We start from the raw sequence: 140,046 nt of genomic DNA on the forward strand, positions 1-140,046 counted from the left end.
ACAGTGCGCCATTGAAAAGGCAACTAGACAATTGGCGCCTCATGAATGCTATACATTACCTGTAAATATGTACAGATTTCTCATGAAAAATAGGGGAACAGTGATCGACGAGGTGCTCTCTTCCTCCAAGCAAGTGGAGTGCCTGTGGCAGTCTCACTTGCATTACGCGATTTAATATACCTGCAGTGCTGACTTTCAAAAAATCTATCAAATTATTCACAAAAAAACACTACGTTCATTGACTTCATTGACCATAGGCATAGATGACATTTTACCTTTATTATGTGATCTCAGACATGTTTAAGATGATCAGTGATATTTGATTACCCCTATGTCCACACTTCATGAACTATATAAACTTTCAAAGTTACCATGGCAATTCAACGATCACACACATAATGGCAAAAGTTCATTGACCTTAAATGACCTCTGACCTTGGTCATGTGTTCTGAAACTTGCATGGGATGTTCAGTGATAGTTGCTAACTTTTATGTCCAAGTTTTATGTGCTAGATCCGTAAACTTTTAAGGTTACAATGGTAATTCGACCAATACCCCCCACATGGCCAAAGTTCATTGACCCTAAACGACCTCTGACTTTGGTCAAACTCAGGCAGGATGTTCAGTAATACTTGATAATATCTAAGTTTCATGAACTAGATCCATATACTTTCTAAGTTAAGATGACATTTCAAAAACTTAACCTTAGGTTAAGATTTGATGTTGACGCTGTCGGAAAAGTGGCGCCTATACCCTCACTCTGCTATGCATGCAAGACTTGGGGCTGGACTGTCCCTATTTGATAGGGTTAGTTTCAAGGTAGGAATCATCCCTAATGAAATAAAAAGGGGTTTTTTTAAGTTAACAAAGGATATTCCATGTCCTTTTCACACTTGCATACCAGCAATGCTTTGTCTCACTGTCTCTGAAATCAATAACAAATTCTCAAAGAATATATGTACTGGGGCCTGTTGCAGAAAGAGTTGCAATCAAACGTCTTCTAATGATGAGAACAATGCTGTAGAGAACGGGCTTAATAAAACAATTCCATGGCAATTGCTGCGCTATCAAATTCTACACACTAATGGAATGACCAACTTCAACGCTGGCTATATACCCCACTCTTAACTAACATAACACCCTGGCTATTGCAACCCTAACCTAACCCTACATCCCAAATGAAATAATGCCTTGACAAAATGCTGTGTCACCCCTGAAAAACTCTTTGGTCAACAAAAAAAATGATGAATAAATTTAGTGATACAGTATAAAATCATTAATTGGTGAAGATTTCTACAACTAAAAAAAAAAAACCTTCATCTACCCCATGGATGTATATAACATAACATAATTTTTGCCATTTTCTATCACAAGCTTTCCTAAAAGAAAACTGCTATCATAAATTTCGAGGTTTAAGAATCTTCTAAAATTCAAAATAAAGGAATACTATAATATTACCAATTATTAATACTGCTCCGTTCTTCAATTCAAATACAATTTTGAATTTCCAATGAACATTATACATCCAATTGAATTTGATGTTAATGTACATAAATGTATATAAATACAGCAAATTTGTTATTCAGCTCTTGATTAAAAATTACATATTGACAGAGGCTGTTTTAACAAACTCTTCCTTCTTTTTCAAACTTTTCATTTTTTCATTTCATTCGTTTATTTCCATTTTCAACAATTACAGTTTCTTCTGTACATGCTGACATATATAAATAACAAAACATATTTCAAATATTCCTGTACAGAAAATTATATTCAAGATTATTACAAATCAGGTTGGAAATGGAGGAGGCTGCTAAAAAGCGGAGCTTGTAGAGTGCAGCCTCCTAATAAATATTCTTGCAGTTGTTTAGCATATAAAAAATAAAATAACAACTTGAGCATAACCAGTTGAATTAAAAGGAAAAATGGGAAATAAAAATAGAAAAGGAAATAAGAAAAAGAGAGATTAAAGGTTTCCAGAATTTCAAGATTCAAGAAGATTCAAGAAATTTATTTCATTTCCAAAACAAATATAAATCGAATGCAAATACAAATCAAAGTACGAATACAAAATAATTTTTAACTTAGCATAATTATATAACAAACGCTTGTATGAGCGTATATGGAAATGAGGGGATCCACTAAAAAAGCATTGCTTGTAGAGCGTGGATCCCCTATAGCTAGTTGAATAAATAATTTATATAAAGCAATTAAGACAAGACAAAGCAATAAAAATTAAGTAAATATGGAAATTCATTCGGCTGAACGAATATACAATATCATAAAAATGGGAAAGTAAAATGTGATAAATATAATAGGAAAAACTATTTTAGAGTAAGAAAGGAAATGATAGCAAAAATGGAAATAAGGTGACAAAAATATGGGACATGTATTATCAAAGACACAGACACGCGAACAAAGAAAACAATATAGTGACATATTAGAGGATGGAGGAGAGAGAGAGAGAAAAAAGAATTAGGCTGACCGATAGAGGGAGAGGGAGAGAGAGGGGGGGGGGGAGAACAAAATTTGAACATGGATCAACGAGAGCGCTAGCATGAAAACACAGATTTGGGATTGATACCCGGGTGATAAAGGAAAATTTAGTGTTAAATACAAGATGGATACAAGACAATCAGGACCTACAAACAAATCAACTTCGTTTGTAGGATACTAACAAAAATACTTTTAATTTTCTCTTAAAGGAGTTAATGGAGGGGGCCTGTTGAATATCATTGTGGAGAGAGTTCCAAAATTTTGGGGCTGTAAAAATGAAAGTACTTTGAGCAAAAATAGTTCTTAGCATTGGTAGATGAAAGTGATCGCCATGTCTGGTAGGATATGTATGATAACTGTTATTTTGAAGAAACATATCGTGGAATACGGAGGGAATCATGTCGTTTTTATAGTTGTACATAAACTGTCCTAGTTGAAATAAATACAAGTCTTGGATTTTAAACAAATTATATTCGAGGAATAGCGGGTCAGTGTGAGAACGGGGATGTGAAAATGAAATGATACGAAGAGCTTTTTTTTGTAGTAGTAATATTCTGTTTAGTAAATTTTTGTGTGTATTGCCCCAAACCAGGATTCCGTAGTTGAGAATCCAGCCCCAGCACTCACAGACGGACCTCGCCGATCAACAGGGAAACGAAAGAGATGTAAAAGTGTACGTGACATGATAAACATGTTTGATTAAAAAATACAAAAGTTTGAGTGATGAAGACTTAAATTCAATGGTTATCTTGAAGAAATTTTTTGAACTTATATTTGAAAGAATTAAGGCTTGGAGATTCTTTGATGTTACTATTAATAGTTCCCAAGAGTCTAGGGCCTTCAAAAGTAAAAATTGATTTTGCAACTTCCTTTACTTTCCATTGATTTTTTTTTCCTTTTATTTTTTCGAGACAACACATCACAAACACCGAAACACATATCACAAATAAAATTTGGAAAAATTCCTCCCTCTGGTCTTTATAATGTAATATACGGAATGTGTCGGGTTTATTTCAAAATTCATACCCCGTACATACATTGCACTAGTATGTGAATATATCAAATTCTATCTTCTCTTACCATGTCCATGCTATATTACCAAAAAGATCAACGGAAAGTACAAAATATTGATTTAAAGATAAATTCCAGTTCTGATAACGATCTCAAAATGACTTTTTACAGAATCTAATATAACCACCCAAGTGTCTGTCTGTATGAATAAAAAATATGTGCAAAAAGATTCTGGAAGAAATTGTGTAATTGCTGAGAAATAAGCAAAATAAGCGCAGATTCGGTCACTTCCGTCGGGTCTTTATTCCAGCAATAATAATACACTGTCCCACATTTGCCTATCTGTGTTGGTGATCTTCAGTGTGAATATTTTTCAGCGTAGATTTCAAGATTTCACAAAGTTCAGTTTATGTAACTGTACCAGATCTAGATCCTCGATGATATACTGACAATTAAGCCTGGTTTTACAGACTTTCACATGAAATCATTGTTTACTGCAACTACTGGAATTTCTCTTTAATAACAAAACCATATTTTCCAGGTTACAGTATAAAAAAACGATGTTATCTTGTACTAGGATTTCTCCCACAAAACTTTTTTGAAGAAACATCCTCAAAAAATTGATATATTCTTTTTTATTCATATTTGCATTCTACAAATTCAAATGCTGTCATTCTCAATAAAAACAATGACACAACCTAACCGGTTAAATAAGCAGTTTTATGTTTCAACCAATTAAGTAGAATTAGTATTGAATTTGTTGTACAATATTGAGATTTAGATAAATTTATTGTTTAAACTATGATAATGACATTATTTGGGGCTAACCTCGATTAGCATCTTGCTATTATGTTAGCTCCAATTACCAAATGTTTTGTTTATATGTGATGTACTATTCCTTGTAATTGTACCTGACAGTAATATTTGGTAATAAATTCAATTCAATTCAATTATGCATTTAAATCCCTATTACATGAAATTTCTCTTTACTGGTTCACCAATTTCTTTTTGGTTTTTAATGACAAACAGTTTATCTGTTTTCCTTTTTGTTCAAACACAGGTTTAAACATTTGACTGATGTCAATAAAAGAAAAATAAATCCATCAAAAGTCAATGAGAACAACCTTATGAAACCGACCCTTCATCAACTGATACTGTAACAAACATCCGGTTCATAGAGAACTAACAAAAAATAATACTTGAATACATTGCTTTAATATACATCAGGCTCTTAAAATAAATAAATTGTGACTACCAAGAAGTGCACGACTGTTCATTGAAAACAAAGTACCCTGATCCACATGAACAAGGTAATTAGTGAGGGTGTGTGTGTGTGACGACCTGCTTCTGGGGACATATTCTTACATCTTACAAATCATGCCAATTGATCCCTTTTCATGCTTTTTTGGTTAACATTGGTTTGACTTGTAAAAAATCTGAGCTAGGTCACACTTGTCACCTGTGTCTGTGATATGTTCCAAAAATGAAGCCCAGAAAAAATTGCGTTCGAAAATGATTATTTAGTGCTTCAAAAATTGAAATATAAAGTGACCAGAAACACCATCTTAATTTCATCCCATACACTTATGTGTACTATTTAGGTGTCTATAAGACGCCTATTTACAAAATCTGGGTTTGCCTTGTAGTTTTAGCTTTTCATTCTCAATAATGGTTGTTTTCAGGGTTTATTAGTTCTAATACATGCACTTGTACACATGTTTCATCTTGGTTTGAGAATTTTTTAAATCGGCTGCTCACAAAGTTAAACAATACCTTTAATAGTAAACTTGTGACTTGTGAATAGATCATGTTTGGAAATTAAACTAAAGCTGTGTGTGTAAGAGGTTGGAAGATTCTCCAGAGGCAGAATATGCTCACGTCCTGTGTGGAACTGGAAGTCCTTTTTTATATTGAGCCCAGTTAGTGAAATAAATTCATATATATTTGGAGTGTGTGAGACAACTAACATGTCCACACTTTTGGGATTAATGCTAAATGAGTCCCCGCTTGTCAAGTTACAAGACTTTGAGATTACGTCATGGTGGGTCAGAAGCTTGCAAATTATCATCGCTATCATGGGATCAACATTGGAAATCTGAGAAATTAGTCCCGGCTATGTAAGTTAAACAATGGTCCAAACCAGTGGGCTAACTTAAATGGATTAAAAAACCAAGAGTGACGCAAATCTCTTGTAGTATTGATTATAACATTACTTTTGATACTTGGAACCATTTAAAAGAGAAAGAAAATGTGCATAAAAAAGGAATGCAGTAAAGATAAAATTTACTGTGTAAACAAAATGTTTGTTACCTTCCAACCATGACTTCAGTTATTAGGTGCACGTACATGGGCTTTCTGGTGCCCGTCTAACAAAGACTTGTGATTGATCGGTTCTACCACAACTATGGAAGGCCAGCTACGTCAACATATCAAATGCCTGCTTGTTCAAAATTTATTTTTCATTAGATATGCTGTACAGGTATATTCATACATTCAATGTTCTCTTGAAGATTCACCGTGCTTCTCTATTTACAAAGGACATTGTGCAAATATCCGGTAGAAAAAAATTATGACACTGATGGATTTCCATAGTTACGATTGTTCGAATCTATCGCAACTCTTTTTAATACGGGACCCTGTTTACAACTGGCATGGGCAGACAAGCCATTTTTGAAGTAATTTCAATAGGATGTGATTAGTCATGGTATCATAATTTTTGAACCCCAGCCTGTTGCCAATCTGGTTTTAATTGCAGGTTTTTGTTACTTCACTTCCTCAGAAGTATTCATTATCTTCAACACATAATAAACAAAACTGGATTGAATTTTCTATTACAATTGAAGTACGGAGACATATACTGCATGTGCAATAAAAAACACAAAAAGAGTTAAAAGTCATTTGAAGTTTTACTTCATACACCTTCATTACAGACTTTCATTAAACATGAAACGTTTATAGCTTTTTATTCTGCTTTTAAAAATATATCAGTGCAGAGTTAATGCACAGTTTTCTGGTAGAGTTGTTCACATCGATCTGCCAAATTTGCAAAACATTGTATTTAAATAAAGAAAATAAAGATTGTTCATGTATATTGAATCATAGCCTTACAGGCTATAAATCTTGTTCATTCTAGCTAAAACGTGGTCCTGTGGATCTTTAAAACATGAAATTTTTGTTATTCAATGTCGATTAAAACATCTAAAACCAAAGACCAATAAAAGAAAATAAAGATTGTTCATGTATATTGAATCATAGCCTTACAGGCTGTAAATCTTGTTCATTCTAGCTAAAACATAATCCTGTGAATCTTTAAAACATGAAACTTTTGTTATTCAATGCCGATTAAAACATCTAAAACCAAAGACCAATAAAAGAAAATAAAGATTGTTCATGTATATTGAATTATAGCCTTACAGGCTATAAATCTTGTTCATTCTCGCTATTAAGATGAATGGTCCTGTTAATCTTTAAAACATGAAACTTTTGTTATTCAATGCCGATTAAAACATCTAAAACCAAAGACCGATATTAATAACTGAGAATGAGGTCTTAGAAAATTATGAAAAGTGTGGTAATAAGCAGACTGAAAGATCCATTGAATATTTGTAAACTTGGTTCAATGATTTTGACATTTTTAAAGATATGTGGGTCGAAATTGCTTCAAAATGTCAATGGATGTTTAATTTATGGGATCTAGATTTGGTAATATACACAAATACATATCACTTGTTACCAAAAGTACTAACTTGCAATTAACACTCACAATGTGTGTCGGTGTGTGATTGAGTTATTAAAGACGTACCAATCAAATATGATTATTTATGTCTTAATAGTACCATCCAATAGACGTGACTAGGGCCCGAGCCTCAAACCTCTGCATCAGTTCATAGCAATCCCATGTAGCTTAGATTACACTACAGGTCCATACTGCACTGCTCAGTACTTAACATGCAAACTACATGATCAATTAAACAAAATAGAATACTAGTAGCTGAAATGGTTGCTAAATCCAACTACACTATCAAAAACATAAAAACGCAAGTTTATCAGTATACCTTTACCTCTTGCATACAAAAATTAGTTCAACTATATGTGATACCCACATTTTGCAATTATGGACTTTCATCCAGAAACCAGTATCAACTTTTACTGATCCCGCAGAAAAATAATTGCACAAGTTCAGGTTTCAAGCATTTAAAATGATAAATAATAATATACAGGGTTTGATTTAACAATACAAACTATCTAAAATTAGTTTTAGGATAACTATAGATCAGAGGAGAATTTCATGTAAATAACCATTACAAGAATTAATGTAGTGTTGTATGTGTGTTGCATTCATCATCAAGGCAACATAGGCGTATCCTCCATGTAATTCATAGATGTAGATGCCTGTGGAATATATGTAAAGAATACACTCCAAGTATGTAAAAAGATAATTAAATCAATCTTAATACATCCAGCAAATGAGAAATCACAGGGGAAAGAAAGGATTACATTATTGATAATAAAAATAACATTTTAAATTTTTAATGTATAACTTGGGGTGAACCATCATTAGATACATTGGGGAGGGACGTTCCACAAATTTGTTCAGGTTGTCCAGAAAAGAGGGAGGGGTGTTTAACAAATATTATTTCAGACTGTCCATATACCAAGGGTGTTTCACAAAGATTTTTTTCTGATATACTGCAATAGAGCTCAGCATTATTCAGATTTGATGGAGTAGCTATTAAAAAAAATCCACACACACACATTACAGGCTTCAAGTGAAAAAAAAATGAGGGTCAAAAATTTGGAGAACAAACTTGTGACATAATAATCATTCTGTTGTGATGTCATGACTCATATCATGTGACTTCATTTTTCATATTTAATGATGTCAAGAATTTTCAAAAGAACTCTGGATTATTTCGCACAAGCTTGTTTTTACTTTGTACTATTTCTTTTAGGGAATGTAAACAATTTTTCAAAGAGTAAAACAAAGTAATGTCAACTTTAAAGGAAGAATATTCACCAATTTCAGCAAATTTAATATCTAAAAATGCTCTTAAAATCAATTTCAAAATCTAATTCATTGGGCTAATTCCAGTGATTTGTTACGAAACGTGTCACTTGAAAAAAACATTTATATGAAACATCGCCCATGTGTAATACTACACAAAAGTACACAGAGCAAGTACACAAGAAAATAAAAAAATACATAGACAAATCTATATCCATATACACACGGCCACATACACAGTGCGCTAGTGATTTTCATTCAAACTTAAGACCTTGACCAAATTACATGAAACTTTTTAAAGTTATGCTTACTTTACCATGTATGGCAACCTTTATTGTGATTGATTGTAATGCATTCTTATCTATCGATGTGAAAGTACTATCAATAGTAGCTTTTGTGCAACAGGTCCCAAAAGATGTTTCCTTTCCCATGCTCTAAGCGTGGAAAGCAACAACCTGAACATTTTGAATTATAAATACATGTACATCCATATTTGCATTGAAAACATGCAAACATTGCATGCAATAATTCATTACATTCCTTCCTCAACATATTTCTGAAGTAAAGAACCTCAATTCATGTGATCGGTGTATAAAACCCAAATCAAATTGGCTTGTACACTCCATCCATAATCAAATGGATATGTTTCATCAGCAGTTTGTGTATTGTTTAATGTGATTTATGTTGTAAATTTTTAACTTTTTAAATCATCCCCCACATTTACATAATACTCTTTCTCTTGTCTGTTTGTGAATAAGTATTGTATAGATGTTGGTTTATTGTTTTATGTATTTTTTTTTTTTTTGGGGGGGGGCATTGCAATATCATGTATTGTACATTATGCAATACCATCTGTATTAATGATTAATTGTAAAAATAGAGTGAATTCTATCATCATTCAGTAGTAAAATGATGAACTATTCCAGTGCACTTATTCAGTACAATTATTTTAATAATGAAATGAAACATGAGTGGATAGGCCAACAACATTGACAAGATGGCAGTGTACTCGATACGCAATACAAAAATTGAGTTGTTAGACATAGGGCTAGTATTAAAATTAATTATCTTACATCTCATGAGAATATTCCAGCTTATCATTTCTGGTAAATCACTTCAAAAAAAAATTCTCAAAATTACCATTCTACATCACACAAATCTAGTTTCATGAAAATGGTGTATTATTTCGCCTCTCTTCATATACCTTATGCAAATGACGTCACATCTCATAGCACCCTCCCAGAAAGGATAAAGGAATACGCGTAAACAGAGTTGACAGAGATGCACCCGCTGTAGATCACCAATGTATGCAAGGCAATGGCTTTTGCCTTTAAGATGGCGGAGCAATGACGTCAATCCATAAGATCTGGTGAAACACTTGCATGGTCAAAACAAATTCTATAACTTTCTGTCTGCATCACTTCAGTTTCAGTATATTATAAAGCACAGTTTTGCAGTTCATCTATTGCAAGACTCATTTTAATATGTGTACATGTACCCATTCTGGCAAATGAGGACACACATCCAAACTGTCACATTTGAACCGAGGACATCCAAGTACAATAAACTAAGGATGTCCCTGGCACGCCGACCCATTGCATATGGACCCAAATTAGATTCTCTTGCATATACAGGTACATTTTCATCTTTTTCATTGATTTTCATTTTCCTTTATAAAATCCTTAATTCTTAAAGATACATGTACATGTATGTCCATGGTTGTGTTGTAAAATATTATAATGATCCTCGGACAAGACTCCTAATGCCACAAAAGTCTTTGGTTATTTTGGAAAATAGTTTTCTGAAAACCGTGTCCTCAATTTTCATCATGAACGTGTATGTTTCTCTGTTCCTCTGCATGTTCGGGAATAAAAGGTGAATGTATGTATATACATGACAAACCAACATTAAAGGGGAGAAAATTTGTTTGACCATCCACGGAGATGGTCACATAAAAATGACAAGGAATAGAGGTACATCTGCGGCTGGATGGATTGATTGATAATGGTCAAAGATATACACCATGATGAGCAAACATGCGGGTATATAATACTGTAGATGAAAAGTTGGCAGATGTCAGAGTTTGTTCTGTGCAAGGAGATCCTGAAAAAAAAGATGGCAAACAGAGAAAGAAATGGAACACGATAAATACAATGAAAGGCATCCACAAACACAGAGATATGCTTTAAAGATAGCTTTGCAAGGCAGTAATATTTATAAACATCGAAGTGGCAAAGGAGACCAGTCCACTAGCCCTTGATCCTCCAATACTGACGCCTGACTTCAATATCCCTGCACGACCTTAGCACGTGAAAAATACACCACCAAGGGTGTTTTTTTCTTTTAAACAGTATGCCATATAAGGCAAAGGGCATAAAAGGACACAGTGGACATAGCATCACCAATGAAGGGCAAATTGGCAAACAGACTGGCCTACGAAAATGGGAACAAATATTTTACAAACACAAATTAAAAGATTGTCTATCTTTGACAGGCCTCAGATTGTCAATTCTTTGATAATCTTATAACCTAGGCCTTAACACCAAAAGTAAAGGACAGGAAAAAGAATAGTTTGTTTTACTTGTTTTAAAAGTAAATATCATTGGGTGGTGATTTTTTTTTCCTTCCACTGTCAACCTCTTTTTTTAAAAGGTGCTCCCTCCCCTCACTTTGATAAATCCTGGATTCGCCCCTGGCAACAATGACATTCATGATTACAAACTGGTTAGGTTAGGGCACAGATAAATGATAGGTGTCAAGCAGTTAGAAATTAAATACTAAATAAGCAGGGTTTACATCCACAAAATTGTTACACACAAACAAACGTGCTAACGAGACAAGTTAAACGGATAAAAGCAACAGCACAAGATTGGACAAGTGAGGAAATAAGAATACTAATGAATAAGAAAACAAAGAAAACAAAACAATGAAAGAAAGTGTTAACTCGCAAGGAGAAATTAAATCATAGGAAATGATTATGGTCCACATCAACAAGCAATGCTAAACATAAAAGCAGGTGTTAGCAAGAAAGAATATTTAGATTGATTGAACAAAAAGCAATGTAATTAACTCATGCTTAATAAAAGTCACATGAACACATGCTTCATCTAAATTTATCTGCAGTTGCAATAAAAGCAGTGGATTCTAAACATTCCATGACAAAGCTGCCAATGAACTGCACTAGAATATATCTATCAAGAATGAATTTTAACAAGAAGGGGGAAATTTTAAAGTTTGGTGTTGGTCATTTTCCATCTTTCTTAATGAAAATTTACTTCATTCAACAATCTACATTTTGAACAAAAGCAAGGGCTTCTTAAACGCCAAGGCCCGTGTTCTGAAGTCGGGTTTAACTTAGACCATGGTCTGACTCTGTGCAAAAATTATGGGAAGCCAAATGTTTCCAAATTTTGTTAACAGTGAATGCTTATCATGTGTACTGTGCTATTTACTAATTATTTAATGGTGAAGACAACTGTCATACTTGCATGTATCCTTCCTACATGTAGGCAGTTAATAATATTTTGGGAGTCAAATGAGCCGATACATTAAACCTCTACTGTCATAGAGTTATGTAACAACTGGCTTTCTATAGTTAAACCACAACTTAAAACCAGAGTTTAAATTAAACCAGACTTCAGAATACAGGCCCAAATATTTTATTCCATCATATAATAGCAAATAAATTGCATTGGGTATTTTACCATGAATCAACAAATGCCAAAATCAATGTAGAGGGACAATTTTATATGTTGATGTAATTTTTTTTTTCAATCTATGAGGATATAAAGGAAATATGACGGTCAGTTATATTGGTACATAAATCATTGATTAAATGTCAGTTTTTTGCATGAATATCTCACCATTTTCTTTTTACCATTCTTAGATATTTTACCTAGATCACACAAATATTTTATGAACCAGAATAAAAATGTTTATTCTAGAAGAAGTGTTGATACACCCTAATATTTCAAATGGTTTTAAATCCAAGGCCAGAGGAACACTGTGACCAAAATGAAAAAAAAAATTGAATCCATGGACTAAGTCTCAACCAAAGTTAATTCATGAAGATATCATCTAAAAATCCATGCTCAATTCAGCACAGAAATAGAATCCAACAATGACCTTACACCCTTGTCAAAATATTCTTTAAAAAAAAGGTAACTAAGGATCTTACAACTTCACTTTTTTAACGATGTCCCCACTTTTTAAGTAGATTAATGATAAACAAGCAGCTCATTAATGCTGCACCTTGTGACAAAAGAACGCATTCATTTTTGGACATACCAGTATTCTTATTATATTATAGTGGAAGAGCCGTGGTGTAGTGGTTCTGACTCTCGCCTTGTAAACAGAGGGTCGTGTGTTCGAATCCCACCGCGGTCTAGCGTCCTTTAGCAAGGCGTTAATCCACACTTTGCCACTCTCGACCCAGGTGCTAAATGGGTACGCGGTAGGATGCGAAAGATATTGTATGTTTGATTTTGCCAGCGCCATAATGTGGCTGCGATGAATGCAAGGAATGCTCCCCAGGGAGTGGAAATTGTGCACTTTTCGTGCTTGATTGAAATGAATCCAATGACCGGGGTAATAATATGCTGTAATGTGCTTTGGGCCATTCTGGGAAAAGCGCTTTATAAAAATTGGCTATTATTATTATTATTCTTTTTTAACGATGTCCCCACTTTTTAAGTAGATTAATGATAAGCAAGCAGCTCATTAATGTACCTTGTGACGAAAGCATGCATTCATTATTGGACATACTCTTATCATATATCATAATCATAATCAATGGATACAATCTGCATTCACAATGGTACCAGCTTACATACTTAATACCACCCAATATATAGACAATTAGCATTATATAAACATAATTCATTTTGTGAAAGAACAGGTTTTTAATCATACAGTGTTTTCTAATGATGAAAATGGTTAAAAAATTATTGCACAAATTACATGTAATTTAAACAGAAATTAAGATTCAAGAGGGGGTAGATTGACACCAAGTCTATTGAGATATACAATACTACAAGATAAAGAATTATGGAGAAAGTCTAGGAACTACATATATTTGTCTGTAAAAATTGCATAATATGGAAGACCTTATCATCTTTGATAATTGCACATTATTTTGTCATACATGTACATAAAATTCTTCATATAGTGAAAATTTTGTACTTTTCATGCTATACAGTAAATAAGATACAGATAAAAGTATAATACTGACTTTAAGAGAAATCTAAATTTGAAAATATTATACCAATTAAAATAGGGTTCAAAGCATACTTTAACAAAATATTATCTAAATACTGACTTTAAGAGAAATCTCAATTTGAAAAAATATAACAATTAAAATAGGGCTCAAATCATAATAACAAAACATTATCTCAACCCTTCCAGTTGTTCTGTTTTTTAAATGAAGAAGAATGAAAACAAGAGTTGAAAACAAGAGATTTAACAGAGGAAATGAGTGATCTTCCATTTGTTCTAATTAATTCAATGAAGGAATATCACCCTGACCAATCAAAGGTGAATGAAACTCCATTCACATGTCCTAATCCAGCTGTATATTTTCTTCTTTATTTAAGGAATATCCCTAACCATAAAGTTAGCCTTAGCCCTTTCTAATAAAAGATTGTATTTAAAATAGAAGACTATCTGTACACCTATTTATAACCCCTACACTTGCTTAGAACTCCTAAAATCAGAGATTTTACAATAAAAGCTCAAGATTAACCTTTTAGTTAATAAAGCTCAGAATACTATGTACATTAAGTCTTAACTACCTATAATTATAAGATTATCTCCTTAAAGATATGCATATCATGTATCAGAAATGTTTAGTATTGATTAATATCAGAAACATTATTAGTAAAATTTTTACAGAAATTGTATAAAATATAAAATGCAACTCAATGTTTATATCAGAAACATTATTAGTAAAATTTTTACAGATATTGTATAAAAATATAAAATGCAACTCAATACTAAATGAATTAGTTTAATATTGATTAATATCAGAAAATTTATTAGTAAGATTTTTACAGAAATTGTATAAAAATATAAAATGCAACTCAATACTGAATGAATTAGTAAGTACTGAAAAAGATTAGATGCATATTTCTTGAAGGACACATGTACATGAGAATAAAGAACTATACACAAAATAATACTTTTCATCAAATACTATCTACTACCCATTTAATTTTTAATGAAAGGAATAGATTGAATAGTATATGCACTGTTCCTAAATCAATTCAATAATCTGTACTATGATTGTTTTTTGCTAAAGACATTGGAGACTGAATGATTTGCTATAACACGTTTTCAATTGATTCCAGCCAGCATATACCCGTATGCGAGCTGGGTTTCCAATTGGATTAAAAAGTAAAATAAAAAGATATCCTCTTATATACTACTAACTACTATACTCTCCCCAACTAATCCATTTGCAGTGGGGAATTTAGGATTATATTTTTGAGGGGGGTGGGATTTTTATATTAAAAAAAATAAGATCAATGTTATATAGAGGTAATACCAAGTGGAGTATACACTTAAAACCCCCATCACACTTATTCAGAATCAGAAGGAATGAAGCAGAAGCTGGAACAATAAAATATTCAAAAAATCTAGTAATTTGGGGGAGGAACTTATGAATTCACCAAACTGGAGTTGAAAACTGACCAGATGAATCATCATACACCAGTCAAAATAAACCGCAATGGAGTCAGATTGATAATTCGTGCTATATTCTTAGACATTCTAGGTGCATTCTAACTATTCTGACTGCATTCTGAGTGCATTCGAAATAGTTTTGTCATTTCTTTTGGCCATCCCGAGGGTTTTGGTCATGTTCAAAACATTTGAGGGGCATGTTCGAACGGTGTTCGAAGTTGATTTAAATGACCAACTGGTGGTCGAACAAAAGTTCTTTCGATCCGGCCAATTCCTGCTTGATTCAGAATAAGTGCGATGGGGGCTTGATGGGGGCAGTGTTCCTGAAGGCAGAGGGTGAGACAGTCACTGCCATCAGCCATCATAAGGTGGATCAAGGTGGACACTATGCTCATACACAACAACATTTTAAAGACTCTTGTTTTCCAAAATGATACAGATGATGTAGGCAGGAACAATACAAAATACAAAGCATATCAAAATTGCAAAAAAACAGGAAAAAAGGGATATTTCTCCACAGTCTTGAATAATTTTGCTCTAATATATCAAAGAAGGTTGGAAGTGATTTGTCTGGAGGAATATCAAAGAAACATATCAAGCGCATTTTGATCCCAATGATAATCAATAATCAACAATTTCAATACAGACATATTCTATAGAATGTGCAATCGATGTCATAAAAATAAAGTACGAGTCATTTTTCACGGTGGGGAAACATGACAATATACGCATTAAGAGGATTCTAAGAACAAAGGATGATAACTCCTTTAGGGTCTATGTATGAGCGTAATGTCCACTTTGTATTCACAGTGCAGGTTTAATCAAGCTTCATTTAATTCATGCAAGTGCAATCCATACCAAACCAAATGAATTAGTTCATGCAATACCCCCAAAGCCATGCAGTGCTAGTTCAAACCGGTTAGTCCATAAAAAAAAAAGTCAAACAGAGCTCCTTCAAATCATCAAACATATTAGTTTATGCAAAACTGTACATGCCATGCAATGCTAGATCTGATCACTTACGTCCTGTTCATAAACAGTCTTCGTGCCGTTCGACTCATAGTCTCGCTTGCTTGACTTGAAGAGCGCGCTGATTTCCTCAAAACTCTTATTTTTTGTCTCAGGGACAAACTTCCAGGTGAAGAAGAAGAAGACTGCCAGCAAGCCAGCAAAGATTAGAAAGACGTAATAACCAAGGCCATCCTGAGGGGGAAAACAGAGTAAGAAATTGCTTTAAGATTACAGATTAAAGACAAGTTCTGGGGATGTTTCATAAAAGCTGTTCCTATTAAAGTTAAAAGTGACTTTATGAACCTTCCTTTCAAGGACAAGTCCACCCCAACAAAAACTTAATTTGAATAAAAAGAGAAAAATTCAACAAGCATAATACTGAAAATTTCATCAAAATTGGATGTAAAATAAGAAAGTTATGACATTTCAAAGTTTCGCTGATTTTTAACAAAATAGTTTAATGAACGAGCCAGTTACATCCAAATGAGAGAGTGGATGGTGTCACTCACTCAATATTTCTTTTGTTTTTTATTGTTTAGATTATGAAATATTTTGATTTTCTCGTCATTGTCATGTGAAATGAAGTTTCATTCCTCCCTGAACATGTGGAATTCCATTATTTTAACATTTTGTGTTCAGGCAAGGAGGTCCTGATTGTCAAATTCGTAAAAATTGAAATTTTGTATAATTCAAACAATAAAAAAGAAAAATAGTGAGTGAGTGAAATCATCGCCTCTCTCATTTGGATTTAACTGGCTCGTTCATATAACTATTTTTTTTTAAATAAGCGAAACTTTGAAATGTCATAACTTTCTTATTTTACATCCGATTTTGATGAAATTTTCAGCATTGTGCTTGTCTGATTTTTCTCTATTGATTCAAATCAATATTTTTCTGAGGTGGACTTTGACCTTCAATAAGTGCTAAACAATCACCAATAAGCATTTTGGTGTATACCATTTACCACAAGAAAGGAACACCAGTCGTTCTTAAAGTTGCTCTTAATTTACGAACAGCTTTATGACATGGCCCCTTCGTTGTGAATTTGAATAAAACATCTAAAAGTTATGGTGAATTGCTGTTTGTAACTAACCTAAGAACTGGTATTTGCTGTAAAGCAATGAAAAAAAATGAACAAAAAAATGTGAATAAATTCTTCTAAAGGACAATTTCAGCTGTTATTTGTTATATTTTGAATGTACATCATTGGTAGTGGACAATTTCTTCATTATCATGACAAAGATTTGAGAGCTCAGAATCATTATTTCTGCCGTTTCCAAAACTTCCATCTATTATCATATTCACAGATGATAACAAGAGTGAAATCTTACCGAGCCTGTACATTATCGAAGAGCACGAATGGTACTAAATGAACACAAGGTCTCCATGGTGCATAGATAATAATCCATGGTTCATATATTTGACAAACATAAATTTGCACGAAATTGCTCTAAAAATACAATAAAGACCCAAAGCTGTTAATATTCACCTTTAAAGGAAAAAGAAACCTTTGGAACAAGAAAGCTTGTGTGAAAACAGAAAAATCAAAGAAACAGATCAACAAAAGTTTGAGAAAAATCGGACAAATAATGAGAAAGTTATGAGCATTTGAATATTGCGATCACTATTGCTATGGAGATAGCAAATTGGCAATGCGACAAAGATGTGTGATGTCACTTGTGAACAACTCTCCCCATTACCTTAGTATATATTTCACTTGAATTGCCTCTTTTATCACATATATCCATAGATCATGTGTTCTTTCTACATGAGGGCATGTAATACATATTTTTTAAGAATACATCATGGATAAAGAGTTTGTATCATCATAAGAAAAAGCAAAAAGAGACATTTGAGGGTATTTTATAGTCCACCAAAGGGAAAGTTGTTCATCAGTGACATCACACATCCTTGTCGCATTGCCAATGGGAGGATCTCCATAGCATTAGTGATTGCAATATTCAAATGCTCATAACTTTCTCATTATTTGTCCGATTTTTCTCAAAATTTCTTTATTCTTATTCTTTGATTTTTCTGTTTCTACACAAGCCTATTTGTTCCAAAGGTTTCATTCCCCTTTAACCCTAAATAGACTGGGCTATTTCGACGCCTATAAAGACTGGGGGGGGGCTGATTCAGCCCCCCCTTATGATCTCGGCCGTTGATCGCGCGATCGCGACGAAAATTGGCACACGCGTTACCCATGGCATTATCTACAAAACTATAACATCAAATTCGGCAAAAAATCTCATGTCTCATTAATTATGCTAATTTATGCATAAAATCATAAGTTTGCTCTAATTAATAAAATAATGCCCCTGAAATGCTAATTTTTGTTTCATATACTCTAGATAGGCATCTGATCAAATTGATTTTAAAAAAATTTCAAAATCAAATTTATTTTCTTATGTATTCTATTGTTTTCTAAATTTCTTATGTATTTCTTTGTTTTTCGACTTTTTGTTTTTTATTGTTTTTTCAATGGAAATTGTCGGGGACTTTATTTTGACCATAAACAAGATAAAATTAATTGATTTTAAGCAGTACAAGGAAAAATAATGAAACATTTATGAATTTTGGCTAAGAACACTATTTGCATTGGATTTGTACACAAATTCACGGTTTTGAGTAATTTTGGGTCTGCATGCACTTACGAAATGTTGCGTAATTTTGGAACCGCGTACCCGGGGGTCACAATTTTGGTCTCAAAAGTTGCGCGAGACTTGAAAGTAAAAAGTCAGCGAGCGAAGCGGTCAAAAAATTTCGCGCAGCGGATTTATCGCGAAAAATGTCGAGGGGGGGCTGAATCAGCCCCCCCCCAGTCTTTATAGGTTTAATATTCACCTTTCAGGTATAATTTACTCACAGAACGAGAATTTTCTTGATTACACACAATACAATGAAAGAAATCGAATGTATAAATCGGGAAAAATGTGAAAAATACATGTTGACGTTGCTGGCCATCCATAGTTGCGATTGATCAGATCAGTCGTAAATCTTTGTAAGGCATGGGCCTGGACCATTTACAATAAGAGTATGTAATATCATCAAGAGAAAAAAGGGGGTAACTCATAACAGTTCAAGTGGTCAGGGTAGTCACAGATTTGAGGAATGGTTATTGTTTACTTTCAGAAGAATATAAAAACAAGTAGAGATTAAATAATTTCATTACCTGCATGAGAGGGAAAAGGAGTCCAACAATAAAATTAGCCATCCAGTTGGTCATGAAGGCCAAACTGACCGCTGCTGGACGTGGTCCTTGAGAGAAAAGCTCAGCCACTAATAGCCAAGGAATCGATGCTGTTACAGAAGAATAAAAACAATGAAGATTGGGAATTTAATAAATGATGACAAGTCATCTCAATAATAAATCAGTGGGCAACAGGAAACAATGGAGCAAGCAGAATCCTAAACTACAGCTTTTTCTAAGCTGCTCTCAAATTAAAACATTTGAGTTACGTTTCAACGGCCAATCAACAATATATTTTTCGAACTACACGTCACTAGGACCTACAAATTATATCAATCTATTCCATATAAAAAAGTAAGAATATTGTTCAAAGGGACTGTTCCGTGTTAATTACTTACCAGGACCAAGGCCAAAGCCAACAACAAATAGCATGACAGAGATGATACTGATATAGGAAGAACCGTCCCACACAGACTGAAGGTTGAGGAAGATAGTTAGGACTATAGCCCAGATGAACATAAGACCTAGACCAACCATGTGAAGGGTCTTCCTACCAGCATGGTCCATCAAAGGTACCTAATGAATGAAGTATGTAAGGAAGACAGTTTAAATAATTAGACCTGGTCCAATTACATGTATGTGAAGGGTATTCCATTCAATGTGGTCCATCAAATGACTTTACATGTAGGGAAAAACATATGTTAGGCAGATGATAGCCCAGATGAACATTAGACCTGGTCCAACTTCGTGAAGACCCTTCTATTTCATGTGGTCCATCAAAGGTGCCTAAAGGAATGAGATATGTTAGGAAGACAGTTGCAATAATAGCCCAGATAAACACTAGAACTGAACAAGCGATATAACAGCCCAGATGAACATTAGACCCAGACCAAACGTGTATGAAGGGTCATCGAACCAGCATGGTCTATCAAAGGAACCTAGCATCATCCCAGAAAATATTTAGGCCTTGCCGTAGACCATACTCACAAAAAAAAGCCCACATGGCTTCAAATGTCTTTCAACTATCACACATTCCATCGGTTACATCTGTTATTCTAAAGGTTCTTACTTGGGTGGTTTTAATTCAAAAATAAGGTTCAGTTCCGAAGCTTGACTGTTCCGACAACTAAATACTGTTCGTTGTGAGGTTCATTTAGTTCATTTGCTATTTTGTTAGACTATCAAACCTCAGAAAAACACAACTTTTTCATTTTCAAACTAACAAACGTAAGGAACGATGGACCTTAATACAAAAAGTATGAAGGAGAAAATTAACGACACAAACAAATTCTGTACAGTCTACATGTATGTATCGGGTATATTGAAACATTATTTTTGTTAACCCCCCCCCCAAAAAAAAAGGTGCTTTAAAACAAAAATTTATCATGCTCATCTTGCCATCATGTCTTTCCTAATGCATTTCTTAACAAATCATGTGAGCATTCACAGAATTCGGCCCAAAGGAGGAACAAGGGGGCTCCTTCTCATAATTTTCTGTATGCCTTCTATACTTTTCCCCTGTCCATTCGTCCCTTGCTACATCCCCTTCTCCACCCCTCTCTCCTTCCCTTCCCCACCCCTCCCCCTTCCCCACCCCTCCCCTTCCCCACCCCTTCCCTTCCCCACCCCTCCCCTTCCCTTCCCCACCCCTCCCCTTTCCTTCTCCCCTTCCTGTTCCCACCCTCTCCCCTTCCCTTCCCCATCCCTCCCTCCCCTTCTCTTCCCCACCCCTTCCCTTCTCCCTTTCCCTTCCCCACCCCTCCCTCCCCTTCCGCATCCCTTCCCCTCTCCCCTTCCATTCCCCATCCCTTTCCCCTTCCCTTCCACACCCCTCTCCCTCTTTTCTTTATCTTTAACTTGGTAATACTTTTTTATATTCATGCTTATAATCTCTTTTTTATATTCATGCTGCACACTACATGTACATACAGTATATTGTAGATCTACAACTACTGTCCCTAATACAGCATGACTCCTTTTTTTCTAAATTTTGACTGCATTATATTAAACAAAAATACATGCATTTAAGCGATTGTATCTTAAAATTCATATTGAAATGAACTTGAACTAGCATCCCTTCATTTAATATATTACTGTAAGACTTGCAAAACAGATTTTTTCACAAGAACTTGTATCGGGAGAAATTCATCTGTCTATCTACATGTACATGTATATATTTATCTATCATCTATCTCTCTTTCCATCTATTTATCTATCCACCTATCTATTTGTATATCTATGTATCCCTCTATAAAGCAATGATACAATTTTGGTTGATAAATCTTACTTGAATCCCTTGTGCCATTGTAGGCCACTCAACACTTCTTCAGGGTTGGACCATAGTCCCTCTCACAAGAATTCATGTTGTTTACATAATAGTGTTTAGCAACAAAACCATCTCAGACTCCAAGCCACTTATTATCAATCAAAGTCAAACATGATTATTTGATCTTTGGCTAACAATACATTTAACAAAAAGATCTAACTACAATCCTAAGACAGGTAATATGTTGCTCCGGTGATGGTATCAAAGTCCGACCTTGGGAGCTGTAATACAAAGCTGAAGTGACCCATTCTCTGTTCATATGAGATCCAGTTACACCCACCTTTTGGGGACTGTTTTTTGTTCTCTTTTTTGAACTGAGAAAACAAGTCACACACCTATTCCCCTTTAACTGAAAACATTATTCATATGTAAGCTTTATAGGACAAGTCCACCCCAACAAAAACTTGATTTGAATAAAAAGAGAAAAATTCAACAAGCACAACACTGAAAATTTCATCAAAATCGGATGTAAAATAAGAAAATTATGGCATTTTAAAGTTTCGCTTATTTTCAACAAAATAGTTATATGAACGAGCCAGTAACATCCAAATGAGAGAGTTTATGACATCACTCACTATTTCTTTTGTATTTTATTATATGAAATATGAAATATTTTGATTTTCTCATCATTGTCATGTAAAATGAAGTTTCATTCCTCCCTAAACATGTGGAATTCCATTATTTTAACATTTTGTGCTTCAGGCAAGGAGGTCCTAATTGTCAAATTCGTAAAAAATGAAATATTGTATAATTCAAACAATAAAAAACAAAAGAAATAGTGAGTGACATCATCGACTCTCTCATTTGGATGTAACTGGCTCGTTCATATAACTATTTTGTTGAAAATAAGCGAAACTTTGAAATGTCATAACTTTCTTATTTTACATCCGATTTTGATGAAATTTTCAGCATTGTGCTTGTCTGATTTTTCTCTATTGATTCAAATCAACATTTTTCTGAGGTGGACTTGACCTTTAATATCGAATGACCATTAATCTTAAATCTAAAGACTCTCATGACACCCTTGTTTGATTCAACTTTAACTTTTAAAAAAAATTATTCAACTTTAACCAATTCAAGACTGGATGATTTTGCTATAATACATATTTTCCATAGACTCCAACCTGCATATGTGTGAGCTCGGCGTCCAAAGGGTTGAGTTCAACTATCATGGGGGTGTCATGGTCCAGTGGTTACAACTCTTGCCTTTCAATCCAAGGGACGTGGGTTCGAATCCTAGCCATGGCGTGTTTTCCTTCAGCACAAAATTTACCCACTTTGTCCTTCACTCGACCCAGGTGAGATGACTGGTATTGTAAATCGTCAATATGGTGGCTCTGCTAAGGCCAGGGTGATAATACAGGTATGATACCAAGTATCAATGCACAGTTGAGTATATGTGTATAGTAACTGCACTATAGAAATGGACATATTATCATCATCATTGTTATCATTATTATCCTCATCATCGTCATCATCTACTTACTGTGACTAGGGCCATCAGTGCAATAGTTCCTCCAGTGCTAAGGGTTACATAGGGTGCGGTGTCTTCTGCTACTCCTGCTGAGATGAAAATAGAAGTTGAGTAGTACAAAACCTAGGAGAAAAAAAAACAAGAAAATTATTTGGTTATCAAAGAAATGAGGAGGAGCTGGATGATGCAGTGGTTCTGACTCTAGCCTTTTGATCAGAGAGTCATGGATTTGAATCCTGATGTTTTCCTTCAACAAGAAATTTATCCATATTGGCTGCACTCAACCCAGGTGAGGTGAATGGGTGAGGATTATTCCTTGAATGCCAATAGCCAATACAGTGGCTCAGCTACAACCATAGCATTAATATACCCAGTATACAATACAGTATTTCAAAGTAAAATTGAAATACAAGGAGATATGCTGTAGAAGGGGGTGACAGTAAAACAGGGTTTGAATTCATTTCCTTTTCCCAAAAAATATAAAGACTGTAAACTAAGGCATATTGATTTATAATGGCTTAGTAAATATAAACTTACAGCATTGATTCCTGACAATTGCTGAGATAGCTGCATAACAATGCTGATGACAAGGGGCCTTCGCAGTGATCCTTTCTTTAGAAGTTCTAGAATTGTTATTCTTCTTTCCCTAGTTTCCTCCTCATACTCTCGTCTCATTTCAGCCATATCTGCTGCTACGTCAGTATCCCGGCGCAACCATTCCAGGCCTGTTTAATAGAGAAATGAGGTTTTAATTTTTAATTTACTCCACAATTCATAGGTCAAGTCCACCACAAACAAAATGGTTTGAATAAATAGAATAAAATCAAACAAGCATAATATTATTGAATAATTTTATTGAAATTGGATGTAAAAGAAGAAAGTTATGACATTAAATGTTACCTTTTTTCACCAAAAACAGTTGATCTTCTCAGTGGTAAACTCACTTGATTTTTCTCTTTTAATTCAAATTAACTTTTCGCTGGGGTGGTCTAGCCCTTCAAGACTATGAAGGTAGATACCATCCTTCATCATACAAAATCAGAAACATGAATTTGAATACTGAGCTCTACAAACACATATCATTTTTTCAAGGGGGGGGGGTATATTTCCTGGTGAAATTGCATCAATTAGGAAATCAAGAAGTCTTATGCATGCTTATCCCCTGTCTGTAATAAGTATAAAACACAAGTATGATATAAATATACTGCATACACATGTATGAATAAATATAAATATGAATGGGGAAAAGATCTCAAATAGAACAAATGAAACTTGAACATGAAACGTCGGAAACAGAATAAGATATAAAGCAGTATACAATTATTTAGTTTCATGGTTGGCTTCCCGTTTCAAATTCCATGACATGGTACAAAACAATCATTTGTATAAAATATGAAATATATATTATACCTACATGTACAATCATACATGTAAGCTTTCAGGAACTGGGGCTAAAGACTTGTTCAGTCCCACTAATCATAAACTACTGGAAGCAGATATTTTCCAACTTTAAAAGTCATAAACTATTTAACTTACTGAATGAAAATGATATGTATGGATCATCGAAAATGGGTGCCCAACTGCAATCCAGCTTTGGGTTAGTTTTTAACTTAATCATCGATCAGCTTTTTTTTTAAAATAAGAACCATTCAAAGCAGACATTTTCCGTTTGATAGAGGTCATAACATAACTGAATGAATGAAAATGATATGGATTATCAAAAAAGGGCACCAACTGCAATCCAGTTTGGGGGTTAGGTTTTAAGTTTATCATCAGCAGATTTTTCACGAGAGCTAAAAACCTACTCTTTCTACTTTCTTCCTCTTCATTCTTGGTGATGAGGAGATAACGAGGGCTCTCGGGACAGAATGGAAGAACTATCAGCTGATAGACAGCAGGTACGGCAGTAAGACCCAGCAGCAATGGCCACCATTTATCAGTACCTGTATCAACAAAGAGAGAAAACATCTGTACATTATGATTTGGGGCCATCTTTCATTTGTCAACACAATCTTCAGAAGTGAAGGAGGCAGTGTCGGAGGCAAACCTTCCCACTGTTCAAATTAGTGCTTAGTTAGATCTACAGAATATTCAGGAATGAATTATCATCACCATAATTGTCATCACCATCATCATCATTTTCATCATCGTCATTATAATCAGCCTATTTTCAATGGAATAACAGTATAAAAAAATATTCATTAACAATATAAAAAACTATTCATCATCATCATCATCAAAATCAACATTATCATCAAAATCAACATTAACACCAATATCATCATCGTCATAATCATTATTGTCACCATCATTATCATCACCACCACCATCCCCACCATCATTATCATCATCGTCAAAATCAACATCAACACCAACATCATCATCATTGTCATCATTATCATCACCACCACCACAACCACTACCATCATTATCATTATCACCATTGTCATCACCAATATCATTACTGTCGTCATCATTGTTATTATCATTCTCATCATCATCATTATCATCCTTCAACTCACCTAGGACCACTGGGAGACCAAAGACTTGTGAGATGAGGATACCACTAGCCACCCCCACTTGATTAAGAACACCTATCCCTCCTCTGAGATTGAAGGGAGCAATCTCAGACAGATACAATGGGACAAAGCCAGTGTTGAGTCCTATAACAAATTCAAGAATGAAATATTACATGTATCAGAGTCATTAGGAGATATAATGTATTTTCTGCTTATAAAGCAGTAGGTTTAAAGGAAATATGGAATATTTACATGAAACCCTCAGTACCAAATCAAATATGGTTGAAGAACAAATCAGTTGACAGTTTCTCTTACATCTTATCAGCTGTTACATACTCATATTGTTGAACCAGATACCATAATTATTCCATAAAGTGAGGGAATATTACATGAATCATAGATGAGAGAAATACCTAGGCACTAATGGGTGAAATTTTAAGAATTTTGATTGTTTGATTTTCGCATTTTTTTTTATTCCAGTAAAACTTTTCTGGGGTTTAAATTTGCCTTCAATACTCAAACAGGTTTTCTTACCACAATTGATACCAATGATTAATCTTCCAATGATGAGCATCTCATACGAAGCGGCCATCTTGGAAAAGCCCATGAGAGCTGCTCCCACGAAAGCAATTAGGTTGTTCGCCAGCATGCTTTTCTTTCTAAAAATAAAAGAAAAATGCAAAAATTAACAAAGACTTGGTTTTTATAGTCAATATGAATATCCAGAAATTATAAAATAAATTCTATTCAGCCATCTGGAGCAGAAATCAAGCAAACTTGAAAGACATCTAAAAAGAAAAATGAGAACTTCATTGAATTGATATTGATTAAATGTTTTCGTTTATTTTTTTATTGACCACCTGATCAAAATAATTTTCATGTAAAATAGCAAAATATACCACAACTAAAACAATTTTCATTCCATATCCTCTACAGTGTATATCATAAAATAACTGTTCTACATGTAGCTAGGGCGTGCCTAAAATAAAGTATTTTATGAGAACAGTGCCAATAGCTTTCAGGGGATGTGCCAAACTGGGCTTTTATATTCAGTTGTGTAATCTGATTTTTGTGTTACATAAAAAGGAGGGCTTTGAAAGCAGAGCTTTGAAAGGATATCGCGGCCTGGTTTTCAGTGTACCATGAAAAGTCATTCAGGAAGCAATCTGGAAATAAACAACGTGAATTATCTTTATATCATGAATCATGTGATGTTATACATTATATTCCATTTAGAAGCACAATCTAGGCCTGTATTTTTGTAGTTGAATTACACTGATAATGGGATGAAAAGTATCATTAATCAGACAAAAAAATATTTAAACTCTCTACTTCATAGAGCTACATGTAAAAAGTTAAAGATGCACAAAACAAATATATATGAAACTGTGTCTTCTCAGTTCTACATGGACATTTATGCAATATGTTAGATTCCAGACACAACGGGCCAACATCCAAAAATTTGTCTTTGTTGATTCTTGAATGGGTATTTTTTTCATCTTCTTTGCCATTTTCTTATCTACAATGTATAGGCCTACATGTCTACATGTATGTAACACTAATTGAAAGTTTTATATAATGAAATGTTTTAAAATTAACTATGAAAAACATAATAACTTGGATACAAATTACAATCTCATTCTCAAATACATTCAGTGCAGTTATTTATTTATTTTCTCACATAAAAACAATATAACATATGTTCAAGAATGAAAATAACATAGAAGTTAAAAACGGAAACTACTAATATGATTGTAAAAACTTGTGAGATGTACATGTATGTACATGTAGCTCCCAGCAACAAAATAGGTAGAAGACATAAGGAAAAAAAGAAGAAAAATACACAAAGCATCAGCAATCACCAGCATACATACATGTACAAGGGGGAGAGGGAATTTTGCATTTAACTTTTGATACTTGAAAATGGAATGAAATACATGTACCATTTCAAAAGGAATGCTGAACAATCATTTTTTATGATGACATTTTGCAGAAAATGTACAACAGACGGGAGCTGATTGCCATTGTCCTAAAGCTCATACCCTAGGTTAAACAAATATCTAATGTTGATACATCAAAATGAGTGCATTATGCTCCTATTTGCTTTATCTAGAGTAGTTTACAGTGTATGTTTGCATTTTATGATCGAATATCAAATACATATTCTGTTTGTATGCTTTTATCTCTCACAATGGCATCAAAGATTGTTTTGAGTTTGTTTTGGAAGGAAAGCATTGATTCAAGGTGGATGGGTCTACTGTACTTGAAGTACATGCAGAGTGTTTTCATCAAAATAAAAGACAGTCTCAAGCTCTAAAGGCCTGGTCACACCGCCCGAGCATTGTTGGAGGGGTCATGGTGCAGTAGGGAGAGAGGGTCGAATTTCGCTAACAAAATTGGGAATTAAAAAAAAAAATTGAAATCGAAAATGGTGAACGGTAACGAGCGGTGATGATTTTTTTCTCTCCACTCCACGACCGCACCAACAATGCTCGGGCAGTGTGACCAAGCCTTAAAGGACAAGTCCACCCTAACAAAAACGTGATTTGAATAAAAAGAGAAAAATTCAACAAGCATAACACTGAAAATGTCATCAAAATCGGATGTAAAATAAGAAAGTTATGGCATTTTAAAGTTTCGCTTATTTTCAACAAAATAGTTATATGAACAAGCCAGTTACATGATCCATATGAGAGAGTTGATGACATCACTCACTCACTATTTCTTTTGTATTTTATTATACAAAATATGAAATATTTTTATTTTCTCGTCATTGTCATGTGAAATGAAGTTTCATTCCTCCCTGAACACGTGGAATTCCATTATTTTAACATTTTGTGCTTCAGGCAAGGAGGTCCTATTCATCAAATTCGTAAAAATTGAAATATTGTATAATTCAAACAATAAAAAACAAAAGAAATAGTGAGTGACGTCATCGAATCTCTCATTTGGATGCAACTGGCTCGTTGATTATAACTATTTTGTTGAAAATAAGCAAAACTTTGAAATGTCATAACTTTCTTATTTTACATCCGATTATGATGAAATTTTCAGCATCGTGCTTGTCTGATTTTTCTCTATTGATTCAAATCAACATTTTTCTAAGGTGGACTTGACCTTTAACATTCAGTTCTGACCCCAAACAAGGTCAAGTTCATCATAGCTACAGTTACAAGACGATTTTCATTTTCAAAACAACTCACAAACTTTAAATCTATGCACATACATGTATTTGAAAATAACAAACAAAGAATACATTATATGCAGAAGAGTAATAAAAGATTTATTTTTCATGCCATCATACACTTTTAGCTTTATGTGTAGGCCTACATGTATTTTTCACATAATTATCACTCAGTCTAAAACATGCAACTGTATTAAACAATGGATGGAAACATTCCAGCTGACATACACCAGTCACTGGAATTCATTTTCTTGAACCTTGACATGATGGAGATAGTAACTCCATGCTGACATGCTGATATCATTGAAAATGAAAGAAAGAATATTCTGATAGATTTGCTATGAAGTATTGTAAAACGCCTACTTAGCTTGTTGTACGCGAGCAAATGGGAGGCTGAATGTCACACATTCGTACCGTTGCACACAAGACGTACCATCCAAAATGTACCGTCGAAAATGTACCATTGCACGGCTTTAAGAGGTGACATCACAATGCCATTTCATTGAATAAGGTGACAATGCGCGTACAGCCCGCTGGCTAAATGCGCAATGCTGTCCAAGATCATGTGCGCTTGTGGGATTTCGCTTTTCGCTTTCAATATTTTTGCTCCCTTTTCATAGATTACTGGTGGGAAAAACTTGTTTTTTCATATTTTCGCTAGATTCCGAGGCGTTGTACAACACAAATAGCGAATATTATTATTCGTGCAATGGTGCGAGATTTCGGAATTCGGTGAAAGAAAGAAACGCTCTATTCAACTCGGCTAACGCCTCGTTGAATAGCCTCATGCGAAATCTTGCACCATCGCAGTCATGCCTATTCACTATTTGTATATTAACAATAACAGATGATTTATTTATATGTACTGTATGAAACTATGATAGAGTAATTCTCTTGGTACATGTACCTTTCCTGTTGTTTGGGATTATTGACGTCATTCAGCATTCAAAATTTTCAAATTTTTAGCACACTGAAATCAAAGAGGCCAATCATCATGCTCTGATCTGAAAATATTTATATCTAAATAAATAGAGTAAAAAAAAACCAGAGCAGAATGCTGAAAATTTTATCAAAATCTGATAACAAATAGCCAAGTTAATGAATTTTAAAGTTTAGCAAAATAGTCATGAATATTCATTAGATGGACTGATGATGTCACATTCCCACTTTCCTTTTTCTAATGTTATGCAGGATATCATAAATGTTTCATGTTTTCATACATGTGTGAAAATCAGTTGCCACAATGAATATCCACATGTAGCACACTTTAATGTTATTCCAATATTTTTGGTTCTTCAAGGAAAAATTTGAATAAACCTTATTTCATAATGAATTATACAAAAGAACAATATTATAGGGGATGTGGCATCATCAATTAGCTCATTGTATATTCATGAAGTCATGCCTAGAACTGTTTCACCCAAATAATGCAAATCTTTAAATGTCATTGTTCCTTGTCCAATTTTGATCAAATTTTCAGTGTTTTGTTTGTCTGATCAGCCTGGAGAGCCCCTTTGTGTGCTTCATGAAAAGCAGCATTTCATACACTGTATTGTGTACAGTAAAGGCGATCACAATTGTAGGGGTTATACTGATGTTTCATCCCCCACAGAAATATTCAAGCTTGCGGCAAGCGTGCAACTAGCTTGCGCAAGGTTGCGGCATGCTAGTAACTAGCATGCGGCTAGCTTAATAAGCGTGTAATATGCATGCTTAAGCGATCTTTTAACGAGCAGGGACTGTTCGCTAGCATGCACTCGCTTATTAAGCGAGCGCCCTGCTAGTCGCATGCTACTTACTAGCAAGCTGCACGCTTCAATTTCTGTAAGGGATAATTCACTTTCAAAATATTGTTTGGACCTACACATTTAAAGATCTGTCTACAGTAAAATGGTTGAATAACATGCTACAAAAAGAACTGGAACATTTTATCGAAGCTTCTACCTAAGAAAAATAAAACCACGAGTCATGATGTTAAGTTAACAATTGATGATGGTCAAATACCTAACAATGAAATAGCTCACGTTCTAAACAAAGCCTTTAATGAAGTCGGCTCAAGGTTGCAAGCCCCTTCGAATAATTTCTCGAAAGATTTATTAAACAATTTACAAACTCTTTTTATTCCAGATTGTGAATTTCAATTTTGTGCAATCAAAAAGGAGTATGTTTTGAAAGAGCTATTACATATTGATTGTTCGAAAGCGGTCGGAGTAGATGGTATTTACCCTAAGTTTCTTAAGCTGGCAGCAGAGAGTATAGCTGGACCTTTAACCCATTTATTTAATGCAACTTTGCAAACTAGTGTTATTCCAGAAGATTTTAAGACAGCAAGAATTACTCCTGTACATAAGGGAGGATCTTTTGATATTGACAATTATAGACCAATATCTGTGCTTCCAGTCCTGTCCAAAATGAGAGCTGTACATGATCAATTATATAAGTACTTAAATGTAAATGATCTACTTGCAAATTGTCAGTCTGGCTTCAGACCGTCTTATTCCACTGCCACTTGTCTAACTGAGATTACAGACTTTTTGTATGATAAAATGGACCGAAAACATGTTACTGGTGGTATTTTCTTGGACCTACGCAAAGCTTTTGATGTTATTCCTCACAATTTTATACTTGCAAAACTTAAGTACTATGGTATTACTGGCAATGAATACAACTGGATGGAATCGTATTTAACAGACAGAAGGCAATTTGTAATGATTAACAATTGTCGCAGTGAATTTTTAAAGATAAAATCAGGTGTTCCACAAGGATCTATATTGGGTCCATTGATATTTTGTATTTTTATTAATGACATGTGTAATTTGAAATTGCATGAACATTCTAAAATGTCTCTTTATGCTGATGATACCGCCATTTTTAATCACGGTGAATCAATTAAGGAGGTACAAAAGTATTTGCAAGATGATTTTGATTCAATATGTAAATGGTTAGACTTAAATAATATGCATTTACACCCGCAAAAAACAAAAGCCATGGTATTTGGTCAAAAGAAAAAGTTGAGGGGTGCTCATTTGCCAGTGAAATTCAGGAACATACAATTAGAAAATGTAAAAAAGATTAAATACTTAGGTGTCATGCTCGATCCGGGCTTGACTTGGTGTGAACATATTACTAATATCGTTTGTAAAATATCTCGAGCAATAGGTTGTATAAGGCGGATTAAGCATTTACTGTCCTTTGATATCATGAAGAAGCTGTACTTTTCTATGATTTTACCTTACATTGATTACTGTAGTACATCTTGGGGAAGCAGTGCAAAAATACATTTAGATAAGATACAAAAACTTCAAAATAAATATGCCAGGATGCTTTTGAAAAAAGATTATAAGACATCACAAATATCTCTGTTGCAGTCACTGAAGTGGCAATCAGTAGATCAGCGTATAAAATATCAGTTTTGTGTTTTTGTATATAAAATAATGAACAATTTAGTTCCAAATTATTTAAAACGTTTAGTATGTAAACGGCCCGTGAAATACAGGACACGGTTTTCTTTGCGATGCCCCCTTCAGCTTCCCAAAGCTAGAACTGAATATAAAAGAAAATCTTTCGCATATTTCGGACCCAAATTATTTAATGCACTTCCTTCAAATTTACAAACCTGTACGTGTACCTCCTTGTTAGTTTTTAAAAAATTATGCAAAGCCTTTCATACGAATTGATGAAGAGCGAAATAATATTCCATTGATTTACAATGCTATGTACTTGTATGTTTAATTTGTCACTTCCCACTCTAAATTTTTTGATGTTAATTGTTTCTGATGTTAAATAGTTTGTATTTTGTATTTTTGACGTTGAATGTTTTTTGATGATATATTTTATATTTATCTTGACATGTACTTTTAAACTGCAGGGCGCCTTTGTAAAGCAGTTTTAAGAACTGAACAGGCCTACCCTGCAGTATAAAATAAATAAAACAAAATAAATAAATATAAATAAATAAATATACAATATCATTATCTAATTTTGCCTAAAACGGGGAAATGAATCATGAATTTTGAACAGATTAGCTAGAATTGACTACAGGTACATGTATAAATATGTATAAATATACATCAATTGGTTGCACTACAAAACTGAAATCTCCTATTTTGCTTATAGGAAATAAAAAGCATTCAAACACCCAAAACAAAACAGATACTTTTTATAGGTCGAATCAAAGAGGCCAATTATTTCAGTGAATTAAATTTGCATGCTTCCTGAAGATCTTGACGATGTTGGCATCCTATCAAATAGATAGAACAGGGAAAGCAAAAATTCTGGGGTGGTATTCTGAAAACGTTCTTATCTTTGTTCTTATCTTTTATCTTATCTCACTGAGATAAGAAGACGCTAAAATCATTGCAAATCGGTATTCTGAAAATCTTCTTAACGCGTTCTTATCTCTGTAAGGACTGCCCCCTTCTTATCTCCAACACGCCCATTTTTAAGATTTTACCAATCAAAATGCGCTTTATATTGGCATTTTTACCAATAGAAGCGTTCCTTATTTGAAGCGAATCATGGGCGCTGCGCGTTCACCGTTTCTGGCGCATTGCGCGAAATAGGCATTTTATACGCAATGACTGATTTTATTATTTCGAGACGTCCACGTGCAAAAAAAAGTAAGAAAAGTAAATAAAGCAGGTACGAATAAAGAACAAAATATGAAGAAAGAAAGTAAGTAGGTATGAAAGAAAGAAGACAGAAAAGGGTCAGAATGAAGCAGAAAAAAAAAGATGAAAGGGACAAAGCAGAAAATAATGAAAAAATAAAGAGTAAACGAAAGAAAGCAAGCAAAAAGAATTCAAAAATAAAAAAGAAAGAAAATAGAATGAATAAAAGAAGGAAAAGGAAGAAAAAAATAGAACAATTATCCATGATAAAGTGAAGGAACAAAAATGAAGAAAATAAAAAGAAATTAACTAAAAGGAATACACACAAAAATAGAAAAAGGTCAAACTAATATAAGATAAAATAAATTAACAAGGAACCGAAAAAAAAAGTAAAAAAAAAACGAATGAAAGAAAGTTAGAAAGAAATAAAAAGAAAGAGAAAAAAGGGAATAAAAATGTAAAAAGTGAAGGAAGAGAGAAAACAAAGAAATAAAGATGAGAGAAAAAAATGAAAGGAAATTTGACGCAAATATGAAGACTACAAAAAGATAAAGAAAGAAAGGTAAATTCATAGAAAAAAGAAATAAGGAAAGAAAGAAAGAAAAAAAGAAAGAAAGAAAGAAAAAGAAAACGAAAAGGAAAACAAAAAGTTCAATGGAAAGAATAAAGAAAAAGTTAATAGAAGAAAGACAGAGAGAAGAAAGAAAGTAAAGAAAAAGAGTAAATAAAGAACGAACGAAAAAAGAATGAGCAAAATAAAGAAAAAAAAGAAAGAAAGTAAAAAAAAGACACAAAAGTGTCAGAAAGCAGAAATAAAAAAATAAGAAAAATTAAGAATTATTAAAGGGAAGGAAGAAAAAGGGGGAAAATGAAATGAATGATTAAAAAAGGAAAAGCATGTATAAAAACGAAAGAATGGAAGAAAAATAAGGTAGAAAAATAAAGATTACAAACAAGTGAAGGAAGAAAGAAAGAAAAAAGAAAAAGAAAGAAAAGGAAGAGAAACGGGGGAAAGCAGAAAAAAGACTCAGTAAAGAAAAAAAAGGGGTAAAACGAAAAGGGAAAATAAAAAAGGAAGAAAGATGAAGTATAAATGAAACAAAGCAAAAGAAAAAAAAATTAAAAGATTCAAACAGAACAAAAGTAAAGATATAAATGAAGAATGAAAAAAAGAAGAAAGACAGACAGATAGGAAGAAAGACAGACAGATAGAAAGGAAGAAAGACAGACAGATAGAAAGGACGAAAGACAGACAGATAGAAAGGAAGAAAGACAGACAGATAGAAAGGAATAAAAAATGTAAAAGAAAGAAGGGATAGAAAACAGAGACGGGCAAAATAATGGGTGAATGAAATAAATGATGGGAGGAATACTTGTGGGTACTTGTTATTACTAGAGGCCATCGATTTTGAGCAAGAAAAAACGCGGACATCATGAGATGTGATAACCCTCTAGCTATCTTAAATATTATCTTAAATATCGTGAAAGATAAGAAAGAAAAAAGATAAGAACGTTTTCAGAATACCACTTATCTACATTCTGTTCTTATCTTTTAGCGCGCTTTGACATTATATGCGCGAGTTGTAAATTTACGCGCTCAGCATTGGGTGGAGAGCAAGATAAGAACAAAGATAAGAACAAAAGATAAGAAAAAGATAAGAACGTTTTCAGAATACCAATTTAAGAAAGTGACGTAGATAAGAACAAAATTAAGATAAGAACGTTTTCAGAATACCGCCCCTGGTTTTTTAGGTGGTCTGTCTATGACAGATCACCTCTTAATTTCGTCAGAATTTTCTTTATTTATTTATTTATTTATTTTTACGGATTTTTCTTGTCGCCAAGTTATCTCAAAATGGACTTGCTCAATTTCATTGAATTTCATGTCATCTATAGGATCTGTCATGGACACGTGCAGTGAAGCTTTTCAAGGTCATCAGGTCATGATGACGTCATCTAGGCGCCATTTTGTAAAATCACATTATCAATCACATCTCCATTATCAATTATCAAAAATCAATCAAATTTACATCACATCAACTTCAGGTCAAGGGTCATCAGGCCATGTCATCAAAGGTCACCTGGAGGTCACGACGCGCGCGTACGCGCGCGTCAAAATTTAAAAATGCTCAAAATCACTTTTTGACCGAACGAGAGTACGTTTCAGGTCATTCTAAGCATTTCAAGAATTTGCGCGCGCGCACGCATGCGTGCGCGTTTCCGCGCGTAACACCTTAACGCAACGCAGAAACACCGTTTTTTTTACATCATTGCATTGATAATAAAATTCTGAACAATTCGATACCTTGATCAACCTTCTACGACCATTAATGACGAAATTAACACCCGTTAAAGTCTGCAGCACGTGTGCGCGCGAGCTCTCACTATAGGCCATATATGGGCAAAAACATGCCTATTGAAAATTCACTGTAGCTCTTTAAATAGTCCATTGACCCCCAATTTTTTTTTCATATATCGATAGAGTATGAGTTGTAGATTTGATTTCATGTCACCATTGTCCCTAAATTATATCGTGACGTCATCAAAATGGCGCCTAAACTAAAAATTTCATTTTTTCAAAAATGACGTCATCAAATTTATTGAAATTTGGTTGTAACTTCTCAAATATAGATCATTTTTCGCCCAGATTTCGATATGTTGTAGTTTAGAATGTACTCTTTCTCATTAGTTTTCATAAATTTTCATTTTGAGAAACGCATCATTGCGTAAAACAGCGATGAAAAGAGGCATGTCATTTTTCCTCATTTTGCGTGTAATCTCTATGGGACCTGACTTTTTCTCAAAACTAGATTCGACATTCCGCTATTTCGTGAGCCATATCTCCATTTTTTCTCGTCAGTTTTCTTTAAGCTTGTAGTATGTTGTAGCTGAGATTCTAAGCTTCCGCAAGTGTGCCCTTCATTTTTTGATCAGATGCCGGGATCATGCCCGTATTTCACTTGCAAAATTGGACTTGTAATTCTCAAAATTGCTTGCGTGTATTCTCTATGGGGAATATCGTGGCTTTGACTGCTTTCTAAAGGGCGCGGGTTCGAGTCCTGGGTGAACAAGATGATTTTTTTTTCAGTTTTTTTTTTCTTTTTGCAACATCTTACATGATCCTTTATGATATTTAAAAGGTATAAAAGTTAAAATTTAGCAAGATAAAACAGATTATAATTGCTTTTTTCATATCACATGTGTTTTGCGTGTAATCTGTATGGGACATGACTTTTTCTCAAAACTAGATTCGACATTCCTCTATTTCGTGAGCCATATCTCCATTTTTTCTTGTCAGTTTTCTTTAGGCTTTTAGTATGTTGTAGCTGAGATTCTAAGCTTTCGCAGGTGTGCCCTTCATTTTTTGATCAGATGCCGGGATCATGCCCGTATTTCACTTGCAAAATTGGACTTGTAATTCTCAAAATTGCTTACGTGTATTCTCTATGGGGAATATCGTGGCTTTGACTGCTTTCTAAAGGGCGCGGGTTCGAGTCCTGGGGTGAACAAGATGATTTTTTTTTCAGTTTTTTTTTTCTTTTTGCCACTTCTTACATGATCCTTTATGATATTTAAACGGGAAAACGTTTAAATTTAGCAAGATAAAACAGATTATAATTGATTTTTTTCATATCACATGTGTTTTGCGTGTAATCTGTATGGGACATGACTTTTTCTCAAAACTAGATTCGACATTCCTCTATTTCGTGAGCCATATCTCCATTGTTTCTTGTCAGTTTTCCCTGAGCTTTTAGTATGTTGTAGCCGAGATTCTAAGCTTTCGAAAATGTGCTCTTCATTTTTGATCAGATGCCGGGATCATGCTCGTATTTCGCTTGCAAAATTGGAATTCTCAAAATTGCTTACGTGTATTCTCTATGGGGAATATCGTGGCTCAATGGATAACGCATTTGAATCGCTTTCACAGGGGCGCAGGTTCGAGTCCTGTGGTAAACAAGATTTTTTTTTCATTTTTTTTCTTTTTACCACCTCGTCCATGATCCTTCGTGATAATTTAATGGTATAAAATTTAAAATTTCGCAAGATAAAACAGATTATAATTACTTTGTTTCATATCACATGTATTGTCATACATGAAAGAGACCCTTTTAACAGTGCTTTATCATCTCCCGTCTTTCACAAGTATTCCATCCATAATGAATATTCCGTCGTCATCATGAAGATCATATTGATCTGCATGAATATATGTCTGTCTATCTACCTACTCTGTATATGTATCTGTCTATCTCTCTGTCTAATATAACATATTTATCTGTTTAGATATGTATATCTATCTATCGTTCTATATATCCATCAATCTATCTGCCTGTCTCTATCTATCTTTCCATATGTATGTCTGTCTGGCTATCTATCTATATCAATCTATTTGTCTCTATCTATCTATCTATTTATCTATCTATATGTCTGTCTGTCTATCTATGTTTTATTAATATAACCACCTATCATTTATCTCTCAATCGATCACTTGATCCATCCATCGCTCCATCCACCACTCCATCCATCTATATATATAATCATCTATCTTGTATGTATCTGATTGAAGCTGTATGTTTGACGATTGTCATCATCACATCAATAATCACATTTAGCAATGGTCAAAACTTATTCTTAGGATGTCTACGATCAAGATTATCAATGATATCTATATGATTTATTTCATACATCAGCCGACACGGAATGACAAATCATGACAGACCACCTAATTCGTCCGCATGACGAATTAAATTCTAGTTTTTTTTTGCTTTTCTGGAGTTACCCACAAAACTTTTGTTTTAATTCTATTTTATTCATTTCTGCATGAATTCATGTGGATCAGTATTTCAAAATATGAATATACATGTATGACAACTGGTTGTAATAAAAGAAATAAAATAAATATTAACAAGATGCATACATTTTACAAAATGATGATTTAAACATAGTCCTACTTTTATTAACATTTGCAGGTAAACATTTATTTGTACAAAACATTTGTATTGTACATGTAGGCTTTAAAGCTCTCCTGTTTTAAATTACTTTATTGGCCTCATATAGTTTCCGTCACTTGTTTAGATGTCGGGTCTTGCCAAGTTCATCATCTCTCAGGAGAGTCTGGATGACTGTCTAAAATATTTTATACATGTACATTCCAAGAGCATGCATGTATGTCCTATAACACAGAAAGAACTATTGCTTGCTGTACCCATCAAATATAATGTGATTTCAGGCAGCATAACACACAATTCCCATAGAACCTCAATAAAGATATATCAGGCAAAGGGCTCAATGAGTTAAGTCCAATTGTATTAATTCATGCTTAATGTTTAATTTTAAAAGGCTTAAAATGAACTATTTAAAAATGTTTCTACTTAAAGGACAAGTCCACCCCAACAAAAACTTGATTTGAATGAAAAGAGAAAAATTCAACAAGCATAACACTGAAAATTTCATCAAAATCGGATGTAAAATAAGAAAGTTATAGCATTTTAAAATTTCGCTTATTTTCAACAAAATAGTTACATGTATATGAACGAGCCAATTACATCCAAATGAGAGAGTTGATGACATCACCCACTCACTATTTCTTTTGTATTTTATTATATAAATATGAAATATTTTTATTTTCACGTCATTGTCATGTGAACTGAAGTTTCATTCCTCCCTGAATAGTTGGAATTCCATTATTTTAACATTTTGTGCTTCAGGCAACGAAGTCCTAATCGTCAAATTCGTATAACTTGAAATATTGTATAATTCAAACAATAAAAAACAAAAGAAATAGTGAGTGCGTGACATCACCGACTCTCTCATTTGGATGTAACTGGCTCGTTCGTATAACTATTTTGTTGAAAATAAGCGAAACTTTGAAATGTCATAACTTTCTTATTTTCCATCTGATTTTGATGAAATTTTCAGCATTGTGCTTGTCTGATTTTTTTTCTATTGATTCAAATCAAAAATTTTCTGAGCTGGGCTTGACCTTTAAAATACAAATGTACAAGACAGACATGCATAGGAGAGATGTCATTTAAAATAGATCCAAGGTAGCCAATGCTTATAACTGATGACATTTTAAACAAATGGTTTGTCATTCTAAACTAAAATTAGTCATTTTATTTTATTTTCATTGTTTTATTTCTTTTTACTTTTTTGTATGAGGGTAAGGACCCTGATCAGGGCAAGAAGTTGACAAAGTCCACACCAAACATTCATGATTGTGTTGAATGATCTAAATTTCTTCTCTTTTGCATATCAGTCAGGGAATAATCTTACTTCTCATTTTCTTTAAACTAGCATACATGTACAGTGTATATCTGATAGTACATGTAAGATAGTAAGGACATCAAAGCATATACAGGTATGTACACTGTATACATGTATATCGCAATGACTGGGTTGTTTGTAACAGTATAAAAGGAAGAAAATGCTTCAATACAGATATTACGTGTGATAAGGACCTAGTTAACTTTGTGTCAGAAGTTGATCAAGCATTAAGCTGGTTTAAACTTTTCTCTTTTAACAGAAATTGAAATTTTACTGATTAATATTTTATTTGCACTTGAATTACATGTAGTCTTTTTTATTATAGAGGAAGCTACAAAGATTTTACTTTTCAATTTTGTTTTCATGAACATGTTGGGCTCTAAAATAGCACTGGGTATTAGAAGGATTCACTTCTTTAATGCCCCCCCCCCAAAAAAAAAATTATCATTCAAATCTTTTGTGTAAAGCCAGGATCATAAATGATGAACTTTTACTGAACATCAATATTTTATTTAAACTTGAATATGTTATTCAGGAAACTATGAAGTATCTTTTCTTGTTTCAATGAACAAGTTGGGCAAAAGAATAGAGTTGGGCTGAGGGGAGGAAATATAAAAAAAATTGAATCTGGGCCCCTGTTGCATGAAAGTTACCATTATGGTAAATCCCATGGAATCCTTGATTTTGATTGGCTATTGAGCAGCGATACCATGGTAGAACTTGGAGCAGGGGCGGATTCCAGAGGCGGTATTCTGAACATTGTCTTTTCTCCATATTTTATCTTATCTCAGAGATATGACAAAATTGGTATTCTGGTGGATGTCATAACTTTTGTCACAAAAATTGTCAATAATTTTGTCTCTTCTCTTTAGCGCGCAGCAAAAAATATGTGGCTTTAAATGCGCGTAATCCTTTTACACAAGCAAAAGATATGACAGAAGTTATGACAGGGGGTAGCAGTCATAAATTTTGTCATATCTTTTAGTACCAAATATCCCGATACCCTGCCGACTGAATGTCAAGCAAACAATTATGGTCATTTTCAAACGTGAGTGACACGACAATCGGAGAGGTTTAAGGGCTCATATCTTCAAACTTAAAGGTTATGAATCAATCATGACTACTATATCATATACAATGTAGGACTGGCATGGGCAACTACGAGTTTGATTTGAATTCAACAATTCGTTTAGTAGATATGATTAAAAAATGGTGCGTGAGTGACACGACAAATTTTGGACATGGGTTTCTGACCACTATTACACATATGGTTGGATTCGTGCCCAAGTAGTTGTCATGGAGTACTGTGAGTACCAGTAAATGGACATAAATAGTGTACCTATCTAACACATATAGTCAAAATCAATCAAACCTTCTCTATGGAAAATGGTACCCTCCTATATACCGTGAGTGACACGACATCCAAAACGTGAGTGACACGACAAGTGCAAAAATACAACATTTATCTCAACATTGAAAGTATTTTTTGCATGATGTAGAAGAGTAAAATACCATTAACCAAAAAACAAGCTTAATTACATAATAACTGCTTTCTTTAAAGTTCATAATATGTCATCCTGATGTTTTAATCTTGGTTTATGGTCATATTTGCCCATCAACTCATATTCCCTATACCATACCACATTGTCACACTAGGGCTTCTACCACTCTCCTCTTTAGAGGAGGAGGGGGCACTTGAAGGAGGTGTTATGAGGTCTTGGCATTGACATCAACTCAAACATTCTTTTTGTGGCCTGATATCATTCAAAACTTTTAACTCTTTCTCCCTATCTGTATATGAAAGTTTACAGGGTTTTTTTACAATTCAGCATCCACAAGGGATGGAATAATTTTTCCTTGTAAGAAAGGTATTCTCAATAGTCACTCACATCATCTGGCATGGTCTGGTAGCCAATGATGTCATGTATGACTCCTTTTTCTTGAAATATTGGATTACAATATTATCCTCCTTTAATATTTTAGGTATTGTCCAAATAGGACATGGCAGTTTCAATGTCTTTTTTGGTACCAAACCACAATCACGTTGCTGCACACTTCAGATGGACTATCAGCAAATCCTTGAGAAACTTTGGGAATTCAACTCAGGTTTTCTCCTGAACACTGCTTGTATGTGGACCCTCCCAAGGCAGTACATGTAGGCACTATACCAAAATTCAGAGCTATGCTTTTAGCTGGAATCTTGTAAGGCTGCGTTTATGCGACCTCAACCCAGAATCATGATTGGAATCACGATTTGAATCATGATTCAAAACAGCAACATGAATCACGATCCGACAGAATCAGCGTTTATACGACCATCTTTCTAACGCTGTTTCTCCCTGAATTCGGGCCGATCCAGTGCGCATCACAGTGCGCAGTTTGACCCAGGAAGTATAGGTCAACATTTTCGCGCGTGTTTCTAACTTCACGTCGGCTGCTAGATTTTTGCTGCCACCGGAGCTAACGCGCGATCGTTTGTGCAAGTGCAACTCGGCTTCCGAAAAATAAATCTTTTACTTCCAGAATTCCGTGTATTGTACCTCGTATTGTTTTTGTTTACTTGTATTCAATCTTGTCGGTTCATCAAAAATGGTGTTCGGTAGTACTGGGCACGAATTCTGTTAATTTTGTCTCGACAGGCGGGCAGGCGGTGCCACATCTCCGTTGAAATCCCTCCCTTGCAAGCGCCGCTGAAAGGGACTAGATCGTCTTATATTTCTGTGAATCCCGGTAAGGGATGCTTGTGCTTCAGGCTCAGCCCAAAGCACAAGCAGAGCCCTGAGTTTGTCGTCAGTCCAATTTGTGCCTTTGGAACTTGAAGACATGATTGATGAAAACAGTGAAATCAGGGTGACCAGACGTCCCGTATTTCCCGAGAGTGTCCCGTATTTCAGAATATTGAACAAAATGTAGTTAATACATTTAAAAGTGACGAATTTTCATTAAATAACCAACAGCTGACGAAGCAGGGACAACAATTAAATCGATAACTGTAAACTTTTGCAAGTTCTGCGATGATTTCTTGCTAATACATTGCAAACGAACTGGCCTCCTGCCTGTGTGTGGCAGGCTACTAGCTAGGCATGGAGGATCGAAGCAAATTCTCAATGGTGCAAACACCTCACATGATAAACAGTTTTTCCACCAAAATAATCACAAAATCGGCGGGAAATTCTTATAATTATACTATGGATTCTCTTTCGTTTTGAGTCTTGGTGTGCACGATGCCGCGATGTTTCATCTAATTTTTAAGTTTGACAATATGTTTCACTTTGAAATTTTATTCATTTCTAAAACATTTTATGTTTAAAATTTTAAAAATACATTTAAAAAAACACCAAATAAAGTTATGATTTTTATTAGATGATTGGATTTTTTGTTTACTTGAAGTTTGAACTTTTCCCTTTTCTTTATTTTATATATACCCTATCCTTTCTGCTTGCCCTTTTTTGTTCCATCTATCTTTATTTCCTATCTTTCTTTACTCGACATTTTCTTTTCTCTCTCTCTCTGTTCATTTTTCTTTCTTTCCTTCTTTATCCAATATACTTTTTTTATTTCCTTCATTCTTTCTTTCCTTATAATTACCTTGGATTCCCTCTCTCTTCGTCTCCTGTTTCTTTTCGTTCTTTCTCTCCTTCCATTATTTTCTATTTTTTCGCTCTCTTCCCCTTCATTCTTCCCTTCCATTCTTTATTCCTTTCTTCATTTTTCCCTTCTTATTCTTTTCCCTTATTTTTATTTTCTTTCTTTTGTTTCTTTCTTTCAAAGAATGAAGGAAACATGTTTATTTCCTTCATTCTTTCTTTCCTCCTCTTATTCTCACCTTTCCCCCTTTAATTGTCTCCTTTATTTTGCGAGACATTTATTAATCTTCCCTTCCTTTCTTTCTATATTCATTTCAAAGAATGACGGAAACCTTATTTTATCTCTTATTATTTCTTTCCTCCTTTTATTCTAACTTTCTGTTATTTTTTCTGTTTTCCTTCATTTTCTTTCCTTCCCAATCATCTCTTTTCTTTCTCTCCTTCATTCTTTCGTTCACCTTCCCTTCTATTCTTTATATTTTTTTCAAAAGTCTTATTATTATACTATGGATTCTCAGAAGCCCACACTTTGTGTGGGCTTCTTTGTTGATCTTCGTTTGTCAATTGTCCCGTATTTCATTTTGTGAAATCTGGTCACCCTGAGTGAAATATACAAATGACGCTACAGTACAACCCCGGGGTACAATACACAGAATGATAATTCCTAAATGCACATGACAATTGGCATATACCGGTACTAGTACACTGGCAATCTGCTACACGAAAATTAACCTGCACGAAACACAGCGCGCGCCTTTGAGTCGAACCCGGAAGAAGCACGACACAATGACGTCATAGAATCATGATTCAAATCACGATATCGTTTATACGACCTTTTTCGTTCGTGATTCTACAGAAACGTCTTTCCAAACGCCCTTTTTTTCGTGTTTCATGTTTGTGATTCTAATCATGATTATATTCAATTTCGACTAAACGCAATCGTGATTCTGCAGAATCGTGATTTGAATCATGATTCTAATCATGATTCTAGGGTAAAAAAGTGTCGAATAAACGCACCCTAAGTGCCTTTTCATTGCTAATTATTTGATCATATACCATACCACGGGAATCCAGGGAAAGCCACAAGGTGAAAGACGCAGTCAGTACCTGATTCTTGCAGTCTGCTACTATTACATAACAACTACAAGTCATTTGCCTTTAGTTTTCTAAGCCCTTGGATGTCACACTAAAATCCAATTCAGCATCCCAACCAGGCTCCCTTTATACCTCAATAGCTTTTTCCCCTCGAGGTCCAGCTCTGTTCTTATCAGGGTACCCCCCCCCCAAAAAAAAATGATCTACTGGTACATGGCAACCCATCCAAAGTTGCTCAAATCAAAATGCGGTCTCGGTTGGGACTTGTTGGGACCTACATGAACATGCATCATTTTGTTGTAATGAATATGTGTAAATGCAAATCTGCTCTGAACACACATCGGCCCGCTTACGGTAGTTTGCTGTTCAGACCCTACATGTAGTTAATCACTAGCGGTATGAATGGTGGCCGAACAAATAATGATTTTGAACTTGGCATGTAGCTGCTTCAAGCAATATCCAAAATGTTCTATCAAATCTCAGTACATTCTCACCTGAAATGTTTATGTTTTCTTGCAAATTTGTTTATTTCATGTCCTGGAATACAAGCTTTGTGGCAAATGAAAAGGTTGATTTAATCAATCAGAAGGAAAAGAAAAATATTTTCTTTTCCGAATTTGAAAAAATGTTTGGTGTTCATGGTGATCGCTTATATCTCATGTACACTACTTTACCACTAAAATTTCTGCAAATTTCAAAAAAGGATCCCTGACCTTTCTAGCTATGAGTATAACAAAGAAATAACATTGCTCAAAAGAAAGGTGAACTTTCTGCTCATTTCTGTAAATGGAGACAGAGAATGTTCGAGTAATACCTAGGTATGACTTGAACCATCACCATCACCAACCCTTTATGCATAATTGTAAATATGTCCATTGCTAAAGTATAGTGGTTTTTCTCTTGATACATTCATAATTTTGTGTTGATTGATTATGTTGTTATATTCTTAATCACAGTACATTCACCAAAATATGAATTAGGATCCGAGTCTTCACACCAATGGAAAATTGTCAGGATTTTTTAAACCAAGGCAACCACGGAGAGGAGAGAAAATAGATGAACTCAATGTCAAATTCAATATTTCCATAATAAGGAGTAAAATTAGGAAGATGGAGGAAATTATTAGACTAAAATAGGCCTAAATGATGTCAGGAACAACATTTTGACTGTATCCATGGTAAAACGCTTCAAAAAGTACTGGATGTCATTTTTTATACACAATACAATACCGTGAGTGACACGACATTTCGTGAGTGACACGACATTGTGAGTGACACGACACAACTTTAACGGTTAATTTTAGCTTTACCTTAACACATTGGACCAAGTTACTTTATATACAATAAGGTACAGATAAACTGTATTTGCTCCAGTACTGGGATAAATTAATTTTCAGAATACACAGCTCTAGAAAACTTTTTGCATTTAAAACGTGAGTGACACGACAACCAGTTTTGAAAACTTCGAAACCCAATTTTTTTCAGAAAAACACTTCACAGAATTTTTTTTTGCTATTTAGGAGTTAGATACAATACGCAGCTTGTATCTTGCCAACAAATGCACTTCTAAGTTCTAATACAAATTTTACATTGTGATAGGCAATATGTGAATTTTAATGCAAAAATCAACATTTTGTAACATTTAATTTCCCTTGCATAAAATTCACTGTATCTCAAGACATAATTAATAATTTTATGTAAATGAAATGGAAAAATATACTTTAAGATGTGTAGTTTTAAAAAGCATTGAAGCCTAATGATTTCTAGCAAGTTTTAATTTTCACCCCCATGTCCACTTTTGTTTGAAAATGACCTTATGTTATTTAGATTAGATTGTGGTATTAGTTTCACTGATCTTCCATGACAATTTTCAAAATTATTTTTTCATGCTGCAATTAGTTAGGCCCTCCATATTTACTCCTCCTTTTTTCTCTGTTTTCGTTACTTTTATACTTCTCCTCTAAAATTCTTCATAGCTAGCTCCCTGTCTCTCATTGTAATTAAGCGCATAAATACACGCGTAGTTGCGCGATGCCAGCAACTGTTTTGGGGATACGCCCTACTTGCAACGGGGCTTTCCTATTGGCTAGAAGGGCTCCAACTGGGAACTAACGATGATTTTGATTGGTTTGCTTCCGAAAAGATGGGTGGGAACTTTGAGAGATATGACAGGGAAAAGACAATGTTCAGAATCGATTTGTGACAATCATAGCGGTGTCACATCTCGGAGAGAAATGACAAAAGTTATGACAGAGTTACAGAATACCACCCCAGGATTTTTTTTACGGGGAGGGGGGCACATACCCCCAAGGAAAAATTTGACAAGCCCCAAAAAATGGTTTTAACCAAAAATTACGGGTATTTTGTCCACGAAAAAATTTGACAAGGAAAAAAAAAGTTCTTCACTTTCAAAGGGGGGCACACTTCTGTTTAGATGGCATTTTTACATAACATTTTAGTTGTGCCTCTCAAAAGGAGGGGAGCACGTTTTATTGAACCGAACTAGTAACAAGCCACTCTCACCTCCCAAGGTAGTTTGCAAAGAATCCAGCCGATAGCGATCCCACCATGCCCCCTACAGCAAAGATGGCTACCGCTGTTGACCAGATGAAAGTCACCCTGTCTTGGCTCATTGCCTCACCACTACGTTTGAAGTTGGTCTCATTGATGAATGATTCAATCACCTGAAACAAAGGGTAGTGTTAAAAAGTGGTTTGTCAATTTTTTTTCAGTACACTTTTATTGTAACTTTGTAATTTGAAAGTGTATGTGTTAAAAAAAAAACTGATTTTTTTAATAACTGATTCTGAGGAGCTCCTCAAAAAAATAAGAAGAGCGATTTATTGAGCTCCACGAAAATATAAACATGAAGGACTGGGTCAAAATTCATAGTGCACTCATCTACGTGTATGGTTGAGGACAGCCTGCCCATTCTCAAATTTCACACTTGATTCATCGAATTAAACAAAAATGTTGAATTTCCTACCCACAAATTCATACACCTTGAAAGGACTCAAGTGACAATCAAATAAAGGGGGTTCTTTTCAGTCTTCAGTCTGAACATGGACCTACTAGTAGGACCTAGTAGGTCCATGGTCTGAATAAGCTCAATCACAATGCTAATCAGATCAGTCTTCAGTCTGAACATGGACCTACTAGTAGGACCTAGTAGGTCCATGGTCTGAATAAGCTCAATCACAATGCTAATCAGATCAGTCTTCAGTCTGAACATGGACCTACTAGTAGGACCTAGTAGGTCCATGGTCTGAATAAGCTCAATCACAATTTCTAATCAGATCAGTCTTCAGTCTGAACATGGACCTACTAGTAGGACCTAGTAGGTCCATGGTCTGAATAAGCTCAATCACAATTCTAATCAGATCAGCCTTTGCTGTGCTGCTACCCTTTCCTCAAAGAAATTGTTCTGAATGAATATGCAGAGTGAATCCTAAGGATGGAACACCTTTTGTGCTCCTCAAGACCCACATTTATGGTCAAAGGGTTCAATCAAGATCAGGGTCTCTGCTTGCAGACTTTACATGTATGTTCCTTGGGATTTACATTTTGTTAAAATAGCAGAAAAAAATGATTAAAAACTATTGCCAAAAGTTTGAGAAAATTCATTAAAGAACAAATAGGATATTAGAATTTTAATTATTTGATTTGTGACGTCATATGCGAGCATGTATGGTAAAATATCAATGAAAAAAAATTAATGTACCTTTAGTACATGTATATCAATAGACAAATCAGTTCAAACCTGGTACAAAAGAAAACAAATATGTATTATAGTGGGGCAGCTGCCTTTATGTCACAAGTCCAAAACTTAATAAAATTATAATCACTTTTTCAATCTTTATTAGATTGGGGTTTTCCTCAAACATTCACCAATTTGGACACCAATACTTCTTATTTATTGTTTTCTGCTATTTTTTTTACAACAAACTTTTCTTCAGGGTGAACTTCCCCTTAAAGGACAAGTCCACCCTAACAAAAAGTTGATTTGAAATAAGGGAGAAAAATCCAACAGGCAAAACACTGAAAATTTCATAAAAATCGGGTGTAAAATAAGTTAATATGGCATTTTAAAGTTTCACGTAATGTCACAAAACAGTTACAGGTATATGCTCATTCTGGTCGGTGTGCAAATTGGCAGACTGATGATGTCACCCACTCACTATTTCTTTTGTATTTTATTATACGAAATATGAAATATTCTAATTTTCTCCTCCTTGTCAAGTGAAACAAAGTTTTATTTCTCCCTGACCATGTGCAATTACCATTATTTTAACAGTTTATGGTTAAGTCAAGTTAAGTTGGTCCTTATTGTCAAATCTGTAAAAATTGAAATATTGTATTATTCAAACAATAAAAAACAAAAGAAATAGTGAGTGATGGACATCATCGACTCTCCCATTTCCATATCGCTGAGTTGGGCATCAAACTGTTTTGTGAAAAATAAGCAAAACTTAAAAATGTCATAACTTTCTTATTTTACATCCAATTTTGATGAAATTTGCAGCGTTGAGTTTGTTTGATTTTTCTCTATTGATTCAAATCCAAAATTTTCTGGGGTGGACTTGACCTTTAATATTCAATGTGCCTCATCCCCATTAGCCCAGGTGGATGTGAAGTTGTTCATGGGTTTGATGACTGCACACATGGATTTCAAAGCAGGTTTAAAATAAGAACCTCATACAAAACATGAATTATGATTCCCCTAGGCTCTTTGCATAATAGTTTTTTTTTTCAACTGGGCCATGTTTCTGTCGCGTGAGTTACTGAAATAACATTGTTGGCTACTGTATGACGAACCTTGACTTTAATTAGTTATAAATCTACAAATTTTAGAGATTTATATTATGATTATTTAGAATATTCAATATCATTTTGAAATCGAAAGAATTTCGAAATGAAAATGAAGATCACGCTTATGTGTGAAGTCGTCACATGTGTGCGTAACCCACTTCTATTACCCCCTGACCTAGAACCTGCATAATACACTTAACATTGGAGACTAAATCAGAAAAAAATATTTCCACATGAAAGCTGACTAAAGCATGTCAATGTAACCTTTGAATTTATACTAACTCTCTCAAATTTTCAGATTTATAACTAATTAAAGTCAAGATACTGTACATGTAGGCCTACATGTATGTCATAATTTTGGTCACACGTACGTGACACGTGACCAAGAATGGCCCAAATTAATGAGAATACAGCAAACTTTTACAGTGTGCATTTTTAAGCACATTTAAAATCAGAAAAATCATTAACGTGATGATTCCTCCTTGCATGAAAGATTTTTTCCCCAAATAAGAGAACTACAAACTACAAAATCACTGTACTGTACATACAGTAATATAAGAACCTTGTGACATGTAAGCAGACCTCTGTTATAATGTTTGCATAGGAAACTTAAAGAGAAATACCAGTAGTTGCAGTAAACACTGATTTCATGAGAAAGTCTGTAAAACCAGGCTTAATTGTCAGTATATCATCGAGGATCTAGATCTGGTACAGTTACATAAACTGAACTTTGTGAAATCTTGAAATCTACGTTGAAAAACGTTCACACTGAAGATCACCAACACAGATAGGCACACGTGGGACAGTGTTTTATTATTGCAGGAATAAAGACCCGATGGAAGTGACCGAATCCGCGCTTATTTTGCTTATTTCTCAGCAATTACACCATTTCTCCCAGAATCCTTTGGCACATATTTTTTATTCATAAAAACAGACACTTGGGTGGTCATTATATTAGATTCTGTAAAAAGTCATTTTAAGATCGTTACCAAAACTGGAATTTATCTTTAATGTCAACATCACAATGACGACCAACAAAATCTGTGTTGTATAACAACTTGATGTGGAGACAGTGGAGCTGATACATATACAATATGTACATTGTACACACATTGCAATATTAAATTAAGGGTATGAGAAGGCGGTGTATAAGTTGTGACACTTTGCATTTTACATACGTTAGAATTGATGACTAATAATACATGTATTGTATAAATTAATAGTATGTATCTTGCCTATCAATTCGATTCTTGAGCAATATTTTTCACCTATGGATATAATATAACTTTCTACCCCCACACTGAAAGTCACTGTGGCCTTCGAAAAAACGATGTCAAATGGCTCAACTTGCCCCATCTGTGAGGTAACTTGTGCCACCTTCTGGGGTAAGTTGAGCCACAAAAAACTATGTCCAAAATGTATGCAGGAAGGACCAGCATGTCATCTTTTGACTTGCTATTAAATTCTCTATACAACAGCCTCTAAAAGTAAAAGAATTGTTGTGTGAATTTGCTCCTTTCTACAGGTCTGCATAACAATGGTTTTTTTAAGGGTTTTTTTTTTGTTTTATTATACATTACCATAAGACAGGGGTGTGAGTGGTCACAAATAAATCTGAAAAAAAGCTAGAGAGTGCTAAAGAAGTCTGACATACACAAAGCTCCCATACTTTTTGTACAGTGGAAAGCCAAAAATAAGCTGAAACCGAGCTGAAAATCAAAACAAAATAAATCTGAAATCACATAAAAATCTGAACTCTCACATCCCTGATAAGAATTACCATGGCTCAACTTGCCCCATGTTAGCTGGCTCAAATTACCCCAGTCCGAACATCATGCGATATTTTCACATCCACATTTCTTTAATGCATCCATGATCAAAGACTACATGACAAGAATGAGAATCCATACCTGGACTAACAATTATATCGCTCTTATTTCTTTATTACATTTAAAGACGTCTGCGAATGAAAAGCACTGATCTACATGTAATCATACACTTTTTTTTTTTACTTTTTTGGCTGAAATTTGTGTTTTTCCCTCTATAAAGAGTAATTTTTGTTTCAACCTTAAAAACAATGTGGTGGGGTTAAGGGTTACATAATCGGTCATCAATACATGACACCACCACAATGTCTGACTCATTATTGGCCTGGGGGTGGTGGCTCAACTTGCCCCTATGCTCAACTTACCCCACCTTCCCCTACAGTTTGGGTTAATACATAAATCCCCTTGTGTGAAAGCTCAAAATATTTTCTTTTATCTTTCTAAAAAAAATGGAATACATGTATCAAAGCCTGTATTAAGTTTTACAAATAGATCTATTCAATGAAATGTAAATAATTCTGAGTCACTTTACTATAAATAGCAATTACAGTGCTAACAGGTAACATATTATATCATTAATGAGTTCTTACATAAGATAATTTCATTGAGGAAAAAGTTATCAATCACGTTTGAAATCAGAAAAAGAAAATACATCAATCATGAATCCTCTTTGCAATCATATTTTTTCCAAATGAGAATGCATGATAAAAACTGCCAAATCATTGTGACTTGTATTTTGTACAGTTACATTTGACAAGAATTCCTAAGGCGGAACTTTGTTTGTGTAGTACCCCTAAATACCAACTGATAAAATGGCATGCACGTTTTAGTTTATTGAAGTGGAACTGATACAAGCATTGTACACTTTCCCTACAAAGGTACAGTTTTGGTTCACAGATCAAACATACTGTACATGTAGCACATCACTTTCTTTGATCTTTCCCTACAATTGGAGATCTACTTATCTTGAAATATTCACCATTATTCTCTGAATTACAATTCCAGTGTTTGGTTTTTTTTAACTGCTAGCTTAACAATGAGTTCCTGCACAAGATACTTTTCTGTGTTTTCACAATTTGCTTTATACATGTTTGTATGTAAAAAAGGAATGCACAATTTGATGCTTATTTACCACCAGAGAACACAGAATCTATTTTAGAAAAGAGAAAACTGGGAATTATGTTTTAGATGTTTTTAATAATACATGGAGGTTGCTTGAACATTTTGCAGGATTTTTACCAGTTATATTACACCTAGGTACCAACAATCTAAAACTGAACTACAGTGTACATGTATAGCCAGATAAGCCAGTGCAATCCGAATTAAAAAGAGATAAAATCTAAGAATAATGATGAATGAGGATGAACTTACATTCTGGGGTGCATTGATAACACCAGTGTTGTATCCAAATTGAAGCGATGACCCGCATACTGCTGCAGCACAAGCCAGGGCCAATGTTCCGGTTACTTTTCCCTTTAAACAAAAATGATAAAAGTATGGTAAAATCAAAAGAACATGATATTTTCCCAATTTAAAGGCCCTACGTGTTCCTTTTTAAAATTTAAACAGGGCTCCCAGGAAGCCACGACCCACATGCCTGTTATTAAGTAATACCTGAGCAAGTCTGGAATCAAGATTTTAAATAAGCAATGTTCAACATCTTCTTCAATGGCACTTTTAAAGTAAAGGGAAGGATGAGGTGGTGCTCACTTTAGGGGGTATCAAATGCCATTAAAATATGATATTGAATGGTAAATGTTATATGAAATGGGACACATGCACTGGATAACTGCATGGCTTCAAGGCTACATGCATGTAAATGTATTCTAGTGGCATAATGAGCCAACATTTTGAGATACTGTGTATCAGGCAGAATTTATAAAAAGTTGCAAGCAAGCAAGGAAAATATTTGACATTTTTAATTATTACAAAAATCCAATTTTGTGATAGATTTTGGCATACATAAACAGGGCTCGACACTAGCGGCGGTCCGACAGTCTTAGACCGGTAAAAATCACTGTCGGGCCAGTAGATTTTCAGAAATAGGAAGATTTACTGGTCCGACATGACCAGTAAAAAATATAATTGTCAGTCCAGTAATTTTTCCAAAAATAGCAAGATTTAGGGTCCGACATGACCAGTAATAAAAACCATTGTTGGGCCAATAACTTTTCCAGAAATTGTCAAATTCACTGCAAACCATTTTCCCCGTTAAATTCTGCCATTCACACACAGAATGGATCGCACATAAGTGTACAGTGTACATGCAGCCAGCCTCACAACCCTCGTGGTAAATTCTCTACTGGCTGCGCAAATTAAGCTTGGCTAAACTCTGGCAGAAATCTCTCACAGAACTGTCAAAATTCACGGTTCATACTCATGAAAGGCTCTTACATGTATAATGTCCATATTTCCTAAAAATTGGAGTAACTGTGTCATTTGTAAGCAGTAAAAGGAGAATTTTTCTTTTCTGTTTTGGTTCAAACAGATCGGGTTTCAGGTGCTTATCATCTGAATACATAATAGCCCCACATATGCATTTATGTGCGTGTTGATACACTTGGTTTCTGATTTCTTTCGTAGCTATTTTAATTGAGCCAAAGAGAAACTGATAAATTATTTCTGACGATAGTTTAAGCTTTCTTCCTCTGTTTTCTTCCTATCTTTCTTTCCTTCTTTCTTTTCAATCTTTCTTTGTTTCTTCCCTCTCTTCTTTCATTTTTTATTTCTTTTTCAATTTCCCTTTTTTCTTTAATTCGTTCTTTCATTCTTTCTATCCTTTTAAAAATATTTTTCTCTATTTCATTTTTCTTTCTTTCTTCCTTCCTTCCTTTCTTTTTTTTCTTTTTTTAAATATTTTTCTTTCTTTTATTCTGGAGTCCATCCATCCTATATTCATCTATTCTCTTCTTTCTTTCTTTTTACCCTTTTCTTTCCTTCATTCTTTGTTACTTTCTTGGTTTCTTTCTTCCTTCCATCCATCATTTATTTACCCTTCTTGTTTTTTTGTCTCACCTGCATATAACAGAGTGAGATTATAGGCACCGCTTTTCAGACGGGGGCGAAAGCGTCAACATAAAATCTTAACCTAAGGTTAAGTTTTTGAAATGACATCATAACTTAGAAAGTATATGGACCTAGTTCATGAAACTTGGCCATAAGGTTAATCAAGTATTACTGAACATCCTAATAGAGTTTCATGTCACATGACCAAGGTCAAAGGTCATTTAGGGTCAATGAACTTAGACCATGTTGGGGGAATCAACATCAAAATCTTAACCTGAGGTTAAGTTTTTGAAATGTCATCATAACTTAGAAAATATGTAGTTCATTAAACTTGGACATAAGGTTAATCAAGTATCACCAAACATTCTGCATGAGTTTCACGTCACATGACCAAGGTCAAAGGTCATTTAGGGTCAATGAACTTTGGCCGATTTGGGGGTATCTGTTGAATTACAATCAAAACTTTAAAAGTTTTTGGATCTGATTCATGAAACTTGGACATAATAGTAATCAAGTATCACTGAACATCCTGTGCGCATTTTAGGTCACATGACCAAGGTCAAAGGTCAATGAACTTTGGCAATAATGGGGGTATCTGTTGAATTACCATCATAACTTTGCAAGTTTATTGATCTGACTTTTGAAACTTGGACATAAGAGTAATCAAGTATCACTGAATATCCTGTGCAAGTTTCAGGTCACATGATCAAGGTCAAAGGTCATGTGAGGTCAATGAACTTTGGCAACATTGGGGGTATTTGTTTAATTACAATCCTATCTCCGTAAAGTGTATTGGTCTAGTTCATAAAACGTGGAAATAAGAGTAACCAAGTATCACTGAACATCTTGTGCGAGTTATAGTAGTTTTCAAAGTCAGCACTGCGTGATGCAGGTGAGACGGCCAGAGGCATTCCACTTGTTTTTATTTCTTTCTTCTTTCAGTTCTTTCTCTCTTTCTTACATTCATTCCTTCCTTTCTTCTATCTGTCTTGTTCTTTTCCTTTTCCCTTTGTTAAATCTACTAAATCTATCCTTTTACCTTTCCTTTCTTTTTTTTTTACTGCTTGCTTTCTTTCTCTCCTTTATTCTTTCATTCCTTCCTTTCTTAGTCTCTCAGCCTTTTTTTTTCTTTTCATCTATTCTTTTACCTTTTTTATATTGCTTGCTTCTTTCCTTCCCTTCCTTCATTCATTTATTTCTTTTATTCTCTTAATCATTTTACATTTCCTTTATTTCTTCCTTAATTCATTTCTTCCTTCTTTCAATCCTTCCTTCCACTCTTTCTTTCTTTTGTCCTTCTCTCCTTTTACCCTTTCTTTTTTATTGCTTCTTTCTTTCCTTTACTACTTTCTGGATTTGTTATTTCTTTCTGTATTGCTTGCTTCATTTATTTCCTTCATTTTTTTTTTTCCTTTTTATTTTTGTTCCTTCATTATCCCTTTCTTTCTTTCCTTCTTAGTTCTTTCTTTTTTTTCCTTCCTATATTCAGAAAAAAAAATATGATTCACCCTTCTCTGTCCTTTTCTCTTTTATTCCTTGGTTGTGCAATATTTGGGGACAAGCGAACTCCTTATAAGCCCCCCCCCCCCACCTGAACACCACTGATGTTTTTTAACCTTACATGTACATGTAAGTCTACAAATATTTGAAATGACATCAATTTCACTCTGAGGCCAAGACCTTGGATTAAATTGAGATAAGCTATATTATTGACTGAAAATAATCACTGAAATCATTATTTAAAATAATGATTGATTTTGTTGAGGTTTAATGTCAAATTTCTCACTGAGCGGGGACTTCCTTCCACCACACGTTTTCCCATTGACACAATAACAACTGACTCGGACACTTTTTCAAACGACAAAAATAGTCTTTTTCTTTTCACTCCTGTGGCGGTATATTCTTCCAAGTTGATGAAACAATGATCAAAACACTAAATAAGACAAACTTAATAACACTAAAAACACTATTTAACTGTCTAAATACTCCTCGTGATCCGAGTCCCCTTCCCGTGTTGAGTTCGTCCAATTTCCCATAGGAGGGGACTTGGATAACGAGGAGTATTTAGACAGTTAAATAGTGTTTTTAATGTGATTTTCATTGATTTTAATGATTCTTATTATCGAAAATATTCATTAATCATGTCTATTAAACTGTCTAAAAGTGGCAGAGTGGTTTTGAAGAGGAGGGAAATGAGGGGTAGATGAATATCAACGGGTTAATTGCCGTTTTGTATTTTTAGGAGAGGGGACTTGGATCACGAGTAATAGTACTCCTCGTTATCCAAGTCCCCTCCTATGGGAAATTGGACGAACTTAACACGGGAAGGGGACTCGGATCACGAGGAGTATTTAGACAGTTAAATAGTGTTTTTAATGTGATTTTCATTGATTTTAATGATTCTTATTATCGAAAATATTCATTAATCATGTCTATTAAACTGTCTAAAAGTGGCAGAGTGGTTTTGAAGAGGAGGGAAATGAGGGGTAGATGAATATCAACAGGTTAATTGCCGTTTTGTATTTTTAGGAGAGGGGACTTGGATCACGAGGAGTATTTAGACAGTTAAATAGTGTTTTTAATGTGATTTTCATTGATTTTAATGATTCTTATCGAAAATATTCATTAATCATGTCTATTAAACTGTCTAAAAGTGGCAGAGTGGTTTTGAAGAGGAGGAAAATGAGGGGTAGATGAATATCAACGGGTTAATTGCCGTTTTGTATTTTTAGGAGAGGGGACTTGGATCACGAGTAATAGTACTCCTCGTTATCCAAGTCCCCTCCTATGGGAAATTTGAGAAACTCAACATGGGAAGAGGACTCGGATCACGAGGAGTATTTAGACAGTTAAATAGTGTTTTTAATGTGATTTTCATTGATTTTAATGATTCTTATTATCAAAAATACTCATTAATTATGCCTATTAAACTGTCTAAAAGTGGCAGATTGGATTTGAAGAGGGAAATGAGGGGTAGATGAATATCAACGGGTTAATTGCCGTTTTGTATTTTTAGGAGAGGTGACTTGGATCACAAGTAATAGTACTCCTCGTTATCCAAGTCCCCTCCTATGGGAAATTGGACGAACACAAAACGGGAAGGGGACTCGGATCACGAGGAGTATTTAGACAGTTAAATAGTGTTTTTAATGTGATTTTCATTGATATTAATGATTCTTATTATTGAAAATATTCATTAATCATGTCTATTGAACTGTCTAAAAGTGGCAGAGTGGTTTTGAAGAGGAGGGAAATGAGGGTCAGATGAATATCCCGGGGGGGGGGGCACTCAGTATATATCGCATAGTGGGTATATGCCGCGGAGGGGACCCCCATTTTTACACTCAAATTTCCGTTCCAAGGCATAGCATTTTTGTCTTTTTGAGCAAAAGAACTAAGAAAGCTGCTCCAAGGCATAGCATTTTCTTCTTATCGAGAAAAAACAAGAAAGAAATCCGCTCCAAAGCTTTCTTTGCGCCATTCCGATCGCATTGTTTTGCTACAATGAGCTGCAATTTTGGTGAAAAGCGGACGCCGAGCGCTCTCAGACCATCGCCTCACCTCTCTAGCTGCGCCAGCGCACCCGGCGCAGGCAGCACTAGCTGCGTCATGCACGCATTTCCGTTCCACAGGGATGCATATACGCACTCACACGCTGGCGATCAGTTCCAAGGACCCCCGTTTTCACAAACATTTGTAGTTCCGAAGCCCGTTCCGAGGACCCTCCTTTTTACAATAAGCCCGCTCCAGGGCCCCCGTTTTTTTGTCACGCCCGCGGCACACCCCCACCACTTTTTTGGTCGAGTGCCCCCCCCCCCCGATGAATATCAACGGGTTAATTGCCGTTTTGTATTTTTAGGAGAGGGGACTTGGATCACGAGGAGTATTTAGACAGTTAAATAGTGTTTTTAACGTGATTTTCATTGATTTTAATGATTCTTATTATCGAAAATACTCATTAATCATGTCTATTAATAAACTGTCTAAAAGTGGCAGAGTGGTTTTGAAGAGGAGGGAAAAGAGGGGTAGATGAATATCAACAGGCTAATTGCTGTTTTGTATTTTTAGGAGAGGGGACTTGGATCACGAGGAGTATTTAGACAGTTAAATAGTGTTTTTAATGTGATTTTCATTGATTTTAATGATTCAAGATTATGATAGAAAATATTCAATAATCATCTCTAGGAAACTGTCTAAAAGTGGCAGAGTGGTTTTGAAGAGGAGGGAAATGAGGGGTAGATGAATCAATGGGTTAATTGCCGTTTTGTATTTTTAGGAGAGGGACTTGGATCACGAGTAGTATACTGTTTTAATTCAATTCTATTGATCATCAAAAATAGGAAACAAGTGACTTAGTAGTTTAATTCGGATGAAGGGGGACTTGAATCACGAGGAGTAATTATACAGACATTCTTTTTACCTGACGACATAAAGCAATGGAGACAGCTCAGAGGGAGATATGCAATTTGATTTATTTAGTAAATTAGGGATAAACGAAATAAAGCAATGCCTGAAGAGGGATATATATTCAGGGCCGATTTATTTAGTAAAAATGTGAACGAAATAAAGCAAATTCCATAGTGAGAAACATAAAAAGATGAATATAATCCTGATTTATTTCAAAAGTACTAATTTACGAACTACAGCAATAGAGATTGAAAAGAAGCAGATGCAATTCTGATTTATTACGCCAATAAAGTAAAGACCAAAGATTGTAGAACGCCGCGTACGCGGCGATCTACAATCTTTGGTTGAGACTGAAAAGAGACAAGTCACACACAACTAGGAGGTAGGTTGGTAGAAACAGGTAGGACAAGTTTTACGTTGTGAAAAATTGTCCGTGGACCCGAGTCTCTGGGGACTTGGATCACGATCAGAGCTACCAAGTCTCACGCATTATGCGTGAGACTCAAGCATTTTGGACTCTTGTTCATTCCCTCAAATCTCTGTCTCATGCAACTATCACAGCCTATCCCCATATACATTGTACACAATGTCTGTGATCTCTCAGATTCACAGAAAATCTCACGCATAGCTGGTCTTTGAACTTGGCATCTCTGCACGATAATGCCATTTGCTCATGGAAATAAGACGGGTCTGAAATTAAGGTAAATTCTATATTTCTATATAATGAAGGAAACTTTCCAAACGGGTTGAATACTAGTGCCCTTACGTACGGTACTCAACTGTCTAGAGAGTAGTCTAGATCACTCATTCAATGAACAAGGTTATGATATGGTCTAACTCAGGGAACTCCAGCCCGCTACGACCCTACATGGGCGGGAGCTCAGGACCTTACATGTAATTGACCATACTCATCTGACTAGCGTGAAGTATGGTCAAAATAATTCTCCGAATAAATAGTTAAAACAGAAATCAAGCACTTACCACGATTATATGGATGAAGGTCTAACGAGTGGCAGTTTCCTGACATCTGGGCACAAACTGGAACCTCAAATTCAGAGTAAAAAAACGAAAAGTTCTCTCCTACCCCCATCTCGATCGGCCATTTTCGTTATGAATCGTAACAAAATGGCCGATCGAGACTGGGGTAGAAGGAGAGAACTTTTCGTTTTTTGAGGTTCCAGTTTGTGCCCAGATGTCAGGAAACTGCCACTCGTTAAACCTTCATCCATATAATCGTGGTAAGTGCTTGATTTCTGTTTTAACTATTTATTCGGAGAATAAACTTCGGGCGGGAGTTCCCTGGGTTAGATATGGTCTAGATTAGTCTAGATTAGACCAAAAGCTTCAGTCTCTGTTATTTTGGTTGTTCAGCTGAACTCCGTTGGCTTCACTCACCAAATACAGAGACCAAAGTTCTAGCGCGATCTGTAGCTGTACGGGGGACTCAACGGCCATGTTTATGTACTTAAGATCGGATAAAACGGGGTGGTGAATTTGCCCGACAGCCGAGGTCACTGTTTTTGTTCCTTTTAACTTGATTTTTCTGTTTTTTGGGCAATTAATGCCAAGAGGGAATATTAATTTGCATTTTGGTCGCATTAACTTTCAAAATTTTTATTCATTAAAGACAAAAATTGAAGAGCCCCGGTGGGGAGATTTTGCATTGCAAGCAGGGCGCGACAAACCCGCTTGCCCGCTTGCCCGGGGCAAGTGAAAATGACGTGCGGGCAAGCACTTCTCAAAGTCAATTGCCCGATCGGGCAAGTGGTTGTTGCGTCTTTTTTTTGTACCGTACCTCGTTTTTCCATAAATCATCCAAAATCCACACTCAAAATCATGCTTAAGCCTAAAAAATAGCGAGTAGCGCAGTTTCAAATTCCGAAATTGCGTTATTTTTTCTGTACCACGTATTTCCATACATGGTACCAGCAGGTATGAAAAAAATCAACGCAATGGCCGGGAAACAGTTGAATGTAGTATAGGGGTCCATTATGACTACCACCATGTGCAATTTCTAATGCACATTTTCCCTCCTTCCGATATCACGATTCTGTGATAAAATAATTAGAATTACACAGGAAATAAATCACAGAGTCTAGTAACCTCGCATTGGTGAGTTGTCGTTCGGCTTTGCTTTTCAAAGCGGCCTATAATAACATCCAAAATAACTTGCCGTATTTGTTAATTATAACTTAAAATTCATTTGTTTCCCTTTTTGAGGGGATGAGGTAAATATCAGACAATAAATCACCAAACAAAGCTCCATCTATTTTACAAGGCCGGCGGGAGGCTCACACACGTGCGCATACTAGCTAGCCAGTCTGAGCTCTGTCTCTCTGCCAGAGCTCTGGGGGACAATACGCTCAGTAAAGGCCTCAATGATGGTGATTTTCTGTTTCTTACAGAGTTTACATTTCGGGTATATTATTCAAAATTTCCTATAAAGTTTGATGATTTCTTCATTGTCATGTATATTTAAGTTATTAATGAATACATTCTCACCAAATTTAGACTCCCCCATAGAGAAATGCAATTTTTGTAGAAGTCTGCGTTTTCAAAGAACTTCAGGAAAAGTTAGGGTATGTGGGCCTTTATTACATGGCCGAGTACAGGTTATTGTACTGGAATAGGCGAAGTAGAAATTAGATATTGAATTCATTTATATCAAAGTTCAACTCACAGTCACAAACACACGCACACACACACACACACACCCAAGATTCTAAGCATAGTGAAAAAAATTACTTAAAAATCATACAATATTAAACAATGTTAGTAATAATTCATTAATAAGTGAACAGGTATTCCTCAAAATAGAAAAAAAAGTAGCATGTGAAAACATGTAGATAAAATTATTGATCGAGTGGAACATCATAAAATGATGAAGAAAAGACTTGATGGTTTCCAACTAATTTTTTTTTTAAATCAAGGAAATATGGAAAATAAATGACCATTTCATGGATTTAAAGATGCAAAATGTGAAATTTTAGCCATTCCACTTTTGATGATAAAATAATTTTTTCCCAGTCAATAAAGAGCTGAACATTTTTCACTGGCTTTCTTTATAGTTTCCAACTATACATGAAAGCAATTCTAAGGAAATATGGTATGCAGGTAGCCATTTCATGGATTTAAAGATGCAAAATATGAAATTTTAGCAACTTTTGTTGAAGGGTTTTTTAAAACCTTAAATACCCATAAAATATCGATTTTTTTTTCTCCAAAATAAACGTAAAGACTCAGGCCTACGTTGCTGAAAATATCCTTTTCAATGTGTGTTCTTTTATACTGGACATGATTCTCAATTGTTATTTTGTATACCTTAATAAAAATAATAGTGCCGTCATAATGAAAAAATTATTTAAAAAATTGGGCAAGCAGTTTTTTCTATCGGGCAAGCAAATTTTTTCATCACTTGCCCAACAGGGCAAGTGACGAAAAAAATTTTTGTAGAGGCCTGATTGCAAGTCCCCTGATGGTGGCTGCACGATAGCTAACCCAGGGAACTCCCGCCCGCTACACAAAAATGGCCGATCGAGACGGGGTAGAAGGAGAGAACTTTTCGTTTTTTGAGGTTCCAGTCTGTGCCCAGATGTCAGAAAAACTGCCACTTGTTAGACCATCATCCATATAATCGTGGTAAGTGCTTGATTTCTGTTTTAACTATTTATTCAGAGCATTATTTTGACCATACTCCCTGGGGGGCACTCAGTATATCATAGTGGGTATGTGCCGCGGAGGGGACCCCCATTTTTACACTCAAATTTCCGTTCCAAGGCATAGCATTTTTGCCTTGTTGGGAAAAAGAACAAGAAAGCCACTCCAAGGCATAGCATTTTCTTCTTATCGAGAAAAAAGAAGAGAGAAATCCGCTCCAAAGCTTCGCATATTTTTCGTCACGCCACTCTGATCGCGTTGAATGAGCTGCAATTTTGGTGAAAAGCGGCCGCAGAGCTCCCCGGCGGAGGCCGCGCTAGCTGCATCATGCGCGCATGACCGTTCCGTAGGGATGCATACGCGCTCACACGCTGGCGATCCGTTCCAAGGACCCCCGTTTTCACAAACATTTGTCGTTCCTAAGCCCGTTCCGAGGACCCTCCTTTTTACAATAAGCCCGCTCCAAGGCCCCCGTTTTTTGTCTCGCCCGCACCCCCACCACTTTTTTGGTCGAGTACCCCCCCCCCTCCCCGGGACCATACTTCACGCTTGTCAGGTGAATATGCCAAATTGCACGTATGATGGGGTGACCATAATTTGCGCACATTTTAAAAATCATCATGAAGTTGATTTTCAATCAGAAATTTCTCACAACTCACACAAAATTAATCAAAAATCATGAATACCTAAAGGAAGGCGAGATCCCAAAGTCAAATTTGCTGGACGGAATTGTAAAGTAGGTCAATGGTTTCGTTGTTATCGCGATCTCAAAATTCCATGATGATTGACTGGTGCGTGCCCGGCTGAAAAAGTGTCATAAAAACGTGTGACCTTAATTTGAGCATGATTGTTTTGCAAGGCTTTAGAAAAGAAATCAAGCAGACAAAGGTAAGATCATTATATCAGATGGAGGTTAAAATACCATAATTTTGGTCGGTATCACATTTTACTTATTTTGGAGACCTCAGCTTCCAAACTGGCGATTTCTTGATGCTTGTCAAGAACTGAAGTCTGAAGAAGGTCGGATTTTCTCGGAGCGGACGCAAAAGGTAACAAAATTTGCCGATATTTTGCCAATATTTTCATTGATGGAGATCTTGCCTTAAAAAAAAATACTATACTGAGTAATTTAAGTCGTTCTTTCTGTTGGTGATTTCAGTTTTTCAAAATATTGATTAGGCCTAGATATTGAAGTATTCGACCATGCGCAAAATTAGGTAACGCGCGAATTAAGGTCACACTACCATACGATCCAGGGGCCGATTGCACGAAATGGTCTTTCCAAGGACCGTCTTTCGTGTCGCCCATCTTTTATGATACGCTTTAAGCGGGGTGTTTCTGAGATTTATGATAAAGAATAAGATTTGTTAGCTTGCTTTTAAATCAAATTTTATACAATTTCATGATATATCATATAATTTTATAAACAAATTTTCTGTTAATTTCAACGGACGAATGAAATATGTTTGGAGATAATTTATTTAAAATGCGTTTCACATGGCGCATCATAAAAGATGGGCGACACGAAAGACGGTCCTTGCAAAGACCCTTTCGTGCAATCGGCCCCTGGGCTCCCGCCCGCCGCGGGAATTCCCTAGCCCTACGGGCTATGAATACGATAGCGAGCCGTGATACGAGGAGAAATTAAAAAAATCAAGTTTTATTTACCGGTTTAGGCGATTCCATACTGTTTTCTACCTTCTGTCCATTTGATCCACTTAACTCCAATGGTTCTTTAGTAGTCATCACGCCAGGTACAGTATAGGTAGGATATTCGGCAAATAAAGGTACCTTTTCGTTATCAGAATAAGTGCTACCGACAGCAGCCTCGGTCATTCTACATGTACGGTACTTGGAATTAATGAACACACGTTTTGCAATTGCACTAGACTCGACTATATAGACCATCGACGTAACAAATCGACCACGTGCACTTTTGTTATGTTATGTATGCACTCACATGCTAGTCTACCATGTCTGTATAGGAGGCACAATAAACAGAATATCTGCTAAGTTTTGTCAGTTACTGATATCTGCATTTCACTTTTACATGATGAATTTCGATGGATTTATAAGAGAGGAAAAAATGATATAAGTAATGACATAATTATCATTGTTTTGACAATTCTGGGTGAATTGGGCCTATAAACTTAAGAAAGAATAGCTTAGAAATACAGACTATTCTCGAAACGCCAACTGCATGGAATAGGGGGCGTTCATCATAAAAGGGTTACTCAGTCATTAAATCCATACTCAGTATCATGTGCAAAGAACGCCAAAGGAATGAAGGAAGGAAGGAAGGAAAGAAGAAAGGAAGAAAGAAAGAAAGAAAGAAAGAAAGAAAATGAAAGAAAGAAAGAAAGAAAGGATAAGAGATAGAAAGAGATTAATAAAAGAATGAAAGAATCATGAATAAAAAGAAATGAAGAAAGAATATAGTCAAGTCAAGCAAAGGAGGAAAACATGACAAAATAAAAAAAATAAGCAGGGTTGGTTATATGGTAAAATTAGTAGAAATCCTCCTATACAGTGACCCCCCCCCCCCCCCTCCTGAAAAAAATGTGGAGCAAAAACAAGGAGAAAGAAAAAAGAAAAAGGGGAAAGTCAGAAGGAAAAAACAAGAAGAGGAAAATAAGAGGAGAAAGACGAGTGAATAAAATAGTTTTGGGGGAAGACTTGCAAAAAACGTATATTTCATGGTAAAAGTTTTTGACATTTCTACATAAAGAATAGAAAATTTTAATCAATATTTGTTATCGTGAATAGGATAGCTATATAACTAGACAACTGATGCGAGCGCGAAGCGCGAGCGGAAAAATTTCGAAATTTTGAAGTAGAAAATGGGAAACTTTATTTATATATAATTGTAAATCATGAAAAGGATGATCTTCCTACATTAAAGATGCTCGCACGTGTTTCAGATTTAATCCTCGAATCTAGGCATTGTAAATACATCTTATATATTCCGATTTAGACATTCGATTTTAAAAAGGGTCAATCTCAGCTCTATATTTCTTTGTGAGGTGGATATGGATTCCACTTAATAAAGAGCTGATATTTTTCATTATTATTGCTTTTAGTTTTGGCATATAGACCAATTTCACGGCCGGTTTATGTATTTGGCCCTCTATCGGCGACGCCATTGCTGCGGTGGGCAAGTGCGCTGACCGCGATTGGCTCTGTGTACAAATTCAATGAAAGATTACAGATGAGCTCTGATATTGTGTCATTAACTTCATCATAAATCAGTAAAATAAAGCATGGACACCTGGGTAGACGATGTAAGACAATGGCCATATCTGACCGATGAAGGTATGATGAATTTTTGCACTTTGGCTACTTTTTCCCCTTAGTTTTGTCAGTAAAAGTGAGTTGATGATGACCAAGAATCGCTGTTGGTTTTCATCAGGGAGCTCACTTCTTGTTGCTAGTAAATTGTGTTAGAGTACGTAGCGGGAGAGTGAACGAGACATAGAGTGAGAGAGAGAGAGGGAGAGAGAGGATGAGAGAGAGGATGAGAGAGGGGGGAGATAGTATGTGTGAGAGGAGGGGGGAATAGTGGGAAAAGGGGGGGGTAGTGAGAGAGAGAGGGGGGCTAGCGAGAGAGTGTGTGAGAAAGGGGGGAAAGGGGGATGTTGTTATACAGAGAAGGGGATAGTGAGAGGGAGAGAGGGACTGATATTTCCATCTAAGCATGATCAAATAAACCCCCCCCCTCCCCCCCCCCCCCACAAAAAAAACCATATAAGCCTATAAGTATCCAAAAGGAGGGGGCAAGGCAAGAGAATAAAACAGAGAGGAAGGAGAAAGGAGGAAGAGGAAGAGAGGGCCACTGGCGACGCATTCCTTCATCATGGCATGGAAACCTATGCAGGGAGTACGGTTTCTCACACAAACAGGCTTCATGAGTCCAAGGCGAGTGAATTTCACATTCACTTTGCTTCCAATCCTAAAGCTTTCTCCAATTGTTGTGGCAATTGAACACAGCACAGCTGCGACCTGAACTTCTCCGATTAATGCTCATTGTGAATCTTACAAGAAATCTGCTCAATTGGTCCAAAATAAAAAAAAATAGAACGAATGTACCAAATATTCTATTGACTTGTGTACTATAAAAGTTGATTCGCCCACCGCAGCATGGCGACCAGTCTGCTGCCCTCTCACGTTGTGAAATTGGTCTATAGGACCGGGATATCCTTATAGGACATGTCATCATATGAAAATGATGACTATCTTTCTATTCCTCTTTCTGAGCGCGAGAGGAAACAAAAGGAACTCATTATCAAATTTATATCTTATTTATTAATGCACAATGAGGGCGCGGAATTAATGCGAGTGCAGATTGCGAGCCTAAATTGTTTATAAACCGTCATGAAAAGGGGATTTTAAGTAGTTTGTTGAGTAATCAATATTGGCACATACATAAATCGCAAATAAAAATGTGAGCGTGCAGCGCTAGCTCATTCGTTTTGACAATCAGACCTGAAAAGGATATTTTGAAGACTTTATGGAATACACGAAAATAATAAGTACCTGATGAGTCAAAAATTTGCGAGCGCGCAGCGCGAGCAGAAAATGTTAATATAATTCAGAACATAAAACATTTTACAGAGCACTTTATATAATAAAAATCAGGTTGTAAATCACACAAAATAATAAAAGTTCGATTTCCGAGGTGAAAATGTTTTGTATATTGACTTCCAAACTTGATATTTAAAGGTCAAGTCCACCTCAGAAAAATGTTGATTTGAATCAATAGAGAAACATCAGACAAGCGCAATGCTGAAAATTTCATTAAAGTCGAATGTAAAATAAGAAAGTTTTCACATGACAATGATGAGAAAATCAAAATATTTCATATAATAAAATACAAAAGAAATAGTGAGCGAGTGATGTCATCAGTTCCCTAATTTGCATACCGACCGAAATGTGCATATAACTGTTTTGTGAAATGAAGCGAAACTTTGAAATGTCATAACTCTCATTTTACATCCGATTTTGATGAAATTTTCAGTGTTATGCTTGTTGAATTTTCATTCAAATCAAGTTTTTGTTGGGGTGGACTTGTCCTTTAAGCTCCACATTGAACCAGTTATGTAAATCACTTAACAGTGCAAGCGCGAAGCGCGAGCGAAAAATTTATGTAGTGACATAAAAGATTCTTTTTATTTTCCAAGTCTTCCCCTCATTTTTTATTTAATTTACTAGTCCTCCTCTTCTTTTTCTCCTTCCTTTTCCCCTTTTTTCTTTCTTTCCTTTTCTTCTTTTTATTGCTCCTCCAATATTAGGGGGCGGGCCCCTCGGGCCCCCCTGGATCCGCCTTTGATACACACAGCTATTATAAAAGAAAAAAATATATATAGCACAAGCGGTATTTTGGATTTTTCTCTTGGTGAAATGACGGAGAAAAGGGATAGTACGAAAACTTGAATATGGTGAGATGGAGGATACAATGTAAGAAGTTTGCTCCAAGTGAGATGATGGTAAAATTCACGGAACAAAATGCTAAAAATTTCATCAAAATCGGATAACAAATTACGAAGTTATTGAATTTGAAATTTCTAAATATTGTGTGAAAACAGTTATATGCAAATCGTCATGAATATTCATTAGATGGGCCGATGATGTCACATCCCCACTTTCTTTTTTCTTATGTTATTACATGAAATCATGAATGTTTCTTTTTTTTCATACATTTGTAAATGATGTGCAGCGTCTACGTTGTGATGAAATAAGTTGAGGCAATAAATACCTAATGCACTTAATCAGTTGTCAATCCAATTGTTTTAGTTCTTGTTAGAATTTTTTTTGAATAAACGTTATTTCATACTACAAAAGAACATGTGGGGATATGACATCATATCAGCCCACCTAATGAAAATTCATAAAGACATGCCTAGAACAGTTTCACCGGAATAATGCAATTCTTAAAAATTCTAAAACTTCGTTACTTTATTATCTGATTTTGATAAAATTTTCAGCATATTGCTTTGTGAATTTTACTCTGTTTATTGAGATAGAAATGTCTCCAGCCTCGACCATCCCCTTAAGTTGACGACGTTCTCAAGTCACGTGTTTACTAGAAAAGAAAAATGCGAGAAGTGTGCAAAAAAAACAAAGTAGTAGATTTCATCCCTAATCCTAATGTGATCGAGGATGTAAACAAAGAGAGAGGGGAGAGAGAGTACTAATTCAGAGAATGTGTATAGGGTCATTAATGGAAACTTGTTGGCATATTTATTGGTAGGGAGTGGAAGTAACTGGTAGTATCCAAGGATATATCCTCTCAGAAAATGATGAGTAATAGAAGGCAAGGTTACAAATTTGGAAAATACTACATCAGCCCCCTCCAGATCGTTGATTAAAATGGAACGGTTGATAACAAAGAAAATAGTATCCAAATGAAGAAAATAATATCTCAATTAAAATGAAAGACGCGAACAAAACGCTTTTGAAAAAAATTTTCTGTCTGAGCGAGTTTGTCTGATTTCAGGCTCGCGGTAGATGATGAAGAAGGGGTGATGGAGGGAGTCGGAGGCTTAGTGGTTTAGTAGTCACTTGAAAAGGTTTAGGGCTCTCAGGAGTAGATAAACTTGATTGAACAGTGTTGGCACGTACGGTTGGTGAAATGGGTGCACTGGTTTCATATGGTGGCCCTGAAGGGACATTGCATATAGACCAAATCGCGAATATTCACGACGAAATTCACGACGTCGCCAATTTCGTCGTCAATTTGATATTCACGACGAAATTCACGACGTCGCCAATTTCGTCGCCAATTTGAATATTGACGACGAAATTCACGACGAAATTGGCGATCGACGTCGTGAATTTCGTCGTGAATATTCGCGATTTGGTCTATATGCGATGTCCCTTCAGGGCCACCATAGTTTCAATGCTGGTTTCAGACGGTCGAGACTGATATAGCTTCATGTTTAATTCCTATTAGAGTAGAACGGTGAAAAAACTTAATAGCTCGTTTGAAGACTTGATGTTGGCCATCGTAGGGTGCCTGAAGGGTTTGATAGCATCATAAGGTACATAACGTACAACAAGGGTGCATGATGTGAGATCAGGGTGGACTTGTGGTTTACGATGTTGAACACGAGTGGTCTGAGGTTTGAGGTTCTTCTCAGTCGATGGATGTAGTTGCTATATAGGGTCCATCACAATCATTCTGATCAGGTGCTACAAACTGCAGCTGGCAGACTTAAAGGACAAGTCCACCCCAACAAAACTTGATTTGAATAAAAAGAGAAAAATTCAACAAGCATAACACCATAACACTGAAAAATTCATCAAAATCGGATGTACAATAAGAAAGTTATTTCACAAAACAATATATGCACATCGATCTCGGTCGGTATGCAAATGAAGAACTGATGACATCACTCACTCACTATTTCTTTTGTATTTTATTACATGAAATATGAAATATTTTTATTTTCTCGTTATTGACATGTGAAATGAAGTTTAATTCCTCCCTGAACACTTGGAATTCCATTATTTTAACATTTTGTGCTTCAGGCAAGGAGGTCCTAGTCGTCAAATTCGTAAAAATTGAAATATTGTATAATTCAAACAATAAAAAACAATAGAAATGGTGAGTGAGTGACATCATCGGCTCTCTCATTTGGATGTAACTGGCTCGTTCTTATTATCATTTTGTTAAAAATAAGCGAAACTTTGAAATGTCATAACTTTCTTATATTACATCCGATTTTGATGAAATTTTCGGCATTGTGCTTGTCTGATTTTTCTCTATTGATTCAAATCAACATTTTTCAATCAACAGTTGTTCCATAAACCAGTTCTGCAGCAGCGCAGCAGTCCAAATCAGATGCAGTTTGAATTCATTAAGCCAAAGCATGAGGGAAGGGTTAAGTCTGATCGTGAAGAAGGGATATAGTTTTGAGCTGGTTTCCAGCTCATAGTTTTGAAAATGCAGCATAGTATCACCCCTGAAATTCATAGGCGGATCCAGGGGGGGCCGAGGGGCCCGTTCCCCCCCCCCCATTGGCGGATCAAAAAAAAAGAAAAAAAGGGGGAAAAGAAAGGGAAAAAGAAAAAGAAGGGAAAAGAGAGGAGAAAAGAAGGAAGGTAAGCATAAGAGGAGAAAGATGAGTGAATAAAATAAGATGAGGGGAAGACTTGGAAAAAAATTTTTTTTAATCTTTCATGTCGGGATATAAATTTTTTGCCCGCGCTTCGCGCTCGCACTGCCTTTTAGGTGATATCTTGCTCAATATGGACCTTTAAGGACAAGTCCACCCCAACAGAAACTTCATTTGAATAAAAAGAGAAAAATTCAAAAAGCATAACACTGAAAATTCATCAAAATCGGATGTAAAATAAGAAACTTATGACATTTTAAAATTACGCTTCATTTCACAAAACAGTTATATGCACATCTCGGTCGGTATGCAAATGAGGGAACTGATGACTTCAATCACTCACTATTTCTTTTTTATTTTATTATATAAAATATGATTTTTTTTTCTCGTCATTGTCATGTGAAATGAAGTTTCATTCCTCCCTGAACATGTGAAATTCCATTATTTTAACATTTTGTGCTTCAGGCAAGGAGGTCGATCGTTTGAAATATTGTATAATTCAAACAATAAAAAACAAAAGAAATAGTGAGTGACATCATCGACTCTCTTATTTCGATGTAACTGGCTCGTTCATATAACTATTTTGTTAAAAATAAGCGAAACTTTGAAATATCATAACTTTCTTATTTTACATCCGATTTTGATGAAATTTTCAGCATTGTGCTTGTCTGATTTTTCTCTATTGATTCAAATCATCATTTTTCTAAGGTGGACTTGACCTTTGAAATATTAAATTTTGAAGTCAATATACAAAGCATATTTCAGCTGGGAAATTGAACTTTCATTATTTTGTTTTATTTACAAGTTTATTTTTTGAATATATATAAATTTCTGTTTTATATTCTGAATAATTTCTGCTTGCGCTGCGCGCTCGCAAAATTTGATTTGTCAGGTACCTATTATCAAGTTCTCAAAATATCCCTATATTTAGGTCAGATTGCCAAAACTTATCAGCTCGCGCTGCACGCTCGCATTTTGATTAGTAAGTTATTGTTGGATCGATTGCACTTTAACTTTCAACCAGACTTAAAATGAAGGAGTCAATACAAAGCCTGTGCAGTTCATATATACATTTATTGAATACTTGATGATGAAGATGATGATAACAAATAACACAGGAACATGAGTAAGCCTGATGGTGACTATACTCTCTAAACTCCAATCTCTAATATATCTGTATGCTGGAACAATCTCTAAAGTAATCTGCAATCTCTAACCATATCGAATCCTATGGGACACTAACTGCGCGTGCTTTCCGCGCGTGTCTACCACTCTATGGAAATACCATTGGAAATGTCATGTTTTTTAAACAATTTTGTCATTCCTGAAAAAAGTTCCCACTTTTATCCTTAGTTCCCATGATATAATGCTGATGATATCATATTATTTCCATTAAATAATTGAAATATTTGCAAAGATGTTAACTGCATTCGCGTTTTGGGGTCAAAAACATCCCTTTCATATCAAAAATAGGATGAAACTCAACGTAAAATCCTACTTTATGTCACCACAAACGATTTCCCACTCTTCCAATTTCGCTTGATGGTATCGTACAGCTTAGTTCCCATGCGTCATTGTGCAGTTTTTTCTAAGCTTTACGATGATGTAAGAATGATGTTCATTGGTCAAACTTTGCGTTCGCGTTTTAGCTTTAAATAAACATGTGTCAGACCACAAGCCAATGGAAAAAGTTATCATATTCGGGCCGGGCGCGTACTGTACCTAATATATGCAGTGCAGCCCCAGGGGGGCCACTTACATTGACGAGTGGATACCATGCGCGACCAAAAAAACACGTAAAAAGGATGTCCTTTTCACGATAGGGCACGTTACGTACGTAACGTGAAAAGGGTGTCAAAAACACAAAAATAATGAAAAAAGGGTATCTATTTCACTAGGAAAATTACGTGTTTAGGGTCGAATTTGCGGGGATGATAAAACAAAATTAAAATGTTTTATAAAGGATGTCCTTTTTGCCCCAACACTACGTGTTTAGAGTCCTATATTTGCGCGAGGTGTAGAAGGTGGGGTCGTACTAAACCAAATAAGGTAAAGCCGACAACCAAAGACCCGTAACAATAAAACATTCCTGTACTTGTTTAGGGGTTCATTTCAGGGAATATTTGCCAAGAGTATCGTTTTGTTTCCAATACTTGTTAAGGGTAGGGTTTCACACGCCAATACTTGTTAAGGGGTGCATTCTCAGAATATGGAAATTACGTGTTTAGGGTGCTTTTCGAGACCCCATGGTCGCGCATGGTATCCACTCGTGAATGGAAGTGGCCCCCCCGGAGTGCAGCAGGCAGGAGCCACGGCCGCCGTGCCTTAGCGTGTAGCCTTAGCGCTAGCCGGCTGGGCTGCGCTTGTGCGACTGTGCGTGCGCCGCCGCTGAGCATTGGCGCGCGCAAGGGGCCGTCCAAAAGGCGTAAAAGGACTTGATATGAATCTGCATTCTGTAATATTAACCAATCTCTAACAATCTGATTTGGGCTCAGAAGTTATGGGCGGCCATAAGTGCCAAAATTACCGATTTGAGAAATATATATGTACCGTTGAAAATAAACTAAAATGCAGAAATATATCTAAAAATAAAGAAATTTTTAAAATAATTAAGATAACAAAAAATAGAAATTCACAGAATCAAACATTAGTGCAGAAATAAGGACAAACACAAAAACAAGACAATCGCAAAGAATAATAAATGATAAAAAATACGTAGATAACCATATAATTGAACACAATCACAGAAATATAGGTTCATGCAGGAATAGAGAAAGACTGAGAAATGTAAAGACATTCATAGAATTAAATACAACTTCAGAAATATAGACAACCGCAGAATTGAAGAGAACTACAGGAATAATAGAGACCACAGAAATAAAGACATTTTCAAAAATATAGACAGCCAGAGAATTGTAGACAACCTAATAAATATAGACAATCTCAGAATTTAAGAAAACTTCAGAAACATAAACAACAGAAATATAGACAACCTCAGAACACAAAAACTTCAGAAACATAAACAACAACAGAAATAGAGGCAACCTCAGAAATACAGACAACCGCAAAATTAAACAAAACGACTGAATTATAGTCCATCGCAAATAGCGCTTCCTCGTCGAAAATAGAGACTGCAGAAATTCTGGAGAGCACAGAAATTCTGTAGAGCTGAGAAATAAAAGTACAGCACGTCAAACATACTGGAAATGAGAGGGCAATAGAGGGCGTACTACCACCACGCACGTGTATGATGCATGCATGCGACGAGTGCGATCGAGCATGTGCTATGGTTTTCATCGTTACCGGTATTTTGTATTACATTATCCCACTTGTTTTGGGATTTAATTTCAACCTCTATGGTTGATTACGTTTGTTGGGCCTGAACTTGGTAAAGAGGACTTCGTGAAACAGCGGACAAGTAGCTCACTATCTCCGATTCAGTCAAGAAGTTAGACTTATAACGGTGTTGAGAAACGGGCCCCATGATGTCTAATCTACGATGACCGGCGTGAAGTTGTTGGATATTCGATATTCGATATTCAAACTGTGAAGTTGGTTGGATATTCAGGTTCGATATTCAAACGCGTGTGAAGTTGGACAGATATTCAATATTCGATATTAAAAAATTAGGGGTTTTGAAAGCTAGCTAGGGGGTTTAAAAGGTGGAACACGTCTCGGGCAACCATAAAATAGCTGGCTTGCCCTAATACGAGGATTTTTTAGGGGACAAAAGTCAGTGAATAAAAGGGTTGGAAATTTCTAATTTATTTTTTTTTTTCAAGGGGCCCCCAGGGATATCCCGACGGCCTAGCCAGGGTAACCACCTATCCTAACTTGTAGAACTCGATTCGGGTAACAAGATAAACACCTGCTTGACCCGGCGCATGTATATTAAGGGGGCTCAAATTAACAAAATTAAAGGGAATAAAGGGCTATTTAGACCATTTTTTAATTAAAAAAAGTATTTTTTCAAGGGGCCCCCAGGGATATCCCGACGGCCTAGCCAGGGTAACCACCTATCCTAACTTGTAGAACTCGATTCGGGTAACACGATAAACACCTGCTTGACCCGGCGCATGTACATTAAGGGGGCTCAAATTAAGAAAATTAAAGGGAATAAAGGGCTATTTAGACCATTTTTTAATTTAAAAAAGTATTTTTTTCAAGGGGCCCCCAGGGATATCCCGACGGCCTAGCCAGGGTAACCACCTATCCTTACTTGTAGAACTCGATTCGGGTAACAAGATAAACACCTGCTTGACCCGGCGCATGTACATTAAGGGGGCTCAAATTAACAAAATTAAAGGGAATAAAGGGCTATTTAGACCATTTTTTATTATTTGATTATTTGATATTATTTTATTGCTGCAACTTATTTCACTATAAGGGAGACATTATTCACACAAGTATGAAATAACGGGGAAAAAAATTATGTATTAACACGTTAAGAAAAATGAAAGTTGAGATGTAACATCCACAGCCCATCTAATAAATATTCATGATGATTGTTTTCACAAAATATTGCTAAACTTTAAACTTGTTTGTTTTATTTCATAACAATATAGATACAATAACGGAGGATCGCCCAATTCAGCTGTATTTGCAAAATACTGCTGTTCTTCCTTGGGGTCCTACATTTACCAAACAAAGTAATATACACCAATAAAAATACTAAAAGAAAAACATTTCCAAGTAAAGTACATTGACAGAAAAGTGTTCAAAAAAAACTTACTAAAACTATGAAAACAAAAAGAAAGAAGTAAAAATACAAATGCTCAATCTAAATAATCATAATAGAGTATGAAAGCAACTTAAAGTTGGTACATTATGAATTTCATTGAGCAATCGATTATAAATTGATATCCCCGATAGAAAAATGTCCTTTTACAATTGTTAGAATTTGGCTTGGGTAAATTAATAACAAATACTTTAGTATTTGTTTTCCGATTTTAATGAAATTTTTGGCATTTTGCTCAGTGAATACCACTCTATGTATCAAAATATAAATATTTTCACCCCGGACTATCCCTTTAAGTTCAAAGCAGTTCAGTGCGGATAATAAACGAAATATATTAAAGCAGAAAAAAAAACCAAAAGTGGAAAATTTGTATAAGTCACCAGCGAGCGAAGCGAGCTAGAAAATCTTGGCCTTTTAAAAAGATTTTAAATATAAATTCAAATTATGTGATGGTCGCATTGGCAATTTAGCCGATCAATCAATCAATAATTAGTCACGCGATATCGTATAAAAGAGACATGTTAATTCATAATACAATTATTTTTTAGGGGTATAACTCCGTCCTTGTTGATTAATTGAATTGAAGGCTACACGTGCCATAGAAAATGTTTCCTGAGAATTATTTGAAGATTAGAAGAACGTTAAACTCATATTTTCAACAAGACGTTTTGTATCGATATACGGCCCCATATTTTTTCGGTATGCCTATTTTCTGCAAGAGCATGCAGAGACAGCCGATCTACAACAAAAGGCTAAAGATAATCATTCGACCCAACCCATTCTCATTTTTCTTACTTTGTAATCTGATTACAAAAAAGTAAGTATGTATAATGATTAGACTGATTCGAGAAGAAAAATATGGTTAACAACTCAACAAACTTTGTGCGAATAAAACAAAATACATGTATCACTCGGTTTTCGGAACTATGTTAGTGGCGGAGGAATTAGGACTGAGTGTCATTAATGAATAAAATCTGCTGATGAGATGCTTTACCGAGTTGCCCCTAAATGTGCATGCACCGGGTCAAGCAGGTGTTTATCTTGTTACCCGAATCGAGTTCTACAAGTTAGGATAGGTGGTTACCCTGGCTAGGCCGTCGGGATATCCCTGGGGGCCCTTGAAAAAAATACTTTTTTTAATTAAAAAATGGTCTAAATAGCCCTTTATTCCCTTTAATTTTGTTAATTTGAGCCCCCTTAATGTACATGCGCCGGGTCAAGCAGGTGTTTATCGTGTTACCCGAATCGAGTTCTACCAGTTAGGATAGGTGGTTACCCTGGCTAGGCCGTCGGGATATCCATGGGGGCCCCTTGAAAAAAATACTTTTTTTAATAAAAAAATGGTCTAAATAGCCCTTTATTCCCTTTAATTTTGTTAATTTGAGCCCCCTTAATGTACATGCGCCGGGTCAAGCAGGTGTTTATCTTGTTACCCGAATCGAGTTCTACAAGTTAGGATAGGTGGTTACCCTGGCTAGGCCGTCGGGATATCCCTGGGGGCCCCTTGAAAAAAAAAATTAAATTAGAAATTTCCAACCCTTTTATTCACTGACTTTTGTCCCCTAAAAAATCCTCGTATTAGGGCAAGCCAGCTATTTTATGGTTGCCCGAGACGTGTTCCACCTTTTAAACCCCCTAGCTAGCTTTCAAAACCCCTAATTTTTTAATATCGAATATTGAATATCTGTCCAACTTCACACGCGTTTGAATATCGAACCTGAATATCCAACCAACTTCACAGTTTGAATATCGAATATCGAATATCCAACCAACTTCACGCCGGTCATCGTAGATTAGACATCATGGGGCCCGTTTCTCAACACCGTTATAAGTCTAACTTCTTGACTGAATCGGAGATAGTGAGCTACTTGTCCGCTGTTTCACGAAGTCCTCTTTACCAAGTTCAGGCCCAACAAACGTAATCAACCATAGAGGTTGAAATTAAATCCCAAAACAAGTGGGATAATGTAATACAAAATACCGGTAACGATGAAAACCATAGCACATGCTCGATCGCACTCGTCGCATGCATGCATCATACAGGTGTCACGCGCGTAAAACATTCCCCATAGACTTGTGTGTTAAAATGGCACTTTTGAAAAATTCATAAAAAATGAATGTGAAATTAGAGGGTGGAATGTTTACTACCATTGGATAGGATATATATCTGGCATTCCATATCTGACCAGGAAAGGGTAGCGTAGCCAGCTCATTTTAAAAATAAATTGCCATTTATGAAGATAACTATGAATGGAGCAAATTCATCGACTCAAACAGTAAAATAGCCCTAATTGGTCCGCCAGTCAAAAAAATAGTTCCAAGTCACTTTTTTATCTTCCCAATTTGGGCGAAGGAAGTTCAGTAGTTACCATTTCTAGAATCAGTGTTAGATTTTGAATCATATTCATACAGTTTTGTCAAAAAATCGAATGGGTTGGGTCGAACGAATATCTTGAGCCCTCCTGGTGTAATTAGGCTCATGGCACCTATATTATATGACCTATGAATTTAATTTTTTTTTAATAGCTACTTTGCTATTCTTTCATATCTGTACACTCACACTAGCACAAAGAAATGCATTGAAAATGTCTATTTTTTATGCAATGACCCATTTTAATGTATTACTCATACATGTTATATTCACTATATGGATGCATACATATCCTACCTGCATACAGCCCAGCAGTGAATGTAATGACAATATATAGGTCCCTATTAATTGTAATATAAAGGTGTATGTAAATTTTGTGTAGATATCAGGATACCAGAACTGCCTCAAATAAAATTACCAGATATACATGAGATTGAATGAGGAAACAATAAAAGTATAAGAACATACTACTTCAGTACATTTGCATTTGACCTATTATATCAAAATCTTCCTAGGGCTATATTGCCTCTCAGATGTAAGAAGGAAGAGATACATAAAAATAGATAGAAGATCGAGAGAGAAAAAAAAGAGAGATAGAAAGATAGAGAGAAAGAATAATAATTTCATAGATGGCATGGCTTATAAAGAGGGGGGGGGGGAGACTAAGATTGGAGCACACAGCCACCCCCCATCCCTCCTTAGTTGAGCACTATTAGTCCTTAGATACCTTACCTTACTCTGTGCCTTTTTCTAAATACCTTCTTGAAGGTACCACTCTAGTCCTCTTCATTAAAGTTCTCAAGGCTCCTCTCTACCCCCTTCCTTTTACATGAGCAATTTGTAAAGGTCTTTCTAATATTAATTAAGTATGTGATGTACACTAACACAAACCAATGATGAATCAGAACAAAAAGAGGCATAGACGCTCATTACATTGACCAGTCTACATACAGGCTTACATATACACAGACCTACTAACTTAAGCTGATATGGCCTTGCTAGCCATTAAATCAATTCTTTGCACCTCTTGATGACTAAACATATTGATATCAGTGAGAAATTGATGCTACTGAAGAGTTTGGCCAGGAATTCCATCCACTACTAGGGATTTCCCATATTGTCACGCGCGTAAAACATTCCCATAGACTTGTGTGTTAAAATGGCACTTTTGAAAAATTCATAAAAAATGAATGTGAAATTAGAGGGTGGAATGTTTACTACCATTGGATAGGATATATATCTGGCATTCCATATCTGACCAGGAAAGGGTAGCGTAGCCAGCTCATTTTAAAAATAAATTGCCATTTATGAAGATAACTATGAATGGAGCAAATTCATCGACTCAAACAGTAAAATAGCCCTAATTAGTCCGCCAGTCAAAAAAATAGTTCCAAGTCACTTTTTTATCTTCCCAATTTGGGCGAAGGAAGTTCAGTAGTTACCATTTCTAGAATCAGTGTTAGATTTTGAATCATATTCATACAGTTTTGTCAATCAGCAACATCAAATTGAAAAAAAATCGAATGGGTTGGGTCGAACGAATATCTTGAGCCCTCCTGATGTAATTAGGCTCATGGCACCTACGGGGGATCGACACGTGCGTGGTGGTAGTACGCCCTCTATTGCCCTCTCATTTCCAGTGTGTTTGACGTGCTGTACTTTTATTTCTCAGCTCTACAGAATTTCTGTGCTCTCCAGAATTTCTGCAGTCTCTATTTTCGACGAGGAAGCGCTATTTGCGATGGACTATAATTCAGTCGTTTTGTTTAATTTTGCGGTTGTCTGTATTTCTGAGGTTGCCTCTATTTCTGTTGTTGTTTATGTTTCTGAAGTTTTTGTGTTCTGAGGTTGTCTATATTTCTGTTGTTTATGTTTCTGAAGTTTTCTTAAATTCTGAGATTGTCTATATTTATTAGGTTGTCTACAATTCTCTGGCTGTCTATATTTTTGAAAATGTCTTTATTTCTGTGGTCTCTATTATTCCTGTAGTTCTCTTCAATTCTGCGGTTGTCTATATTTCTGAAGTTGTATTTAATTCTATGAATGTCTTTACATTTCTCAGTCTTTCTCTATTCCTGCATGAACCTATATTTCTGTGATTGTGTTCAATTATATGGTTATCTACGTATTTTTTTATCATTTATTATTCTTTGCGATTGTCTTGTTTTTGTGTTTGTCCTTATTTCTGCACTAATGTTTGATTCTGTGAATTTCTATTTTTTGTTATCTTAATTATTTTAAAAATTTCTTTATTTTTAGATATATTTCTGCATTTTAGTTTATTTTCAACGGTACATATATATTTCTCAAATCGGTAATTTTGGCACTTATGGCCGCCCATAAGAAGTGAACCCCTTATTGGTCTAGACTCTTTACGATCAAACAGGTGTTGGTCAACCTTGGACGCTTGACCAAAACAATCTGTACGTCATAACTTTACTCTGAATTGGGGAGACCTTTTATGGAGAACATGAAATGTAGTGAATAAGAAACCCATAAAATGTGTGTGCGTCAGAAGTTTAGCTGGAAGAAGAATGAGTAATACTTTCTAATGAAAGTTGGAGCTGGTATACTTCCTGTAGAAGTATTGATTCCCGGGGGGGGGGGCACTTCCATTCACGAGTGGATACCATGTGCGACCATGGGGTCTCGAAAAGCACCCTTAACACGTAATTTCCATATTCTGAAATGCACCCCTTAACAAGTATTGGCGTGTGAAACCCTACCCTTAACAAGTATTGGAAACAAAACGATACTCTTGGAAAATATTCCCTGAAATGAACCCCTAAACAATTACAGGAATTAATACCCCTTTCATAAACCCCATTAAAATGAATTAGGCGGCTAATAGCAGCATAATTTGGTCGTAAAATTGGAGGAGGACAAGAGTTATCCGCATTACTCTGATGCTGCTATTATCCGCATAATAGCAGCATAGGGACAAGATTTTGAGTTTATGAACGCATTTCCAAATTATGCGGATAATTGCCATGGTGCGGTCACAAGGTCACCCTTTTCCAACACAACCGCATCGGAGGGGGCGTGTCCAGTTGTCATGGCGATTATCCGCCTTTTTCAGGACGGGCGCTCGTAAAAATAATGCGGCTTATTTTCAGAGTTTATGAACGCAATTTTTATTGAATTATCCGCATTACTCTTAGGCGGCTAATTGGAGGATAGGTTTATGAAAAGGGTACGGGTCCTTCGGTCGTCGGCTTTATGGTTTAGTACGATCCCACCTTCTACACCTCGCGCAAATCGGACTCTAAACACGAAGTGTTTGGGCGAAAAGGACATCCTTTATAAAACATTTTAATTTTGTTTTATCATCCTCGCAAATTCGACCCTAAACACGTAATTTTTCCTAGTGAAATAGATACCCTTTTTTCATTATTTTTGTGTTGTACATTTTGTTGGAGAATGCCCAGCGTTTAGCACACACAGGAAAACACTTCTAAACTTAATAAAAGAAGACGAGGAACTGCAGTATTTTTCTGTGTATTTCAATGATCAAGAACCTCAACAATTTACCGCTTCCGTCCTGTTTCTACCTGACGTCGAATTAGCAGATTCCTCCAGAAACGACCTTAACCTACTTGTCTTAAATTTCTTGCATAAGATTCACCTCTCTCGGTCTACCTTACTCTCACGTCAAAATATGTAACGCTACCATTAACATGATTAATGCAGTATCAAACTGCGGATCTCCGATACAGCGGAGGAAGGATACAGAAGAAGAAGACCCCTTTTCAGATCGGAATATATATTTTTAGCTCGCGCTTTGCGTTGCTTTATTGATTTTCATGAAAAAAAAGGGTATTTAATACCCAAATTCTTGGTCGAAATCTGAAACACACGTTTATTCAGATACTTGTTCTAAATTTAAATGATTATCCAGTTTCAGATCACAGTATAAAAAAATGTGCATGCGCTTTGTGCTCGCATTATTAATGTATGAAAATTTCCCCAAAAAAAACCTTTTCATGATTTACAAAAAATGAATAGAGTTTCCAAAATTTTTCCGCTCGCGCTTCGCATCAATAATGTTAAGTTGTTGTCTTATCCTTTCCACGATTACAAAAAGTGCTTAAAATTTCCATTATTCAGGTAGAAATGTCAAAAAATTTCAGCTCGCGCTCGTGCTCGCAATATTTGAATGTTGAAATATGTAACGTCTTCATGGCTAAGTTCAAGCAGTCCATAACAGGTACATTTTCGATCAGCTCAAAACGTATATAAAATTTTTCCGCTCACGCTCTGCGCTCGCTTATTAATGTAAGAAAGATCCCCACTTCCTCATCCTTCATGATTTACAACACTTGAATAGAGTGTCTAGTTCAGTAGGTCTAAATCTCGAAATATTTTGCTCACGCTTCGCGCTCGCATCAATCGTTTAGTTATATACCTATTCTGTTAAGTTACAAAAAGTGCTTAGAATTTCCATTTACAAAAAGAAAAGAATATCTTGCCAAAATGAAGAAGGTAAAAAAAATACCGACGGAAGGTAATTCCAAAGATACAAGGAGTTATTATGTTTAAAAGAAAAAAAAGGATAGATCAAATGATAAGAAATGATAAATTTATCAAGATATTGTGATTATAATTGGATATCCTATTCTTTTGACATTGAGTAAACACATGCTTGTAGATTTCAAGATTCTAGTTGCGTTTTTTGGCGGCAAGCACAGAGATACGATCCTACGTATACGTAAGTATGGAAGCTTAAAAGTGCACCGAGATGTTGAGATAATTATCTCGGGAAGTCGACATCTTGATGAGATCTGGGATCTCGTCATCTTATCTTTTGCTATGAAGATGTCGACTTCCTGAGATAATTATCTCAACATCTCGGTGGCATACGTAAGCTCCCGAAGATCGTATCTCTAGCTCTGTGGCGGCAAGCATGCATGCTGCCCTCTAGCTCTTGACACCAGTAGCTGAATGGAAATCATGGGCCTGTTGCATGACGAGATGAGCGATACGTAGGAACGTCCTAGGACCATTCTTCCGAGATAGGAAGATTGGCGACAAATCAGCGCTTTCCGTTTCACGAAGGCAAATTCTTCTTCCAAGTCCGCGACATCGTTTGATATCGATAGTATCGAAAAAATATTTAGTCTTCATCGTCACCTGAACCTTTTATTTCGGAATTACGACTTTTCATAAAATCATTTATTTCAATAAAAGGAGATCAAATGATGTTTTATTCATTACTGATTGTAGAATTGATGTATGGAGCTTACTTTATGAGGTAAAAAGAGAAAAAAACTTTGAAGATTCACAAAAATAACTGAATAAAATCGAAATTTTCATTATTTCCCTTCTTTTTAACACGGTGTCCTTTTAGAGACACCTTTCATTGATATTTCAACGAAAGAGACCCTTGTCCGATATAAAAATTGATTTAACTAAGTAATTTCGACATTTTATTGTTCAATATTCTGTATTTTTATAGAATACTTATATACAGTGATAATTTTTCAAATTATGCGTTAATATGTTATTTGTTGAGGTAGAAATAGGGTTTGAATGGAGTAAACAAAATCAACAGTGTCTGATTGTATGAGACTAAAAAGGAAAATATGAGAGGCTGCGTGTGAAAAATCAAATTTATTTATTTTAGATGTCAGATATAACGCAAGAAATACAAATGTGAGTGTTTAGAGTATAAACATACCTCAGTTGCATGATAAGTAATCGAAGACAAGGAACATGAACTTTGCTGCAAACATGTCCAAGTGAATAAAGTCGTGCTTTGCAATAATAATTAAAACATAGAAAAGGTTGTGCAATACGCAATGGAAAAAATACTATGCTAAAAATTACAACGATCATAAACGTTGGTCATATTTTAAGTTGATCACTTAATTTATGGAGGTTTACTAGTATAAGATTTAAGAATATACAAAATATATATGTTCAACATTTCAATTCTTTTAACATGACATAAGAGCCGAAAGGGGCTTACCCTATGATTTGAAATGCGCCTATTCGCATGGACTTTCCATAATCTTTTCTTTGATGAACTTATCTTCATTTGTAATTATTGTGATGGATTCGTAAGCTATAGGTCTAATCTGTATCTTAAATTCATTTTTTTTTGTTACTGCCGATATTTTTTTTGTTTCACTGTATCCCAAATCCAAGAATTAATTTTCATTGATTAAAATTAATCTCATAAAAAAATAATGAAAATGAAATAAAAATAAATAAATGATTTAGCATATTTAACATCTTAGTTCTGTATTGTTCTATTTTTTTGCTGAACGTTATAAATACGTTTTTTCCTTACATAATTTCTTTTAAATAAACTAGTTTGTTTTCACGTTGTTTAATTGTCTACAATGTATGAGAAAGCATGAGTGGTCAGAGAGATAGTGCAGTGCCGCCCATTTCGATAGTTCAAGTTTATTTTCTTTTTTTTAATGGAAAAGGGGTGGGGATAGGACGGAGGGAGAATAAAAGAAAATATATTTAAATATAATATTTGGGCCTACGTTACCCCCGGAGAAATTAAAATTACATCCGTTTTTGGTCGTCCTGTCGACCTGAAATTATTGATGACAACTAGCCCCCACACAAAGAATAACTTGGCGCCATTCCAGATAAAATGCATCATCAACCCCCTAAAAAATGTTTAAAGGTGATATGTCAGTGTGGCCTGCCGTAAACGCATTTTCTCTCAATGCCGACGGTGGCGGGCGGTGTGCAAAGAAGATCATGCCTACGTAGGACATGTCTGGAGGTGTCTTTCCAAGGACCATTCTTCGTATCGCCCAAATCGGCTTTGTGAAACAGTTGAGCGATATCTCGTTCTTACGTAGAATGGTTCTACGAAAGACCATGTCATGCAACAGGCCCCATATCCTGCACAAGTTAAGTGGGCCGGTGCGAGACTTGAGCTGAATTTCTTCCAATTGTAAGTTTTTTAATTTCGAAAATAAGATTTAAAGTAGTCAGTTCCAGTTCTTTTCCATGCATACTATATTTTGATATGAAAATCACGGAGAAAAATCTTTAGAAAAGTCTTTGTGACTAAAAAAGTTTGACCGGTTTCGAATTCGAATGGGTCTTGCCTTGGGCCTGGGTTGGGCGTTGTGTGACTGTGAAGCCGAGCTGACTGGCCGAGAAGGCGGGTCGGTGCCCGCATTTACCAAAAAGCTTCGGTCTCTCACTCTGTATTGTTGTTCCGCTGGACTCCGTTGGCTCCACCGACCAAATACAGAGACCGAAGTTGTAGCTCGATCATTCCGTAGACTGTACAGGGACTCAATGTCCATAACCAATAATCATAATCAGGCATTATCGTGATATAGGTAACCACCATTCACTTACAGCAGCGCTTTATTCAGTCGCATGCACGGTTCCCTATTTCCACCTCCATTCACTTTGTACACAAATGCGCGTACACAAATCTATGAGTGGTTTCCAAAACCACGAATTGGCCCACTCATTCAATGAACAAGGTTATGATCACTTGTTCACTGCTACCACCCTGCCTGAGGGGAATCTAGAGGTACATGTAGGACTATGGTATGCCAATGTTGTAAAGAGCACACACTTTAAAAAATCATTAAAATATCACTTTTGTGACCAAAATTACTAATTTCCATACAGTAGCAATTTATTTTTCATTAGTAAGTTGGGAATAATTTTTTCATTCACCAGAGCGCTCAACAACTTGAATTTTGGGCATATATTTGTGTACGCCCCCTATTGGTGGAAAGTAATATGGCAAGAAAATTTTCATTTTTTTATCTCTATTTTTAATTAAAAAAAAAATGATTTAAAGAATCAAATTTAAATAAGAGTCAAGTTGTATGAAGAATAGGTGTAATGGAACTGTCAGTGTAAAAAAAATCAAGCATTAGCCCCAAAGAAAAAGAGAAAATAAGCCAAACATTGCCACCCTTATTTTGCCACACATGGAGATATAACTGAGAACAAGGTTATATTATAACCTTGTTCATTGAATGAGTGGTTATGATATAACCTTGTTCTCAGTTACATCTCCATGTGTGGCAAAATAATGTGGCAATGTTTGGCTTATTTTCTCTTTTTTTATGGGACAAATGCTTGATTTTCTTACACTGTCAGTTTTCATTACAGCTATTCATCATATAACTTTTCTCTTCTGTAAATTTAATTTTTTAATTATTTGTTTCTTAATTAAAAATAGAGATTGAAAAATGAAAATTTTCTTGCCATATTTCTTTCCACCAATAGAGGGCGTTCACAAAAATATGCCCAAAATTCAAGTTTTTGAGCTCTCTGGTGAATACAAAAATTATTCCCAAGTCACTAATGAAAAATAACTTGCAACTGTCACGACTGTATGAAAATTAGTAATTTTGGTCACAAAAGTGATATCTTAATGATTTTTTTAAAGTGTGTGCTCAATACAACATTGGCATACCATAGTCCTACCTGTAGATTCTCCACAAGCAGGATGGTAGCAGTGAACAAGTGAATTGGCCCATAATCACGGTAATGATATATAAACATCCAAACTTATTAAGTTCAGATATAACGGAAGTGAAGTTGCGTGACAGCCGAAGTGAGTCACAGTTTTTTCCTCATTTTGTAACCCAGGGGCAGATTGCACGAAAGGGTCTTTCCAAGGGTGGGAGGGTATGGTGCATACATGTAGATATATAAACATCCAAACTTATTAAGTTCAGATATAACGGAAGTGAAGTTGCGTGACAGCCAAGTGAGTCACAGTTTTTTCTTCATTTTGTAACCCAGGGGCCTATTGCACGAAAGGGTCTTTCCAAGGACTGTCTTTCGTGTCGCCCATCTTTTATGATACGCTACAAGCGGGGTGTTTCTGAAATTTATGATAAAGAATAGGATTCGTTAGCTTGCTTTTAAATGAAATTTTATACAATTTCATGATATATCACATCATTTTATAAACAAATATTTTGTTAATTTTGACGGACGAATGAAATATGTTTGCAGATGATTTATTTAAAATGCGTTTCACATGGCGCATCATAAAAGATGGGCGACACGAAAGACGGTCCTTGCAAAGACCCTTTCGTGCAATCGGCCCCAGGGTTTCTGTTTTCACAATGACACAAGTAAGTTTGATAAATATTTTGACCATAAATTACCCTAGTCCTGTGTCTATGGCCAAATACACGGTAAGCCCCTGGGCTCCCTCAGTCCCTGGCCTGGGTTACCCGTTTTTGGTGCATTCCAGCCTAAAATCTAGGCCAAAGGGGTGGGGTTTAGATAGATACGCATCCTGTTTATGGTCCCAAAATGTGATTAGAATGTTACAAGTACTATTCGTTCATTCCAAGAACCATCCCAGACTGGAACTCCCTCACACCCCCAACCATCGAAATCAAGAACATAGAAACCTTCAAACAAAATGTACTTCAAATCTATACAAAGCAAAGACTAAAAAAGCATCTTCTCTCTCCGCACCATTAACATCTGCGCACTTCCTGCCCGGTTGGCTCCCACTGTGGGGCGTTGGGCAGTACACCTAAAGAAGAAGAAGACTAAACGGAATGTTAATCTTTATTTAGGCCTAATTTAGGGGCCGTACAGTTCTTTTTCATAAATTACAGACTATGAAAATATAGACAAAAATCGAGCCCCGGTCGGGGGATTTTGGATTTGGATTTTGGATTTGGATTTTTTAAAAATAAAAAATGTTGAAACAGGTGGCTGCCAGCCGTCTAGTGCCCGCATAGCCTCTTCCTGAGCGAAGCGAGGGTTCCTTACCTATTCCTACATGTAATTCGCAAAGCGAATTCTGTGAACTGGGCCATTTGATAATCAGCCAAATTTCACAGGCTTTCTTTTATTTTCTATTTTTACCAATATCCTGACCAAAAATTGAAAATCATCAAAAAATTTTCATGTCATGAGAGTTAGCCTGTAGGCTTCTGGAGAGTAAAAGTACTGTAGGCTTACTCTCCATGAAGCCTGGGATGGGTTACCATTGCTCCCTATATACTGTAGGTTTTCCCATGGTGAAACTAGACCTAAATCACACATTTTACATATCGTTTTGAGCCCAAACTAACATACATGGGCCAAAGCAATATTTACCCCTCTTATTTGAACATTGCATACATGTATTTATTCAATGAATAGTAGAAAATTTGAAAAATAATTAAGAACACTTAGCGTTTACTTACCCAGTCTGTTTATGTCGCCATCTTTTTATTGCTATTAATGATACAACAGTATTGTACTATAAATTGAGGGCAGTATTGCATAAATTTATTTTACAGGCGTTGGAGAAAATTACAATGTTTCAACTTACCCCGCGTTCCAACTACTATAACGGTATAACCCCGATATCCCCTACAACGTTCTCGCTCGTGATATTCAGAAAAGTGGTTGGCATTAGTGCTGTAGCTCGGTTCCTTCAACTCGGTCCGAACCCGGCTCGTAAATCTTATCAGAATCATAGCTCGACCCGGAGAGGCCCGGTAACCCGGTCCGGCTAAAATTGATTTATGTCCATGCAAAAGAACGAAGTTTTGACCTACTTGACTCTTATCTGTGACCGACATCACCTTCTGATCTTGTTCTCAAAAGACGATACAAACCCCCAAAATATTTAATTCATTGTTTATATCATCCAGTAGTAATGTAGAGAGGGATTGAGACAATACAAGGCCAAATCGCAATTCCTCACATCACCAGTGCAGCGGTCAACAGCACAGTCTGTGCACCGCTAGTGATTTACTACGAAACATGTGCTTTGAGATGATTTTTCGTGTGTGCGTGTGTGTGAAATCAAGAGGCAGATTACAAATCACATTGTTTATTATGTTATCATTCTGGTGACCCAATTTTCAAACAGGCTCTCACAGAGATTGTTTCTGTCTATCATAGGGCAGATTTTTTTCGGAAGGGTGGAGATGGCAGAAAGAGTTAATTTCTGAGGGTATTTCATTCTTCATTAGGTGGTCTGTCTATGACAGATCACCTATTGATTTCGTCAGAATTTTCTTTATTATTTATTCTTAGCCCCTATGTTTGTCGCCAACTTTTCTCGGAATTGGCTGAATGAATTTTGCTGATTTTTTCGTCATTTATAGAGTCTATCATAGAGACGGCATACAAATCTTTTAAAGGTCATATGGTCATGATGACGTCATCTACGCGCCATTTTGTAAAATTCTTCATTTCATCATATCTTCATTATCAATTATCAAAAATCAACAATATTTACATGACATTAACTTCAGGTTAAAGGTCAAATGTCAATGTCATCAAAGGTCATGTAAAGGTCATGACGCGCGCGTCAAAGGTAAAAAAATTCTCTAAATGGCCTATAAATTTTTTTGGGTACGTTTTAGGTCATTTTAAGCATTTCAAAAATTTGCGGGCGCGCACGTACGCGCGCGCGCTTCCGCGCGTAACGCCCTAACACAACACAGAAACACCGTTTTTTTTACATCATTGCATTAATAATAAAATTCTGAACAATTTGATACCTTGATCAACCTTCTACAACCATTAATAACGAAATTAACACCCGTTAAAGTTTGCAGCACGTGTGCGCGCGAGCTCTCACTATAGGCCATATATGGGCAAAAACATGCCTATTGCAAATTCACTGTAGCTCTTTAAATAGTCCATTGACCCCCAATTTTTTTTCATATATCGATAGAGTATGAATTGTAGATTTGATTTCATGTCATCAATGTCCCTCAAGTATATCATGACGTCATCAAAATGGCGCCTAAACTAAAAATTTCATTTTTTCCAAAATGACGTCATCAAATTTATGCAAATTTGGTTGTAACTTCTCAAATATAGATTTTTTTTCGCCCAGATTTCGATATGTTGTAGTTTAGAATGTACTCTTTCTCCTCAGTTAACATGAATTTTCGTTTTGAGAAACGCATCATTGCGTAAAACAGCGATGAAAAGAGGCATGTCATTTTTCCTCATTTTGCGTGTAATCTCTATGGGACATGACTTTTTCTCAAAACTAGAATCGACATTCCTCTATTTCGTGAGCCATATCTCCATTTTTTCTTGTCGGTTTTCCCTGAGCTTTTAGTATGTTGTAGCTGAGATCCTATGCTTTCGCAAATGTGCCCTCCATTTTTTTATCAGATCCCGGGATCATGCCCGTTTTTCACTTGCAAAATTGGTATTGTAATTCTCAAAATTGCTTACGTGTAATCCCTATGGGGAATATCGTAGCTCAATGGATAACGCATTTGACTTGCTTTCTCGAGGGCGGAGGTTCGAGTCCTGGGGTGAACAAGATGATTTTTTTTCTATTTTTTTTTCTTTTTGCCACCTCTTACATGATCCTTTATGATAATTAAAAGGCACAAAAATTTAAATTTAGCAAGATAAAAGAGATTATAATTATTTTTTTCATATCACATGTATTGTCATACATCAAAGAGACCCTTTTCACAGTGCTTTATCATCTCCCGTCTTTCACAAGTATTCCATCCATAATGAGCATTCCATTGTCATCATGAAGATCATATTGATGTGCATGAACATGGTAATAGTGATCATGATGGAAATAATAAAGACAGACCACCTAATTCGTCCGCATGACGAATTAAATTCTAGTATTTGCTTTGAAGCAATAGAATATTTTAATCAAACTATATTTTGTTTATTTTTATCTGTCTTATTCTAGCCTTCAGCTACCAGTAATAATATTTTTAATAAAGATATTTTTAATAAAAAAAATGAATCAAAATACATTTTTATTTCATATTAAACTTTGACAATCGGTCCAATATCATCCTACCCCCATATCATCCATTTAGTCATCTCTCACGTTTTTTTGTTTTTGTTTTTTGCTCTTGTACACATACCCCCCCCCCCCCCTTCTCTCTCTCTCTCCCGGTAACGGCACCCTCTTCTCGTCCGTCTTGTCCACCCTCTTTAATGTATCCTTTAAATGGGAATTAAATTGTTTTGCACCCACTCCCAGCTGAGCTATTATTTTCGGATCACCGACTTTGTGGAAAATGTCAACACAACAGGGTTTTGGGGGGAGGGAGGGCTTTTATGGTTAGCAGAAAAAAACCGGTATAAAAGATGTCTCAATAAAGCAGACAGAATTATTTTACCAAAAAAAGAGAGAAATATTCTGCATGTCATCACAGTCATAATATCAAAAGGAAAACTTTTTGAGTTATTACCATGCCTAATGGACCAACTGGCCTTTACTTGTAAACAAATTGGACATTCTCACCCAGTGAAACCATTACTCTCAGCCAATCACATGACCAGTCAGACGATATAACATGGCAGGTACTGCGTGCATGTGCGCTGTTAGCCGGCTAGCTATATCATCTCGATCCCTCACACACAATAACTCAGACAGGAGGTCCGATCATGAGGGGGGAAAATGAAAAAAGGTAGGGATGGTTGGCCTTTGACCTGTCCCCTAGACCATCACCCAAGGTGGATAGATTGCTTGTTAAAAATAGTTTCACAACTTTTATTGCGGTGACAAATGACACCTCAAATATAATCAAACAATCCGGGGTTTATTTTCCGGGTTCGAGGGATTCAAAGTGAAACCCGGCCCGTAAAGCTCCGAGCCGGTCAATGCCAACTCGGCAGGATTCAGGCCTGTAAACAATCCGAGCTACATCACTAGTTGGCATATTGACTTGAAATGTGATTGAAAGATTTGCCGCCCATAATATTTGCCAACAATTACAGGTGGGGAAATATCATATTAAATACCGGGGGTACTATTTTAATTCATTGTTTCATTTTTGTTCAGGTAATATAATGGAAGGTGCGAAGAACCCAGCTATTGATGTTGTAATTCTTTAGAATGCACTAACTGGACAATAAACCAAGATGGATTTCAATAGGGTCCTGTCCCTCTCACTTGGCCTCGTTGCGGGGATATTGTTTGCTATCGTTTGGAGCAAATACGAAGATTTCTCGTCTGTACTGGACACCAAACTCCAATCTTACTCCGAATCAAACTCTGGGGAAAGTCAGGGAAAAGGAAATAGAGACCAGAGAAATGACAGAATCAACAAATTCCTCCACGGGCAGCGTACAAACGCTGGCAATCATCAAACAGGAGTCTCAAAAAATGGATTGCAATATGGCGTGAATGGAAAAAGTTTTTACTTCACATTTGATAAACCAGTGACGAATCCCGGCATGGGATCCCAAAAGACAGAAGAACAAATCGAGATTGCAAGTTGGCAGATGTTTGATCCGCAATATGATGCCAATAAGTTGAAGTCTGCATTATCAGTCTTTTGTGTCATCACAGTCGGGGGTTCGGGTATACCATCGTATGGTAAGTCCTTGTTTCAGTCATGGACGTCACACTGTAACGACTTTGTCATATTGAGCAATACCGATGATGGGAAATATAATGTGAAGAATGCCCATCTGCCCGATGGGCCTTCAAAGTCATGGGAGAGGACAAAGAACGTCATGAGTTACGTTGTACAAAAACACCCAAATTTTGATTGGTATGTAAAAGTTGAACATGATGTTTTCTTAGTCTTGGAGAATTACCGCTACATGCTTCTCATGCATCAGGCGTACTTGCCGGGTTTCGCAGGGCACGTGTTAACCGGTACCAACCAGCGTGGTTCGATCGTAGCTCTGAGCAAAGAGGCAGCCATCCAAGCCGTGAAGGTCTTCCCAAAGTGTGGCAGTCTGTACGGAGGCAAGGAGGACTTCAGAGAGCTTGAAGCATGCCTTCGTCAAGCTGGGATCAGTTCCCGTCAAGATGGTCGTGATGGCAAAGGGGTTAGTCGTTTCCAGATGGTCCTTGTGAAACCTTCATTACCTCTCAATGCTCACCAATCTTTAGACTGGGTGTGGAGGTACATCGATAAGCCAGAGAAGCTGGTAAGCTGAATCAAAAAGCTTGATGCACTTGTCAAGTGCTGCTTGTCCACCACAATTAATTAACAGAAACAGTTTATTTTTAATTGGTCTAATGCCAATTCGTCCAATTACCCTTTCGTCTACAGTCATTTGATCTACCATCAGTTCGTCCTCTGTCCGCATGGTCCAATTGCTTCTCCGTCCACTCACCATTTGGTCCGATAACCAGTTGGCCCAGTAGAAATTTAGTCCACAAACCATTTGGTCTAATTGGACTATTAAACTGTTAATGGGTATCAGACCAACAGGATATGAGACGAAATGGTCATGATTGAACTGATGATTATTATACAAAGAGATTACTGGACCAAAAGGCTGATAGACAAAATGTTGATGGACAGAATGGCATTAGGCTATGAAGGTAGACATTGTGATGAGTGGATGGTTGGCAATAGATGAATCGGCAGTTTACAGACAGAAACCACTTGAACTTTCAATATCTGATATTACTTTCCCTGGAGAAGCCTTGAAATATTATTTAATTTTATTTTCTGTAAAGTAACATAGATGGTCTCATTATCTCTTTTTACAAAGGTCTGCAATTAGAGTAAATCTTTTTTTAAGTTGATTCTGATGGGAGTTACATGACTGCAAATGTCACTAGACTATAATCAACAGTCAGCTCCAACCCAACTAAAGTTAAGTTAGATGAATCGATGACATCACACACTCACTATTTTGTATGCTATTACATGTGTTTGAAGTCATCTTTCAATATCCAGCGTTGGTATTCTGGAACACTGTCATAACTTTTGTCAGAAATTTTGTCATTTCTCTCCGAGATGTGACACTGCTATGATTGCCACAAATCGGTATTCTGAACATTGTCTTTTCCCTGTTATATCTCTCAAAATTCCCACCCATCTTTTCAGAAGCAGTTCAATCAAAATCATTGTTAGTTCCCACTTCCCAGTGGGAGCCCTTTTAGCCAATAGGAAGGCACTGTGACAGGTTGGGCGTATCCCCGTGACAGTTGCTGGCATCGCGCAACTGTGCGAATATTGATGTGCTTAAGATAGACAGGAAGCTGTGAAGGATTTTAGAGGAGAAGTAGAAAAAGAAGGAAAACAGAAAAAAGGGGGAATAGATATGTGGGGCCTAACTCTAAATTGTAGCATGAAAAAATAATTTTGAAAAATGTCATGGATGACAAATGAAACTAATACCACAATCTAAATAATATCATTATATGCTTGACATTCAGTCGACAGGGTATCGAGATATTTGGTACTAAAAGATATGACAAAATTTATGACTGCTACCCCTTGTCATAACTTTTTTCATATCTTTTGCTTGTATAAAAGAATTATGCACATTTAAAGCCGTGTATTTTTGGTGCACACAGAAGAGAAGTGACAAAATATATGACAATTTTTGTGACAAAAGTTATGACGTTCACCAGAATACCGATTTTGTCATATCTCTGAGATGAGATAGATTATGGAGAAAAGATAATGTTCAGAATACCGCCCCTGAATCTCTAGTAATAATCACTACATGGCAATGACCTGTTCTTTTTTCTGGGGGGGGGGGCAGGTACAAACATTTTTGGACAGCCTATAATTCCAAGCTAATGCAAGAAACACATTTGCAACTCATTTTTAGGTGTTGGACGTATTTTAACCAAGTAACCAACTAAAATTTTAAGATTTGAATACACATACTTTGTATAAAATATGTAAAATAAAGGGTATTTATCACTCAAAGGTCAATTTCACCCCAGAAAATGGTTGATTTGAATCGGTAGAGAAAAATCAATCCGATTTTGATGAAATTTTCATTGTTATGCTTGTTGGATATTTTACTTTTTATTCAAGTCAACTTTTTGTTGAGGTGGCTTTGTCCTTTAAAAAAACTTCATGTTTGTATTTGCACTCCAATTTTGATTACCATGTGTGTTTGATCATAATTTGCATTCAAAAGTCTGCACGACCCAAATGGTTATCACGTTACCACTTTCAAGTACCATTTTTGTAAAAAGTGATATGAATAGGTGTTAACATTTTTGTCAGTAATTACATCTAGGCTAGCCTTATTTTATACTTTGCAACCATTCCCATTAATACTGGCCATATTAAAGGACAAGTCCACCCCAACAAAAACTTGATTTGAATAAAAAGAGAAAAATTCAACAAGCATAACACTGAAAATTTCATCAAAATCGGATGTAAAATAAGAAAGTTATGTCATTTTAAATTATCGCTTCATTTCTCAAAACAGTTATATGCACATCTCGGGCGGTATGCAAATGAGAGAACTGATGACATCACACACTCACTATTTCTTTTGTATTTTATTATATGAAATATTTTGATTTTCTTGGCATTGTCATGTGAAATGAAGTTTCATTCCTCCCTGAACACGTGGAATTCCATTATTTTAACATTTTGTGCTTTAGGCAAGGAGGTCCTAATCATCAAATTCGTTAAAATTGAAATTTTGTATAATTCAAACAATAAAAAACAAGAAATAGTGAGTGAGCAACATCATGTTACAATAAGCGAGACTTTGAAATGTCATAACTTTCTTAGTTTACATCCGATTCTGATGAAATTTTTTGCATTGTGCTTGACTGATTTTTCTCTATTGATTTAAATCAACATTTGTCTGAGGTGGACTTGACCTTTAAGTGATTTGTACTCTAATTATTTTAGCATATAAATTTCGATATCAACATGCTCAATTGAATCTTTAAACAGTCTTATTCTGTAATAATTAAGATTAACCCTAAGAAGACTGGGGGGGCTAAGTCAGCCCCCTCAACATTTTTCGCGATAAATCTGCTGCTCGAAATTTTTTTACTATTTACTTTCAAAGTTTCAAGTCTCGCGCAACTTTTGAGACCAAAATGTGACCTCCAGACACGCGTTTCTTAAATTATGTAACATTTCGAAAGTGCATGCAGAGTTGCAGACCCAAAATTACTCAAAAACGTGAATTTGTGTACAAATCCAATGCAAATAATGTTTTTAGCCAAAATTCATAAAATGTATTATTATTTTTCACTGCTTAAAATCAATTAATTTTATCTTGTTTATGGTAAAAATAAAGTCCCCGACAATTTCCACTGAAAAAACATTTTTTTTTAAGTCGAAAAACAAAGAAATACATAAGAAATTTAGAAAACGATATGATACTTAAGAAAATAAATGTGATGTTGAAATTCTGGAAATATTAATTTAATCAGATGCCGATCTAGAGTATGTGAAACAAAAAAATTTGCATTTAAGGGGCATTATTTTATTAAGTAGAGCAAACTCATGATTTTACATGTAGGTATAAATCAGCATAATTAATGAGCAGTGAGATTTTTCGCAGAATTTGTTATTTATAGTTTAGTAGATAATACCATGGTAAGGCGAGTGCCAATTTTCGTCGCGATCGACGGCTGAAATCATAAGGGGGGCTGATTCAGCCCCCCCCCCCCCCCTGTCTTCTTAGGCGTCGAAATAGCCCAGTCTATTTAGGGTTAAAATAGATAATCTCTTTTTTATATTTACAGGGAGAGGATGAATGCTGTAGAGACTACCCTGTAAGTTTTCATAACTTGTCCCCAAACAGTCTTTACCTGATGGATTACATGGTGTACCATATGAGACCGTTTGGAATCGGGAACTATGTCTGCCCAGTAGAACAGGATAAGACAGGATAGAGAGTTCTGAATACACTCAAGATAATTCACCGTTTGCCTACAGATTGATCTACCAGCCGGCTGTTCCATGCATAATTGATTTTTTTTATTCCACTATCAGGTATGATCTATTTCATCAGCATTCTCAGTGGTCAAGGTATCAGACAGCTTTCCTTGATTTTTGATTTGCTGACGAGCACTTTTACCGTGGCAACTGTCGGATGAAATGTCTGACTTCTTTTCTGACATACTCCCCTATAGAATCCACCCCAACACCAATAATAATGATAACAGCTGGATTTTTAAAGCTCTTTTTGCCTTGCCTGAGGATACAAAGCGCTGCTACTATTATTACCCCAGCTATAGCCATGCTCCCTACTGGGTACTCGCCTCACCTTGGTTGAGTGTACTACGATGTAGGTGAATTTCTTGCTGAAGGAAAGCAGGCCATGGCTGGGAATCAAACCCACGTCCCTCAGATTTAAGGACGAGAGTCGTAACCCCTAGACCATAACGCCCCCGCAAGTCAGTTTGAGTAAGCTTGTCCAGAAACAGCACTGAAAAATTCATCAAAATCAAATATTGCATGTCAAAGTTGTGACACTTTAAGGGGCACATCAACTAGTTTTAAAAGAGGGCATAGCCTTTTGGCTGTAAATTTCAGGGGAAGGGCCTTGCGTCCAGTCGAATCTTCTGCATGGCAGTCAATGAATTTGCAACTGTTGGATTGATGAGTTAAACCTATAAAATTGATGGGGGTTTTTACTTTGATTTTCCCCCAAAGATTTTTCCCAAGCAAGAAGAGATTTTCCATTTACCTTTATTGTATTAAAAGATATACATGTACATTTACATATATTTCGTAGAAATTTACAAGGTGATGAAATAATAATTATATATTTACCTAAGATGACCTTATATATATTTTGTAGTTCAATGCTTTAACAGCTAGGCTTTAACATGTTTATAACAGGTATCAAAACAAATATTGTTCAATCCAGCAATGGATATGAGGAATTCTGGAAAGATTGCATTTAGGATCAAAAATTTTGAGTGAAATATACAACAAGTGGGTCATTTCACATACTTGCTGAGAGCAAGACTACAGCAGACTACATATCGTCGCACGCATCACAAACCGTCCTCTCTGCGCACTTCAATGCGAAAGTTAGTTTTGCAGAACACGCATTTCAAGAAATTTTTTTTTAAAACCAGCAATAAGTGCACCTACATTGTACAAGGATAGCAAATTATTTAACGGTGTCTTCGTTTGATAGTTCAGGTTCCAAAATTCCATTCCTTTTCTTTATATATTCTTGAAGTGAATTATTCACGCTACAGTGGGCATCGTAACAGAGCGGACGGTTCTTGGTGAATTCGCGAGGCGCGGTAGCGCACTGTATCTAGGACTGTATCTATTCCAGAGAGGACGGTTCGTGGTGCGTACGATGATATGTATACCTTGCTCTGAAGATACTGCTGATGTTGGATCATTGCATAAATGTCTCGACATATGGTGTGAGGTGCAAACATGTGTACAGTACAATTCTTTTAGACCCCATTCTCCCCTACTTTTTTGAACTGGTTTTCCTTAAACCAGTTTAAGAAAACCAGTATAGAAGATTGCTTTTCTAACGTCCTCATCACCATCTCCTGAACTGGTTTCCAAAACAACTTAAAGGGATCTTGGTGCTATGGGAACTTGGTGGAGCAAACTTAACTTAAAGGGGTCTTGGTGCTATGGGAACGCTCTTGGTGGAGCAGACTTATGGCTTTTTTGATGGCCTCAATTTTGTTTAAAAAATAAGGCATCACTGCCAGGAATGAGCCACCAGAAGCCATTGCCTTTGAGAGCCGTCTGCAACAGCATGAGTTTTCAAATAATCGCGCTATTTTTGATCCACCAAATTCTCCCAATCTGAAAAATCTTGAGATTATTTGTATTGGAAACGCATTCATCAGGAAAGCTCGCTGGATTTATCTCGAGATTAATCCAAAGTCAACTTAGGATTATTTGCAAAACAGCGTGCTATTTACGAATTGCTAATTTGCAGGTGCAGAAGCACTCAGGATTATTTGTTCACGGCGTCAGACCATAATTGCCCTTCTTGCATTGATGGAGATGGGGTTTCTTCAATCTCGAGAAAGTGCGAAAAAGGCCAATTCGGCTAAAATCTTGAGATTGAGCAAACTCGGGCTGGTGCAGCACCGCCTTTAATGACCTTTGGATATTGTACACCAAATGATCTGTATTCATCCACGATATACATGCATCCAAGATAATCCAGCATCAATGCAGTGTTGGCACTTTCACGCCCATTATCTTCACAAAAATATTTTATTCCTATCAGATCAGAGGTCTACCATAATTTTACCAGATCTTTAGAAAATAGGAATTAACCTTGCCTGAGTCAAACTTGCTTATTGAATAATTTCCAATCATATTCTATGAATATCTTTAGGCTTTACACTATATACATGTATGTTGATTTTTGTATACATGTAACTCAAAGGGTTGTTTCCAGTCTTTGCATATTCTACTTTTAATAGGCTAGGTTAATAACATAGGAATGTGAAAGCAAAATAATCAAGATTTCCTCAAAAGAAATTGCTCACACGATGTATAGATTTAAATAAAAAAATACAAGAGCTATAGATATATAGATTTTAAAAAATACAAGAGCTGTGCAAAAAAATCCTCATTGAAAAGAGAATTAGCAGTGTGAAAACAAATTTAAAAAATACATGTACATGTATGTTGATTTTTGTATAACTCAAAGGGTTGTTTCCAGTCTTTGCATATTCTACTTTTAATAGGCTAGGTTAATAACATAGGAATGTGAAAGCAAAATAATCAAGATTTCCTCAAAAGAAATTGCTCACACGATGTATAGATTTAAAAAAAAAAATACAAGAGCTATAGATATATAGATTTTAAAAAATACAAGAGCTGTGCAAAAAAATCCTCATTGAAAAGAGAATTAGCAGTGTGAAAACAAATTTACAGGAATTATTGATGTGAGGCAAATAATGTGCATCAGCTATAGGAATGTCCCAATCTCATCCATTACTATTGAATAACTACATGTACCAGAACTTTAGTTGTTTCTGGTAGAATGCAGAAAATAGATAATGACTGGATATTTTGAGGCCTGAGCACGTTCTGGTAATTTGCAAATACATTTTTGTGATCAGGTGGTTGTAAAAGCTTGTACATGTACATGTAGTTAATATAGCCTTCAGCTGTCTCATACGAGTATTGATTTACATTGCAACCGAGTTTGTTTGTTTTATGTATGACCATGTACTAATATGAGAGCCTGTGGGTAACAGCTGATCAGATGTGAGAAGCAGGCAGGTGATTGTGGATTGTGCAATTTTGTTTTAATTAACACAAGCAGGTCTATATATTTTCAATATACATTATGTCATTAGGATGTGAATCAACTCTCATTTATTATGGCTTTATTTTTAATATTGTACTTAGACATATATATGAATTAACTTGAACAACTATTTTTATGACATTTCATTTGCTTTATTAAATTTATACTATTCCATTATACAAGTATACACCAAAGCATTGCACTCATACATGTATGTATACACATGTAGGTCTATATATTTGCATTTTATATAGACCTGTCTCACGTCCTAAAAGAGAGCTGACTGCTCCATGTAGGCCTTAGAAGAAGTAAATGTGTCAGAAGCACCAAAATTTCCTCAAAATCGGATAACAAATAACAAAGTTACTGAATTTTTAATTTTAGCAACATTTGGTGAAAACAGTTCTCATGTGTATATGAAATTAGGTTTATTAAAAAAAATTCCCTCAAGAACTAGAAAAAATTGAATTGGCAAGTGATTTAGTGCATTAGATATTCATTGCTCCAACTCATTTCATTATAAGGAAGACATATTATTCACAAAAGTATGAAATGATTAAAAATTTATGATTTTATGTAATAAAATAAACAGAAAGTGGGGATGTGACATCAGCCCACCTAATGAATATTCATGACAACTTTTTTCACAAAATATTGCAAAACTTTAAACTAAAATAACTTTATTATTTGTGATCCAATTTTGATGAAATTTTCTGTATTTTGCTCAGTGAATTCTACTATAATGTATTTGGATATAAATATTTTCAGCCCAGATCATCCCTTTAAGAAGGTATTGTTGGCCATTTCACAGTATCAAATACAGGCTGTGGCTAGTAGTACATGTACAACAAGATTCTGATGGAATTTGGCCAAATTCTGTATGCCAGTACAATGGACATTTGGGGCAAGGTATTTGGCAAGGTATGAATTGAATTAACAAATTTTGACCACCTGGCAGTATGTTATGTTGGTTGCCTGCCAAAAGCCTGTCTTTGCTTACAGGTTACATTTACATGGGCTTTTTTTTTTACTTCAAAGGGGGCTTACTTTACATATTTGATACAATGTTCTTTACATATCTATTAATGAAACAATAAAATTTTAGAAATGTATGTTCATTTCTTTTGTATTTTATAGTTCAAAAACACGTTTTTGAATTTGAAATATTTCTGTTTTATTTCTTCCATAATAGAAATAGGTAGGCTTATCCCTATTGTTTCAATATAATTTGTGGAAATGATACTTGTATATTGAGTTTAAGAGTGTAAAATACTTCAGTTCTTGACTTGCTTAAAATGAGATGGCAGATAACAGTACAGTAACCAAAATTGAATGCAAAATATTTTAGTCTGCTCCAATGAAACCTATCACCTAGAGTATTCATTTTTCATGTTGGAATTGAGATATATTCATATCTACTGGGCCTGTTTGTTCAGAAATTTAGAACATCCTCAACCTTGAGATTGATCTCAAGATAGTCTTTGATTAAAGCTTTGAAGTTTATTTTATCCAGATCAATATCTGCTTTTCATACAGGTAGATGGTGCAGAAAATAAGTACCTTCTCTTTTCCTTTTTCTTGTAGGCACTTAATGAAGATTTCTAAAAGGCCTGCGACTTGCATGCCATTATACAGTCAATGCTTTGCAGCAAATGCATAAATTTTCTATTTCAATTACATGTATTTAACTTTGCTGCTTGGATTTTGGAAATAACTAAATAGAAATGTATACTGTTACAATCCTGCCTTGAAATTCTGTGTAGTTTGCCAACTGGGACACTTGTACCATCAATTTATTTCATAGTATTTACATACACTCCAAAACCCAAGAAGAGAAGCAATCTTATAGCAAAGAGGAACAATTTAAAACAAGTTTCATGAAAATCGGTTATTAAAAAAAGTAAGCAAGTTATGGGAGTTTGAAAACTCTTGTACTTTCTATGGGGATCCTCAAATTGGCAAACATGCTTCAAAATGGCTGATTTTGTGGACAACTCTCCATTTGTTTTGTACACAATTTTTCAGATTTTCCTCATTCTCTTTCAAATTGTATTGGTCTAGTTCATAAAACGTGGAAATAAGAGTAACCAAGTATCACTGAACATCTTGTGCGAGTTATAGTAGTTTTCAAAGTCAGCACTGCTGCTATGTTGAATCGCTTGATGCAGGTGAGACGGCCAGCGGCATTCCACTTGTTTATTATTATTATTAGTATCAAAATGAAAGAATGGATAATTCTATAGTCGATTGTATGTAGATTTCTCATTACAATTCCAGTGTTCTTTAGGCAAAGATATATTTTTTTGCAACGAGCTTTGTAATCAATGTCTGGTACTCTTTGTTTTTAAAGGACAAGTCCACCCCAAAAAATTGATTTGAATAAAAAGAGAAAAATTCAACAAGCACAACACTGAAAATTTTGTCAAAATCGTATGTAAAATAAGAAAGTTATGGCATTTTAAAGTTTCACTTATTTTCAACAAAATAGTTATATGAACGAGCCAGCTACATCCAAATGCGAGAGTTGATGACATCACTCACTCACTATTTCTTTTGTATTTTATTATATGAAATATAAAGTATTTTGATTTTCTCGTCATTGTCATATAAAATGAAGTTTCATTCCTCCCTAAACACGTAGAATTCCATTATTTTAACATTTTGTGCTTCAGGCAAGGAGGTCCTAATTGTCAAATTCGTAAAAATTGAAATATTGTATAATTCAAACAATAAAAAACAAAAGAAATAGTGAGTGAGTGACATCATCGACTCTCTCATTTGGATGTAACTGGCTCGTTCATATAACTATTTGGTTGAAAATAAGCGAAACTTTGAAATGTCATAACTTTCTTATTTTACATCCGATTTTGATGAAATTTTCAGCATTGTGCTTGTCTGATTTTTCTCTATTGATTTAAATCAACATTTTTCTGAGGTGGACTTGACCTTTAAGATGTAATTGAATTATTTGATTTTGCTTGTATACAAAAACACAATCAAAGGGAGAGCCCTACTTCACCTTCAGTAGATGACAGTGACAATCAAAAATTGTTCAAAAATTGTTCAATCTTATTATTATAAATACATACGTGCATCACAATCAGATATTGTTAAGTCTTTTATATTGCATTGTTAAAATCATTTTAGAAATGTAAAGCACATGTCATAAGTAAAGTGTCAAACATTATCACAGTTGATATTGTTTAGAAACTACTATGTATCAGTGATCATCATTAAGGCCATTCCACTTCTGTTCAAATAACTTTTTTTTTTCAAATTCACTCTTTTCTAAACCAACCCTTTAAACTTTTCAAGGGGAAGTTCACCCTGACGAAAAGGATCTGGTATAAGTGGCAGAAAAATTAATAAAAATGCAAAGGTTTGAGGAAAAAAAGGTTTTTGTCTCACCTGCGAAGCAAAGTGAGACTATAGGCGCCGCTTTGGCGGCGGCGGTGGCGGCGCCGGCGGCGCCGTCGGCGGCGGCGGCGTCAACATCAAATCTTAACCTGAGGTTAAGTTTTTGAAATGACGTCATAACTTAGAAAGTATATGGACCTAGTTAATAAAGCTTGGCCATAAGGTTAATCAAGTATTACTGAACATCCTAGTAGAGTTTCATGTCACATGACTAAGGTCAAAGGTCATTTAGGGTCAATGAACTTAGACCATGTTGGAGGAATCAACATCGAAATCTTAACCTGAGGTTAAGTTTTTGAAATGTCATCATAACTTAGAAAATATATGGACCTAGTTCATGAAACTTGGACATAAGGTTAATCAAGTATCACTGAACATGCTGCATGAGTTTCACGTCACATGACCAAGGTCAAAGGTCATTTAGGGTCAATGAACTTTGGCCGCATTGGGGATATCTCTTGAATTCCCATCATAACTTTGAAAGTTTATGGATCTGATTCATGAAACTTGGACATAATAGTAATCAAGCATCACTGAAAATTTTGTGCAAGTTTCAGGTCTCATGATTAAGGTCAAAGGTCATTTAGGGTCAATGAACTTTGGCCGAATCGGGGGTATCTGTTGAATTACCATCATAACTTTGAAAGTTTATTGGTCTAGTTCATTAAACTTGGACATTAGAGTAATCAATTATCACTGAACATCCTGTGCGCGTTTCAGGTCACATGACCAAGGTCAAAGGTCAATGAACTTTGGCCAAATTGGGTGTATCTGTTGAATTACCATCATAACTTTGAAAGTTATGGATCTGATTCATGAAACTTGTACATAAGAGTAATCAAGTATCACTGAACATCCTGTTCGAGTTTCAGGTCACATGATCAAGGTCAAAGGTCATGTAAGGTCAATGAACTTTGGCCATGTTGGGGTTTTTTGTTGAATAACCATCATATCTCTGTAAGTTTATTGGTCTAGTTCATAAAAAGTGGACATAAGATTAACCATGTATCACTGAACATCTTGTGCGAGTTAGAGTAGTATTCAAAGTGAGCACTGCTGCTATATTGAACCGCGTGATGCAGGTGAGACGGCCAGAGGCATTCCACTTGTTAGAATTCAAAGTTCCTGATCTGTAACGTCATGCATAAGCAGCTGCCCCTTATGTTATACAATATTCATTACATGCATGAGTTTCAATTTGTGAATGTTTTAAGTTGACTAATACTTACAGGTCTGTTGTTATACTGAAGGTATTGTACCGTACATAATTAAAAAAACATTTTCAATTTCTTGAGAAAATGACATTTGATTGATTTTATTTTAGGATACATGATGCTTTCCAAAGGTTGAAATTCCCCTTTAAAGAGTGAAAAACTTGCACTAATGCCCATTTTCTTTTTTTTAAACAAAGTATGAATGAAAAAAATTAAGTGATAATTCTTGAATTCATACTTGCTTCTTGTGACATCTTTAAAAAAAATTCCACCATCTTAAACAAAAACTTTTTGCTCAGTTCCTATATTGGTTTACCATTCCTTTATCTGAAAGTCTTTCTTTTTGCAGTTTGACAATGTGTAGAGTTGTATTCCTGTGCAATTTTTATTTCATATATACTTGTTTACTTCCAAGTTGTGTTTGCCAAACACCCCTAAATACAAGTAGTGTGTACACTGTAATAAAAAAATATTAAGGTTTCTCTAGAGAACCACACCTATGAGACTGAATATAAGACCAAAGATTTTCAAAGGAGAATGAAACCTTTGGAACAAGGTAGGTTGTGTGAAAACAAGAAAATCAAAGAAACAGATCAACAAAAATCTGACAAATAATGAGAAAGATATGAGCATTTGAATATTGTGGGCAAGTCCAAGAATTCGCGCGCGTTACGTATGGGACATTTCAGAGGCTTTATTTAATGACCTGAAAAACAGTGTTAATTGACTTTGATTAGATTGAATACCCTCATGATGGTAGACATATAGGAGAAGAATAATCATGCAAAAAAATGTGACATTTGACCTTGACCTTTTAGAGAGAAAAGTGGGCTGTTACGTATGGGACGCAGAAAAAAGACAACTTTTGAAACATTTTTTTCAAGTTGAGAATTCTCTGAAAGTATTTCATTTGACAACTTGTAACTTAGTGTGATAGAAGTCACAATACTCTAGTATATCTAAGACAAGTTTAATGTCATAAGCCACATCCCTCTAATTACAGACCCTAATTAAACAAATTAATGACATGTTACGTATGGGACATTTTGTCCCCATAGAGAACGTACACAATTTAATTTAATAACAAAAGAGTTTCTGTCTTTTAAAATGTTCTATTGAGACATATTTGATATGACTGAAGAGGAAATTAGCCATTTCAATATTTTTTTTCTTGTTTTTCATGGTTTCATGAATTTCCTATGTATTTCTATTGTTTTTCATTTTATTCATATTTTTCCATTTTCACAGTTTTTTTGCTTTGTTTTCAGTAAACAGTATTCATAACAAATCAGTCTTTAAAAACTTAAGAAAAGGTAAATAATCATTTTTTAGAGCACTCTTGAAATTTGTTTTTCTCCATTCACTTTGTACACAAATCTCCCCATTGACATTGTGTGTAAATGTCCCATACGTAACATGTCCCATACGTAACAATTTTTTAATTAACTTTTAATTAAAAGGTAAAGTTTATTTTTGAAACTTTTTTGGGTATAACATTTTCATACTTTATAAATTAGAACTTCCCAGAGAAGCAACGATATGAGTATTGTATTATGAGAAATAACTTTAAAAGACATCGTGACAATGTTACGTATGGGACATTCCATCCTTGGACAAGACCTAATTTGCATAATTAATTAGATGACACCACTTTTTTTCCCCCAAAAGTAATAAGATGTTAGGGGGTCCATGTCCCACCTATGACTAAATCTCACAAGTTTTCTTTTTATTTTCTATGAGTTTTTATAATTGTCCCATACGTACTGCCCATTTTACCAATTATGCAAATTAGGTGCCCCAAATTAGCATAAATATGCATATTATCAAATTTTTCTTGATGAAATTTTAAAATTCAACATTTGGGCTTTCTTACCCCACCAAAGATAACTTCTTAAATTAAAGATGAAATTTTGCCTTCTAGGGTGACCTTTTCTTGGACTTGCCCTTGTGATCAATAATGCTAAGGAGATCCTCAAATTGGCAATGCGACAAAGATGTGTGATGTCACTTGTGAACAACTCTCCCCATTACTTTAGTATATATTTCACTTATAAAATTGCCTCTTTTATCACATTTATCAATAGATCATATTTTTTTTCTATAGGAGGGCATGTAATACAAATTTTTAAAGAATACATCATGGATAGAGTTTGTATCACCACAAGAAAAAGCAGAAAGAGACATTTGAGGGTATTTTATAGTCCATCAAAGGGAAAGTTGTTCACATTGTGACATCACCTATCCTTGTCGCATTGCCAAAGGGAGGATCTCCATAGCATTAGTAATTGCAATAATCAAATGCTCATAACTTTCTCATTATTTGTCCAATTTTTCTCAAACTTTCTTTGTTTTTATTCTTTGATTTTTCTGTTTCGACACAAGCCTTTTTATTCCAAAGGTTTGATTCCCCTTTAAAGTAACAACCAAAAGTGTTGTTATTACCTATGGGTTTTGAAGAAAGACTGAATTTAACACCAAAGTATAATGATTGATTTGGTCTTTTCTGCACAAAAGTTAATATTGAAGTTTTTTTCTTGCGAAATCAAATACGAGTTTCATTTTATATATATTTTTTTTATCTTTCTTGGTCATACTATATGTGCATGTATAGTGAATAACAGCAAGGCTTTTAGTTGATTTTTATTTGTTCAATTTTTACATGAAAAGCATGAATGTGTTCCTAAGAAATCATAAAATATAGCATTTCAAGTTTAATTGAAACAGTAAATGTTTGCCATGAGACATGAAATGTAAAATATGAGGAGCCTATGTTGAATAAATCACAAAAAGTATTCTCCCATTTTGAGAAAACGTTTCATTGTGATTTGCGATACTTGTTTTAGGCTTTATTTGTTTTTTAGAACGTGTTGAATACAAGCACTATGATTACGTGCACATTCATTCATGACTGTAATGCAGGAACCAACCCTGGATATATCAAAATATATTGTTGGCATTGTTTTATGTAACTTTTCATTTCTCTGAAAAACACATTGCCTCTCAATATACATGACATAAAAAGAACAACAACAAAAAACAACTCCCTCTCCAACACGACAATGACTCAGTGATAGTATGAAGAAGCTATCAATATGGGGCAAAATTGGGGGAGGGGCACATGCCCTTGTAAACCACCAGCCCCCCCCCCCCCCGATCTGTGCCTGATGTATGATTAATGTATTTGATATACCACATTTAGTTGCATGGACTGAACTCTGATGTATTTAATGACACACATATTTTTATACAAGGATTTTTTTCTCCGTAATTTGTAGTATTTTGCTTATATATTCCAGTCATGTCTTTTGGCGTGAAAGGCTTGATCAGCATGATTAGTAAATTTACATTTTACCTATGTGAAAATTTATGTAGTAAGGTGAATTTATAGGAATAGTAATACTCTCTAGAATGATAGCTTGACGGACCGTGACAATCATTAAGAATTGATACATGATATGAATGAGGTATAATTCTTGCCTATTTATCATTGTGATTTAAAATCCAAAAGTGTACTTATAAATCATAAATTACATAAATTAAGATTCATTTTTGACCGAAATTCTGTGTTTATTGTAATAAAGATCATAATACAGTAATATATTATTCCTGTTTAAAGACTAAGTTATTCCAACTTGAATTATGTGGAAAGAAAGAAAGAGTGATTATGCATGAAGTACAGTGCGTGAGTCGTGGGATGGGATGGTAGTTGTGTACCAGCAAATAAGAGGAAATTTTATTTCTGTAGGCATGATGAAATAATGTTTAGAAATATATTTATTGAAGAAGAATCTCTTGAAAATATGATTTACACAAACCCAGAGCAAGTCTGTAAAAAAACAAAAAAGAAATGTTTGCAGATTTATTTTATGCCGTCTTTGGATATGATATTCAGTGCCACTTCAACATAAAAATGCTATTGAAGTGATTGATAATGTGGTTTTTATGATCAATTGTTTACAATAGTCAATAAAATCAAGTCCACCCCAACAAAACATTGATTTGAATAAAAAGAGAAAAATCCAATAAGCATAACACTGAAAATTTCATTAAAATCGGATGTAAAATAAGAAAGTTATGATATTTTAAAGTTTTGCTCAATTTCACAAAACAGTTATATGCACATCCTAGTTGGTATTCAAATGAGGAGACTGATGATGTCATCCACTCACTATTTCTTTTTATTTAATTGTATGAAATATTTTAATTTTCTCCTGATTGTCAAGTGAGACAACGATTTATTCGCCCCCTGAACATGTGGATTAAGCATAATATAATATTTCATTTTAAAAGAATTGAGAATAAGGACCAACTTGAATTAAATATTATTCCAAAAAAAAGAAAGAAATAGTGAGTGAGGGACATCATCGACTGTATCATTATTTTGCATGCCACCGAGTTATGTATATCAATGTTTTGTGAAAAATAAACGAAACTTTAAAATGTCATAACATTCTTATTTTACATCCGATTTTTATGAAATTTTCAGTGTTATGATAGTTTGATTTTTCTCTATTTATTCAAATCAACATTTTTCTGGGGTGGACTTGACCTTTAAGCTTTATGTTCGCATGACCCTTGATGTGTTCTGCTCGGTAAATTGCCAATTCATCCACTGCCAACTCACCACATGGTCTACCTTCATTTAGTCTAATGCCAATCCGTCCATCAACAATGAAAGAAAATGTGGTGAGAGGACGAACTGATGGTAGACCAAATGATATTAGAAGAGTTGGCAGTTGGATGAATCGGCATTAGACGAATTGGAAATACACCTGTTCCACCACCCAGTCTCTTCTTTCTCGATGTTAACAGCTTTATGAAAGCAATGTCATCTCATCGCAATATAACAGCGAAATGAGGATAGTTTAATCTAGCACCTAAATGTTGGCTCAGTGGTAGAGCGTCCGCCTCATGAACGGGAGGTCGTGGGTTCGATCCCTGGCCGAGTCATACCAAAGACTTATAAAAATGGGACCTTCTGCCTTCTTGCTTGGCACTCGGGATTTAGACTGGAGAAGGGTAATAATAACATATTATGTTATGCAGGGCCCGCTGGAAGAGCAGTCTTATGATTGAAGTGGCTACCCTGGGTAAATAAAACGTTATTATTTATGTACATAAAGAAAATTGCATTTTTTTCGCCGCCAATAGGGAGCTAGGGGTGACCACTTTACCACCTTGATCCGCATAAATTATGCTTTATGAAGGGTCTTTTTACTTTTTTTTAAATTCACTCAGACAGTTCTGTCTTTAGTGCGGAAAAACATGTAAGACTTGCCCGGTAGATCCAGGATTTTCCATAAAGGAAAATAAAATAAAATTTGACAAGCGATCAAAAAAAGGGGTTTTAACCAAAACTTAAGGATACCCCCCCCCCCCAACCAAAAGGTCTTCACTGTCAAAGGGGGAGGGGGCAAACTCTTGATTTAACGGCATTGTTACATTACAAATTTTAATTTTGCTTCTCAAAAGGGGGGCACGGGCAGGTTGTGCCCCCTCCCACTTGGATCCGCCATAAGTGACATGACTGATCTTTTGAATCAAATCCAGTATCTGAAGTAACAATTACTTTCCTAATGAAATAATGAAACTTGACGACAAAGAGTCAAACCATGCAATGAAAAATAAATGTATAGTGGATAGGACGTCTTTCATATGCTGTTTAAACTGGGGGGGGGGGGGAAGGGTCGTAAAAAATCATACTCTAAAATTGCTATGAAATGAGGGGATTAAGAACTACATGGTTCTCTGCAAATGGGGGACTTCGATAAAAATGACCCCTGAATGAGGACGGAGGAGAGCGAGTTGGCCAATGAAAAGAAAAAGGGTGATCTGCTTGCATGGGAACGGCTGCCAAGGAATGAAGGGGACGAGGTAGGGAGGTGGGGCTTCAGGGCCGCTCATACTGCCATACGTGAGCCCCCCCCCCCCCGGGTCCAGGCTACATGGGATATCACTTTGAGTGATCCCAGATCACGTACCCCTATTCTCAGGTTTAACTCAGACCACGGTCTAACTCTGTGCTAAAATTTTGTGGGGAGAATAAAAATTCAAAAATTTTGTTTACATTGTATATTTCTTTTAGAGATAGATGATAGATAAAATGGTTTATTAAAAGATCATCGCAGCCAAAGGCCGAATTGTGATCAATTTTACAAACAAGCAAGTTACATGTAAAGTTCTCATACAAAGTATCGTAATGTTTTCTTAAAATGATACACGAACCTATCATGTATACTATATGTGATCTTAGAGAAGAAAAAAAGTCAGTGGAGAAAAAGAAGAATGCAGTGGTAGATGAGCGAAAAGAAAGAAGGAAACTAGAAAAATGTAAATGGAAGTTGTGAAGGTGTAAGGGAATAAATGGAGAGAATGGAAAAGAGAGGAGAAACCAGAAGGAGGAAAAGAGGAGAAAAGAACAGATCATGTTCATCACATCTTGACATGTACACACCATATCCTATCGCAGATGGTATACAGTAAGAAAATTGTAGTGAGATTTAAATAAAAAATTAAACATTAAAAACGTTCAATATATTAACATAGTAAAAAGGTAAAATGATAACAAACGATGTAATTGAACTGTGGAATCGTCAAAATACAAAGTAAAACAAAATTAGATTGATTACATGTTATTTAAAAGATTAACAAAGTATGGAAGAGAACTACATTGGAAACGTTTAGTTTTGCATTTATATTGTTGATATTTCAATTGTGATCTTAAAACATAATTACATTGCTGCCTGAGAGGTAAACTATTTGTAAATTGTGGATGTTTGGCAAGAGAACTGGCAAAGTCAAAACATAACTGTTTTCGTCTTGCCTCTAACGAAGAAATATTGCACGTTTCCAATGCGTTAGCATAGTCTTCATACTGGAATCCAAGCATTATCTTGCAAGCATGTTTCTGAATATTTTCCAAGGCAAGTACATGGCTTTTAGATAGGTTACCATTGTAAACCGGTACTCCGTAGTCTAAAATTGGGCGAATGTATAAGGTCATCCAAAGGGAGTCTATACTTTTTAAGGCAACGAAGCATGTACAATTTTCTATTACATCTTTTTATAAGATCTGATACCTGGCTATCCCACTTAAGATTAGATTGTATAAGAATACCTAGTATTTTTGCTTCGTGAACAAAATTTAAATTATTATTTCCAATGAAAAATTGACTTTCTTCAACATAATTTTTAATAAATGTTATAACCGTAGAAAAACATTTAGATGGGTTTAAGGTCATGTTATTTTTCAAAGACCGTTGATGCAAGTCGTTGATTGCATTTTGTGTATTAGACTGAGATGAAACTTTACGACTTTCAACAAGAGTCAAATCATCAACATATTTATTATAAGGTAATTCAAAATTATTGCAAGCATCGTTAATCATGACGACAAAAAGGATCGGGTCAAGTCTGGTCCCTTGAGGGACTCCTGCATTGACAACTTTAGTGTTTGAGATTTGGCCAAAATATTTAACCTTTTGCTGACGACACTCAAGGAAACTCACAATCCACGATATAACACAGGTCTCACATGAATGTCAATCAATTTATTAATAACAATGTTGTGGTCGATGCGATCAAACGCTTTTGAAAAATCGGTGAGTATAACAGTGGATAGAGTCTTGGGCTCATCATTCATTATGATACTGGTCAGTGGCGTACCGTGGGTCACGACATTGGGGGGGGGGCACCAGCAAAAATTTTGAGTCACCAAGTGAGCGCGCGAAGCGCGCTCAGTTGCTAATTATGCTGACCTAATATAGATATTTTAAGGACAGTGTCATTAAACGGATATGTATGTCACTGATCACTTAATGCGAGCGCGAGCTGAAATTTTTTTATATTCAGACCTAAAAGGGGAAATTATAAGCAAATTTTTGTAATCATGATATGTACCTGTTTCGTTAAACAAACAATGCGAGCGCGAAGCGCGAGCTGAAATTTTTTGTATATATTGTTCCCAATCAGACATTTTAAGGACCACATTTTAGGAGTATACATATCTTACCATAGTATTCTAATGCGAGTGCCAACGCTTGTTGATTTTGTTAGAATTATATGCATCCAAACACATAAAGCAATTGTCATTGTAATCATGATTAAAATGCGCATCTCACTAATCAAATATTGAGAGCGCGAAGCGCGAGCTAAAAATTTAGGAAATTCAGACCTGAAGAGGGACATTTTAAGGATTTTTTTGTAGGAATTCACGACGACCCTACGTATTTCATTAACCAAATGAAGCGAGCGCGAGCTGAAATTTTTGTATATATTGACCCCAAACATGTATATTTTAAGGACTATTTTTAAAAGAATCCATTATGAGTACACATATCTCACCATAGTTATCTAATGCGAGTGCCAAGCGCATGCTGATTTTGTTTGAATTACACCTAAAGACATACTTTTTGTAGTCATTGTAGTCATGATTATCATACGCATCTCACTAGTCAAATATTGCGAGCGCGAGCTGAAAAATTTGGAAATTCACACCTGAAGAGGGGCATTCTAAGGCTTGTTTGTAGGAATTCACGTAGACCACTAACCAAATGATGCAAGCGCAAGCTGAAATCTTTGATATTTAGATTAAAAAAATTGACATTTTAAGGACTGATTTTAGGAAATCATGAAGAGCAGACATATTATCTCACCAATCCACTAATGCGAACGTAAGCACGGACGGGAAATGTTTTATATTAAGACCTTAAAATGATATGTCACTACATAAAACAATAATAATTCGAAGTGCGAGGAGATATATTTGGTGTATATTGACTTGAATACGGGAGGCTTTAGTACAACAGGATTATATATCTCGTTAAACAGACAATGCGAGTACCAGGAACAATGAAGACATAGGCCCTGAGCAAATTATGTTTCATAAAGTTATATATATTTTTTTATTTTTATGTAATATAACATAACATAACTATAATATAATATAACATAATTAACAATAATTTCTTCCTTCCCACTATGTTTCTTTCACTTTCTCCCTCTTTTTCTCTTTTTCCCCGTTTTTTTTTTTTTTTTTCGGCCAGCCGATTGGGGGGGGGCACGTGCCCCCCATGCCCCCCCCCGTAGTTACGCCACTGATACTGGTTGACATATGCAACGATCAAAATAATGATGACATTGTTCAGTTTGTTCTTTAAAAATCGATCGTTACCAGGCCCCTGTTAAGTACCAACATTGGTTTTATGACTTCCATCCCATCCCCCCCCCCCCTCAAAAAAAAATGGAAAGAAAAAGAGAGATTTATTTGGTGTCAAATTAGATTCAGAAGAGCGCCAGCTATAGGGGTTTTCTCAACTTGTTTACTATTTTGTTTCATTTTGTTTCATTTTGTTTACTATTTTTTTAGTATTTTGTTTCATTTTGCTTTCGTGATGAGGAAAATACTTAAGTATCATTCCAAGAAAATCATGAACAATTTGGGTGTCATAATTGGGATACTCATAAATATGTCACCCAAATGTCTCCAGGACCTGATTTCGCTTCGTTTTCCTCTTCTGTCAGATCCCTACGTTCATCATTATTATTCAAATAATTTAATTCATGGCCCTAGCACTAAGACCCGATATGGTGATCGTGCATTTTCTGTAATTGCTCCCACCCTCTGGAATAAACTCTCAACTCATATCCAAAATGCTTCCTCCGTGGAAATTTTCAAATCGTCACTTAAAACTCACCTTTTCTCATAACTTTTTTTTTATGGATTGACTGTATAACCTGCCAACCTGTGTGCTTTGAAACACCAGTATAAAGCGCCCTACAAATGTTATTATTATTATTATTGTGCCCCAATTAGCTATCCATAGTTAAACAATTTTAAACCAGGGTTTAATTTAAACCAGAGTTCAAAATACGGGCCTTTGAGTTGATACCAGATCACGCTTGCAAAATTCTTCCATATACCAGTTAATTTTTGTAATGTTTGAGATTTAGTTTTGCCCCGCTGTTTCTTTTTTGTTATGTTAGTTAGCGCCTTGCACTTTCATAGCATGCATGGATTCTACCAACACCCCCATATACAGAACCGGTAAATAATTTATTGATAAATTGAAAAAAGGTTATTTAATAGATGTTTCCGAAAATTAGTACAGATATTTTAATTCATTAATCATCTGATCATGATGATATACATACATAATACACTCTTACTAATATTTGTTCGGTATCAAATTTTCGTGGAGTTCCTAGTCAAATTTTTATATGGTTATTTTGTCTCGAAATTGAAGGATTTTCAGCCGCTGATACACCACTTCGGCATCTGTCATCTGATAGTAACTCAAGTTGAGAAAACCCCTAGCTGGCGCTATTCCGAATCTAATTTAACACCACATAAATCTTTTTCTTTCCATTTTTTTTGGGGGGGGATGGGATAGAAGTCATAGAACCAATGTTGTTACCAAACAGGGGCCTGGGAACGATCGATTTTTTAATTATTTATTTCATTATTAAAGAATAATTATTTTGATCGTTGCATATTAATTTACTGTCAACCAGTATCATAATGCATTAACACGAGACAAGATGAAGAATAGAAGTTCAGTATAATATAAAACAATTCGCGATAATTACAATATCCCAATGAGACAGGGGCGGCGGAGAGAAGTTGAAAGTGGGGGCAGTAAAAAATGGTACATTTTCTTTCTTTCGAAAATACATTTTCCTTTTTGAAAATGGTACTATAAAAACAAAGAAAAAATTATCGGCCGACCTATCTGACATTTTTATGACGAAAATCAAATTTTGTGATAGATTTTGACAAAATCTATTCACAAAATGATATTATATTTCACCCCTCTTTCTTTCCTCTTCTCTTTTCTTGGCCTTGATTTTGTTTTCCTTTTTTTGGGGGGGGGGGGAAGAGCCCCAACCATCTGTACGCCAATATCTACCCCACTCACATGACTCAAGAAACATAAGGCACGTAGTATTCTTACAACTTTTTCCCCCCTTAATAACTACATGAACAGTAACATATAAAATTATTTTTTGTTTTGTTTCAAAGGGGCGCTCGTTAACACGTGTCCTTCTCAGGTAATAGGGCACAGAAAACGTTCATGATGGGCACTTTTCTTGGGTAAAAAGCGGCACTGATTCGAGAAAGCAAGGGCACTTGCTCACACATAAAACGGGTCCTCTCAGGTGAAAGGGACATTGAACACCTTCGTAAGGGAGATTTGTTGTAAAAATTGGCACATACGAGAAAGAGCACATGTTAACACCTAAAATGGGTCCTCCTCAGTTGAAAACGGCACATTCAAAGTTCGTGTGGGGGCATTTTTCTTACATAAAAAGGGCACTTTATCAGTGCTTCAAACCGCCGCCCCCTCAATGAGAGCTAGTCTACATAACACTTCCCTGGTCTAATATTGACTATGAAAACTGCAAGTTTGAATCTCTAAAACTATATATAATCTCTAAATCCATGCAATCTGAAACTAATCCGGGAGCCAATCGAGTTCAGAAATGAACACTTTTTACTACAGTCCGGTCAAGCCATCCAACTGTTACTAGTAGTCAACCTCGAGTACGTCTTGATCAAAACGATCTCTACGTCATATCTTCACTCTGCATTGGAGAAGCGCACCATTGAGAAGGGGGAATAATGAGAAACTCATAAAATGAGTGTGCGTCAGAGGTTTTGCTGGAAGAGGAATGAGTAATGTTTTAGTTGAAATTGGAACATAAATTATAGTTTCATTACACTGGCTGAACCAGGGGGGCACAGCCGACCCGTGCCTCCCCCTTGAGACCAATGATGTTAAAGTTTGTCATTTAAATGCTTAATTAATATACCGCTGTTACCCAAGTGTGTCCCCCTTTTTTTTTGGGGGGGGGAGGGTTGTCAGATTTTCATCGGAACGTGCCCCCGGCCCCCTTGGAAAATCTTGGATCTGCCCTGCTTCCTGTTCATACTTCCTGTAGAAGTATTGATTAAGTATATTAATTAGTTAATGATAAAATTATGTTATTGAATGTGTGAGACAGGTCTTATCACATCTACAAAATGATCTACCGAAAGCGTGTGTGATAATGCACAGTGTAGTTTTGACACCATGTTTGCAGGAATGCAGCTATCAGCGAGCTTGCTTTGCCAAGGGAAGGGGGGGGGGGTGTTGCACCCACAAATGTAATAACACTTTACCCACAAATGTAATAACGCCCACAAATGTAATAACACTTTACCCACAAATGTAATAATTTTTGATCGCCCACAAATGTAATAATGACTTTACCCACAAATGTAATAAATTTGAAGGGATTTTTGGCGAATCCGTTCTAAACTAAAATCCTATAGTAATGCGTTCATATAGCACAAAAGTGCAAAGTCTTTTTTTCAGACCGGGTTAATAAAACATCAAAGTACAAGTCCAAAGTCTTTTTTCCAGACCCGGTTGTTTCAAAAATTATAATATAAATCCAAAGTCTTTTTTCCAGACCTGGTTGTTTAAAAAAATATAATAAAAGTCCAAAGTCTTTTTTTCCAGACCCGGTTGTTTAAAAAATTGTGATATAAGTCCAAAGTCTTTTTTCCAGACCCGGTTGTTTCAAGAATTTTAATAAGTCCAAAGTCTTTTTCCAGACCCAGTTATTTCAAAATTTATAATATAAGTCCAAACTAAGATACGATAATGACATTCCTGTGGAAAAAATGGGAATCGAGCTTAGTCTTTTCTCCAGACCCAGTTAATTAAAACTGGTGGAATTAATGTCTTTGTTGTTGTTTCAACTTATACGGTGTATATTGTGAATATATGCACTAAGAGTAAATTGAGAATCAAGCGTAGTCTTTTCTCCAGACCCGGTTACCTGTTATTTAAACATTATGAATAACAGTTTAAAAACAGTATAAAGACCCCATAATCTTATTAATGCTGGATATAGCGTAGTCTTTCAGCCCGACCATTTTTTTCTTTAAAAAACGCTAATAGTAAGAATTAAAAAAAATCAAAGTCTAAGACCAAACAAACCTTCAACCTAAGAACCTGTTTTAAAAGAGGTTTAGAGTGTTGTCTTTATTCCAGACCTAAAACAGTTACGAAAAAAATCTTCTAACATAAGACCTTATATTCTTATTCTCGTGGAATAACACGAGTTTTAAAACGTTCTCTTTCCTCCAGACCCGGCTATTAAAAAAAAGTAACTGAAAAACTTCAAATCTAAGACCAAATTTCCAAAGTTTCACCCAGTAAAAATGGTTACAGCCCGATAGACCGCGGGTCCGTTAGACCGCGGGTCCGATAGACCGCGGGTCCGTTAGACCGCGGGTCCGATAGACCGCGGGTCCGATAGACCGCGGGCCCGATAGACCGCGGGTCCGATAGTCCGCGGTGTGTGTAAAATTATGATCAGGACAATATAGACCAATTTCACGGCCGGTTTATGTATTTGGCCCTCTATCGGCGACGCCATTGCTGCGGTGGGCAAGTGCGCTGACCGCGATTGGCTCTGTGTACAAATTCAATGAAAGATTACAGATAAGCTCTGATATTGTGTCATTAACTTCATCATAAATCAATAAAATAAAGCATGGACACCTGGGTAGACGATGTAAGACAATGGCCATATCTGACCGATGAAGGTATGATGAATTTTTGCACTTTGGCTACTTTTTCCCCTTAGTTTTGTCAGTAAAAGTGAGTTGATGATGACCAAGAATCGCTGTTGGTTTTCATCAGGGAGCTCACTTCTTGTTGCTAGTAAATTGTGTTAGAGTAGCGGGAGAGTGAACGAGACATAAAGTGAGAGAGAGAGGATGAGAGGGGGGGAGAGAGTATGTGTGAGAGGAGGGGGATAGTGAGAGGGGAGAGGCGAATAGTGAGAAAGGGGGGTAGAGAGAGAGAGAGGGGGGGGGGGCTAGCGAGAGAGTGTGTGAGAGAGGGATAGTGTAATACAGAGAAGGGGATAGTGAGAGGGAGAGAGAGAGAGGGATAGTGTGAGATAGAGAGGGAGAGAGAGAGAGGGACTGATATTTCCATCTAAGCATGATCAAATAAATCCCCCCTCCCTCCCCCCCCCCACAAAAAAAACACCACCACCACATTTTATGCAGGCCTATTAAGTATCCAAAAGGAGGGGCAAGGCAAGAGAATAAAACAGAGAGAAAGGAGGAAGGGGAAGAGAGGGCCAGGGCCCTGTTTCATAAAAAGTTGTTATGATAGCAACTCCTGCTGGAATGGCAACTTTTATTATAAAAGCCAATCAGGAAGCAGAATCTCACTTTTGCCATGGTAGTTACCATTCCAGCAGGAGTTGCTATCATAGCAACTCTTTATGAAACAGGGCCTTGAATGGCTTTTTTTTTGGTGAAAGTTGTCATTCCAGCAAGAGTTATTATAACAGCTCTTTATGAAATGGGGTCCAGATCCAACAACATAATGCTTTTTTCATCTAAGAAAATCTACCTGTGGGCCATCCACCCCCCCCCCCCCCACTCCACTGGCGACGCATTCGTTCATCACGGCCTGGAAACCTATGCAGGGAGTACGGCTTCACACACAAACAGGCTTCATGAGTCCAAGGCGAGTGAATTTCACATTCACTTTGCTTCAAATCCTGAAGCTTTCTCCAATTGTTGTGGCAATTGAACACAGCACAGCTGCGACCTGAACTTCTCCGATTAATGCTCATTGTGAATCTTACAAGAAATCTGCTCAATTGGTCCAAAATAAAAAAAATTCGAACGAATGTACCAAATACCCTATTGACTATATATTGACTATATTGTACTATAAAAGTTGATTCGCCCACCGCAGCATGGCGACCAGTCTGCTGCCCTCTCACGTTGTGAAATTGGTCTATAGTAAAATCCATGTCATCAAGAGGTCAAAAGGTCAATGATACGAGTCCATGGGGTTCTATAACGATGACCCACAGGACAATCGCCCCCTGACATCTACTTCAAGGAAAATATTATCCCCATATTTTTAGCGGCGGGGACTGTTACCCCCCCTCCGGAAATTTACCCTCTAGACGCCATACGGAGCCTCTAAAATGCCATCGACTTGACGACATGGCGAGATACTTTATCTTGCCATGTCGACTAAATAAGCTTATTATGTCCGCATGGCGAGATCCATAAGTAAGTTATCCTGCCAAGTCAGTCCACTTATAAAAAGTTATATGTCAACATGGCGAGATATTTTATCTTGCCAAGTCGACTTAAATAATTATGTTACATGTCAACATGGCGATATATCGGGATTCTTACCGGGAATTGTACACTTTATATCTCGCCATGTGGACATATCGACTTGACAAGATAGAACATATGATGTCGAAATAATAACCTTATTAATTACTTAGGCGGCGGAAGCAGGGGGGGACCTTTCCCCCCTAAATTTGAGGTGGGGGGACGGTCCCCCCCCCTAAATTTTTAGTTGAGAACCTTTTTTTTTGCTTGTCAATTTGTTTTCTACGTCCCCCCGTAAATTGAGGTAGACCCCTCTAAAATATTTTTGTCCCAACTAATTTTGGTTGATAACCTTCTTTTTTTTCTTTGTCAAAAAATTTTGGTGGTCCCTCCTAAAATTTTGGTTGATTTGCTCGTCACATTTTTACCTGTGTCCATCCCAAAATTTCAGGTGGATCCACCTAAATGTTTTCCTTCCGCCGCCAATGATTAATTAAGACATGGTAAAATAAAATACCACGCCATGTCGTCACGTTGATGGCATTTTCACAGCTCCGTACTAGGGGTAATTATCTGGGGTAATTGTCTGGAGAGTGAATTTCCGGGGGGAGGAAGGTAACAGTCCCCGGCGGTAAATGATATGGGGATAATATTTTCCTTGAAGTAGTTGTCAGGGGGTGATTGCCCTAATTGGGTTGTTATAGAACCCAGGCGCGGATCCAGGATTTCGTGGGGAGGGAGGGGGGGGTCAAATTTGACCTGATGTTTGGCGCTTATGTGTACTTTTCGAAAAATTGCACCCACTCCCTCCCGGCCAGGCTAACTTAAATTATCTTATATATAATCACATTTTTTAAAAAATAAAGACCACTTTTTAATGTGTTCTTGAAAAAAAATCCATGAATACATAAATACCAAAAGGTAGGAGGGACACAGGGGCGGTTCCAGCTTTCGCCAATGGGGGGGGGGGGGGCGGAAATTTGTTTCAGCCATATTTTCCCCGATCGGCAGCTCGAAGATAATTTTTGTTTGTTTCTTTGACGGGGTAGTCCTCATTAGTCACTTTTTGGCTTTATTCTTATAAATTAATATATAATATCACAATCCTCATTTATATGATGCGAGCGCGAAGCGCGAGCTGAACATTTTTGAACTTTTTAAAAGAAAGAATGAAAAATTTCAATCAGTTTTTGTAATCGTGAACAGGATAGCCATGTAATTTAACGATTAATGCGAGCGCGAAGCGCGAGCAGAAAAAATCGAGATTTAGACCTAAAAGTGGGCCACTCTGTTCATGTTTTGTAAATCATCAAAAGGATGGGTCTTCCCACATTAATAATGCGAGCACAAAGCGCGAGCAGAAAATTTTTGATATTGTGAACTGAAACTGGATAATGATTTAAATTAGAGAACAAGTTGGGTATCTGAATAAACATGCGCGAGCGTGTTTCATATTTAGACCTAGAATCTAGGCATTCTAAATACAACTTTAATCGTAATAATTATGAAACTTTGATCGTCCGATCTGAAAAAAGAGTCAATTTCAGCTTTACATTTCAAGCACTTTGTAGAAAAATTGTAAGCTGGATATGGATCGCACTTAAAAAAGAGCTGATATTATTATTACTTTGAGTTTTGACATAGGACCGGGACATCCTTATGACATGCCATCATATGAAAATTATGACTATCTTCCTATTACTCTTGCTAAGCGCGATATGATACAAAAGGGACAATTTAATTATTAAATTGATATCATGGCATAAAAACTGGACGTTTCACTTTTGTGATTATGAATAGGATGCATCAGTTAATATATTTCAACCATTAATGCGAGCGCAAATCGCGAGCTATAATTTTTGATAAACTGTCATGAAAGGGGGATTTTAAGTAGTTTGTTGTATAAACAATATTGAAACATTTATATAACTCGCCAATCAAAATGCGAGCGTGCAGCGCGCTAGCTGATGCGTCTTAACAATCAGACCAGAAAGGGACATTTTGAAAACTTTATGGAATACACGAAAATAGGTACCTGATAAATCAAAATTTGCGAGCGCGAAGCGCAAGCAGCAAATGTTAACATTCAAACCATAAAACTGACATTTTTACAGAGCACTTTTCAAAAACCAATTTGTAAATTACACAAAATAATGAAAGTTCGATTTCCGAGGTGAAATATGTGTTGTATATTGACTTCCAAACTTGATATTCGAACTCCATATTGAACAAAATATGTAAATCACCTAACAGACAATGGGAGCGCGAAGTTTTATAGTCGGGTCCAGATTTAAAAAAATGTGCTCAGAAAAAGTGCTTTAGGCATTTTGTGTTAATGCTGATTTATCAATTGTTTTAAGGTAATTTAGGGGTGCTGAACCCAAAAATGCTGTTTGCCAAACTTGATTCCGACGTTTTCATCCTCAAATCGGCAAAAAACAAAATGGCGGCATTTTTAATGCAGTTTCCAATATTTAACGATTTTTATGGGTGATTATATTTTAAAAAATGAGATCTATGCGTTATTTTGGATACCCAGGGTTGCAAACATAATGTGTCCGATTGATTCGTCAGCCATCTTTAATTCCAAGATGGCTGCCATGATTCACAGCTGCTGATTTGATAAATAATATGGCAAAATGTTTGATAATTTTTGGGCGATGCTGGCATATTCACATTGGATATCTTTAACGTGTCCGCCATTTTTTCCTCGCCTGCATTGGCTGCATAGCAGAAGCAAGACATGGACGTCGCTTTTCCGACGCCGGCGGCGAAGTCAACATCAAATCTTAACCGAGGTTAAGTTTTTGAAATTTCATAACTTTTAGGGTTTAGATGTTTATTTCATGAAATTCAGGCATGTTAGGATTAAACAAAGTCTATTGACACAGGTTATAGTTACAAAACGTTGTCAAGGTTACGTGGAAATCCAACATAGCGTCCACAACGGCATTCGTTGTACCATCAACTCAAAAATGAAGTAAATCCTCAAAATCAAAATCATCAAAAGCTTTCAAGGCAAATAATGAATCAGGACATGTTTACAAGATAGTCAGTGAGTGTGTCAGAGGATCCAAGATTACCTTCTAAAATGGCGTCTATAATGGACGTTGTAACTTTGAAATGGTCCAAATTCATATAATATCCACCAGGTAGAAATAACTTTGGGGTCTACCGAGAATAAAATAAAAACAGATAAAAAATCATGATTCCAAAGGGAAAAATTACATTGGAAAAATTTCAAGGTTTATCAGTGGTGCAGTTTCGCCCCCCAAAATAATGATGGCTTAAAAATAGTTGCTATTTCTTAAAAATCTGGCTGCAAAGTTCATATACTATCTACCTACAATGTAAGAACAATTTGGGCCTTTCTCGTGATTTCAAGGGTCATATGATATAGATGAAGACAGATTACAGGGAACCACTGTTGTCCATTTTGTCAAAAAATTGAAGAACGTTCCAAAAATTACATTCAAATTGGCCACCATTATTACAAAAATGACAATACTTCATATCCCATCTAGTGCCACTATTTTGGTGTCTCTGTTTACTAAGACTCATGAAAATATGTTTTACAAGAATTAGTGAATAATTAGGTGGTGGTGCACCAATAAGTAAACATCCAAAAACAAACTTTGAAAAATAAAGTACACTTTCACCTAAAATTTTCAAAAATTCACTGATAAGTATTTCAAGACACGTCATTTTTGTGCTCAGGACTATCCTATGGTTTCATGATGAGGGGACAGCAGTCATTTTCACGCAATTTTAGAAGTTGCTTTGGACTTTTTACGACGAAAAGAAACTGACCATCTTTTTTATTTGTTCCGATTTATTATTTTAGCCTTCAAATCACAATACATGTAGTGTAGATTTTGTTCACCTAATTATGACTATGTTTAGCTGATGGAAGTCTTTTAAGACTCACTTTGAAAGCCAATTTTAAATAATAGGAAAAATGGACCGCTTCATACCATTGTAACTAATCCAAAAGTAATATTCAACCCTTGAAACCATAGTGTATACAAAAAAAATCATATTTCCCAAATGGATTTAAAATAGATTATGTCAATTTTTTAAATATCAGCAGCCATTTTAGTCTCCTTAATTGGAAGCCATCTTGGATTTTTAGGCATACAGGACCATTGATTGCCCTTGTAACTTATCCTAATGTATTACTTGACCATTTAAACCAGGAGTTAGACAACATAATCATTAACCCCAGGCGGATATTAAACAAACTATGACAGTTTTTAGGTAACAATAGCCATTTTAGACTCCCAATTTTGGAAGCCTTTTTGGATTCTTGGACATGCTGGATCTCTGAATGTCCTTGTAACTTGTCCTTATTTATTACTTGACCCTTTAAACCATGGGTTAAACACCAAAATCATATACGCCGGGCTGATACTAAACAAACTGTTTTTCGGTGAGAACGGCCTTTATATACTCCATTTTTGGAAGCCATTATGGATTTTTGGACATAATGGAACCACTAACTGTCCTTGTAACTTGTCCCAATCTAATACTTGACCTTTTAAACCATGCATTATACTAAAAAATCATATTCTCCAGGCGGTTATTAAACAAACTGTGTCGGTTTATAATTAATGACAGACATTTTATACTGCATTTTTGCTAACCATCCTGGATTTTTGGACATGGAAGACCATAGACTGTCTTTTTACTTGTCCCAACGGCAACGTATTTCTTGACCCATTAAACCATGGGTTAGACACCAACATCATATGCCCAAGGCAGGTATTAAACAAACTATATGTCGGGTTTGGGATTTTTAGATAACAACAGCTATTTTAGACTCCCGTTTTTAAAGCCATCTTGGATTTTTGGACATAGTGGACTGTTGACTGTCATTGTTACTTGTCCCGGCTTACTTCTTGACCCTTGAAATCACCAATGAATACAACCCAAATAAAAGACACTAAAATACGTAAAAGATGAATTGTGAATTTTTAGGAAATGCATGCATGGCAGCCATTTTTAAGCAATTTTGGATTTTCAGGTACCCTGGAGTGCTTATGTTCACTCTTTCCTTTTTCGCCTTCCACCATTGAATACATGTATGCACCGGAAAAGGTGTCTAGGGTTGTTAAAGTGCCGGTTATTTTAATTTTCAGTTAATGGCGGCCATCTTAGACGCCATCTTGAAAATAACCACTTTCCCGGATATGGATTTTGGTGGATTTTTAGTATGTTATTTTTGAGATCAAATAGTACCAAAAACCGTTGACAAACATTTTTGTTACAAGTTTTGGCGGTCAGAATAGAGTAAAAATGGGTGTAGAATGGCGGCCATTTTGTTTTTGCCAATTTGAGGATTTTAACATCAAAATCAAGGTTGGCAAACAGCAAATTTGGACTCAGCGCCCTCAAATTATGATAAAGCACTTCTCAATTCAGCATTAACACGATTTGCCTAAGGCAGTCTACTTTTCTCAAATCTGGACCTGACTATTATAAAGTGGCACGAAAGATTCTTTTTATTTTCCAAATCTTCCCCTCATCTTATTTTATGCACTCGTCGTCCTTCTCTTTCTTTTCTCCTCTCTTTTTCCTTCTTTCTTTCCTTTTTTCTTTTTTTTTGCTCCGCCAAGAAGGGGGAGGGGGGGAGCTTGGCCCCCTGGATCCGCCTATGGGGACAAGGGGCGGGAAACTATGACAAGCAAACAAAAAACAAGGTTATCATCGCCAAAGTAAGGTCATCTCGTCCCAAAATACATGTTTTATTTTGATTAAGAATTATGTATTTCTATGATCATAAAAGACCAAAATGGTAGGGGGACATTTGATATTGTGTCCCCCTACTATTTTGAGTAGGTGGGACATGTCCCCCCTGTCCCCCTGGGATTTCCGCCCATGATGTAATATCAATGGGAGCGCGAAGCACGAGCGATTTGGGGGGTTTCAATTTGGTTTAACTTCTCACCAGAGTAGGCCCTAGTAGAGTATTGTGAATGGGAGCTGTAGTGTTGTTTTAGTATACCCTTCAATATTATTAACGATAACCTCTTGGGAATAATTATGCAATCTCGACTAATTATCCTCATCATTTGCGTATTCATTCAGCAGGGGGGGGCGAGGGCACCAAGATAAAAAGAATAAATGAAATGGGGGGTAGACGTTAAAGAAAATCTGAGATTTTATTCTTGAAAAACACATTGAGGTATCTCACAAGGCCTAAATAAATAATGAGAACGCGAAGCGCGATCTGATTTTTTTTAATAGAATTTTCCTGTATTTTATTCTGAAAACCCAAGTCAGGGGCGGACCCAGCTTCCGCCAATAGGGGGAGGGGCCATTTTTTCACCCATATTTTCCCCGATCGGCCGCTCAAAGTTGATTTGTCCAAGTGCCGTAATGAGCCAACAATTTCGAGGGGGTTCGGTACGGCGTATCGCATAAGATTAATAAGAAGTTGGCAGTGAGCGAAGCGAGCAAGCAAATATGTTGACACTTTTATTACAAAATACAAGGTTGTGATAGATTTTGACATAATGTTCGGAAAATAATAGTATATTTCATCCTAATAACATTCCTTTTCTCTCTATTTTTTCTTAGTCTTGATTCTCTCTTTTTTGTGGGGGGGGGGGACAAACGCCCATGTCCTAACATTCATTTCCTAGACTTACTTTATAAGCAACATAAATGTGTTTTAATCTCATAAGCCCTATATGCAAGCTAAAATGAAATTTCTTGTATATTGTCCTGAAAATTTAACATTTTGGGCAATGTTTGTGAACCTGAACAGGACGCGTATGTAACTAGATAATTCCCACGAGCGCGAAGCGCGAGCAGAAATGTTAAATATTCGTTATGGCCTGGTCGAAAAGGGACCTGTTAAGGATATTTTGCAGTTAGCCATAAAGACGATACATATTTCAACGATTAAACCGAACATTTTTTATATTCCAACCTTAAGAAGGTGAGATTTCAACCCCCCAACGGGACATTCGATTCATGTTTGTCAATCATGAAAAAGGATGGGTAATTTTTGGTATCTTCCTACAATAACAATGCGAGCGCAAAGCGCGAGAAGAAAATCTTTGATATTCTGATATGAAACTGGATATTTTAGCCCCTTTTTCTTTTCTTTTTTCCCATCTTCCTTTTATTTTCAATATTATTCTCTTCCTATTTTTTCTTCTTCTTTTCCCATTTTTCTTTCTTTTCCCTTTTCCTCTTTTTTTCTCTTTCCCCTTTACTTTTCCCTTTTTCTTTTTCTTTCTTTTCCCCTTTTTTCTCTTTTAATCTTTTTTTCTTCTCTCCCTCTTCCACTCTCTCTCTCTCTTTTTTCTTATCTTTCTTCCCATCTTCCTCTCTACTTAAACATTCTTCTCTTCCTCTTTTTTCCTTCTTCTTTTTCCTCCTTTTCCTTTCTCCTTTCTTTTCTTCTCTTCCTTTTCCCTCCTCTCTTTTTTCTCTTCTTTCCCCCTGTTCTTCTCCCTTTTTCTTTGTCTTTTCTTTCCCCCTCTTACTCTCTTTTCTATTATCTTTTTTTCCCATCTTCCTCTCTCTTTCTATTCTCTCCTTTTCCCTTCTCCCCCTCTTTTTTTGAGCTGGGGGTGGGGCAGTTCCCCCTCGGCCCCCATTGATCCGCACCTGATAGAATCCCATGGTCTCAGATGACATTTGATATATCTGATCATAATTTTACACGCACTGCGGACTATCGGACCCGCGGTCTATCGGACCCGCGGTCTAACGGACCCGCGGTCTATCGGACCCGCGGACTATCGGACCCGCGGTCTATCGGACCCGCGGTCTATCGGGATGTCCCCGTAAAAATATATGTCTTTTTAAAAATAATACTACTACCCCTACAAAACATTGTAATAACGCGTGGATAAAGCAGACATCCTTTCTCCAGACTTGGTTACTATTTGAAAAATAAAATAGTTTTTACAAATATTCTAAAACGAATACCCCATAATCTAATTACTGTGGAACAACATGAAGACCGATTGTCGAAGATCGACTTTCCTCCAGACACAATTATTTCAGGAATAAAAAATCAATAAAACTCAACCCCCAACAACGAATCTAAGAACCAACAATCCTCCAAATTAAGACCATGCATGTAGAAAAGCCCATGTTTAGAGCGTTGTCTTTATTCCAGACCCGTGATTTAAAAAATGATTTAAACAATCCTAAAAACAAAAGACTCATATTCTTATTCTTGTGAAACAACAGGAGTATTATGCTTAGTCTTTCGTCTGGACCCGGTTATTTAAAAGATAAAAATATTGAAAAAAAATGACAGCTGAGACCAATCTTCAAAATTAAACCCACTGAAAATGCTTGGGCTTAGAGTGTTGTCTTTACCCCTCACCGACGTATATTATAATTTTTGAAACGACCGGGTCTGAAAAAAGACTTTGGACTTGCATTATAATTTTTGAATTAACCGGGTCTGTAAAAAAGACTTTGGACGTATATTATAACTTGAAACACCCGGGTCTGGTAAAAAGACTTTGGACGTATATTATAATTTTGAAAAACCGGGTCTGGAAAAAGACTTGGACTTGTACTGTAATATTTCATTAACCAGGTCTGGAAAAAAGACTTTGAACTTTTGTGCTATATGAACGCATTACTATAGGATATTAGTTTAGAACGAATTCACCAAAAATCACTTCAAATTTATTATATTTGTGGGTAAAGTCATTATTACATTTGTGGGTAAAGTGCATTATTACATTTGTGGGTAAAGTGTTATTACATTTGTGGGCGTTATTACATTTGTGGGTAAAGTGTTATTACATTTGTGGGCGATCAAAAATTATTACATTTGTGGGTAAAGTATTATTACATTTGTGGGCGTTATTACATTTGTGGGTAAAGTGTTATTACATTTGTGGGCGTTATTACATTTGTGGGCGATTATTACATTTGTGGGTGTAACAGGGGGGGGGGGGTAGGAAAAGAGAGATGGTGGTTGAACATGGAACGGGTGTGAAATATGAGGGGGCCTGGGGAGGCTGAGCATATAAAATCATGATCCAGCCGTCGCCAATAGGGGGGCGGAATTTTTTTCAGCCATATTTTCCCCGATCGCCCGCTCGAGGATGATTTTGGTGCTTTTGAAGGGGTAGTCCTAATAGTCACTTTTTAGCTTTATTCTTATTAATCAACATAAATATGTAAAATCATAATCTTTATTTATATAATGCGAGCGCAAAGTGCGAGATAATTTTTTTGGAAACCGTATGTATTTTTTCTTAACATTTTTACATTCTGGGCAATGTGTGTTATCCTAAAAAAGATGTGTATGCAACTAAATAATTTCTACGAACGCGAGCAGAAATGAACTGATGGAAAAAGCGCCTGTTAAAGACTGCATGGAGTTAGCCATGAAGAAGTTACATATTTTAAAAATCAATAATGCGAGCGCGAAGCGCGAGCTGAAATTTTTGAAATTTTTACCCTAAGAATGGAAATTCTAAGCACTTTTGTAAATTAAACAGAAGAAGATATAGTAGTCTGGATAGACAACTTCCGGCGGAAGTAGGGGGATTAACATAATTAATTTTAATTAATTTTTTAATTAGGGGTGTGCTGATTTAATGAGGACATAAACGAAGACTTCTTGTTTATTTGTAAAGGGGAATTAAAAGAATTAATTTTTGAATTAATCATTTAATTAGGTGTGTGTTGATTTTAATGAAGTCAGAGACGAAGAGTCATTGTTTATTTGTAATAATGGAAGAAGAAAATGAAATCTATTACAAGAAAGCATCATTCGTAATGTAATGAAGGGAATGGAATATTTTTTTCAACACCGTCTGAGACAAAGCGGTCAAGTTGGAGATGGAGATTTTTGTAATGTGTGGAGAGTAAGGATTGATGATGGGACAATAGAATTAGGGTAGTGAGTTGGTCAAGTGTACTCTTTTGAGTGGGGATTTGGATACAGGCAGATGTTTGCCAAGCAGGTGATCTGTGCGTGTGGGGTCTTGGATGCCGACAGGTGTTTGCCAAGTAGCCTCATCTTTTTTAGGTTTTGGATAAAGCTATTAAAAGCCAAATAGTTTTCAAGACATCTACCTGCAAGAAGCCATGTTTTAATTGGATAATCATGAATTAACGGTGACCTCGTGAAACACTTCAGTGGTTAAGGTAACCATAGGGATACATCATTGATTAGTGGCCCTCGAATGGCATATTGGTTACACAGTGAACATAATTTCAGGGGGAGGGGTCGCTTTCAATTTAACATTCCTGTTTCCATGGTTTCATACAGGATAGCTGTCACCCAATCGGTCTCATTCCGCCATTTTGCCACCATTTTGGCGTTGCGGCGTCTACGGCGAATCATCAGCATCGTCATGATCGTGGAGTTGTGGGGGGGGGGGGTAATAAGAGAGTTTAGGTGGAATCCACTTCATTCTCTCATATTATTCCAGCAGTGTGGCGTTGGGGAGTCTAACGGCGTCATTGGGGTTGTGGTATATAGGAGGATCACAATTTACCATTTGTCAATGAGTTCGATGAAGTTTGGTGATTGAAGATATGATGTTAAATGTTGGTCCCAATTATAAATCATCATTTCTCATAGATACATGTCTGTAAAAATTTATCTCACACACACACTCTTACAGAAACGAACACTCTCTATTTATCGGATAGTGGGGGTTAACACTTCTTCCAATTGTTTGTCGCATGACCCTGCATACCCCCCCCCCCCCCGTTTATTTTCAAAATCTTCAACCTCGCGAAAACAAATAGGCCTAATTATTCAGATCGAGTGTCAATTCGAAGAGCAGGAATTAATTAGAGCATTAATACCATAAAATTCACCTAAAAACAACTTTTGCCCAACTTTGTATTTGCACAAATATGACTCTTATGACTTTCAAAAATTGTCATTTTTAATTCAATCTTTAATTACTCATGCAGGACTCAATCGATCAATCTCAGGAGTTGCTTGATGAGTGTAAGAAACCACCTACGAAATATCATATCTCAAAATGATTCCGTTCAAAAGTTACAGCAATTTGATTTAGGGGGGACTTACTTTTTTGTTGTGTATATTAACATTTTCTGCTCGCGCTGCGCGCTCACAAATTTCGATTTATCAGGTACCTATATCATTTCCGCGTATTCTATAAATTTTTCAAAATATCCCAGCCTTTTCAGGTCTGATGGTCAAAACATAAAATATTGATTATACAACAAACTACCTATACACAACAAAACAAGTAAGTCCCCCCCCCTAAATCAAATTGCTGTAACTTTTGAACGGAATCATTTTGAGATATGATATTTCGTAGGTGGTTTCTTAAACTCATGAAGCAACTCCTGACGGTGCTCACTAAAGCATGACGTAAAATACGTCCAAAACATTTACTCAGAGGGTAGCTTTAATATAAAATTACCTACACGCCCATGTAAAAATATATTAAAAACTCGCATTAGTTCGGAAATTATTGATGGGAGACTTACTTTTTTGTTGTGTATAGATACCAGGCTACCTGTTGACCGGCGTTTTTTGCAGTGCATGTATTGAAATAAGGTGTAGGAGGGGCTCATGCCCGAAGCCACACCCATATAAACTAGTCTGCAGGCACAGACCCTGATTGGAACTTTGATCAACAAGTGTGCCTCCACGCAAAGACTAGCACATACAAAACTTGCTGTGGGCCTTAAGTACACAAGGGATGAGTAGGCTGCACATTCAGACCCTTAACTCGAGAGAAGGGTTTGCCCAGCAGCCTTCATAATAAACCGCAGTTCCATGGCTCCTGAGACAAATTAATGGCAAGTAATGGGGAGGGGTGGAATATACAGGTCAAGCGAGGTTGAGAATGTTATTATAGTAGTCGTTATGGTGGATTTTTTTTTCAAACTATGATTGAAAGCAGGTGCCTCATTGATTGATACTCGAGAGTTTTTGCTGTCACTTAAACCTCGAAAAATATCTTAAATGAATGAATCCAGAAACATTATGCACCCTGGATGATATCTTTCATCTGTTTTTTTTTTTTCATTATTTTACGACTTATATTTTGATAATAAAGATTTGAAAAATGAAAGTGAGTTGCCTTGTCCATCAAACAGTCACCAATTGATGATGCATGGGTCATTATGATCGACAATGGTCATGGGAATATAGACCGAGATTATTTTGTGATGGGTAAATGTGAGAGAAAGGTTTCTTATGATTCTCTTGAATACAAATACACGCCGCGAAATGATTGGATTTGTTCTATTTGTTTCTGGAAATCTCCAAAACAGTGGAGGGATTAGCTATGAGAGATTCCAAAATTAGAGGTGTAAGAATTATTTATTGATCATACTCGATTTCTTAAGAAAACCACCTTCATTGAATGAAAAGAATAGGGGACCAAAGATAAGAAAGTAAATTGGCAACAAAGAGGGAGTAGAGTAGAAATGGTTTATTTGAACAAAAGAAATCATTCGCTGCCCATAGGCCGAATTACAGATTTTCAGACAAATACAAAAATATACATGAAAATTACAACATAATTAGAAACACAATTTTTGGGGAAAAAATCACATGCCTGGGGTAAATACATTAATATGTTATTGCCAAATCAGTCATCATTGTAATACAATCATTTTGTAACCATTTACTATTTGATTCTTTATCATAATTAATCTAAAATTTGATTATTATTTTTATCATTATTATTAATATCATATTTAACTATCCTTTTATTATTCACATTATCATCCTAAAAAAATTAGTATTGCACATAGAGAGACATTGACACTTTATATTACACTCATAAAAAAATAAATAAAAGATGTTCGTTCATAGTTTACCACTGGTTTATATTGTTACGATGTGAGTAGTTATATGTCATAGTAACATAAAAAGTAAGGCTATAATTGTGTAGGACGGCTAACAGATGTATTTCAATTCCGGAAGACTTGGTAATTTAAAAAAAAAAACTCTGTGAGAACTCATACATTAATTGATATATAGAGCGATTAGCAAACGTGCTATAATGCAGTTGTTATGAAGATGAAAAAGATTTAAACGACAGAGAGGGAAAAAAATCTAAGCTCAGTTTGGTGTTGGAAAAGTAATTATCTAAAGGCAAAGTAAACAAAATCTTCACAAAAATTATGAGAATATTCAGTTACATAAAATTCAATAAGTCAATAAGGTAAGGGATGGCACTTTGTCGAAGTCGTTGAGTCCTACATTTCAATTGTTGCCTGACCCTACTGTTTCTTAGGGTTCTGCCGACATCCTTCGGCTTAGGGATCAGGTGTGATAGTCTTTCATTCTTTTCCAGTTTCTGTGCAAAGGAAAGACATAAATCTTTCCTTCGATCTGCAAGAGACTTTAAGTGGAGTGATTCTAGTGCAGAGTCATATGATGTGAAGCGGGGACCTAGAATAATTCTTACAGTTCTCTTCTGAATTCGTTCTAGGGAGGCAATCTGTTGTTTCGTGAGTCCGCCGTTCCACACAGGGCACGCATATTCCAGGAGGGGTCTTAAGTAACCAACGTAGATTGTACACAGATCATCCACACAAAGACCGTGGCTCCTCAATATCCTGATCATGTACATTCTCCCATTCGCTCGCTGGAGCATGTATCTACATGACACTGCCACTTAAGATCACTTTGAACTCTCACGTCCCAGGACCAAAATCCAATTGAAACCAGTTGGATTTCCAACTGGTTTCAATTGGTTTCAACTGGTTTCAATTGGTTTTAACTGGAATTTAACAATTTCCAGTTGAAACCAATTGAAACCAGTTGGGCAACTGGAAATCCTAACTGGAACCAGTTGGGCAACTGGAAATCCTAACTGGAACCAGTTGGGTAACTGGAAATGACTTCCAACTGGAAATGATTTCTAACTGGAACCAGTTGGGTAACTGGAAATCCTAACTGGAACCAGTTGGGCAACTGGAAATCCTAACTGGAACCAGTTGGGTAACTGGAAATGACTTCCAACTGGAAATGATTTCTAACTGGAACCAGTTGGGTAACTGGAAATCCTAACTGGAACCAGTTGGGTAACTGGAAATCCTAACTGGAACCAGTTGGGTAACTGGAAATCCTAACTGGAACCAGTTGGCAACTGGAAATCCTAACTGGAACCAGTTGGGTAACTGGAAATGACTTCCAACTGGAAATGATTTCTAACTGGAACCAGTTGGGTAACTGGAAATCCTAAATGGAACCAATTGGGTAACTGGAGATGACTTCTAACTGGAAAGATGGGTAACTGAATTCTAATTGGAACCAGTTGGGTAACTGGAAATAAAACTGGAACCAGTTGGGTAACTGGAAATGATTTCCAATTGGTTTCCAATTGGAAATTTTCCAGTTACCCAACTGGATCCAATTGAAACCAGTTAATTTGCATATTTTCTGCCAGTGTGCACAGATTAATGTTTTATGAGATTCATCATAATTTACAATGTATCTATTTATTTTTTTCGATTTGAAGTTCCACACTTTTTTCAGATAAGTGTTTCCAATACTTAGCAGTGAAAACCATGTTCATAAATGTTATAGATTATAATTAAAACAGATTCAAAGATAATTAGTACACCACTAACTGTTACCAAATTACATCAAATAAAAATACATATATTTGAAGAACTCCAATATGAATATATACATATGAAAGTCTGTATTTTATCAATGCCCTTTACATTGGTATTAATAGACAAATAACACTGCTTCTGTGTTGGCATGAGCAATCGTTAGTGCAAATGCTAATTAATTTGTAACTAATTAAGTTCATTCCAACTGGAAGTTCCAATTGGATCCAGTTGGAAACCAATTGGTTTCAACTGGTTCCAGTTGAAAACCAGTTGCCTCCAACTGGTTTCAACTGGAACCAATTGAAACCAGTTGCCTCCAATTGGATTCAACTGGTTTTTATAGGGAAATTGGAACAACTGGAACCAATTGAAAACCAATTGAAAACCAATTGAAACCAATAGCCAACTGGTTCCAGTTGCCCAATTGGTTTTAACTGGAACCAGTTGGCAACTGGTTTTCAATTGGAACCAGTTGTTCCAATTTCCCTATTGAAACCAGTTGGCCAACTGGTTTCAATTGGATTTGCTCTAATTGGTTTCAACTGGATTTTGGTCCTGGGACTCCAAGAACTTTAACAGCGTCCAGAGTTTTCAATGACTGGCCATTAATTCTGAACACTGGGGGCTCAGGAGGCGACTTCATGAAACATATTTGCATTGCTTCACATTTGACTGGGTTGAGGGTCATTCCGTTAAGGTGGGACCAATCTTGTAACTTCCGTAAGGCATTCACAGTGAGCTCCGGGGATTAATACACAAATCTTGTGTTAATGATACTCATATCATCTACATATTTCCAGTGTAATAGATGGTCACTTTCACAAGCATCGTTGATGACAGCAAGGAACAGTATCGGCCCCAACAATGTTCCTTGAGGTACACCAGCGTGAAGTGTAGTCCAATCTGAGATAGAGCCCTTGTAGCGAACACACTGCTTCCGATTTGTTAGAAAATCCATGACCCATTGCACAAGATCAGGAGCTACTCCGTAGGCTATTAACTTCTGTAACGCTATGTTGTGACCAATTCGATCGAATGCCTTACTGAAGTCTGTTAGGATAAGGTCAGATACTGATTTACTTTTCTCTGCATGCAGATACAAAGTGTGCAACATATCTACGAGATAATGACACGTTGAAAGCCCTTTCATGTTCCCGTATTGTTTCCTGTCGAGATGAGGTGCTAGGCTTTTCAGGATCCACTTGACAACAAATCCTTCGAAGACCTTTACAAAGGAATCCGTCAGGGATATTGGCCTTAAATTATCAATCACTGCAGGGGTACTCTTAGGCACAGGTATTACCACTGCCTTTTTCCACACTTCTGGTACGCAGCCTTCGGCTAGTGATGCAGAATATATATCTGAAAGCGGTTCGCTTATTTCACATGCGAATTCTTTTATGATACAAGGAGGCATCGAGTCAGGGCCAACTGCTTTGCTGACATTTATTTTCTCCAGCTGCCTTAACACTTCCCATGGTTCGATTCGTGGAGGAGGTGACGGTGAAGGTAGGTATGAGGGCAGATCTTCCCTTTTCATAGGAGGAACGTCCCTGGCGGTTGAAGTGAACGTTTCATTGATCTTATCAGCAATCTGCTTATTGTCGTCAACTCCTGGAACTCGAATGCTAGTATTACTTGACCCCGTATTTGTCATAACTTTAATCTGTTTATACCATTCTGCGGGGTTTGACTTCTTGTGGACTTTGATTCTTTCAACATAGTGATCCTGTTTAGCTTTCTTGATCTCTCGATCTGCTGACACGGTTCCCAATAGCTTTAGACAGAGCTATGTCATTATTGTGGAAAGCTCGCTGACGGTCCTGGAGTTCCTGGATTAGTGCTTTAATTGCAGGAGTCATCCAGGGTTTATCACAGCTGTGCATCTTTACAACTCGTGTGGGTAAGAAACGATCGATCATACCATTCATCAATTTGTAGAACAATTCAGTCTTTTCATTGACAGATGATGTCTCGAGGACCGGAGACCAATCACAGCCCGTGATAAAAGATCCAAATTCTCGTAGTCTTGAATCTGGCAATGGTCTTGTGATTCTCTTCACTACTTAATGATGGTTACATGGTATGCTAGGTGTCCAGAGAATAGCATTGTGATCACTTGCACCAAGAGGGCATGTGATCAGCAGTTCTTGGTATTGGACAGAAAAATTCGTTATGATTTTGTCTAAGGTTCTCTTAATACTATCCATTAATTCTCTAAATCGGAAAACTTAAAGGTCAAGTCCACCTCAGAAAAATTTTTATTTGAAGAAATAGAGAAAAATCAGACAAGCACAATGCTGAAAATTGAATCGGATGTAATATAAGAAAATTATGACATTTCAAAGTTTCGCTTATTTTTAACAAAATAGTTATATGAACGAGTCAGTTACATCCAAATGAGAGAGTAGATGATGTCACTCACTCACTACATAATTTCTTTTGTTTTTTTATTGTTTGAACTATACAATATTCAATTTTTACGAATTTGACGATTAGGACCTCCTTGCATGCCTGAAGCACAAAATGTTAAAATAATGGAATTCCACGTGTTCAGTGAGAAATGAAACTTCATTTCACATGACAATGACGAGAAAATTGAAATATATCATATTTCATATAATAAAATACAAGTGAGTGATGTCATCACTTCCCTCATTTGCATATCGACCGAGAGGTGCATATCAACTGTTTTGTGAAATGAAGCGAAATTTTAGAATATCATAATTAACTTTCTTATTTTACATCCGATTTTGATGAAATTTTCAGTGTTATGCTTGTTGAATTTTTCTCTTTTTATTCAAATCAAGTTTTTTTAGGGGTGGACTTGTCCTTTAAATATTAGACCAATAATAGGACATCAGAGCCAGCCAGCCATCGGATAAAGGAGATGGGGATTTTTAGGGAGAGTCGGAGGGGGGATTTGGGCCAAGAGGCCGAGGTGGTGGGTTTTTCTAAATAAAAATACTTGTTCATGGCTTAAATTCGTCTAGGTTTGATATAGTAATTATTCATTTTTTTTGTATTTGGAAAATTTCTGTTTTATGTTTTGCTTTGACACTCGAAAAGAAAATGAGTACGTTGAGTTTATAATTTATGTCGAGTTAGGTTTGGTTTACCCTGTATGATTACCATCAAGGTATCATTTCATTCATAATTATGTATTGGAAGATAGTGTGATATTGTGTTTCATTGTATCATCCAATGACGTGATACAGTTTTAATCCATAAACGTGATTAAGGAAAAAAAATATATAAAGCGAGTTAAAGAAAAAAAAATGTAAGAGCTTCCAAGAAGAAAGAACAGAAAATGGAAAGTGTTAATTGTTATCAATGTATCTATTAATTTGTAAAGATGATATTTTATTTGCTAATGTATTTTATTATCAAGAATTGAAGTTGTTATCAAATCTTGCCAATAGGGGGGTCTACTTCCTTTTTTTCTGAATCACGTGCACAGTGCGGCACCTATCAAAAAGGGCAAGTCCACCCCAACAAAAAGCTGATTTGAATAAAAAGAGACAAATCTAACAAGCAGAACACTGTAAATTTCATCTAAATCGGATGTATAATAAGAGAGTTATGACATTTTAAAGTTTTGCTTTAATTTTCCAAAACAGTTATCATGGTTATAGGCACATCCTGGTGGGTATGCATGAGGAGCCTGGTGACGTCATCCATTCACTATTTCTTTTGTATTTTATTATATGAAATAGGGAATATTCTATTTTTCTCCTCATTGTCAAGTGAAACAATGATTAATTTCTCTCTGAACATGTAGAATGAGCATTGTTTCATACTATATGTAGTGGATTGAAAAAGGTGTTCCTATAGGGTACTCTAAAAAGTGTTCCTATAGGGTGCTAGCAATAATATAAAAAGAATTGAACTACTATAAAGATATTAATTACTGGGTTGAATATACTCCATCTTTAGAAACCTGATGTTCTGTTTACCGAAACAAATCCCATTCCAATCAAGAATACATAATATAAGTTAATGTTAGACTTTAAAATAGTAAAGTGATGTGAGCTACTATTGTTTTAAAATAATTAGTAAATATTTCGATGTGAACGATATGTTAAGTTGAGAGGGTCATCTTAGCCCAGGGTAGTTAGTGCGGTGCAGAAAAGGGTGTGGTACAGGCGAAATCCTGTGCTTCCATTGGACTGTGCTCATGTAAATTAGGAGAAAAGGGCAGGCCAATTTGCACTCGGATAGTTTTCCAGCTGCTAATACCTGTTGCATCTTCGGGGAGAGGAAGGAGGAGAAATAACAGGCAGAAGTAACAGGCAGAAATACAGGACAGAGAAATAAGAGACAAGAATTCTACCTCATTCCCCTCCAGCAAGAATCTAGCATTTATCATCAGAATTCATTTTCAACCATAATTGTCAGAATTGTCTTCAGAACCTATTTGTCTTCAGAACTCTATGTCTTCAGAATTAATCGTCTTCAGAACTAATTGTCTTCAGAATTAATCTTTCTTCAGAATCTAATCCCATCGTACCTCACCTGCTGAATACATATCATCTCTTTTTCTACTTCGTTTTCGACGATATACAACAACTTCTAGAAATAGGATGAGGTTGCGGATAATACTAGAGGAGAACTCGGAGAGCGTTGTATGCCAATTTACAATTAGGAGAATTTACAATTAGGAGGAAAGACAGCGAGTGTGGCAGAGAGCTAGGACACGACTGCGGAAAACAGCTGCATGGGAGGACTGAACATTCTTATAGACTGAACTGCTACAAGGCCTTGCCCATCTTCCGAAAATACAGGTTTCTTCTTTCTAAAACTATTTAACACCCTTTCACTTTTAATGTTAATTAATTGATTATTGTTAAAGAGAAGCAATTGGAATTATTTGTATTCCCCTGGCAACTTCAAATTAATATTTAAAATTAAAGAACCAAGAATAATCTATATAAACTTCATTGTCTTTGTATTTATTTAATGTTGTGGTCTTTGTTTACACTAGCCGACCCCCTCCTCGACGACGGTAGACTGGAGAGTTAGCAGACCATATCAGAAAAAGAACCCTGCCTCAGTGGTGAGACCGTCGGCGGGAAGAGGGGCCTGGTTAGATTATGATTCAGTCAAGTTGGCCTTATTGTCAAAGCTTATTGTCAACCCAGGTGAGGTAAATGGGTACCTGGCAAGAATTTATTCCTTGAAACGCAGCGCGCGTAACAGCTGCACTGCTATTTCTGTAGAGCGCTTAGAGACTTAAGTAAGTATAATTACTATCTAAAAAAAATGAAATATTGTATAATTCACACAATAAAAAACAAGTAAGTAAGGGAAATCACCAACTGTCTCATTTGAGTTGTGTATATCACTGTTATACATGCTATAAATAAGCAAAACTTTAAGATGTCATAACTTTCTTATTTTACATCCGATTTTTGATAAAATTTTCAGCGTGTTACTAGTTTGATTTTTCTCTATTTATTTAAATCAACATTTTTCTGGGGGTGGACTTGACCTTCAAGAAACCTTGTGTACTCTGCATTTCCCATGTTTCCACTTGCGCACTCGGCTGCTACTTCGAACCAGTGATAGGTTTATACGCCCTGCGAGCATTTGCGGCGGAAGCAAAAAAAAATAGGGGGGGGGGTCCACCTGAATTTTTGGGATGGACACAGGTAGAAAATTGGACAAGCGCCCCCCAAAAAAGGTTATCAACCTTAACTTTAGGAGTTAAAAAAAAAGTCATCAACCTAAATTTTAGGGGGGGGGGCAACACACGTTTCAGGGGGGTAATCAAAAAAAAAATTTAGGGGGGGGGGGACTGTCCCCCCACCTAAAGTCTAGGGGGACACGTCCCCCTGCTTCCGCCGCCTATGCCTGCGAGGATCTCATTTGCTATACTATATAGGTTTTGATGTCACCTCAATGAATATAAACTTTTCAACTCCCCTCCGAAGCTGTTATTTTCTCTCGGGTGAATATTTTCCCTCATTCCCTTGGTAAAAAATATAACTCTGTCGTCTGTCGGGAAAAAGAAATGTTACATTCAAACCCCGGGGGGGGGGGGCACTTACATTGACGAGTGGATACCATGCGCGACCAAAAAAAAACACGTAGAAAGGATGTCCTTTTCACGATAGGGCACGTTACATACGTAACGTGATAAGGGTGTCAAAAACACATACATAATGAAAAAAGGGTATCTATTTCGATAGGAAAATTACGTGTTTAGGGTCGAATTTGCGGGGATAATAAAACAAAATTTAAATGTTTTATAAAGGATGTCCTTTTTGCCCCAACACTTCGTGTTTAGAGTCCGATTTGCGCGAGGTGTAGAAGGTGGGGTCGTACTAAACCAAATAAGGTAAAGCCGACGACCGAAGGACCCGTAACAATAAAACATTCCTGTACTTGTTTAGGGGTTCATTTCAGGGAATATTTGCCAAGAGTATCGTT

At 35.9% G+C, this 140,046-nt stretch overlaps 2 protein-coding genes across 2 annotated transcripts; one reads left to right on the forward strand and one right to left on the reverse strand.

Moving 5' to 3' along the window:
* Nucleotides 1-7,331: 7,331 nt before the first annotated feature.
* LOC121427222 (solute carrier family 2, facilitated glucose transporter member 1-like) lies at nucleotides 7,332-63,989 on the reverse strand. Its single transcript, XM_041623519.1, has 12 exons — nucleotides 63,819-63,989; nucleotides 52,452-52,553; nucleotides 46,969-47,129; nucleotides 26,241-26,365; nucleotides 25,710-25,850; nucleotides 24,993-25,130; nucleotides 23,725-23,912; nucleotides 23,200-23,310; nucleotides 19,786-19,963; nucleotides 19,370-19,497; nucleotides 16,210-16,389; nucleotides 7,332-10,611 (listed from the first exon to the last, which is right to left on the reverse strand). The coding sequence occupies exons 1-12, from the start codon at nucleotides 63,984-63,986 to the stop codon at nucleotides 10,585-10,587; spliced, it is 1,647 nt and encodes a 548-aa protein (XP_041479453.1). The 5' UTR covers nucleotides 63,987-63,989; the 3' UTR covers nucleotides 7,332-10,584.
* Nucleotides 63,990-84,250: 20,261 nt separating this feature from the next.
* Nucleotides 84,251-97,075, forward strand: LOC121427429 (glycoprotein-N-acetylgalactosamine 3-beta-galactosyltransferase 1-like). The gene is made up of 3 exons (XM_041623820.1): nucleotides 84,251-84,292; nucleotides 91,124-92,223; nucleotides 95,765-97,075. Exons 2-3 carry the CDS (start codon nucleotides 91,204-91,206, stop codon nucleotides 95,912-95,914), a joined length of 1,170 nt encoding a protein of 389 aa, XP_041479754.1. The 5' UTR covers nucleotides 84,251-84,292; nucleotides 91,124-91,203; the 3' UTR covers nucleotides 95,915-97,075.
* The last annotated feature ends 42,971 nt before the right edge of the window (nucleotides 97,076-140,046 follow it).

The sequence above is a fragment of the Lytechinus variegatus genome, chromosome 14, assembly GCF_018143015.1.
Source record: "Lytechinus variegatus isolate NC3 chromosome 14, Lvar_3.0, whole genome shotgun sequence".
In the NCBI taxonomy this organism is placed as follows: Eukaryota; Metazoa; Echinodermata; class Echinoidea; order Temnopleuroida; family Toxopneustidae; genus Lytechinus; species Lytechinus variegatus.

Excerpts from the sequence above, each read along its gene's own strand:
- LOC121427222 (XM_041623519.1), bottom strand. The coding sequence starts at position 63,986 with ATGACCGAGGCTGCTGTCGGTAGCACTTATTCTGATAACGAAAAGGTA. Across the intron at positions 52,554-63,818 it reads GTATGGAATCGCCTAAACCG|GGAAAAGTAACCGGAACATT; the intron begins GTAAATAAAACT and ends TTTTGTTTAAAG. Across the intron at positions 23,311-23,724 it reads AATTGTCAGGAATCAATGCT|GTTTTGTACTACTCAACTTC; the intron begins GTAAGTTTATAT and ends TTTTTCTCCTAG.
- LOC121427429 (XM_041623820.1), top strand. The coding sequence starts at position 91,204 with ATGGATTTCAATAGGGTCCTGTCCCTCTCACTTGGCCTCGTTGCGGGG. Across the intron at positions 92,224-95,764 it reads TCGATAAGCCAGAGAAGCTG|GGAGAGGATGAATGCTGTAG; the intron begins GTAAGCTGAATC and ends TTATATTTACAG.